The sequence below is a fragment of the Danio rerio genome, chromosome 7 (assembly GCF_052040795.2).
Source record: "Danio rerio strain M-AB ecotype USA chromosome 7, GRCz13ab, whole genome shotgun sequence".
Lineage (NCBI taxonomy): Eukaryota > Metazoa > Chordata > Actinopteri > Cypriniformes > Danionidae > Danio > Danio rerio.
Window position 1 is genome coordinate 2,839,962 of NC_141027.1, and position 144,179 is coordinate 2,984,140.

At 41.7% G+C, this 144,179-nt stretch overlaps 4 protein-coding genes and 2 long non-coding RNA genes across 22 annotated transcripts; 5 read left to right on the top strand and 1 right to left on the bottom strand.

Annotated features, from left to right (window-relative positions):
* The first annotated feature begins 261 nt into the window (after nucleotides 1-261).
* LOC100334312 (zinc finger BED domain-containing protein 4-like) lies at nucleotides 262-3,514 on the top strand. The gene is made up of 3 exons (XM_087260280.1): nucleotides 262-632; nucleotides 911-1,584; nucleotides 1,740-3,514. Exons 1-3 carry the CDS (start codon nucleotides 459-461, stop codon nucleotides 2,824-2,826), a joined length of 1,935 nt encoding a protein of 644 aa, XP_087116406.1. The 5' UTR covers nucleotides 262-458; the 3' UTR covers nucleotides 2,827-3,514.
* A 4,098-nt stretch (nucleotides 3,515-7,612) lies between these two features.
* Nucleotides 7,613-42,067, bottom strand: zgc:171695. Of its 2 annotated transcripts, NM_001105149.2 has the most exons (3): nucleotides 41,924-42,029; nucleotides 40,505-40,580; nucleotides 9,523-12,206 (listed from the first exon to the last, which is right to left on the bottom strand). In NM_001105149.2, exons 2-3 carry the CDS (start codon nucleotides 40,564-40,566, stop codon nucleotides 10,595-10,597), a joined length of 1,674 nt encoding a protein of 557 aa, NP_001098619.2. In that variant the 5' UTR covers nucleotides 40,567-40,580; nucleotides 41,924-42,029; the 3' UTR covers nucleotides 9,523-10,594. The 2 variants fall into 2 exon arrangements, with proteins under 2 accessions (XP_087114659.1, NP_001098619.2); XM_087258533.1 differs by lacking the exon at nucleotides 40,505-40,580 and having other exon boundaries at nucleotides 7,613-12,206; nucleotides 41,924-42,067.
* A 475-nt stretch (nucleotides 42,068-42,542) lies between these two features.
* On the top strand, nucleotides 42,543-110,492 carry LOC147842916 (uncharacterized). Of its 2 annotated transcripts, XM_087260281.1 has the most exons (5): nucleotides 42,548-42,800; nucleotides 48,060-48,144; nucleotides 48,293-48,320; nucleotides 67,855-67,923; nucleotides 108,704-110,492. In XM_087260281.1, exons 1-5 carry the CDS (start codon nucleotides 42,768-42,770, stop codon nucleotides 110,367-110,369), a joined length of 1,881 nt encoding a protein of 626 aa, XP_087116407.1. In that variant the 5' UTR covers nucleotides 42,548-42,767; the 3' UTR covers nucleotides 110,370-110,492. The 2 variants fall into 2 exon arrangements, with proteins under 2 accessions (XP_087116408.1, XP_087116407.1); XM_087260282.1 differs by lacking the exons at nucleotides 48,060-48,144; nucleotides 48,293-48,320 and having other exon boundaries at nucleotides 42,543-42,800.
* On the top strand, nucleotides 101,776-104,227 carry LOC147842917 (uncharacterized). Of its 2 annotated transcripts, XR_015495247.2 has the most exons (7): nucleotides 101,776-101,851; nucleotides 101,940-101,977; nucleotides 102,279-102,306; nucleotides 102,510-102,569; nucleotides 102,881-103,003; nucleotides 103,110-103,213; nucleotides 103,792-104,227. It is a non-coding gene; the product is annotated as an uncharacterized LOC147842917 (long non-coding RNA). The 2 variants fall into 2 exon arrangements; XR_015495246.2 differs by lacking the exon at nucleotides 101,776-101,851 and having other exon boundaries at nucleotides 101,863-101,977.
* An 8,621-nt stretch (nucleotides 110,493-119,113) lies between the features above and the next one.
* Nucleotides 119,114-132,727, top strand: LOC101885844 (uncharacterized). 14 transcript variants are annotated; one of them, XR_015495179.1, is made up of 5 exons: nucleotides 119,114-119,257; nucleotides 128,032-128,110; nucleotides 128,257-128,284; nucleotides 128,679-132,381; nucleotides 132,538-132,727. XR_015495179.1 is itself a non-coding variant. In XM_087260324.1 (5 exons), the coding sequence occupies exons 3-5, from the start codon at nucleotides 128,032-128,034 to the stop codon at nucleotides 130,354-130,356; spliced, it is 1,785 nt and encodes a 594-aa protein (XP_087116450.1). In that variant the 5' UTR covers nucleotides 119,177-119,257; nucleotides 120,051-120,108; the 3' UTR covers nucleotides 130,357-132,727. The 14 variants fall into 14 exon arrangements, 12 of the variants coding, with proteins under 12 accessions (XP_087116448.1, XP_087116451.1, XP_087116447.1 ...); XR_015495180.1 differs by having other exon boundaries at nucleotides 128,679-132,366; nucleotides 132,552-132,727; XM_087260324.1 differs by adding an exon at nucleotides 120,051-120,108 and having other exon boundaries at nucleotides 119,177-119,257; nucleotides 128,679-132,727.
* Nucleotides 132,728-135,337: 2,610 nt separating this feature from the next.
* LOC147842918 (uncharacterized) lies at nucleotides 135,338-138,623 on the top strand. The gene is made up of 3 exons (XR_015495371.1): nucleotides 135,338-136,085; nucleotides 136,159-137,651; nucleotides 137,724-138,623. It is a non-coding gene; the product is annotated as an uncharacterized LOC147842918 (long non-coding RNA).
* Nucleotides 138,624-144,179: the final 5,556 nt, after the last annotated feature.

Genomic DNA, 144,179 nt, shown 5'->3' on the forward strand with positions numbered 1-144,179 from the left:
AGGCTGCAGTGTTAATTTCGTTGACGAAGACTATGATGAAAAATATTCGTCAACAAACATTTTTTAAAGACGAAAACTAAATAAAAACTAAATAAAAAGTCAGATACGATGACGAAGACGATGACGAAATTTAACTGACACTTTAGTCAACGAATAAAAACGAGAGGAAAATGTTGGGGCGGGACGAATGCAGAAGAGATCCAATAAGAACTACCCTTTTGTGGGGAAATCCAATCAGAGCGAATCTTTTGAGGGCAGGTTGATCTTGGCAAAGCCATTTTCAAAACAAAAGCCGCGGTTTTCAAGTTATGATGACGTTTGTTATACATTATATTTAGTTACACATTATACTTGGTTACAAAGCGTTGGTTAATTTAAGTTGACTTTTCTCGTTAGCAACACGCTAAAGTTTTGTTCACTCGGTCCGAGGGCAGCGTCTCATAAACAGACAGACAGAAATGTCAGAGCTTGGTCTAGGACGAAAACGAAGAATTGACATCTGGTCAAACTTCACATATGACAACAAGGACAACAAGAGCGTCTGTAAACCATGTGGAGTAAAAATCGCTGGAAAAAACACCACCAACTTGAAGCGACATTTACAGACGGCTCATCCAGAAATCCACACCAAGGTAAGCATAAACGCTAACGTTAAGGTTATCCTATAAGATAAACCACCGTGATTCTGCTAAACTTGAAATAAAATTGAAGCAAAAGGAAATTAACTTTGAATAGTATTGATTAAACGAATTGTCTCGCTGAATTAATTAATATAAATATGTGTACTATTATAATAGATGTTGTGGTGTTATATATGACTTGACAAAAGGTGTGTGTGTGTGTGTGTGTGTTATATGGCAAGAAAGAAGAAAATATCACAACTTTGTATATCATTTATATATCCTCATAGATACAGAAGATGTCTGATGACCATGGGCCAGGTGGAAATAAAGCTAGTGATGCTACTAGTACAACACAGCAGCAGGCCATCTCAGATTTCCTAAGGTCTTCAAAGTACAAGACTGAATCAAAGGAACAACAGACCAAGGAGCAGGCCATAGCTAGATGGATTGGACGGACAGGTTTACCACTCACAACAATTGAGAATGAGGACTTTGTGCTAATGATGGGGATGATAGATGGGAGACTAACAGTTCCAAAGAAAACTAAAATTAGCAATTTAATTGAAACACAGTATGAACATGAAAGACAGAAGTTCAGAGAGAGTCAGGCTACTGCCCGGAAAGTATCCATTGGCCTTGACTTGTGGACAAAAAAAGGATTGACAGTCTCATTCCTTGCTATAAGTGCATGCTACTTTTGTGTTGAAAAAAGTAAACCTGCACACATATTGTTGGCCCTTCAACAAGTAGGTCACCCACACACTGCACAGGCTATTAAGGCATGTGTGGACAAATGCATGCAAGAGTGGACCATACCAAAGGAGAAGATCCTGACGGTAATAACGGACAATGGGAGTAACATGGTGGCAGCCTTTAAAAACACCACAGCAGAAGAAACCAGCTCTGAGGACGACTCCCCTGGGTCCACGATCGAAAGTGACTCTGAAATTGATGACCAGCGGTAAGCCATATTTACTTTATTCTTTTTCCTGAGAGTCAATCATCACATAAATTATTACTTCCTGCCACACACTAGATATATACAGTATACACATATACACAGCAGCCACTTTATTAGGTTTAGACTTATTTGATTCTCTTTTTTTTTATTGTTAGGTATCGTCATGTCGACATGGAATTGGACCGGACACCATGTGTTGTGCATACCATACAACTGGTGGTCCACATGTTGCAGAAAGAAACAACTGTCAAAAGAGTTCTCAATAAAGCTAGGTCTGTGGTGAAGCTCTTTCGCAAGTCCTCAGTTGCAACACAAAAGTTATTGGACCAATGTGGTGTTATTGTTGTAAATGACTGCCCCACACGCTGGTCAAGCACATTTAACATGATCACACGACTCCTCAAAGTCAAAGATGCAGTCTGTCAAATCTCAAATGACATGGGATGGGACAGTTTGCTTACTAGTGAGTGGCAAAAGCTTTCCTCATTACATGACCTATTGCTGCCTTTTGCAGAACACACTAAAACTCTTCAGAGTGACACCACATCTATGTCTCTAGTGGTTCCTGCCCTCTTTGATCTGCTGACCCACCTAACTGACTTTGCAGTGAACACTCGGTACAGAGACCTCGCTACTCTTGCAGACAAGATGAGATCAAATCTGAACCAGCGTTTTGCTTGCATCTTGGATACAACTGATGAAAAGTTTTCACCACTTGCAGCAGCTGCCTGCTTTCTTAACCCAACTGTCTGTGAAATCATTGTTAACGTTGATGTGGCTAATGGAAATATCCAGGAACTGCTAAAGCAGGCAGAAGACTATGTAGTCAAATGCACAAAACAGGAGGGCCAGTCTGAAAATGATGAAGAGGAGGTTATTGAGGAACCAGAAGCAGCGCCATCCTCAAAGCAGCCGGTGTTTAGGTTTCTCTCAAAATGCCGCACCACAAGGCCTAAACAGAAAACCTCCACAAGCAGCATCAGGCAGCAGATCATCAAGTACAAGGAGGAACTCTCCCATCCCATCACTGAGGACACAGGAACAGACTTCTGGCTGGGAAAGAGTGACAGTGTTTACCACAGTTTAAAACCTTTTGCATTAGACTTGTTAGCTATGCCCGCTTCTCAAGCTTTTGCAGAGAGGGTATTTAGCATCACAGGTGACCTCACAAGAGGACGGCGCAACAGAGGAAGGGTCACATTGGAGCGAAGTGCTTTCCTTAAGATGAACAGAAACAAATAGAAATATTGTATTCACTATTGCAACATTTCCTGTAGTAGTATACAATTTACACAGGACGGTAACCGCTAATGAAGAAAATGATGCTTACATAGTTGTATGTTTTTGTTATTTGTTTGTTTGTTTGTTTAATGTGATTTACCTGGATTTTCACTGCTGAGAGAGCAGAGAGGAGTTTTTATTTACTTGAACTTTAAGGACTATTTCTTTGGCATTGTGTGGCATTGCAGTCAATACATCTTTTGTTCTACATTTAAGAATTGCACTAATTTGTTCTGTTCAAAATCTTGTTGATTTTACAGAGTAGCAAGGCATTGTGTCTTAGAAGTTATTTAACTTCTCTTGAGGTACATGGAAATTTACAGTAGTGTTTATTTTTTGTATTTAGATACCTTGTGATGTGGCATTACAACCAGTTATTTTAATTTTTGAGAATTGCACTTTATATTTCTTTATGCTTTTGATTTTGCAAAGACTGTAAAAGACAGTAAGTTCATTGGTTTACTATTTCAATAATGCTGTACTTTATCTTAAAAGAATGTCATATGCGTTTCATATAATTTAGAGACAATGCATATCTTTTTCAGGGAGCATGTATATTGTTCAGGGAGAGCAGCTCTTGTGGTTATTTTTTTGTGAAAAAGACTCATGTTTTTGACATGTAATAAAATGTTTTTTATTACAACAATTAGATATGTGCCTGTATTCTATATATGCTTCCATATATTGTATTATACTTACAATTACATGAATTATGGAGAAAAATCTGCTAATATTTGGTCTACTAAAACTAGACTAAGACTAATAGACTTAAGACTAAACTAAGACTAAAACTCTTATAATATTTAGTCAACTAAACTAGACTAAGACTAAAAGATTTCAGATGACTAAAATAGGACTAAAACTAAATGGTGTATTATTCCAAAGACTAAGACTAAATCAGAATTTGCTGTCAAAATTAACACTGTTAGGCTGTGTATAAGTTACACAGTATAAAAACAGCAACATGCAGTTATACAGTATACAGTGTCTTTCAAAATAGTGATGTATGTGTATTTGTTAAAATAAGTAACCAAATGACTTGATCAGTTTGAATGAGCAACACAGTGGATATTGCTCACAGTTTGGGTCCAAGATTGAAAAACGTTCTAGTTTCCTTATCACTACACCATATCACTGTGCAATTCCTAGCGTGCACAACAGGGGTTTTCATTTGAAATTATGCCAAAAAAAAAAAGGTTCTTAATCAATAAAATATGAAAATCACTGAGGATCTAATACAATGTTCAAGGAGCCAAGAGCCAATTTATAGCCACAGGTGGAGGAAGCCTGTGGCCATACTTTGGCCACAGGGCACTTTGCCATCATAGAGGGTAATAGATTTTTAGTAGAAGACCTAAACTAAAGTGATAATAAATCACTTATTTTAAAAATCCTTCTTGAATATTACATATGCAATTAATTAGATGAGGACTGAAGCAGAAACACTACTTTAAGGTTGTTTCACTTTATTTGTTTAGAGGGTTGTCTACTTAAGAAAAAAGTAAATTACTGCACCATAATAATCATTGTTGATGAGTACGGTTTATGTTATGATTTTGCACTGTTTAACTCATCAGTCCATTTTTTTTCATAAGCAGTTGTATAAATGTTTTCATTGTCATGTTTTTTAATTAATGTTTGATGTATTTGAGACATTACTCAAAGGCTTTATTTTTATTATTTGTCATTCCTTAAAGAATACTTTCCTCAAGAAATATACTCAAGTAACACTAAATCAGTGGAGGACAAAGTCATTTTCAGTAATTGTGGTAATTATTCTGGTGGTTTAACCTTTCCATTTTAAATTCATTTTAAAGGGTCATGAAACACCACTGCTAAAAACACTATTAGGACACCTATATTTCACTAAAAAGTGTAAATTGGTTGTTTTTGCGTTAATTCAAGCAAATTCGTACTTCCGGTTTGAAATGAATTTTTGAAGCTGCGTCACGGTCATGACATAATAGCGTGTATTCCAGCGTGCAGACTGGACGTCTGTGCCAGAGTGTGTCTTATTACGTCTTACAGTGTGATACATTAATGCATGTGTAAGGCTTGGTTCAAACCAATCAGCGCGCTCTATTGTGCAACTTCATTAATATTCATTAGTGTCACCGTGTTTACACCACAGAGATGCCACGTTGTGTTGGCAAAACAAGCGTGAAGTGTTGCTTTTAAAGTTTGCTGCCGTTAAGTTTTGTTTTCATTTTCTCTCTGTGAGAGCTCAGCTGGAGTCACGTGTGGATTAACAGTGTACGCGACGCTCGACAACAATAACTTACGTGTCTAAGGAGGATTATTGTTTACCTGAGAGCTGTTCTCATCTGCAAACGCTGAGATCCGGATTCGCTTGTCGTCTCCTCTTAATAAAGACGCGGCTCTAGTTGCTGGTGATTGTCCTGTCTCTACAGATTTGGTAAGTGAGCGACCAGTGCTCTTTGTTTATTCAGTTTGTTCGTATCGAACTAACTATTGCACTGAGTGTAAACATGTTAGCACCACAACCAAACTTTAACCTCGTGTAGGGTTTTTACCGCATTTTGTGACCGGAATAACACACGCGGCTTTCTGACACTACCTGCCGTGTGCATCTAAGTTTCCGGGAAATGCGGAGGGTTTTTTTCTCTCATTCGCCGTGCGGTATCAAACATTGCATGAAAAATACACGCTTAGAGCAGATCCTCGAATCAAATATCTCGTTTGTCGCGAGGGACATGAATGAATTCCCTGAATGAAAGAGCCAAACTGCAGTTAAAGTCCACCATTTAATAATTTGGCAAATAATTTGACTACAGATGTCCATGTAAACACCATCACTTTCTCCTGTCTGTGTATTTTGACTCTGAAACTCGCGCGTGCCCAAATAGACACTACCCCACCCTCCCACTTTAGTTCCTTCGACTCTCCCCCTAAACAGAGCTGGACACGCCCACTTTTCTGACTTTCTCCAAAGTAGAGGTGTGAAAACACCCTGCTGAAACAAGGGGGTTTCATGGCCCTTTAAAGTGAATATTGTGGAATCTCATTTACATTTAGTCATTTAGCAGACGCTTTTATTCAAAGCGACTTACAAATGAGGACAAGGAAGCAACTTACACAACTATAAGAGCAACAATGAATAAGTGCTGTAGGTACGTTTCAGGTCTGTAAAGTGGAATGCTGCATTCACACCAGAGGCGGAACGCGCGACAACCGCTAGTGATTTACATGTTAAGTCAATGCAAACGCGCGAATAGACATCCTGCGGCGCAATACACGCGAATGGCGCTGTTGTAAAATGTACGAGTCCTTTAAGGGGCGGGGCTGCAGTTTGTGTTTGGGTGTGTGAAGCGGAGGGAGAGAGAGGGAGAGAGGAGCAGTTTTTCGTAATGAGACAGTTGTTCACTGATGTTCCCTTTTTATGGTCTGATTTAGTTGTACCACACAGATAGTAATAAATAATTGGACCAAGTTAAATGTGTCCTCATTTATTCACCGGCTGCAACGAAAGGAGGAGGGAGTTAACCCTGAAACTAATATTATTCGGCCCTGGAGTTATAAGTGAATCTCCCTTGCTATTTCTAATACAGCAAAGGGACAGAGCAGGAAAGGTTAACAGCGCTGCGTGAATGACGCGAATGGCGTGGCGCGAATTGAGCGTTTTAACGCGTTTCGTGTGAATCAATTGAGATCGAATATCTGAACTTCAGCGGACATTCGAGCCACATTAACCAATTAGAAGCTTGCTCTTGTGGGGGCGTGATTGTGACGTAGAACCTGTTGTTGGAGTCCCAGGGGAAATCCTCCAGGCGACACTGACAGTAAGTCATCAAACTAGGCTGGGCTCAGTCAGAAGCACCGCTGAAAGCCTCCGTCATCCGGGTTCAGTTTCTGGAGGAGTTTATGAGCTCACAGAGCTGCTGCACCTCTGAAAGAATCTAGTGCACTCAGACACGACCCTAAACGTATCGACGCTGTTTTTCAGCCTTCATAAAACACAAAAACACTGTTATTTTCTTCATAAAATACATGTTAGCCATTTAGCAACCAAGCTAGAGTCACCGGGCAGACAGAAGCCCTGCCCATCACGCGAATCCACGTCTGTTCTGAAGTGAAGATGACACACGAATGAAGTAGATTTGACACGCAAATGAAGCGAGTAAACTCAAATGTTCACGTGGCAATTTACGCACGAATATCGTGATTTATCCGAGCGTTCCACATCTGGTGTGAACACAGCATAAGAAGCAAAACATTAGTATTTTTTATTTTTATTTGTAGTACAGTTAGCGGTGGAGCCAGAGAGGCAATTATCCTGATGAGGGAATAAAATCAGTGGTAATGTAGCAACAGCACCCACGCAGGTACTAAACTGTAGTGGAAAATTAAGCCAAAAAACTTGAAGTATGATTCTAACATTTTTGATTTAAAGCGTTTTTTAACTGTATAGAATTTATATTTTATAAAAACATTTGAAAAATACCATTTATATAATTACTTTTTTATAAGCATGCATACAGTTTTTTTTTTCACACTCATGGTTTCATGCCATGATTGAAGTATACATGTTTATTGACTTTCATGACGTTTTAGATACGCATGTTCAATTGTTACCAATAAATGATTCAATAAAACAAGAAACACAAATCTTTAGTTTGGCTATCCTAATTAAAAGTATAGTGGTAACACCAGCTTTCTGATAAACATCATGATTTCAGGAGAATCCAGAAATAATCAAAACTTAATGAATAAGAAGACAATACAGAAATTATGAATTCAAAACATCTGTTTGGTATTTATCAAATTTACAGTATCTCCCAATTTAATTCCATAATCAGGGAAAGAAAAAACTGCACAATTCCTCATGACAATAACAAAGTAATATATGCTTTTACACCATCTTCCATCTATACCAAATTTACAGAAAACAAGTAAAGCAGACATAACATTTATAATCGGGTATAAATCTTAAGGTTTTACAAAAGAAACATATTAGGTTGAATAGCATTTAAATACTCCATACATTTGGACCACAAGTGAACAGATATGTCTCTAAATAATATAATTCACACAATGTAACTTTAATACAATTTATTTTTAGATATTTTTTTTTTTTTTCAATTCAATCTCTGTTTGTGGTGGTTTAGGGTTATACCAACTAGTAACCTTTTTTTACTTGAAGCATGAATTATTCTGTACATATATTTGTTTTGTTCTTTAACCAAAGAACCATTGGCATAATATAGTAAATGTAAATCCATCAGTGCTGTATGTATTTTAGATATTGTTCATGACATCAGTTTGGCTGAGGAGGAACTACAACCCTTCGGATGGGGAACTTCAATGCTATTGGTGGGTTTTAACTATAAATTCACGAATTGGAGGTTTTGGTTCAGAAAGCCAATTGTCTGAAAGAATATGGAACGGGCCAATGAAATGCTAATGAATTGGCAGCGTAAGCTTGCGTACGTGTGCTTCATTGCCAATTATCTCCGCATATAAGCACAGGTGGAGCAAGCACACGCTATCCTTTTCGCTTCAGAGACAATTACAGCCTTCTGAGAGAGTCGATGAGGGTTCCTCCTGCTGTGATCCAGCGATTCCGAGCGAACGAGAGCATTCTCCCGGTCCAGAGTGTGTACACACAGCGGCAGACGGTCGAGCTGGGTTTCTCCCTTGCCTGGCGTTCTTTGGGTCCGGTCCTCCAGAGCGGTGCGTATAAAGTTGCAAACTTCACAGAAAGAGCAACACAGTCGTGCAGCACGTATTTTTCAGGACGGCGCTCCGACTGTGCGTTTCTGGATGCTGTGGTTTCTTGTCCTCGAATGATGGGCACGCCATGACTGTTGCGCAGTAAAGATCGCGGCTAGCCTTTGCAAAAGGGCGAACCACCCCAGTTGTCCTCTGCTCTGCAGCGGGCACTCGGGCAGATCTGAGGGTTTCAGCGAGTGATAATCCGTCACCCACGGGCCCGCGGACCTCCCGCTTCTCCAAGCGCTCCATCCAAGCTTCAGGCGGGGAAATTGATCCGTCTAACAGATGGTAGCCCTTACGCTCGATGACACCGGAGACCAGACGTCCACCGCGGCATTGGAGGGTGGGCTTTCATTGTCCGATGATGATCCAGACCCGCTCGCCCCCTCCGGGCAGGTGAGCGCTGTCAAAATGGATCCTGAAACGGACATGTTAGCCATGCTTTCCTAGACTGCTTCGGCCATGGGTTGGAGATGGTTTATCGCCCAGCTCCACAGTTGGACTGACTAGATGGGTGCTACGTAGAGGACCAGAGGGCAAAGCCTCCAATGCCTCTCGTCCTCTTCTTCCCAGAGGTGTACAGTAGGCTCACGCAGTCTTGGAGGGCACTTTTTTCTGCTCGTACTGCATGTCCCTCCGCCCTAACCACTCTTGATGGTGGAGCAGCCAGGGGCTATGAAGCGATTCCTCAGGTTGAGCGCACGATTGCGGTCAATCTTTGTCCGCATGGTGCCTCTTCTTGGCGGGGTCCGCCTCGTCTCCCGTCCAAAGCCTGTAAGTTATCTGCCTCCCTCGGAGCTAGAGCTTACAAGGCTGCGGGCCAGGCTGCTTCCGCCTTGCACGTGATGGCCACCTACCAGCGCTACCAAGCGCAGGCGCTGGCCGAGCTGCACGAGGGTGGGTCTAACCCAGGCTTATAGGCTTTCTCACTGCATCCGACTATGCTCTTCGGACCACTACCCTCCTCGGGGAACGAGGGTTACTTTAGTAACCAGAGCGCTCTCTTATTTGTATCTCTATCGGTGTCTTTTTTGATTTTCGCATAAATATTGACGGAGCTGAAGATCTCTGAAGGAATTCTCGACATCTAAATTAAACTTTCTTTTACAGAATAAAAGTAATTGGACCATATTTGAGCAGAGATGTAATCCTATATTTTTACACTATATTTTAAAACACATAACTGAAGTATTTGGCTCAAGATAATAATTATAAGGAGCCCATTTTAATACTTTCATCTTTAGTCCTTTAGATTACAAATTTTAAAGATGTCAATCCAATTTTTAAGAATTACATGAATCCCACTTTTTATCTCTTGCTTGAATAGGAATTTTCAGTGTGACCCATCCACAGGTGTACAGTGCTTCCTGCCTGTTTTTCTCCAGGTCAGTCACTTAATGCATTCAATCAGTGAAAAACCATCGTCGCTCATTCTGCTTTGTTCAAGTATATTTGGGTTGTTTTTATGTTTTTTTAGATTCTTCTTTTTTCCCCTTGTCTCTATAGTTGCCATAGACATAACTCTATCAACACTTAAATGTTGTCAATGTCTAGATCTGGGTTGGAGATTTTGTGCAAATTGGCCGAGCTGATGAAATATGCAGCCATTCTTGAAAGATGTACACCGAAGGTCCCTGTTGGACTTTTTCTAATGTCATCAAGGATCAAACACCTGGGTTTGGGGGTGAAAACAAAACGTTTGTGCCATTCTTGCAGATCCTTGCTTCAGATTAGAATGTTTCAATGATTTATTGCAGGTCAAAATTCCTGCTAAGTAAAATCCATCCTTAATGACTGTCAATCATTCATATCCCACCAATACTACTAAATTACTAAATGTGTCTAAAAGTATATACTGTATAAAGTAATTTTATTATGTACAGTCATTTGTTTGAGCGGTTGACTTTACTCCCTTATTAATCAGCAGCTCTTCTTATGTTTTTGTCTTGTGATTTGTCTTGTGTTCTTGTCTTAAAAGAAAATGTGCGATTTACTCCTATAGTTGAATTAATGAATCATGAAAGTCGGATAGATATTGTAAAGCACTCGCGTTTTTCAGTTCATTTGCAGCTTTCTTCAGATCCTCCAGGTTCTTCACCCATTCCTCATTTTCCTTTTCCTCCTTCAGTCTGGGAATCAGGAAATCCAGATGCTGAAGAGTGAAAGCGCTGTCTGCTTTTAATGCTATCTTTGACAGAATCATGATGCTCTGATAAGTTTCAACCAGCATGTTTGACTTTTCATTTTTTATCTTTTCCAGATCACGTTTAACTTTTTCTTCTATTTTTGTTATACTTTCAGACTCTTTCACAAAATTGTCATGCTCCGTTTTAATGGTTTCATATGTTTTGTCATCACTTTTTGTACCAGTGGATTCATACTCCTGTTGAAAGTCAACAAATGACTTTTCAGATGTTTTTGTGGTCATCTTATATTTTTTGTTCTCCTTGATGTGTTTGCTGTAATGACACTTTCCTGTGCACATAGTGCAGTAGTTGTTTCTCATGGCTGAACACCATGAGAGATCATTCACCCACCAGCAGCCCCATTCATGGCAGTTTTCCTCACAGACAGTGCAGCAGGTCACATTGCTGTTCCACCACCACTCATTTTCAATGAGGACTTTTTCTTTGACACATTTCTCCCCTGTAATAACAAAGTTTTCACAGTTTTTGATCTTGTCTCTGTTCTGTCTGAGGGCTTCCTGAATCTCACTCAGTTCTTTTATTTTTAGCTCGTTCTCAGTGATTCGATCCTTCAGATTACAGACACAGGCCTCCAGTCGTGTTCGCTCCTGCAGAACATCTAATGTCATCTGAACACTTTTTCTGTTCTTTTCTTCCAGTAGTGTGAAGAACTCATTCATGCTTCTCTCCCCCATTTCCCAGGATGCTTTAAACTTTTGCTCATACTGTTTGTCTCTCTTCTCTTTCTGTCTGTTGTTGAATAAGAAGTGAACAGGTTCATTGTCTTCATCTCTTCTGCAGGGTATTTCTGCTTTATCAATGGCATTAAGAGCATCTGCTGGTGGTCCTCCATCTGAATGAGTGAGCAGAAACACTATGTTGTTCTCGATATCTCTACCAAACAGAGACAGAACTGAGTGAAAGATGTAAAACTCTTTTCCAGAGAGTCGATTCTGAGATGCCTTCATCACAAAACACACTGCGTCAATATAGTGAATCCCATCCTCATCTGCAAATAATTTAGCTAGGTATTCAGCAACTTCTTTGTCTTTTTTGTATCCTTCAGTGTGTGCATAACCTGGAGTGTCGATGATGGTCAGAGATGTTGGGTTTTCTTCAACAAACACCTCATAAACTGTGATCTCAGAGGTCTGTAAAAGTTCATCAGTTTCTTCAGTGATTTGATAAAACTCTTGGTCCTCAAACTTCACCCCCAGTAAGTGATTGATCATGGTGTTGATGAGTGTTGTTTTCCCAGCTCCGGTGTCCCCCAACATCAGTATAACCTTGTTCTGTTTGTTTTTGTCTCTCGGTCCATATGTCCATTTCTTGATGTTTTTTTGATTAAAAAATGTTCTTTCTGTGTTCAGAAGGTGGAGCTTTGGAGGACCTGGAGTCAATGGTGTGATGTTATGATGGGATCTGCAAAAAACAAAACAAAATGGTTTATTATCAACATGTTATGTAAGTTCAAAACATTATTGGCCATCCAATTACCCAGATACCTTGTGCAATTTAATTAAAAGTATAAAAGTTCCCTTAACATATTATTTATTATTATGAGTTATGATTGTTGTTCCATGTTCTGGATTTGATATGAATGTTATATCTACATAAAATTGCATTTGTGATTTAGCAAAAGAAATGGCCTTGGACACAATGGGAGGAAAATATGATCATATGATCAGTAGAGTCACACAGAACAACCTAGGCTGCATTCCACTCCACTTTTAGACATGCAATCGCAAATTTCCCTTCACTTGTTCCCTTGGAGGAGTCCCCAACACCATTTTAATATACATTTCACTTCATTAAGTGAAAAAGTTATGTTTACATAGATATACCCTTGATTTTGACAGAGGGAGTGTGCTGATCAGCTTCATATATCCACTCCAACACCTATTTGTCCCAGAATGCAACGTGATTGTGCCATCATAACAGTGTAGTTCCCAAGTGCTCAAGGTTTAGGGCACTCCATTTAAACCCATTCAGATTCTCTACCAGAAGTGGACATTTGTGTGACAAAATTAATGATGTACATCTGAGAGAACAAGATGGAGAGAAGTTAGTGAGTGAAAGGTATAAATAATTGGAATGGAATGCAGACTAAATAAGCCCCTATAAAACCTAAACAAATACCAGTCTTTGGGAATTCTTTTAAAATTTGTAGGGTAAACAGAAGATTAAACTGCTTTCATTTGATTCAACTGGATTAATAAACAACTGACCACAACAACATATGGTTTATCTGAGATTTTTTTTATTATTTTGTTGATTATAAAGTATGTAATGATACAGCATCTTTGTCACTGCTTATTATAATACTGAATTATGAAAGAAGTCACACCATTTCACAGAAGGACTTCATTCAAACATTCAACTGAAGCTATGAAGCAAGTTTTGAGTAAAAATGTCCTATGTGGTGTTGGCACATGCTTTCAGGTTTAACATTAGCAACATTTACTACAAAGAGCCGTGTTTCACAAAAAAGACACAAACTGCTGTCAAATGTTTTTTTTGCAATTGGTTTAGCATGTTTGACCATTGCATGATGATTTCAAATGCAATATTTTGCATAGTTTGGCAGAGAACTATGGCTTTGTGTTGTAAATGCTGCAGCAAATGCTGCTACAGATTCACAGCTTATTACAGAGCCAGGTTTATAGACAACTGCACATACCATTATGCATGACAATCACATGTGATTTTATCCTTCAGCTCTATTCTGGAAAGTTTGATACGTTGATTGTCCTTTTGTCTACAGCGGATGGTGCAAAAGCAATAAGGTCTTGTCCAAATCCACTTTTGCAATAATAAGGATGAAAAAACTAGACTGCAGCTTTGCACAGGAAGTTTGGCCAGAGGAGAAATTGTCGTGCCTAACTGAGCCTGGCTTCTGTCAAGGTTTTTCCCTTCACTTTTATCAGTTGGTGAAATTTGTTCCTCGTCACATTCACCACTGGCTTGCTTGGTTTGGGACTTGTGGATTTGCACATCGATGGATTGCTTAGTGTTTGGACTTTCAGCAGTAAAAAATTAAACTGCACTTAAATTAACTACATTAACTAACTAAATGTTAATATACACTGCTGTATGGATATTAAAAATGTACAATTATACATAGATACAAAATATACCTAATTCAGCATACAAAAACTGGAATTGAAGCGTCTTCTTTCATAATTGTACTGACATGTGGCTGTGGGGATGAATTGCACAGAGATTTTACTGATTTTATTACAAACATGTGTAACGGGTTATAATATCACCTGTAATATTGTCTTTTTCATTAAAATCTTTTTCAATGTTTTATTGATTTTATTTTGACATTTTCTATCCAATATATGTGAATTTAGTATTGAGACTTTTATTTAGAATTTTGATTTCGGCAGCGCGTCGACGCCATTTTAGATTACTCGAGCGCCTCTCGCCAGTTTACTTTGCACTGGCTGGGGAGAGGCAGGTGTTTTGCTGAGCTCCTCGTTTTCTGAGTAAATTAAGTATCTAAAGTGTATAAAATGTTTCCATTTAATGCTGTTTGTACTGTTTAGATGTATTGCAATGTTCTGTTGTATGATTTAAGTGTGGATGAATCAGGAATGTGTAGTTGTATCGTGTGGATGTGATACATTTTGTATTAGTGTAAATCTGTGATTTAATAGACATTATGTTATACAGGAATATACTGCTGTTATATGACCCACAAGAGATTTAGCTACTGTTTGATGTCAATCCACAGAGCTATGGTGGCCAGTCCATGTTGGGCTTGAATAAACCTTCTCCAGTGAATGAAGTAGCGCGTGTCCTTGTCTTCCTTACACACAACGCAGAGGCCAGTAATGAAAGCAGACCGGTTACACATGCACTGCATTAAAAATGTTTTAAACTTGTGAAACTCTTTCCTAAGGTGCAGCTGATTACAGACTTAAGGCTGATTTATACTTCTGCGTCAAACGCCGACGTATGCTATGGCGCTGACGCATAGTCCTTTGCCGTGGCCGTCGGCGTCGCTGACGTGGACCTCTCAAAAAATGCTACTACTTGTCGCAACAACGCGTAGCGCAAGCTCTGTGATTGGTCGGCTTGGTAGCGCCGACGAGTCTGGTCGAGACAAAGAGCCGCGCGAATGGCGTGAGCGATTGTTTACAAGTGTGGAGTCCCGTGAAGGAGCTCCGGATGGAAAGTTTTGTTCTGTGTTTACCTCATGGTAAAAGTTGTTGCACGTCCGCCGGTTCCTGCCTCAAAATGAGTGAGTTTGAGTCACTTGTACATCCAGGAAGTGTTCAGAAAAGCAAAACACCAGTGAAGAAACTCGACACAGAGGAACATTTACACCTCACTGCCCACTAGCATTTCAGAAGTGTTAATGCAGACCAACAGAGACAGCGTGCAAAAGTATAAATGCACAGCTGCGCGCGTTGCCTGTGCCGTGAGTTACGCCGGTCACTTGACGCAGAAGTATAAACCAGGCTTTAAAGCAAATCTTTTAATCCTGGTTACTTTGCATGTCCTGTCTTGTGGATATGGTTATATGTGTTACTATGGAGATGTATTAATAAGCTGCTTTCACTTAATTCGGTGGGTGGGAAAACTGCACTCCTACTTCAAGTTGCAGGTGTGACAATTTAGAGAAACGAAACCCAGATCTATGCAGTTTGTGAATCATTTGCACGGGTTTCATTAAAAAAAAATACATGGATTTCATTAAATTCATTCATTTAAGACTGACTCAAAAGAATCATGTTTATGATGAATCAAACCATAAACTCACTTTACCACACCAACATTTCAAACAAAATAATAGTTCCCCTTCGGATGGGGAACTCCAATGCTATTAGTGGATTTTAATTATAATTCCATGAATGGGAGATTTCGTTTAGAAAGCCAATTGTCTGAAAGAGTATACAACGGGCCAATAAAATGCCAATGAATTGGCAGCGTAAGCTTATGCACGTGTGCTTCATTGCCAATTTTCTCCGCATATAAGCATAGGTGGAGCAAGCACACGCTATCCTTTTCGCTTCAGAGACTTCACAGCCTTCTGATTGAGTCGATGAGGGTTCCTTCTGCTTTCAACAACAAATTCGAGCGAATGAGAATTCTCCCGGTCCAGAGTGGGTACACGCGGCGGCAGACGGTCGAGCTGGGATTCTCCCTTGCCTGAGTTGTTCTTTGGTTCCGGTCCTCCAGAGCGGTGCGTATAAGTTGCTTATTTTCCTAAAAGAGCAACACAATCGTGCAGCACATCCTTTTCAGGATGGCGCTCCGACTGTGCGTTTCTGGATGAGGTGGTTTCCTGTCTCCGGATGATGGGCACGATCACTGCGTTGCATGTTTGGGGGTCCAGCATCTTAATGCGCTGCTCGCGGGCGGTCCATGTCGTCTCTGTGATGCCATGAGCATTGCGCAATTAAGATCGCGGCTAGCCCTTAAAAAGGGGCTAACCACCCCAACTGTCCCCTGCTCTGCAGCGGGCACTCGGGCAGATCTGAGGGTTTCAGTGGGAGATAATCTGCCGCCCATGGGCTCGCGGACCTCCCGCTCCTCCAATCGCTCCATCCAAGCTTCGGGCAGGGGGAGTGATCTGTCCAACCAGATGGTAGCTCTCACGCTCGCTGACACGGGAGATCAGACGTCCACAGCGGCATCGGAGGGTGGGCTTTCATTGTCCGACGATGATCCAGAACCGCTTGTCCGCTCCGTGCAGGTGAGCGCCGTCAAAACGAATCCTGATACGGAAATGTTAGCCATGCTTTGGCCGTGGGGTTAGAGATGCTTCATCCCCTAGCTCCGCGGCCGGACTGACTAGATGGGTGCTATGTAGAGGACCAGAAGGCGAAGCTCGTCCCCTTCTTCCCTGAAGTGCACAGTAGGCTCACGCAGTCTTGGAGGGCACCTTTCTCTGCCCGTGCTGCGTGTCCCTCCGCCCTCACCACTCTTGACGGTGGAGTGGCCAGGGGCTTTGAAGCGATCCCGCTGGTTGAGCGCACCATTGCGGTCAATATTTGCCCGCGTGGCGCCTCTTCTTGGCTAGGACCACCTCGTCTCCCGTCCAAAGCCTGTAGGTTATCTGCTTCCCTCAGAGCTAGAGCTTACAAGGTTGCGGGCCAGGCTGCTTCCACCTTGCACGCGATGGCCACCTACCAGCGCTACCAACCCAGGCTTGTTACACGAGTTCGCGACCGACTATGCTCATTCGGATCATCGGAAAGTCGTGTGTTGGGGAGGACGATGTCCACACTAGTGGTCCAGGAACGCCACCTCTGGCTAAACCTGGCTGATATGCACAAAGTCGACAAAGTTCGCTTTCTTGACTCCCCAATATCCCAGGCTGGCCTGTTCGGCGACACCATCAGTGAGTTCACCCAGGAATTCAAGGCGGTGAGAGAGCAGTCGGATGCGATGGGCAATGTCATCTATTCAGCATCCGCCAAAGTGGGCACATCGAGCACCTCGGAAGCAGGCAGCCCCCCCTGCCCAGAGCGCTGTTAAATCCGGTAAACGGACCGTGAAGCGTCCCTGAGACAGGCCATCCGGAGAAGAGGAAATTTGCTCTTTCCCCGCCGGAGGGCGGGACCCCAATTCCAATGGTACTTTTCAGTGCCACAAAAACATCAATGAAAGAGCACTTTTTTGCTTCCCCGGATGTGACAAAATGAACCCTGCCAGTCCGGGACGCTCTGCTTCCAAGCTCGCAGGCTCTGTGCGCTTCGCCAGCGGCTCACGAGCGCTGGGGGGACGGTCTTCTTTCCCCCAACCCTCGAGCCCCCTCTCCGGAGTTAGGGTGTGGAGCGAGAGCGAATCACTCTCCTCCAGCTCTTCCACGGGACGCTCGCGCTTCCCGGATCAGCACACCCCTTCTGCGCTGCCCCACTGCTGGTACGTCAACGATTGTAGCAATGAGTCCATTAGCGAGAGCTCTGCCTGCCTGGTTAGCGCGGGCCAGCCCTTCGCGGTGGCTCATACGCACAATCAGACTCGGTTATTCAATTGAGTTCGCGAAACGGCCCCTCCTAGTTCACGGGCATGTATTTTACCAGGGTCAGCCCCCTGTCCGCCCCCTGTCTTGCGAGAGGAGATTGCTGTCCTCCTGGCGAAGGATGCAATCGTCCCGGTCCCTCCAGCCCAGATGGAGAGCGGGTTTTACAGCCCGTACTTCATCGTACCCAAAGAGCGGTGGGTCACGACCAATCCTAGATCTGCGTGTTTTGAACCGCTGTCTGCACAAGCTGCCGTTCAGAATGCTCACGCAGAAGCGCATCCTCCGATGCGTTCTGCCTCTGGATTGATTTGCAGCAATAGACCTGAAGGATGCGTATTTCCATGTCTCCATTCTTACACGCCACCGCCAGTTTCTGCGGTTTGCACTCGAAGGTTGAGCGTGGCAATACAAGGTCCTCCACTTCGGGCTCTCTCTGTCTCCGTGGGTCTTCACCAAACTTGCGGAGGGTGCCTTTGCGCCTCTTCGGCTCGCGGGCATCTGCATTCTCAATTATCTTGACGACTGGCTGATTTTAGCCCACTCGCGGGAGCAATTGATTATGGGGCATATGGCATCTGCAGCCGCCGTCACACCACTTGGATTACTCCATATGAGACCACTCCAGCACTGACTTCACGATCGAGTCCCCGAAAGCGAATGGTATGCGGGCACACACCGAGTCTCTGTTACTACGCTGTGTCGCTGCACCCTCAGCCCTTGGAACGACCCCTCGTTTCCACAGGCCGGTGTGCCACTAGGACAGGCGGCCAGTCATGTTGTCTCAACAGATGCTTCCAACACGGGCTGGGGGCCGTGTGTTGTGGGCATGCAGCTGCGGGCCTGTGGAAGGGTTTCCAAGTAGCATTGGCATATCAATCGCCTGGAGCTGTTGGCAGATTTCCTCGCTCTCCACCATTTTTTTTCCGGTGCTGGAGCAGCAACACGTGCTGGTCAGGACAGACAGTACGGCAGCTGTGGCGTATATCAACTGCATGGGGGCTATTCGCTCTCGTCACATGTCTCAGCTCGCCCACCGTCTGCTCCTCTGGAGTCACCCGCAGCTGTAATCGCTGCGCGCCATTCCCATTCCAGGCAAGCTCAACCTTGCAGGAGATGTGCTCTCATGGCAGTATGTACATCCCGGAGAATGGAGACTCCACCCCTAGTCCGTTCAGCTGATATAGGCGCGATTCAGGGAGCCCCAGATCAATCTGTTTGCATCCCCCGGGAACGCTCATTGCCAGTTGTTTTTTTCCCTGACCGAGGGCTCTCTCGGCACGGATGCACTGGCCCACAGCTGGCCTCGGGGCATGCGCAAGATTGCGTTTCCCCCAGTGAGCCTGCTCACGCAGTTACTGTGCAAGGTCAGGGAGGACGAGAAACAGGTTTTGCTGGTTGCGCCCCTCTGGCCCAACCGGACCTGGATGTCAGAGCTCTACCTCCTCGCGACGGCCCTCCCCTGGCAGATTCCTTTGAGAGAGGACCTACTCTCTCAGGGACAGGGCACCATCTGGCACCCTCGCCCCGATCTTTGGAACCTCCACGTGTGGTCCTTAGACGCGAGGAAGACTTAGGTAACCTACCGAATGCAGTGGTTAATATCATTACTCAGGCTAGAGCCCCCTCCACGAGGCACCCCTACTCCCTGAAGTGGAGTCTATTCACTGAATGGTGCATCTCTCACAGAGAAGACCCCCGAAATTGCCAGATCAGTGTTGTGCTTTCTTTCCTTCAGGAGAAGCTGGAGAGCAGGCTGTCGCCCTCCAAACTCAAGGTTTATGTGGCCGCCTTCTCCGCTCATCATGACGTGGTAGCTGGCGGCACTGCGGGAAAGCATAACCTCATCATCCGGTTCCTCAGAGGCGCTAGGCGAATTAATCCACCCCACCCCCCTCTCATGCCCTCTTGGGATCTCACCCTCGTTCTTACGAGCCTGCGTCAGATCCCTTTGAGCCACTCGAATCAGTATCTTTAAGATTTCTGTCCCTGAAGACAACTCTGCTGGTCGCGTTGGCATCCATAAAGAGGGTCGGGGACCTGGAGGCATTTTCGGTCAGTGACTCGTGCCTGGAATTCGGGCCGGATTACTCTCACGTTATCCTGAGACCCCGCCCGGGTTATGTGCCCAAGGTTCCTACCACACCATTCAGAGACCAGGTAGTGAGACTGCAAGCGCTGCCCCCGGAGAAGGCAGACCCAGCCCTTCCTTACTTTGTCCAGTTTGCGCTTTGCGTATTTATCTGGACCGCACTCAGAGCTTTAGATCATCTGAGCAGCTCTTCATCTGTTATGGTGGTCGGCAGCAGGGAAGTGTCGTATCGAAACAAAGGTTGGCCCACTGGATAGTGGATGCCATCTCTCTCGCTTATCAGAGCTGAGGCGAGCCGTGTCCCCCGAGAGTGCGTGCGCACTCCACTCGGAGCATTGCATCCTCTCTAACAGACATCTGTAGAGCTGCGGGCTGGGCGACACCCAACACATTTGCAAGGTTTTACAATCTGCTAGTGGAACCGGTTTTATCAAGGGTGTTAGGTAACCCTTGGTGATTGAGGAAACAATTCGGTTAAGGTGTTGAAACAAGCTTGCTGTGCCATTCTCCCTAACACGGAGGTACGTGCGCCTTTTTATCTGTCAGTAAAGTTCCCTGTCAGGTGAGCCCTGCAGATTCCTCCGAGGCCCCCAGCACTGACTCAGCGGAGGAGTCACTTTCTGGCCCACTACGTTGTAGGTCTGCTTGCTGGTCAGCCCGTGTTTTGGGTATAGGTGCCTGCTATGCGTGATCCTCACAAGGCGATCGCATATGCATACTTAGCCACGATTCAGTCCCCCCTCTCGGGCGGACCCTTATCTTTCCTCTCCGCTAACCACCTTTTATTATGCATACTCCCCTCTTCTCAGGGCTAGTCCATATGTATTCTGTCATCTTATCTCCCCGTTGGGTAGTAGATAACCTCCACAGCGTCCTCCCTATCGGGACTGCACGCTTCCCAACTTACTGTCGTTTATTCCTGGAATTTTCTAGATGCTTGTGACTTCCAAAAAAATATATCTAAATCCGTAAAACTTCTGTTAAAGTGGGATAAGTAAGGGCCAGGGACCACGTTGGAGGACCGCGCCTCTCTTGATGCAGGAGCGCTCACGCTTGCTTGGCTATCCTCTCATCGGAGGTGTAGGTAAGGTGCAGTCATTATGGCATTTTCCATACTTTCTCCCATTTGTGGATTATAATTAAAATCCCCTAATAGCATTGGAGTTCCCCATCAGAAGGGGAATGCTCTGGTTCCTAAAGTAATCCTCGGGGAACGGAAATGCTATTTAGCATCACCATAATCACTGTTTCTTAGCTGTTAGTTCAGTCTCTTCAGCTTAAAAGGATAGCGTGTGCTTGCTCCACCTGTGCTTATATGCGGAGATAATTGGCAATGAAGCACACGTGCGCAAGCTAACGCTGACAATTCATTGGCATTTCATTGGCCCGTTGTATACTCTTTTATACAATTGGCTTTCTGAACGAAATCTCCCATTTGTGGATTATAATTAAAATCCACATATAGCATTTCTGTTCCCCTCCTCGGGGAACGAGGGTTACTTTAGTAACCAGAGTGTTCATACAAGTTTAAAAGTTCATCTGTAAAACACCTAATGCTATTATTTGGCTGTATAAACTTTCATTTATAGTGTGTATGGATCTGTGAAAAATTATTTGTATCGAGACCCTACCTGTCACAGTGAGGTCAGGTTCTCCAAATTCACAGTCACCTGATTCATCGGTCTATTCCAGCTTTCTAGAGTTATACTTATCTTCTCTGCTCTTTGTCTTTTAGTATTCTCCATGTCTCTTCCTAGAGTGCATCCTCTCTGAGTGTGTATTTCCCAATCCCGTTGTGTGCTCTCCACTTGAAAGACAATAGACTTTACCTGTTTACCTTGAATTTGTTTACTTTAACTGTTTCGATAAACTCTTTTCTTACGCACTCAGTTCTTTGTCCACATTCTCCTTCTATAACAGAAGGCCGTACTATCACTGAAAATGAGCAGTGGAGACCCAGGCACTTGTGGATTCACTGAAGCAGGTGCTTCATGCACCTCCACTGCCAGCACCCAGCACTTCTGCAATTCCCCATTTCTTCTTCAACACAGGTCAATGCCAGTCCCATGGTTCACCTGGCACCCTACTCAGGTCTGGCGGTGGGTCGGGTTTATAATCTCTCTACTTTCAGGAAAGTTTCTGTGATGGGCAGAAATTTTATGGGCTGAAAGAGGTCTGGTTACACAATTCATCAAGCACTTTACCAAACATTTCAAGGCGGTTTATGACCATTCTGCAGAAGAGACTTTGCCAGGTTAAGACCCTGTATAGATTATTGGACTCTAAATAACATAACAAGCGTTACCCACTTCCTCTCATCCCTGCTGCACTGAAACATCTACGTGGGGCCAACATCTTTACCAAACTTGACTTCAGAAGTCCATATAACTTCACCAGAATCCGAGAGGGTGATTAGGGAAAGACCACCTTTATCATCCCTAGTGGCCATTATAAATATAAAGGAAATACTATTATAATTCTAGATGAACTTCCAATAAAAGTTGGCAAACCCAAGGAAATGCTGGAGTTTTCTTGATGGTATTAGGCTTTCTTCCAAACCCTCAAGAAGGCATTTACCCAGATCCCAAAGTCCCGTTTGTTGTAGAGGTGGATGCTTCTACCTCTGGAGTGAGAGCCATTGTCTTCCATCGGTAGGAAGTATCAGCTAGATTACATTCACATGCCTTCTATTCCCATAAGTTCAGTCCGGCAGAGTCCAACTATGACGTTGGTAACTGTGAGCTCCTAGCTATCAAGCTGACACTCGATGAGTGGAGCCATTGGTTGGAGGGGTCCAAACATTCATTCACAGTGTTTACCAATCACAAGAATCTTTAATATCTGTGAGAAGCTCAGTTGTTAAATCCACCCTTCTAAGAAAGAAAGTGCCCTTCCAAAATGATGTGAAGTGCTCCCGCGACAACCCAAACCCCACCCCCTGCTCTTTAGTTTTCAGTTCACGCGCAACAACATAACAACCCCCCCCAACTGTTCTGGCCAACTTCCTAAGATTATGCCTGTGTTCTGGACATTATTGATAGATTTTCCAAGTATAGTAAATTCATACCCCTGCCAAGGTTATCAACAGCCATTGTGACTGCAGACCTCCTGTTTAATCATGTGTTCTGTAACTTTGGACTCCCTGAAGATATCAGATATTCAGATTGTGGTCCTCAGAGTCTGGAAGGCCTTCTTATTACTTGTGGGTGTGATCGTCAGTGAGGCAATTCTTCCCTGCGCCATCCTGTCACTGGACTTACACTCTAGCAGTGCATACTCTATTTCCAGCCTACTCTGTTCCCATGGTTGGGAAACCATCTGATGTTCTGGCCGTAGATTACTGGTTCCAAGCAAGTTAGGAGGTCTGGGACTCAGCTTATCACTATCTCAAGAGGCCTGTTTAGAGATACAAAATCTACGCTGATCTATGTAGTTTCACCACTCCCAACTTTGAGATTGAACATAGGTTCTGGGTCTCCACAAAGGATATGTCTCCAACAGGCCTGCAAGTAGTTGAGTCCTCATTATGTTAATCCCTTCCATATTGTCAAAAGTATCAACCAAGTCACGTATCGTCTGCACCTCCCACTCCAATATAAAATTCACCCATCATCAGAGGTGGGTGGAGTATCCAAATTGTATACTCAAATAAAGGTACAAGTACTTGCGAAAATGTTAAAAAAAATTATCAAGTAAACAGTCACTAGTTACTTTTCATTTATTTACATTTACATTTAGTCATTTAGCAGACGCTTTTATCCATATATATATAGTGCTGTCAATCGATAAAAAAACTGGCTATTCGAATGTAAAATGAATGTAAACGCAAGACAAATACTATTTAAATTCTAAATATAATTCATTATTAGAATTTTTGTTTAACTTGTAACACAGATTTCTCCATGTAAACAATATACCCACAATAAACCATTAAGATCCTGGCTTGACAGCCATATTTATTAAAGAAATTAAAACACAGGCATGTTAATGCCATTTCAATTTTAAAACAATCAATGGCAATAAAGAGAACATTGATTTTAATGTTGGATTCTAAGTGGACTACAAAAAAAATGGCAAAATATAGGCATTACAGATATGGAAAATTAAAAAGAATAATAATAAAAATAAAGTATTGAATACAAACAATTGCACTAATTGCAGGGCTGGACTGGGACAAAATTATCGGACCTTGCATTTTGGGCCAAAGCGGCCCACTACATCAATCAAAATGCTCCCCATCACCCCACACCTTTGAATATGTTTACCAACTCCCACTCTATAAAAGCACAAAAGCCATATATAAAAAATAACAAGTTGACATTAAAACCGTAGTTTTTTATTATTATAATAAAATTATAATCCACACTGGAAATGTGGGTGCCTGTGTGTTTTGAGGGAGCCTAATAAATAATGAACAAGACAAAAACTGCCTGCTGATGCACACAGTTAATGTTAATTAATAAAGTAAATATAAATAATAAAAGCAATGTGTCAGAGACCCTAAAAAAATGTTTAACTCAACAATGAAACATCAAACGTAGCTAACAGCTTTTAGATTGTCAATCAAATAAACTCAAACAATTGAAAAATGCAACATATTTGTTTGGGCAGAAAAAAGGTGCTTAGGTGGCACACTAGTTTGGACATGTACAAATATCATTATAACCATATTGTATTAATATTATTGTCACTATAAGCCTACATCATGCTGACGATCAAAAACACAATGTCATGATATCTCATGATAGCGATTGTCTTCTGACCGAGTGCATTTTAAAATACATGAATGACGCTCCTCATAGAGCTTGAGAAGCAGACATTCTTTATCATTTGTAAAATAAAGACATGCAGGTTAAGGAAACAGCATAGGAGGAAGTTGCCGCGGGCCGTGGTGCAGATTAAAAGTTAAATACAATATAATATAGTATAATATAATATAATATAATATAATATAATATAATATAATATAATATAATATAATAAAATAATACAATTCATGTATATGTTGCAATGTCAGTTCGATGTACAGCGTGCATCACATTATCAAACTATTCTTGTTGATATCTTGGAGTGAACACAGACTAAACTTGAGTCTGCGGATGACCTGGTCCGATAAACTCATTGCATAGACAGTGTGACCATCCTTCTCACAACCGCAGAAAGCCATGGCGTGATGGCAGTATAAACTCACAAGTCTTCCTCGAGTCGTCATTTCAAGATAGGCGTGCGCATTCTAATGAAAACAGGAGACTTGTCTCTATAGCAACCTCTCGTGACACAGCCTCTCCATTGCGGCGCCTTGCAATATTTGCAAACAAAGCATATGTATCATATTTATTATCATTCGACAATAACAGGAACGCCAACAAATGTAGCGAAGTAAGAGTAATTATTTTCTCTAATAATTTACTTGAGTAAGAGTAAAAGTACTAACTTTTAAATGTGCTCAAAAATTACCCAATAATTTTATTCAAGTAAATGTAATGAAGTAAATGTAATTCATTACCACCCACCTCTGCCCATCATTTCATGTTTTACTGTTAAAACCTTTCTACCCTCCTCTCTTCACAGAACCTGGTCCTGCTGGAAAACCCCCTCCTTCTCCTCTACTGGTTTAAGAGGGTTCCTTCTACTCTGTCAGTGAGATCTTTAGTACCAGATGGTGTGAGGGTAGACTGGACTACTAAAGAATAAAGAATTTCATATTATCCATCCAGAATGTCCAGCTCCAAGAGGCCGTGGAAGACCCCCACGTCGTAGTAGGAGAGGGCGGCTAGGAGTCCACCCTGGAGGAGGGTAATGTTACAGCAAGGCCAAGTTCTTCCCACTCACAGTCATCTGATTCACCCTTTTCACGATTTCTGCAATCAGCAAAATCCCAGTCACCTGTATACTAATTACCAGCGTGCCTGCATGTCTCCCCATGCTCATCCATCCACTTTATAAAATAAAAATAAAAAATGCTGCTAAAAGGTGTGGAATTAAACAAGTTTATTAGGCATTTGAAAAAGTAAGCGATTGCTCCATGTTTTAAATTTCTGTCCAGAGAGCTCATGTTTTGATCCTCGATTGATCTTACACAGTCAAGTGATGCGATTTCGCAGGTCAAAGTTCACTAGGCTTGAAGCGTGGAGAAAAGTCAAGTATGACCGCAGCTTTTAGTATTCGCCATGTCTTTTTCTAGTGTGCATCGTCTTTGGCTGTTTGTCTCCTGATCCTGTGTTGTCTTCACTGACATCAGTCGCCAGTACACTATTGTTCCACCCCTTAAATCAAATTAAATCACTTTTATTGTCACATCATCAGCAGCATGTGTGCTATGATGAGTGAAAAGCTTAGGTGCTGCCTTCAGACGGTACAAAATACAGATACAGTGCAAATACAACGACAGTGCAAAATACAACAGCAAACTCTTCAAAAAAAAACAGGACAATGTGAAATTGACAGCGATATGTACAATGAACAGGTGTCCACATAGTTGTAGGCATTATTGTTTCAAGTATGGATTGGTTGAAGTGCAGTGCATGCTACATATTGATGGTGTGCAGTGAGGGGTATGGAAGAGTCTGTGTGTGGTGTGGGGTGTGTTAAGTGTTCATCAGCCTGATAGTCTGAGGGAAGAAGCTTACCTTCAGTCAGTTGGTGCGTGACCAGATGCTGCAGAACCGTCTGCCTTAGGGTAGCAGAGAGAAAAGTCTATGGCTTGGGTGGCTGGAGTTACTGATGATTCTCTTGGCTTTCCTCATGCACCGCCTGGTGTAGATGTCCTGGAGGGAGGAAAGCTCACCTCCTACTACGGGTCCAGCAGTTCGCACAATCCTATGTAGGCCTTTGCGATTGCTGCTGGTGCTATTTCCATACCAGGTGGTGATGCAGCCAGACAGGATGCTCTCCACAGTGCAGGTGTAGAACAAGCCGATGATGTGGGGGCTCATTCCAAACCTCTTGAGACGCCTGAGGAAGAAGTGGCGTTGTTGTGCCTTCCTCAGCACTGTGTCTGTGTGTGCTGAGGACTGAGTCAGCACTGAGTCCATCTCATATCCTCAGCGATGTGGACTCCAAGAAACTTGAAAGTCCTGACTCTCTCCACTGGTGTCCTGTTGATGGTGATGGGGGTGTGTTCTCTCTTCTCTCTCCTGAAATCCACCACAAGTTCCTTGGTTTTGCTGATGTTGAGTGAGAGGTGGTTTTCCTCACACCACTGCGTCAGAGTGTGCACCTCCTCTTTGTAGGCCGTCTCATCATTATCGGTGATTAGGCCTACCACTGTTGTGTCATCAGCAAATTTAACGATGATGTTAGAGCTGTGTTTGGCTGTACAGTCATGTGTGTACAGGGAGTACAGGAGTGGGCTGTGAACACAGCCCTGTGGAGCACCAGTGTTGAGGATAAGTGTGGATGATGTAGGGCTGGGCGATAATTCAATATCGATAATTATCACTATATACATTTTTTCGATAAAACGATAATGACAGTTCGATAATTGCTCGATAATATACGTTGCGCGAGCATTTTGCAGCCTGCAGTTCCAGATGCTGCACGCCGTACAAGTTTACAGCCATACAGTGTTAGTTGTACTTAGAGGAGTAAGAAAGAAATAAGGTAAAAAAGGTCAGAGTCACAGACATTGTTGACAAGAAACGTCACTAGACCTCAGTCTTAAGTTACATATTTTTTTGCTATCCGACAAACAACAGAGCAACGTGCACTGCAAACTGAGCAGACGACTGGTGTCATCAAAAGCAGGCAACACCACAAGCCTGTTTCACCATGTAAAACAAGACCACCCTTATGAAGATGCTAAGAAATTACAGACCTAAACAAGTGCTGGTAAACCAGCACAGCTACCCAGTAGAGTCTTATGTCATCATTTACGAAAGCCGTGCCTTATGAGAAAAAACCCCAAAAAAACAGAGAGAGAGAGAACACAATCTCAAACACATCCCAATGAACAGTTGAAGCTTGCTCTACAGGCTGCATTAATTAAGGATATTTGATAAGACATTAATAGGATATTTTTTTGTAAAGCTTATGTTTCCTTTGTAATATTAAGATATTTGTTTTGAAATCTGTAATACCACTATTGTCCCTCACCGACGGTAAAACAACCAGCTTTTATATATTTAAAGGACATAATCAGAAAGAGTAGAAATCAGATGCTCAAGACATAATCTTTAAAATAATGACATATTAAAAATACATCAAATATATGACAGACGTTTAAAACAGCATTGGAATATTATTTAAATCCTTTTTTTTTCACAGAGCGAAGCATCATCCACCTGCAGTTGTTTAAGGCGGGCACAAATGATGTATATATCCTTGAAAATGTACCTTTTTGCAACGAATTTCGTTTTGTATAATGTGTAACTTAATTTTAATGTATATTTTGTTGGTCAGATATCTACAGCATAAACAAGAAGAACGAATAACATCTGAGGTAAAGCGCTTTAAAACAAGTCCGCGGGTAATATGCTTTAGCGCCCAAAAAAATCCATTAAACTATTTTCACGGTTTCATTTTAATTGATTAACTAAATGCGGTGTTAGCAGCATGAGCTGGACAGTCTTTTTTGCAGCACTGGTAGATTTCTTGGGTTACCTCGAAAGAATAAACTTGGATGAGAGTTCAGAAGCTCGCTGTGTGGAGAGGCTCCCCGCATGTTTTCGTTGTGATGTGCGATTTGTAAAATGAAAGTCTGCATTGGCCTATTTGTGCCAGTTTGTTTGACAAAATTGGTTAAAACATCCGCGGATATAACAGAGATCTGTGCATAACTGGATTTATGCGTCCCGCAATAAGTGATGTCAAGAGGGTGAATGCATAAGGTAAACTGCACACACTTGATGATGTAATGCGTGGACGCGTCTCACAGCGCAAAGCATAACTACACCTTTACATGTCCATGCTTAATCAGTCATCGATAGGGTCTATTGATTAAAGTGTTATTGACAATCAGTAGATCATCAAGTAATCGTTAGCATCCCTAAATAAAATATTTTTAAGTAGATTTCACCCTAAATTTAACAATACTCGCTATTAAAAGCCAGCAGCTAGCTCTCTGCAACTCTGACATGGTCGCCCACTGAAGCTAAGCAGGACTACACCCGGTCAGTACCTGGAAGTGGTGTTAGTGAGGCCAGCAGGGGGCGCACAACCTGTGGTCTGTGTGGGTCCTAATGCCCCAGTATAGTGACGGGGACGCTATGCTACTCAGTGAGCGCCGTCTTTCGGATGAGACGTTAAACCGAGGTCCTGACTCTCTGTGGTCGTAAAAATCCCAGGATTTCCTTTGAAAAAGACTAGGGGTTTAATCTTGGCATTCTGGCCAAATCTGCCCACTGGCCTCTGTCCATCAAGGCCTCCTAACCATCCCAATATTCCAATTGGCTTCATCTCTCTCCTCTCCACCAATCAGCTGGTGTGCAGTCTGGCGCAAAATGGCTGCCGTCGCATCATCCAGGTGGATGCTGCACACTGGTGGTGGATGAGGAGATTCCCCCAATAATATCCCATAACTTGTAATGTTTTTGGTTGTTGAAAACTTGAACAGTAAATGCTGAATTTAGCTTGTTCTTTTGTAAATTATTTTATTATTTATATTGTCAGACAGCTAAAACATTTCACTAAATGTGTTAAATCAGCTGCACAAAGCGATTGGCATACTGAAAATCTTATAAAATTGATAGATATAGATTTTACAACAAGATTTTACGTTTATCGTGACAAATATCGATATCGACTGATATGAAAAAAATTATCGTGATAATATTTTTTGCCATATCGCCCAGCTCTAGGATGATGTAATGTTCATTCTGACCATGTGGTCAGAATTCAGTTGCACAGAGAGCTGTGTAGACCCAGATCCTGGAGCTTCACCACCAGCTTGGCAGCCACTATGGTGTTGAATGCTGAGCTGTAGTCCACAAACAGCATTCTCACATATTCTCACATATTCTCACATTCTTGCATATGTGTTTTTGTTTTCCAGGTGAGACAGAGGAGTGTGCAAGGTGAAAGCAATTGCATCATCAGTGGAGCGGTTATTCCTGTATGCAAATTGCAAAGGGACAAAACGAGCGGGCAGTACAGAGAAGATGTGCATTTTAATCAGCTTCTCAAAGCACTTGCTGAAGATGGGTGTCAGAGCAACCGGACACCAGTCATTCAAGCATGTGGTTTTAGCTGATTTCGGTATGGCCACAATAGTTGCTGTCTTAAAGCATGTGGGAACCACAGGCCGAGAGAGTGAGAGGTTAAAGATGTCAGTGAAAACTCCTGCTATCTAATGTGCGCATGCTTTAAGTACACGTCCAGAGATACCATCTGGGCCCGTAGCTTTCCGGATGTTCACGCGACGGAAAGATCTCGTAACGTCGGCTACAGAAACAAAGAGTGTGCTGGCGGTTTCGGTTTTGGCCTCGGGAGCACGCAGTGTGTGCACACAGTCCTGGGCTTCAAAGCAGGCGTAGAATGAGTTGAGCTCATCCAGGAGAGACGCAGCAATGTTTACAGTGGCGGGTTTGTTACTTTTAAAGTCTGTAATGTAAGTCCCTGCTGCATGCTCCTTGTGTTATTGGTGAGCTCTCCATCTGAAAGATAATAGACTTTACCTGTTTACCTTGAATTTGTTTACTTTATGTTTCAATAAACTGTTTACTTACTCAGTCCTTTGTCCACATTCTCCTTCTGTGACACTACCTCATGCTTTTCACATAACATATTGAATCCTTCGATGCTTATAAAAGTTTCTGCGGTTAGGCATAGATTTAACGTTAGTTACTGAATACAAAATAGTTGTAGTTACTGCTTATCTCTTCTTGCTTTTTTCTGTTATTTCTCTCCATTGATTACTTGTCCACAGCAGTTCTTCAAGAAAGTAAAAAATTGGATTTGCTAAACAAAATGCATATATATATATATATATATATATATATATATATATATATATATATATATATATATATATATATATATATATTCTTTTTTGCTCATTTGCGGGGATGGTGGGTATCTAGCACGACAAAGTCAGTTGGCACCATTTACGCATCTGGGGGAACCTAAGTGCACTCACTGGGGCGTTGATTAGGCAAGGCAAGGCAAGTTTATTTATATAGCACATTTCATACACAATGGCAATTCAAAGTGCTTTACATAAACAAGAATAAAAGAAACAAGTAAAATAAAAATAAAAACAAATAATAAAAATGCGTAAAAACAAAACAAAACATAAAAACAGGTAAAATGTGATATGAAAGAATGAAGAAGAAGAGAAAAACATGATCGGACGCAGCACAGTGCTCATTCAGTAAAGGCACAGCTAAACAGATGTGTTTTCAGTCTTGATTTGAATGTGCCTAATGTTGGAGCACATCTGATCATTTCTGGAAGCTGATTCCAGCAGCGAGGGGCATAGTGGCTAAAAGCCGATTCACCCTGCTTTGACTGAACTCTTGGAACTTCTAGTTTATATGATCCTAATGATCTGAGTGATCTGTTAGGTTTGTATTCAGTGAGCATATCTGTGATGTATTTAGGTCCTAGGCCATTTAGTGATTTATAGACCAGTAATAATACTTTAAAATCTATTCTGAATGTAACTGGCAGCCAGTGTAAAGACCTGAGGACAGGTGTGATGTGCTCTGATTTTCTGGTTCTGGTTAGAATTCTGGCTGCAGCGTTCTGGATGAGCTGCAACTGTCTGACTGTCTTTTTAGGAAGACCAGTGAGGAGTCCATTACAGTAATCCACCCTGCTGCTGATAAAAGCATGAACAAGTTTTTCTAAATCTTCACTAGAAACAAAGCATCTGATTCTTGCTATGTTTTTGAGATGATAGTATGCTGATTTACTGACTGCTTTGACATGACTGTTGAAACTCAGATCTGACTCAAGAGTCACACCAAGATTCTTGACCTTATTTTTTGTCGTTTGACCTTTAGTGCCAAGGTACGCATTTACCTTGAGAACCTCATCTTTGTTTCCAAACACAATCATTTCAGTTTTCTCTTTGTTTAACTGAAGAAAGTTTTGGCACATCCAATTGCTCATTTCATCAATGCATTGGCAGAGGGTGTCAATGGGGCTGTAGTCATTAGGCAGTAAGGCTAGGTAGATCTGAGTGTCATCAGCATAGCTGTGGTAGGATATTGGGTTCTTTCTCATTATTTGGCTCAGAGGGAGCATGTAAAGGTTGAACAGGAGAGGTGCCAGAATCGAGCCTTGTGGGACTCCACACGTCATGGGTGTCCACCTCGACCTATGGTCACCCATACTGACATGGTAACCTCTACCTTCAAGGTAAGATCTAAACCATTTGAGGACCGTGCCAGACAGCCCAACCCAGCCTTTCCAGAAGTATGCTGTGATCGACAGTGTCAAATTAGACCCAGGGGAGAGCCCACCAACCCATGCACGGAGAGAGACCACCTTTCTCGGCGTGTTCCGCGCCTGGAGGTGCATGCGTGACTCTGGGTTTCGCTGACCTGCCGTCAGGGTTTCGGTGAAGGCGAAGAAAACGGGACTTAGTGCAATTTTGGGTTTAGCGATTGAAGGAACCAGGGGTCTAAGAGCAGGCCTGTTGCCCCAAGAGGTGCGACCGAACCCGGGCAAGGCCGGTGGGCTGAACCCCATGGGAGTCAGGGCACCATGGCTGAGCTGTCAAGCCGTGAGAGGGCGTCCGTTTCCCCGCCGGTCGCCGCGCGCGCGCGCGCCCCGGAGAGGCAGGGGGACGCAGCTGAGCTGTCAACCTGCGCCAAGGCGTCCGTTTCCCAGCAGGCCACCGCACGAGCGTCCCAGAGAAGCAGGGGCCCCATGGCTGAGCTGTCAAGCTGCGAGATAGCGTCCGTCTCCCCGCGGTAAACACAGGATTTCATTATCCCCTGAGGCTAGAACTACGTGCCGCTGGTGCCCCATCCACGGCCCAAAGGCCGGTGGTGCCCCATTCACAAACCCAAAGACCGGTTGGGTCACCAGCACCAGAGAGTGGGGGCTCCCCGGGCATAGAGCGCATGACACAAGGCCCCGGAGGTCAGAGGCTCCATCAATTGTTCATCAGTGGCTCCGTTTACGCATCTGGAGCGAGAGGTCCAACAGGGACACGTGTGGCCTGGCGCTCACCGGGGGCCTTGATTAGACCCAGGCCCGAGCCCACCAAGTCATGCTCGCCGGGAGACCACCTTTCCCGGCCTACTTGTTGGGACGTCCCGCGCCTGGAGGTATTTGCCCGACACCAACATTCTCTGACCTGCCGTTGAGTTTTCGGTGAAGGCGAAGAATCACAGACTTAGTCTCTGAGAGTCTTGCAGTCGGACCCCTCCGTTACTGACTGATAGGAGCTAGTGTGACGCCCTAGGGGTTAGGCCCCCACCCAGGCCCCCCAAAGAACCAATGGTTCGGCTTCTATGGGTGTGGTAGTTTCCTCCCTGTCCTGGGCATTCAGATGGCCCGTCTGGCTTTAATCCAGAGCTTGTCTGCCGCTCAGCCCGCCAGCCCGCCCCCCTGGACTCCGTCCCCCCCCCCCGCCAATACTTGGCCCGTGCCCCCGCCCCACGCCCCTCGCCCTGCTGGGTGATGCTCGGTAGGTTCGGTCGAGTCACCCGGCGTGCTGCTCTTCTGCTCCCGGAGGGATTGAGGGTGGTTGGTTGGGGAAGCTAGTGGTCTCCAGCAAGGTGAAACGTGCCAGGGTCAGTGGTGCCAGGGTTACGGGCTGTCTGGACCCCCTTTCGATGGTTGGTGAGTATCGATATGGTTGTAGCAGGTCGTAAAAGCAAAAAAGCTCCCACGGCTGGCGCGTGTGGAACTGCCCCACAAAACGGTGCATGTTCGATGGGGCTCAAACAATCCCTTTCTTGGGGTAAAAAAGTGAACTAGATAGGCTGTAAAAAAACTCCCACAGGCCAGGGCAGCAAAGAAGGGGGGAGGGAGTGAGGTGGACACCCCTCTCCCCCTACTTGTGTCGTAACAAGAGAGAGGAGTTGAACTGCAGGCCGGGGCAGCAAAGAAGGATGTGCATTGTTTCACGGAACACCCCCCCCCCCCCCCACCCCCACCCCGGTTCCTTTGAAAAGGGAGGAGGGAATGAGGTGGACACCCCTATCCCCCTACTTGAGTCGTAACAAAAGAGGTGTTGAACCGAATGGATCTCGTAGGTATCGGCTTACACCCCCTAGTGCAGGGGGGTGAGGGGTGTCCTTCCCCTTTAAGAAATAGAGGTCCACCAACGTCATGACGCAGAAGTGGACGCCGCCTCCCCCCTCTTATGAACTGCTCAACGTGGCTTGTGGGTCTCTTTCCTCCTCTGCATTGGCTCTAGCACGGTCATGGCTGAATGTGCGCTCTGCTTGAACGTCTACAGTCGGCTCTCGCCTCACCTGACGGCCGTTCACAAGGTGACCAACTTGGACGAGAAGAAACTACTGCTCGCTCTGGCCGCTGGCCGCGTCGACATGCGGAAGACGCCGTGCCCGGTGCCCGGCTGTCGCAGGACGCCAGCCCGCCTAGACAGGCACCCATTCGCGGGGGAGAGGACAGTTAGATGTGGCTGGCTGAATCAAGAGCTGCTGATGACTTAGATTTAATTTCCTCTCTGGGTCACCAACAGCTCTTGGCTGCTGGTGACCTATTCTCCGGGTCACCAGCAGCTCTTGGTTCAGCCAGCCATGTCTGTCTGCCCCCCTTCCCCCCAAATGAATACCATTAAACCGTTGGTGGTCTAATTTGTCTAACCTCACTTTTATCAGATAGCCTGGAGTCCAACCCAAACACTAGGCAACAGTGGCGCTTTTATGGCTTTCTGACTGGTTACCTAACCTCAATCTCGGGGCACCGCCGTGGAGTCTTCCAGAATTTGACAATCCAGGAGGTTGAAGAGGCCTCCAGAAGCCGGGACGAGTCTGCTTAAGTCATTAAAGTGAGTATGGCGCAAGTAAGGTGGGGGTCACCAGTGGCATGCTCTCACTCACTTCTCTCTGCTTGTTCTCTGATGCCAGATCACCACGCATAAGACAAACAGAGCCTTTGGGGCGGCGCAGTTGTCTCTTAACAGGGAGGAATACAGCTGGTTCCGCAGGTTCTTGGCGCTGCGGGCTGGTCTCCCTGGAGGGAGCAAGGCTACCTATTTCTTTTTCACTTCCAGAGCCAGTCCTTGTCGGACCCTGAACAAATACTTTCAGTCTGCGTGGATCAGTATGGGCCTTCCAGGCAAACTGACCTTTACTGACGTATGGACTGCCATCGCGACCCATGTGAGTATGCATGTGATGCCCCTGTGACTACCACCGGCGGCTTCGATCCTAAACAAGTTTCTGCCTTTCTGTCTCTCTCCGACGCAGGCAAAGAATGCACACTCTTCAGAGGATCGCCGGAAGGTGGCGCAATTCATGTGCCATAACACTTCAACCTCAGATAAGTTCTACGCACTCTTTAGCCGTTTCGGCATGACTTGAGAATGAAACATAATTGTTGTGGGCGCAAACCCTGGAAAATTTAAACCTGCGCCCCGCCCACTAACACAGCCGCAAAGACAAACAGATCCTGAAGTCATAAGTCAAGAAGATGCTGTGCTTACCTGGATAATATTGGAAGTGTGAGGGGAAATAATTGATTCAGCAGTCTACACACTTACTGTTTTTGAGTTTGACTGTGTCTAATAAATACTTTTTGTTCACTCGCAATTGGATCCATCTGAACATTTATTTGAGTGTGACAAAACGAACTGACCTTACCATGGATCCAGCGAGTGCGTCACAGATCTCAGAGTTCCTTACAACCAGCAACGCCAGGATCGATCGCCAGGATGAGGCTTTGGCCACGACAGCACAGGCTATTCAGGCCTTGGTTGGTCAGGTTTCACTACTGACTACTCAGGTCCAACAGCTGGTTTCCGGAGCAGTACAAGCGGAGCCTGCACCAGCCCTGGAGGTGATGCCTGTGCTGGTGACTGCTAACGTTAGCGTTGGTCACTCAGTTGAGCCTCGCCTTCCTTCACCGACCTGCTATGCTGGGGAGCCTCACTTATGTCAGTCCTTCTTGTACAAATGCTCCCTGTACTTCTCTCTGCAGCCGTCCTTGTTTTCTTTAGAGCAGTCCAAGGTGGCGTTTGTAATCACCCTCCTTTCGGGAAGAGTGGCTCAATGGGGAACCACAGCATGGGAAAAGAAATTACCATGTTGTTCCTCGTTTGACCTGTTCTCTAAGGAACTCAAAAAGGTCTTTGATCTCCGCCAGGGGAATCGGAGCGTGGCGGACTATTCTATTGAGTTTCGCACTTTGGCTGCTGAATCCTGCTGGAATACGGAGGCTCAATGGGACATGTTCCTTCATGGCCTTTCTGACCGTCTCCAGGATGAGATCTACTCCTTAGATCTTCCCAAAACTCTCGACGAGTTGATGGATTTGGCCATCCGGAAGGACTCCAGACTGCTTCGCCGTGAGAGTTGCATGTGGCAAAACAGGTTTCCGGATCCTGTTCCTGATTCTCCGGTCTCGGCGATGGCGCCGGAAGTTGGGAGTGTTGACCCGGAACCGATGCAGTTGGGCAGATCCCGCTTGTCTGTACAGGAGAAGCGCCGGCAGAGAACGGCGGGACTCTGCCTTTACTGCGGTGGGGCGGGGCATCGGGTGGCTTCCTGCCCGTCACCCTATAATGGGGTTCCGGAACTCAAAACACACAGGCGCTCGACGATTCCGGGGCGGAGGGAAACTTCATTGACTCTAGTTTCGCTTTCAGTTTTAAGCTTCTGGTTATAGCTGTCACAACCCATTGCAGTACGCGTCCTCAGCGGACTTTCCCTTCCCACTATCACTCACTCCACCAAACCCATAAAACTAATCACGTCTGGAAATCATGTTGAACACATTTAATTTTTTTTAACAGACTGTTCCAACACACCAGTGGTTTTAGGTCATCCTTGGTTGATTCTCCATAAGCCTCATATTAACTGGGGTCTTAATACGATCTTTTCGTGGAGTGAGAACTGTTATGAGTCTTGTCTTTCGTCTGCTAGTTCTGCTGTTTCTTGTTCTGTGTTTCAGGAGGAGCGCATGTACCTGTCAAACGTGCCCAGTGAGTATCTCGACCTGAAGAGACTGTTCAGTAAGTCTCGAGCTGCTTCTCTGCCTCCTCATCGTCCCTATGACCGCCTAAAGGCAAGTTATACTCTTTTTCTATTCCTGAGAGGGAGGCCATGGAGAACTATATTTCTGATTCTCTAGCGGCCAAGATCATACGGCCCTCTTCTTCACCGGCGGGGTTCTTTTTCGTGAAAAAGAAGGATGGGTCTCTTAGACCCTGCATAGACTATCAAGGGCTGAACAGCATCACGGTGAAGAATACGTATCCTTTGCCGCTGATGTCTTCAGCGTTCGAGCGTCTGCAGGGGGCTTCATTTTTCACAAAATTAGATCTCCGCAACGCATATCATTTGGTTCGCATGAAGCAGGACCATGAGTGGAAAACTGCATTCCTTACCACCAGGGGCCATTTTGAATATTGTGTTCTTCCTTTCGGGCTTTCTAATGCTCCTGCGGTTTTCCAGGCACTCGTAAATGATGTGTTGCGAGACATGATAGATCAGTTTATTTATGTCTACCTGGAGACATTCTGATTTTTTCTCGTTCTCTCCAGGAACATGTGCAGCACGTCAGGCGAGTGCTTCAGCGGCTGCTAGAGAATGGGCTTTTTGTCAAGGCGGAGAAATGCGTGTTCCATGTACAGTCTGTTCCCTTTCTAGGACACATTGTGTCAGTTGAGGGGGTGCGCATGGATCCAGAGAAGGTTCAGATTTCTGGGCTTCGCCAATTTTTACCGGCGTTTTATTCGCAATTTCAGCCAGTTCGCCTCCCCTATGACGTCCTTAACCTCCTCCAAAACTCTCTTCAGGTGGTCGAGTGCAGCGCAGGCTGCATTCTCTAAACTAAAGAGCCGCTTTGTTTTAGCTCCCATTCTGGTGACACCTGATCCCTCCCTGCAGTGCAAGAAAACAAGTGCAAGAAATTAGTGCGGTGCTAGGGCTAGGAGAACAGGACAGGTATCAGGCAGGATAACAGGTTCTAGAAGAAACTCCTCATGGTCCTGAGCACAGACACATAAGCACACGTAACAAACTGACAAGGACACACAGAAAACGTCGCCCATATATAGGCACGATTATGAGCCTCAGCTGGCGGACTCATCAAGCCAGCTGAATGCCGTCATCACACGTGATCAAAACAGATACACGTTGTAGGGGATCAACCTACGTTTTAATATCGATCAGGGGTTTATTAGCTCATTTCAATGAATCGGATCCTGAAGATTCGAATCATTGATTCGACTCAAGTGAGTCAGATTTAATCAGATTAAAAGATTTACACTTTATCTACCATTTGTCCCGCAAATAGTAGACATCGTATCTTACCAATCTTGTTAATATTATTTACGTGGCCAACGATAATAACATAACACAGTATTGGGTTAACGTTTAGCAAGGTAACAAGATCTACAGCTCGAGGCAATGACTTAGAAGCACATAAACAAGAACACAGTTCTTACAAAATGAGTACAAAGATTTATTGAGCTACACTACGATAAATGAAACTAACTACGTAATAAGCAAACAACAAACAAACACACACATTCACACATACACACAGAGGCAGTTCAGAGGATGCAAAATGAGTTGACAACGTCCCAAATTAATTCTAATACTTCTTGCAAGATCTTAGAATAACACCTGAGAAACCACAAAAGCAGAGATATGGCTTATCTTTAACTGCTTAAGATCAATCTGCACAAGATCAGCAAGAGACAACATTAGTTTGTTACTTGCGCCCTTTTTGCTGAAGTCGAATCTCCCTCGCTGGCTGGCCTTGGGGAAACACGGTGCTCCTGATTGGGTGGTTTCTCGCTTCGATGACGTCTTTGGGATTCACACGCTCGTGAATGGCTGTTGTCCTGGGTTACTGAGGTGACGGACTGCTGAGAGTCGGTTTTGCGGAAGTTCGTGCAGTTTCGGCGGTCCCGAAACTTTGTATGGAAGTTCGTGGTGACCCAATCGCGTGGCGGCGCTGTGTCCGGGCAGGCGAAAGGGGGCAGAGAGCAAAAGCATGCGCAAGCTAGCTGATGCAAATAGCAAAGTTTCTTTGTCGCAGGGCTTTTTTAAGTGACCTGGTCTGGTTCGTCCCCATGGCACTGTCTGCCAATAAGCAGTTGCCATGAAGGGCGGGGCCACGCCCCGTACTGACGTAGGAAAGGTCAATAATTAACAGACTGCATGTAGATTTCTCGTGGTAGAACTCTTGCAAGATGAAACAATCTTACATCAAACGTTACAAGATAAATACTGTTGGTACTACTAGTTTTTCATTTACACCAACCTATTGCAAATGTCACTAGCTTTCGTTCAATACCAGACATCATACATTTCAGACACATACAGAGCATGTTAATCTGCTATAAGGGTTAAAACAACACATTGATTAACCTAGTAGATTGGAATAAACAGCATATGAGGAACATTATGGCATATTATTCAAAGATACATCTGCCATAGTTCTAACATTAAGAGATTAGCTTTTATTCATATGCATTAATGTTTCTAGAGATCTCTTTGTCTCTACGAAATTGTGCTTCTAGCAGGATGTGCCCAAGGCGAGCACATGACCAGGAGTCAATTAAAAGTCTCGTGAAATGGTTTCCGCTGAAGATCCTGTAAGGGCCATGGTTTTTAATTTAACTGATTGAATTAATCATTGGCTAGTTAGCCGAAGGGTACCAGAACATCTGCATAGAAGTACTGGTCAGAGGAGCCCGAAATCAATTGGCGCTCTGTTATCCTGATGGTATAAGCCCTCAAGCTAGTTCAATGAATGAGACCATTGGAGATGCCCAAGATTTCAGATTCAACTTGTGTTGACCACTGCAATATGCCGATGAGTTCCTTCAACGTGGAACACAAAACAAACCCACATGATCAAACAGACACTCCGGAAGAGAGCACAAACCTGCAACTGTGACACTTACCGTGGGCGATTCATTTGTTTGTTAAAGGAAGGATCAGAATAGACTGGTGTATGAGACTTGTGGGAATGGGCAGACAATACACCAGGGGTGCGTGCAAAATAAGGCCAGTTTGTCCGCCGGGAGCTTGACAAACCGTGCTGGGCATTTGTCTAGCATTGAACACTGTCGACCAATTGCAACAGACTGTCATCGGTCAAATCAGCGCAGATTAGCTTCGCGCTAAGGAGGGGTTTGGGAACAAATGAATCGCTTGATGATTCATTTGGGAGTCGCTGGGATTATTAGGTAAAAATAAATGCAGATTATAAGACCATGAAAGTGTTTTTGACCTTGCATGCATATCAGTATGTTGTTGGTGATCCATATAACCAAAATATGACCCCTTTTCACGTGTAATATAGGCTATTTAACTCTCTTAGTGTAGACATAAATGATCAATAAAGAATGTTCATTTAACACTGAAGCTTTTGCTATGGATGAATGTATAATAAAGATCTAGCATTTGGATTTTTTTATTATTATTTATGCAGGTCTATTCAAGTCTTGCAAAGAATGATCAGTGTCACCTAAAGTCTAAAATCCTCATTACCTGAGCATTTAGAGGTAAAAAAAAAATTGCAATTACACAATAATTACATGTTACTAACCTGTTAAAATGTTGCTTTTCAGCCTGGTCATCTGAGATACCCTTCACATTCATGCTAGACATTGGAGCAAGTGTCTCTGTAAGATTTAATAAATTAAATAATCATTTAGTAACTGAAGTAGCAGGGCCAAACTCTCTTTGTTCCAATTCAGAGTAGTTACAGAGATTTTGGAACTACAATAAAATGTAATTACTTAAAGTTATTTTTAAACAACCTAGCAAGTTTTTTTTCTACATAGACTGATAAACTTATATAAGACTCATTTCGTTTGCTTTCTTCTAAAGATGTATTATCTGTGGTTTAAGTATGATTTTTTAAGGACGATGTTGGATTCCAAACTGTTGCAGGCACCAGCGATCTAGCTACGACAAATATGCCACCAAACAAACAACAACTCAACAAACATGCACCACACACACACTGGTTCCTGATTCCGACTGATTGCAAACACACACAGCTAAAGCTGCTCAAGGATTCATTACACAGACTATTTATACAGCACACATACAAACATTGCTGAGTCTTGTTCTATCTGTAGCAACACAAAGCATTTTCCTTGTTGTGTTTTCCATACCGTGTTTCCAGACTCTCACTTAAATGACTGATTTTTGCTGTTACTGTAGCTGTCTGAACCAATTTCTTAACTGTTTTTTGACTACTCTTTTGGATTTACCTTTAAGATTCTGTTTGCTCTTTTGATTGACCCTTGCCTGCCTGACCATTGTTTGTTTAACAAAGACACTGTCATTGGATCCTCGCCTCCATTATTCCAGCTCTGAATGTTACGCTAACACTGATATGGCAGGTTTTTTTTTATTTATTATTTATTTATTTTATTATTTATTTATTGGCTATACTATGGATCTGAACAAATTATAGACAATTAGCCACTCAACACTTTAGCAAAGGTGACCCACTATTTATAGTTCCAGCTGAAAGTTCATGTCATCAGTCCTGTTTTTTCCGTGCTTTCATAAAATATTGATTTTGTGTTAGCGCATAACCACACACCCTGCAAGGGTGTGAAAAATAACTAAAGGAGATTGACATGCATGTGCAAAGAAAACTTAAAAAAAAAAAAAAGTTTTTGTACGATTTGAACCATCATCACCAGTTTCTGTCATCATAAAAAACAGTATATGATGCAAGTAGTAGATTTATTTTGCAGCTAAAAAAGAAACGTTAATGTACAAGTTAATGTAGACTGAATGTTTTGTCTTGAAAATAATATTTGGGTAACTTTTTAAATAACAATACACACCATTTACTGATGGCTAATTAAATGCCAAATATTCACTGTTTATTAGGACTTAAAGTATGAAGTATAAACTATTTTACATAGTTTTATTCGATAAAACCATCAATTTAAATCATTCGATTTGATTATAATTTAAATGAAGACAAAAAAAATCTACTTACATTTTTCAGTGGATGAATTAGCTCAAAGCAATCAACAAAGCTTCCAACTATGTTGTGAAGACACCTGCTATTAAAACTGTATTCTGTACTGTAGATTTTGGAAAATGAAGTTGCTTTCTCTTCCTGCTTAGATGATTTCCACCTGCTTGTTTTCCTGGAGCTAAATGTTTAATATCATTGGATTGGATTCAAAGCAAAGTCAACTGTATCTAGGCAGATGTAGATTCCAAAAGTTTTACAGCTATATATAGCTATTAATATAGAAAGTACATTTGGCAACACAATACTCCTTAATAACAGAATTTAATCAAAATGGTGTAATGGCATTTATTGCTTTATAAAAAATAAAATCTACTCATTCCAAAAAATTGTCAGTAATTTCCTTGTCATGTAAATTTACATATTTTTATAAGCAAGAATAACATTATACAGCTGACTTTGATTTTTTATTCTCTACAAAAAATATCAATGATTACTCAACCTATGGTTTGACACTTGCTGTTGCTTTATGCCAGTGTTAAAATATCTTGTTACCCTGGATATTATTGATGCGTCTCCACTGAGGTGTTTGATTGGTCTGCTAAGGCAGAAACCTGAGAGCAGCAAGACTGTTTTATACACATCATTCTGGGCTGAAACAGTAACTGAATACAACACATATCTATGTCTCTATATATTTTAAATTATATAAAAAATAATAATTGTTAAAATACTGTTGTCGTTCACAAGTTTTTGATAGTGTTAAATTATCAGAGAAATGAGTTCACATTAACTGTAAAACTTCAGTGTATGGATTATATGTTATATCAAGCTTTTTCTGCACTTCATCGCATGGTGAAAAAAGATGCAAAACTCTCAGGATCCTCAAGACTATAAGGTTGGTCCAGTCTGGGATACTTATGTACATTTATACAGTTCACAGTAAACTGTACATAAATATGTTAGTGTAAGTGAAACTGTATTGTGTATTTTTTATGAAATAATAAAGAGGGGGACTAATAATTCTGACTTCAACTGTGTGTGTGTGTGTGTGTGTGTGTGTATATACATACATATATATGTATAGTTATTACCCCCCCTGAGTTATTAGCCCCCTGTCTATTTTTCAATTTTTTCCCCCAATTTCTGTTTAATAGAGGAAAGATATCTTTAACACATTTCTAATCCTAATAGTTCATAATAACTCATCTCTAATAACTGATTTATTTTCTTTTTGTCATGATGACAGTAAATAATATTAGACTAGATAATCTTCAAGACACTTCTATACAGCTTAAAGTGACATTTAAAGGCTTCCCTAGGTCGATTAGGGTAACTAGGCTGGTTAGGGTAATTAGGCAAGTTATTGTATAATGATGGTTTGTTCTGGAGATTATCGAAAAATATATATTGCTTAAAGGTGCTAATAATATTGACCCTAAAATGGTTTATAAAAAGCTTTTATTCTAGCCAAAATCAAAAAATTAAAGACTTTCTCCTGAAGAAAAAAAAAATTATCAGACATACTGTGAAAATTTCTTTGCTCTGTTCAACATCATTTGGGAAATAAATTCAAACGAGAGCTAATATCTCTGTTTTCAACTGTGTATATATAATCTGCTATGCATAACCTATATATATATATATATATATGAGCAATATCAAATGAGTAGCAGTGTGATATGGCTGTATATTGGCACTGGTGGGAGGCGTGCATTGGCACAAGGCCGCACGCCGAGTGCCTTAGTGCCCCCACCAGTGCCGATATACAGCCATATTGCACTGCTACGAGTGTTTATACAACGGATATGCATGGCAGATGTAAGTAAATGGGCCAATAAATCAAAATGAGTTGGCGGATCTCAGCTCCACAGCTGATTCTTTTTTTCACCACAAGCACAACCTTTTTCGCCTAGGCCAAAAAAATTACCATTATATGGAAACAATTAACATAAATTAGAAAGGAGGTCATACTGTGTTTTACCAAGCTAATATAGATTAGGGATTTTTAGAAATACAACAGTATGCTGGGAAAGTGTGCCAGTTCCCAAAGGGGGAGATTGCTGCGGAGACCACTTGCTACTCAAGAATGGAGACTTGATGTTAATAGAGCATATGGACTAGCCCTATTGAGAGGGAGAGCTACATATGATAAGCTGGTTAGCGAGTAGGAAAGACACGGGTTCATCTGGTCAGGGGGAACACTCTGTGGCTGAAATAAGCATATGGCATCACCAAAGGGGGTCACGCTTAACTGGCACCGAATCTCAGTATGTGGGTTGACCAAACGGGCATACCAGACATCGCACTGAGCCATGCACTTGACTTCTCCACTGAGTCAGGTGCTGGGGGCCTGAGGAATTCTCTATAAAGGGAAACTTACTAGCAGAATAGAAAATGTGCACGTATCTCTGGGTTAAGGAGCATGGCACAGCAAACGTTTTTGACACTGAGCTAATTTCTTCCTGATTGACCGGAGTAAACCAGTAATTGGGAGGAAAACCAACTCCACTCGAGTATTATAAAATCTTGCGAATGAGTAAGGTATCGCTCAGCCTGGAAATAGCAATGAAAGGGCTGGGTCTGCCTCCTCCGCCGGCATCGCTTGCAGGCTCACTACCTAATATTAAAAGGGGGCGGTAGGAACCTTGGCACAAGCTGAACCGGGCTCCCAGATAAACGCCATCAAGGGAGGCGAAGGCGGAAGCGCACAAGGACCGAGGAGAAAAACGTCCTCTATATGTGTGTGCTCGCTGTTCGCCCCTGGGAAGAAGCGGATGGGAGCTGGAAGATTCATATTTCATCAGCCCGCACATCACACCCTCTATTCGTTCTGGTAGTGAGACTGGGGGAAAAGCTATCTCCACCTGCCCTGCCGAAGCAGTCCAGAAAGCGCAGCCATCATGTCTTATTTGAAAACAGTGACCATGTATTGCACCCCATTGGATGGAAGGGAGCTCGGTCAGTCATCTGAGCGAGACAGCTCACTCTTCGATGTCGCGATGAACCTCTGATCTCCAGTGTCATCAATCAGAGGCGCGGGCATCCCGGGGGATGAACCGTACAACCACTCGAAGACTTGGATGGGGCGTGCTGTGGAGAAGTGGGGGGTCTGCAGACCCAGAGTTGACAAATAAGCCCCAACAGTGATCCTCACGTCTGACCGTGTGCTAAACGTTTTCAAGGGGAGCAATGGGGGAGGCTTGACAGCCGCAGTCTGCAACAGCGATGCCCTCACAGTGAAAGCATGAGCTGTCCGCAAGCACCGCATCAACATGCTGGACCCCCAGACTTGTGATGCAATACCCGTGCCCATCACCTGGAGATAGGAACCACCGCATCCAGAAAGGCAGAGTCAGAACTGCTTCTTGAAAAAGACATGTTTATTGACTGTGTTGCTCAAAGGGAATCTGCTCTTTAGTTGGAAACTGCTCTTTTGTGCACACCAGCGAAACACTAAGGGGATAGGAAGTCAACCGCTGCTGTCGTGTCTTCTCTTGCACTGGTGACTAAACTGCTTTCAGTCTGGAAATCAGGTTGGTAGATGGCATGTCTTCAGTCTTGTGAGAGGCTCTGAAGCTAAATTCTAGTGGTTCACTCCATAGCAGAGACTGATATAGCGCTAGGACTGATGTAGCAGAGCTCCTCTAGAGAGTAATTGGTCCTCTGATGTTATCTGTTCCAAACTTTAAGATGAAGTCATTTGGTGGCAGGGCTTTTAGTGATACAGCGCCAAAGTTATCCTTGTCTTTGCACATTCGCCAGGTGGATTTCCAATTTTAAATCTCCGATAAAAACTTTTTTTGTTTAGTACAGCTTTTAATGGTTTGATGGTTTAATATTATGTCGATTGTTTTTTTTTTTAGTGCTTGTATTTTCATGATGTGCTTGTGATATGCTGTAAGGTGTCCTTGAGTGCTTTGACAGGTGCCTATGAATAAAAGTTATTATTATATTTATTATTATTATTATTCTGGGTCTTGAAGATGAAGAGAGTGCCGTTCATTCACTCCTCCTTTTTTGATTACAAGTCCAACTCGACAAGTGCCCTGGGGGCTGTTCCAGAAAGCAGGTTATGTGACATACCCGGGTAAGTTTGAGAGTAAGTAGATAGATAACCTCAGCTTTGGTTCCAAAATCGGAGGTAACTTCTGGGTATGTTAAGTAGCCATAGCAACTTACTCTCTGAAAATAACCTGCTCCGGAGCAGGTTATGTTCAGAGAGTAAGTTGCTATGTTCCAGAGTTTGTCTGTTTCAGAGAGTTTACTGAGCATTGCGTGCTCTTTTGATGAGAATATTTATGGATGTGGACACACAGATACAAGTTTTTTCATTGTGAGGGTTATAAGTGCATAGTTTTTTTTCATAACCAAATTCATAATGTTAATGTATTTAACAAACCTTATTGAAATCAAATGTGACAAACCGCGGGTCTGCGCTTACCATAAAAAACATTCAGTGCAGCTCTTTGTATTCGCGTCAGGGCATTTTAGGCAACTGTACAATGTGGCAGTATGACCACCTGTACAGTACGCCTCGCACTGAACTGTTTTTTACACTTTTGTACAGTTACTTGGTCATAAATCACTGCGTATCATTACACAGTTGATTCAGAGCACGGCAGTAGTGTAGTGGACAGTGCGTCGATAATGATCAACGGAGCGAACAGCGGAGCGAGTTCGAATCTAGTAGGAAAATATACCTATAATTTAATATGTAGGACGTCGTTTATATGTATACATTCATGCACACACCTACATTTTTTAATATAATATTTTTTTCAGGGTTTCCAAATGCCTGTGTGCATTTGCAGCCAATTTTAAAGCTCCCTCAGTCACTAAAGGACACTATAATATGAAATCTGTCCATAGTATAAATGTGCAGGTACAACTTAATTTTCTGTCCTCAATCTTTTGGTGTTTCAACTATTAAACTCATTACTGCTTCATCCTACCAGCACATATGTGATGACCCCACCTCATCACTATATATTGAGGCTAAATGGCTGATTTTCAGGATGTAATGATTCAAGTGTATAACACAAATATAGTAAAAAAAAAAATAAAATAAAAAACAAAGCAAATGTTGCTTTACACAATGTTTATTTTTATTATATTTGTATTATACAATAGAATCATTACTGGGCACTACATTGTTACTTGCTGGAGGACAAAAGATCCCCTTTTCTGCCTTATACAATGACACCCTACCTGCAGCCTGACCCAGAGGAAATCTCAGTGACCCAAGCAGACAAAACAGATGGAAGAGTGCTTAGAAATATAATTTGTCAAAAAACTATGTTTAATCAAATATTTTGGTCTGTTAATTTCTTATTTTCCTGAAATAAAACAGATTGTGTGGTTTAAGTCAAAAACTCAACCACTGATGAGCCTTTATTATAGGACACAGCATCTCCTCTAACTGGTGGACCACAGCAGTTAGACAGGCCTCTTTCTATTAGCTGCATGTCAGAAAGAATATTCTAGAGTGTTAAATAAAGAGCTCCAGTAATTAAATATTACCTTTTAGGAGAATGTTTCTGTGTTTAATGACTTTGGACAGAGTTCTAGCTCCAGAAAGTTTACAATTTCTATAAGCCTTATTAGTCAATACACATATTGTGGCCTTAAGAAATTAATGGCAAGAAAAATAAATGCATGAATGGTTACACAACATACTCAAAAGGATGTTAAACAGAAGTTTAATTACAATGAATAAAATGGAGGGTGGCATGTGTAATTTAATGAACTAACAAACTTTCTTATTATTTATTTTTTCTTTTCTTATCTATTTCTTATTCTATATTTCTTTCCTTCGTTGAAGCAGATGTGTAATCTCCGTGTTTAAAACCTCCAGCTTCGACTCTGTAAAGTGCGTTGCCCTTTTTTCCTCACCGTGACTTTCTATGGTGACTCGTGAATTCGGCGATCTACTGAAAATGCCTTCAGGTGTGTGCCGTGCACGCGCATTAACCCGCGGTTATCTTCAGGAGGTTGATTTAACTAACTCTTGTCACCTGTTTTGGAACCAACATACTCGCGGTAAGCAGGTTTTGGGTAAATCAACCGAGAGTTTAGGGTTTAGCAGATGGTAAGTTAACCCAGCTTTCTGGAATACCCCCCTGGATAACTAAAAGCAGTCAAATGTTTTCCACAGATGGACCATCGCAAAAACTCTGACAGCGACAGTGAAGACAAAACTATTTCACATTACAGTACTAATGATTCTTCTGATTTCAAAGGTGAGTTCAATTTTATGAACTGAAATTTATAAACAGCTTTGTGACTTACTCCACTTTTATGTGTTCAGAAAAACATCCAAGTTTTTGCGTTAAAGTATCATAACATTAATAAAATTTTAATTGTAAATTTGCTTTTTATTATATACAGGAGGTGCAAATCGACCAGTGGTGAAGCGGTAAGATTATTTCATGTAATCTATGTTTGTTTGCAAAATAATATTTTTATTAACCTACACTTGTACCAGTTTTGCACTTTTGCCCCAGACACTTTCTTACAATCACTCCATATCTAAAAAAAAACAAACAAACAAAAAACAGCATCTCTAAATTTAGCTTCTCACCTGTGAGTGGGCTTGAGACAAACCACCTGTAGAAATACATTTTTCCCTCTCTACCCCCACTCTGCCCCCCTTCTTACTAGCACTTAACTCTCTAAGCACTAATAGTCCCTTTGTATAATTTAAACTTTCTCCCTTGCCTGGCGTTCTTTGGGTCCGGTTCTCTAGAGTGGTTTGTATTGTCGCTAAGTTTGCCGGATCTCGAAGCGGACATGTTAGCTGTGCTTTCCCGGGCAGCTTCAGCTGTGGGTCTGGAGATGGTTTATCCCCCAGCCCCACAGCCGGACCGACTAGATGGGTGTTACGTGGGGCATACTAAGAAGGCCAGACATTCAAAGCCTCCTGTCCCCTTCTTCCCTGAGGTGCACAGTAGGCTCACGCAGTCTTGGAGGGCACCTTTTTTCTGCCTGATCTGTGTGCTCCTCTGACCTCACCACCCTTGACCGCGGAGCAGCCAGAGGGTGTGAGATGGTATTTGACGCATGGTGGCGCTTCCTGGTGGGGTCAACCTTCTAAACCTTCTATCCAAAGCCTGCAGGTTATCTGCCTTCCTCAGAGCCAGAGCTGCAGGCCAAGCTGCCCACGCTATGGCCACCTACCAAAGCTGGCCAGGCAGCATAAAAGTGGTTGCAATCCAGGCTTGTATCACGAGCTCCGCACCGAAATCATGGTCCAGGAGTGCCACCTCTGGCTAAACCTGGCAGATATGCGCAATGGTGACGAAGTCCGCTTTTCCTAACTTGGCCATATCGCAGAGTGGCCTGTTCAGCGACATCATCGGTGAGTTCACCCAGGAATTCAGGGAGGTGAAGGAGAAGTCTGACGTGATACGAAATGTCAATCTATTGGCGGGGAGTCCGCTCCTCCATGCCGAGTCATCCACATCCACTGCTCCTCACCAAAGGGACCCACCTACGAGTGCTGCCACGCCCCTGCCTGCGCTGCTGCACTGGACTGTTGGTACATCAGCGATCCTATCGATAAAGCCATTAGGAGGGCTCCGCCTGCCTGTTTAGCGCAGACCAGCTTGTCGTGGTGGTTCATATTCAAGATCAGACTAGGCTATGCAATTTAATTTAATCGACGGCCCCCCAAGTCCATGGGTGTGTATTTCACCAGGGTCAGCCCTGTGTCCACCCCTGTCTTGTGAGAGGAGATTGCTGTCCTCTTGGTGAAGGATGCAATTGAGCCGGTTCCTCTAACTAAGATGGAGAGCGGGTTTTACAGCCCGCACTTTATCATACCCAAAAAAAGAGCAGTGGGTTACGGCCAATCCTAGATCTGCGTGTTTAGAACAACTGTTTTTACAAGCTGTCATTCAAAATACTTATACAAAAGCGCATACTTCGATGCATTCGTCCTGAGGATTGGTTTGCAGCAATAGACCTGAAGGACGCATACTTCCATGTCTCTATACTTCCGTACCGCTACCGTCAGTTTTTGGGGTTTGTGTTCAAAGGTCAAGCCTGGCAATACAAAGTCCTCCCCTTTGGGCTCTCTCTGTCTCCGTGGGCTTTCACCAAGCTTGTGGAGGGTGCCCTTGTGCCCCTTCAACTTGCGGGTATCTGCAAACTCAATTATCTTGACTGGCTGATTTTAGTCCACTCTCGGGAGCAAATGATTATGCACAGAGACAAGGTGCTCCGGCACCTCCACCTATTGGGGTTTCAGGTCAACCGAGAAAAGAGCAAACTCGCCCTCGTGTAAATGATCTGTTTTCTTGGGCTGGAGCCATGGCAGCGCGCCTCTCCTGAGACTGCGCTCAGCTGTCTCAGCTGTACTGTCTGAGACGGATCGACAGTAAAATAGTGGTCCCACTGAAATTATTTCAGAGGGTCCTGGGGCAAATGGCATCCGCAGCCGCTTCTCGCTGCTCGGATTACTCCATATGAGACCACTCCAGCACTGGCTTCACGATCGAGCCCCCAGACGCACATGACATGCGCGTGCACACCGAGTCACTGTTACTGCACTGTGTCGTCACGCCCTCAGCCCTTGGAATGACCCCTCGTTCTTACAGGCCGGAGTGCCTCTAGGACAGGTGTCCAGTCATGTTGTTGTTTCAACAGATGCTTTCAGCATGGGCTGGGGGGCTGTGCATTGTGGGCATGCAGCAGCGGGCCTGTGGAAAGGAATCCAGTTGCATTGGCATATCGCCTGGAGCTGTTGGCTGTGTTCCTCACTTCCACCGTTTTTTCCGGTGCTGGAGCAGAAACACTTGCTGGTCAGGACGGACAGCACTCTGCTCCTCTGGAGTCATCCGCGGCTGAAATCGCTGCGTGCCATTCAGATTCCAGGCAAGCTCAACCATGCAGCCGATGCGCTCGCAGCCTTTACGTCTCGGAGAATGAAGACTCCACCCTGAGTGTGTTCAGCTGATATGGGCGCGATTTGGGGAAGCCCAGATCAATCTGTTGCTTCCCCCAATAATGCTCATTGCCAGTTGTTCTTTTCCCTGACCGAGGGCTCTCTTGGCACAGATGAACTGGCTCACAGCTGGCCTCGGGGCATGCGCAAACATGCGTTTCCCCCAGTGAGCCTGCTCGCACAGTTACTGTGCAAGGTCAGGGAGGACGAGGAACAGGTTGCTTGTTGCGCCCCTCTGGCCCAACCGGACTTGGATGTCAGAGCTCTCCCCCCTCGCGATGGCCCTCCCTGGCAGATCCCTTTGAGAGAGCACCTACTCTCTCATTGACAGGGCACCATCTGACACCCTCACCCCGATCTTTGGAACCTCCACGGGTGGTCCTTAGATGCGAGGAAGACTTAGGTAACCCACCGATTGCAGTGGTTAATACCGTCACTCGGGCTAGTGCCCCCTCCCTGAGCGCGCCTTGTCCTTGAAGTGGAGTCTATTCACTGAATGGTGCGTCTCTCCCAGAGAAGACCCCCGAAATTTGCCAGATCAGCGTTGTGCTTTCTTTACTCCAAGAGAAGTTGGAGAGCAGGCTGTCGCCCTCCACACTCAAGGTTACGTGGCTGTTATCTCCGCTCTCATGACGCGGTGGCTGGCAGCCCCATAAGAAGGCATAAACTCATCATCCGGTTCCTCAGGGGCACTAGGTGAATTAATCCACCCGCCCCCCTCTCATGCCCTCTTAGGATCTTGCCCTCATTCTCACGAGCCTGCGTCAGATCCCTTCGATCCTCGACTCAGTATCTTTAAGATTTCTGTCCCTGAAGACAGCTCTGCTGGTCGTGTTGATATCGATTAAGAGGGTCGGGGACCTGGAGGCATTTTTCGGTAAGTGACTCGTGCCTGTAATTCGGGCTGGCTTACTCACCCGTTCCTGAGACCCCACCCGGGATATAAGCCCAAGGAGGCCGGAGGAGGCAGACCCAGTCCTTTTCTAACGTTGTCCAGTTCGCACTTTCCACATTTATCTCGACCGCTCTCAGAGCTTTAGATCATCTGAGCAGCTCTTCATCTGTTATGGCGGTCGGCAGCAGGGAAGTGCCGTATCGAAACAGAGGTTGGCCCACTGGATAGTGGTGCCATCTCCCTCGCTTATCAGAGCCAGGGCGAGCCGTGTCCCCTGAGAGTGTGTGCACACTCCACTCGGAGCGTTGCATCCTCTTGGGCGCGTGCACGCGGTGCCCCTCTAACAGACATCTGTAGAGCTGCGGGGTGGGCGACACCTAATACATTTGCAAGGTTTTACAATCTGCGAGTGGAGCCGGTTTCCTCAAGGGTATTAGGTAACCGTTGGTGATTGAGGAAACAACTCGGTTAAGGTGTTGAAACACGATTGCTGTGCCATTCTCCCTAACACGGAGATACGTGCGCTTTTTCATCTGTCAGTAAAGTACACCATTAGGTGAGCCCTGCAGATTCCTCCGAGGTCCCCAGCACTGACTCAGCAGAGGAGTCACTTGCTGGTTCACTACGTTGTAGGTCTGCCTGCTGGTCAGCCCGCGTTTTGGGTGTAGGTGCCTGCTATGCGTGATCCCTACCAGGCGATCCCATATGCTTATTCAGCCATGGTGCAGACCCCCTCATGGGCGGACCTGTGTCTTCCCACTCCGCTAAGCATCTCATTATATGCGTACTCCCCCTTCTCAGGGCTAGACCATATATTTTTGCCATTATATCTCCCCATTGGGTAGCAGGTGGCCTCCGCAGTATCCTCCCTATCTAGACTGCATGCTTTTCCAAAAATACTGTCGGATTTTTTTTAGAATTTTCTAGACGCTTGCGACTCCCAAAAAATATATCTAAATCCGTAAAACTTCTTTTGAAGTGGGATAAGTAAGGGCCAGAGATCACGTTGGAAGGCCGCGCCTCTCTTTGATGCAGGTGCGTTCACGCTATGCCTGGTTATCCTCTCATCGGAGGCGAAGGTAAGGTGCAGTCATTATGGTGTTTTCCAGATATTTCCCCATTCGTAGATTAATGAATAAATCCACTAATAGCTTTGAAGTTCCCCATCCGAAGGGGAATGCTCTCGTTACTAAAATAACCCTCGTACCCCGAGGAGGGGAACGGAAATGCTATTTAGCATCACCATAATGACTGTTCCTTACCTGTGAGTGTCAGTCTGTTCAGCTTAAAAGGATGGCGTTTCCTTGCTTCCCCTGTGTTTATATGCGGAGCTAATTGGCAAAATGGCACACGTGCGCAAGCTTACGCTGACAGTTCATTGGCATGTCTTTGCCCTGTTGTTTACTCTTTTAGACGATTGACTTTCTGAAACGAAATCCCTATTCGTGGATTAATGAATAAATCCACCAATAGCATTTCTGTTCCCCGAGGGTTACTTTAGTAACCAGAGCGTTATCAATTTTTCTCCTAGAGACGGGGGAACAAAGATCTTGTTTGCAGGGCATGCCGGAGGTGTGGGGTTTTGAGACGAGGCATGTGAGATCTCTGTATCGATATCCCATCTGATGGGGGCCAGGGTGATGGACTCCTCTATGACGGGTTGTTCTTCAACATTCAGTATCTCATCATCGGAGAGACGGGAAAGAGCATCAGCTTTGACATTCTTGGAACCGGGGATATATGTGACTGAAAAGTCAAAACGGGTGAAGAACAGCGCCCATCTTGCCCGCCTGGGGTTCAATCTCTTAGCTTAGCGGATATACTCGAGGTACTTGTGGTCTGTGATTACAGTGAATGGATGTTTGGTTCCTTCTAACCAGTGCCTCCACTCCTCCATAGCTGCTTTCATGGCTAAAAGCTCACGGTTGCCCACATCATAATTTCTTTCAGCCGAATTGAGCTTGTGTGAGAAGAAGGCGCATGGGTGGAGCTTGTTTGAGTTCTCTGGTTTCTGGGAAAGTACGGCTCAAATGCCAGTGTTGGATGCGCCAATTTCCAGGTTAAACGGCAAATTAGGATCAGGGCGGCAGAGGATCGGTACAGAGAAGAAGCAAGCTTTGAAGTGGTTGAATGCCTTGGTTGAAGTTGCATCATCACTCCAACTTAGTCGGGTTTAGGCCAGTTAATGACTGTATCTACCTTTTTCTCGTCCATAGCCACACCCTCTGCACTGAAGATGTAAACCCGGAATGAGATGCAGGTTTGATGAAATTCACACTTGGAAAACTTGGCGTATAGTTGGTTTTCGATGAGCCTTTTCAGAACCGCTCTGATATGGTTGGTATGCTCCTCTAAGGAATTGGAATAAATGAGAATATCGTCAATGTACACAATGACCCACTGATTCAGCATGTCTCTAAATACTTCGTTAATGAAAGCCTGGAAGACGGAAAGACTGTTTGCTTGGCCGAAGGGCATAACCAAATATTCAAAGTGGCTATTTACAGTAAAGAAGCCGGTCTTCCATTCATCCCCTTGCCTTATTCGGATGAGGTTGTAAGCACTGCGAAGATCAAGCTTGGTGAAATACCAGGCTGAGCGTAATTGTTCAAGGGCTGCTGAAAGTAAAGGCAGGGGGAAATGGTATTTAATTGTGATCTCATTCAAACCTTTGTAGTCGATGCAATGGCATAAGCTTCCATCTTTCTTCCCTATGAAGAAAAAGCCAGCTGATGCGAGTGACGTCGACGGGTGGATGAATCCCTTTTCCAATTCCTCCTTCATGTATGCGGTCATGGTTTCAGTTTCTGTCTGAGAAAGAGGAAAGATTCTCCCACGAGGGGGCGTTGTACCAAGTAACAATTCAATGGCACAATCATACTCATGGTGAGGAGGGAGTTTGGTGGCTTTTTGCTTGTTAAATGTTTCTGAGAGATCTTGGTAAACTTCGGGGATCTGGATTTTCTCGGGGTCTTCAATACAGATATCAATGGCATTGAGCTGGACAGGAACAATAGATCGCAAGCATTTATTCAGACATGTGTATAGCAGATCCCAATCTGTACATAACCAATAATCACACCGGAAACAGCAGGACAGCTTTGCGTCATCTATTTATTGGTCCCTGAAACACATGTGGGACACTCAATCAGAAACTCTCTCCACGCTTTCCTCTCCTTTCACACACACAATACGAACACATGTGCAGGAGAAACTTTTGCACGTCTTTCCCCGTCAGCGGCTGGACTCCGACTGAGGCTGACTTTATAACACTGTAAAATAATACTCATGAAAAACATATATTTGTTTAAATGAAATAAAAATAAAGTGAAAATAAGTGGTGTAGCTCTTTACAATTGTACTCAAAGTGCTAAATCAAATTTATATTTTCAAAAAAACAGCATATATATGTTCTCAAACAATTAGGCTTATTCACCATGCAATATACCATTACATAAAAGCACAATTTAGATTCAGATAGTCAATTATTAATTTTTGAGAACAATTAGAATGATAAAACATCATAAAAAATTCACACACAACAATTTTACAATTTGACTTCATCAACATCAAACATACCTGAAACACATGTGGGACACTCACTCAGAATTTCTCTCTACACTTTCCTCTCCTTTCACACACACTGTGCACTATATTAAACTAACATAAATCTCAGAATCTTCTCAATATTATAATCTGACTGAATAAAAAACGTTCCTAAACATATTTTATGCAACATTATATGAACTTCAATCGAACAGACTATATTAAACATACCAATACGAACACAAGTGCAGGAGAAACTTTTGCAGGTCTTTCCCCGTCAGCGGCTGGACTCCGACTGAGGCTGATGCAACTCTTCCGCACTCTCCGAGAGCAAAGCGTGCAACACTAATTGCGGTCCCACTTAAACAAATGTCGAAATAAGGTTCCTATGCCCGGTAGGCATATAATACATAAATGAATAGTTTTTTTAGTTTTGGGAAGTTCATTACCAAATATTATCAATATGGATATGGGTTTTCTGCGACATAATTTGGATAAGTCTATTTATTGGTTTTACCTATCTGCCAGCCCTGATTCTTTCATCAGATGAAGAACTCAATGAGCAAACTGGGGAATGAGCTGGTCCATCATTTCCATCATCAGTATCCTCTGATTCAACAAAAGTAGCATCACTTTCAGACTCATCAGTTTCATGATCAATATGAGATTGCTCAGAGTTTGGCTCTTCAATGGGTAGGAAGTTGCTTTGTAAAATCAAATTTCTGTGAACAACTTTCTCCTGATTAGTTCGAGTATTCTTAATCCGGTAAGTATGACATCTCGGGTCTACAGATAACACAACGTGCAGTGTTGAATCCCACCTGTCGGCTAGCTTGCGTCGACCACGTTCTCCTTTGTTGGCGAGTAGCACATAATCACCTTCCTCGATGTCTCTGCCTTTGACTTTTTTGTTGTAGTGCTCGGTCTGCCGTAGCTGACTCGCAGAGTTGTTCACCTGAGCAACCAACATGGCTTCTTTGAGATTATCTATCAATTTCCTCACATATTGATCATAATCTGCAAAGGTATTATCCCGTTCCACACTTTGGAACATTAAATCGACAAAGGGCTATCTAATTTATTATCATCAGATTTATGTCTAATAGGCATGACAGTGTCTAAACTATAGGAGCTAAGATGAGACATGACATTGTCTGCCAATTGTTGGCCAATCTGATTAACAATTGAAGTCATCTGCCCTAGCATATCAGGTGCAGCATGAGGTGTTGAGGTGCTAGCCTCTGCAAATCTATGACTGGCATTAAACTGCACGTCAGCTGCATTGCGCTCTTGTGTGGAGTGCACCCCATTAGTATAACCAGGTCTATTATTATTATTATCAGCACTGGGGCTTTCCATTGGAAATGAAATTGGGAGGCCTAAAACCCCTCTGCCTCTACCCACCGGAACAGAAGTATTTTTCTCAGCTAAGTATCTATTGATGTTACTCATTTTGACCAGTGTGATTCACCAATTGTCCATAAATCAACTTGATTACAAAAAGCAGTGTGAGAAAGTCCTGTAGTGTGAAAAGTCTATGAGATCCTTTAATCGCAAAGCACTGTATGTAGATGACGAACTGCTCAATTAATGTCAGATGCTTCCAGTCCTTTAGAAGCGGTGATCAGCTTGCTTGAAGACACCCCATAGCAACACAGCGGCATCACAACTTCACGGCACCAATGTGACTGTCTTGCTTGGGCTGTCTTCTTACTGTACACTGTACAATGGAGACAGACAGCGCGTGTAAATAGTTGCTGGTTCACAAAGAAAATGACCACCTCCACAGCAATGCTTCGTTAACTCTGCCCTGTTTTATTTAAAACAGTTTTATATATATATTTTTATATGCCAATGAATTCTTTTTAACTTTGTGATTGTACAGTGTACATTTTAAGTCAGAATATGAAAAACATAACACACTTTGAATTTTACATGACAAATTAATGAATCACAATTCTCAATGTACAATCACTGAGTGTAACAGAGCAATACAATTCAACTCCAAAAGTAAGGAAACTTCCCCACCTAGTGGAGACTTTTAGTAACTTGTTTTGAGTAAGAAGAAAAAGAATTACAAACAATTAATTTATAACATTCAACACATACCTGTACAATGGAGACAGACAGCGCGTGTAAATAGTTGCTGGATCACAAAGAAAATGACCACCTCTATATGAAACACAAGACAAATTGGTTTCAATCAGGCCTCCTTATATAAACACGTTATAAACTCAAGATTGAGCAGCACACTCGACGCCAAACACAACTAACAGTGTCCCAACATATTCATTGAAACATTAAGTCACATTAAAGCTAATATTTATGTGTTTTAAACACTTATTAATGGTCATTTTCCACCCGGGAGAAACGCGCAACTTACCCACAGCAATGCTTCGTTAACTCTGCTGTGGGCGGTCTCTACTCCACCTGCTTATTACATCACGCACACTCTAGAGGGCGCTGTCCCCATTTAGGCATTAATTTAACACACTTATTAATTAATTTAACACACTTACAGAGACAGGCCTGTTTATTATTTTCTTAAAGAAGGTTCAGTTTAACAAGTTTAAACAAAAGAAATACATAAAAAATTGTTTACTTGGTAAAATTTGCATTTCAGTTTATTTTTCAATTTTTATTCCAAATATCGTGATACATATCGAATCGTGAACATTATATCGTGTTACACCTCGTTTCGTGAGCTGAGTGTATCGTTACACCCCTATCAACCTTGGAAAACTGTTGTGACTGATTTTCTAAAAGTGTACCGAGCTACTCCTCCCGCTGCTACTGGCACCTCACCATTTCAGCTATTTTTGGCTGGCAAATGCAAACGAGGTTCTCTATTCTGCCATCTCCTTCTGCATACAATGATGTATCGGTGTGTCAAAAATCACAAGGATGCAAGACGAAATGAAACTCTACACTGATGCTAAGCGTGGTGCACAAATTCCTCGCTTTCAGGAGGGAGATAAAGTGAGAGTTCGAAACCTTCTGCTTGTTCCAAAGGGACACAAGACATACACTGATCCCCTCACAGTTAACAAAAAACTGGGGGTGGGTATATATGTGCTTAGTAATGGGAAAACCTGGAATGTTTCCAATCTCACTGCATATCCATGCACAAAAGCAACTCCTGTTGGCAACACTGATCACAGTACAACCACTCAGACTCACAGACCTAATCGTACGGTTCAAAAACTTTGCTGGTTAATGGACTGTTACTTAGATTTGGGGTGTTGTTGTACTGAGTTTGTGCTGCTTAAGTTACCAAACAGCGTTAGCTTGACTGCTTAAGTTCCTTATACTACAGAACTGTTCAAATCTGTATCTCTGGTGTTAAGACAGTGTTGTAAACTAGAGAGTTAAAGTTGGTTAAATGACTTAAGGTGATTGTGTTTCAATTTGTAACTGATACTAACTTTTATGTAAAATTTGGAAAACGGAAGTGAGGCGAGTAGTAAGAGAAGTAAAGAGATTTTTGAATGCTGCAATTTCTGTCTCGTCTGATTTTTTGCAGCTAGAATATTACAGTTCTATTAGACTATATTACATGGGGTATTTCATTTACATATATAAAATGCTGTGGAATTCAAGTTTGCTTTGAACTTGAAAGAGAGAAGAGATTTTACCTGTCAGTAGGTGCACATGACTCCTGAATTGAGTAATAGAGAAAAATAGAGAAATTGTGGATTTATTTATTTTTTTATTTCAAGTCTTTTTTTCACTTTACCCATTGAAAAGAAACAGCGTCATAATAAATAAAATTATTGTTAAAAATGTAATTTTTGTTTTGTTTGTCGCATATAGGTAACTATTTATGTGACGTGGGTAAATGGTGTGTTTCAATCCAGCTACCACCGCAAGTATGTTTCAAACTAGTGGGAAGCACTGATAGTTTTGTATTTGAATGCTAATGTTTAACATTTAAGATTTTTAATCATGAAATAGGATTGTACTAAAACAATTTGTTAAATGCTATTTTTTTTTACTCGCGTACATCATTTTTGCCAGGGGATGCTGGATCCCTGGGGTTTGATGACAGATTTATGAAAAGTTTTGCTGTCTTGTTAATGTGAAGTTGTTTTGACAGACAAGTTGTTTTGACAGTCGCACCATAAGCACATTTGCTATTTACATAACGGAGTTTGTAAGTGGAAAAACTGAGCATTTCGCTAACAAGAAAACAGTTAAACAGAGCATCTGCAGCATGAATGAGAGATGAGCCTCCTCATTCTTTACTTTCACTTTCACGCTCATGGATAGAGAAACTTCTTGTACGCACAGACATCTGTTTGCCTATAGATAATTAATTTACTTTGTTAAGCGCAAATATTTGTTTCAAAACTATTTCTAAATTCAGTTCAAATTCCAGCAAACAAATAAATGCACAATAATAATGAAGTGTGCTCAAAAACCTGAGTTATATCTAAATACACATGCTGCCCCATATGGTTTGAAACCTGATAGGTGGGCAAATCTGAGCTTGTTTTAATAAAATAAATATAAATATGCAGATAATAAATAGCACTGCTAATAATAATAACATTATACATAAGCAAGTTGTTATGAATGAACTGAAAAAGCCCCCCGAGATGAAGAAGGCATGAAAGTATAGTTTTTATATTTTTGTATAGGCTAGAAAATAGTCTAATATGTTTTGTAATATTTTAATCCTTTATATTTATATCCTATATATATCCTTATTATATCCTATATATATGCTTAGTATTTTAATTCTTTTTCAATCTATTATAGTTTCTCAAAATAGCATCGCCCCAGCAATGCGTCTCAACACTCCTGCTTTTTTAGACCAGAACGCCTATGGGTGCAGATATGAGCGCAATTGCATTTGCTATTTAAACAGCGTAGCGCAAAACGTCAAAACGACTCTTGCGCCGAGCTGAAACTGGCAAACACAATTGTGTCGCACATTGCGCCAGGTGTATGATAGGGCCCTTATTCACTGCAAAAAGTTGCTACTACACCCTCAACTCCTTTATTATTAGTATTATTTCATTATTATTTTATTCATAAATCACCCAGTTTAATTACTTTTGATGTTTTTAAATAGTAATTTAGGTGAAGACAAGAGTGTATGTTTACAGTTTAACAGTTTAATTATGTATTTGGAAATAATAACTCATTGCAAAAAGATCAATGCACAACCTTTTTTGACAAAGGCTCATGTTACAAGTGTCCTAGAGTTGAACAGTTGACTTAAACCAGTTTTGAAATCATTCAGGCTATTTATTGTTCTGGCTGGGTCACTATTAGCTTAGCTTAGGATAATGTATTGAATCGGATTTACCATGATCATTTTGTTGAAACAATCCCAAAGGAGTTTTCTTAATAGGCAAATTTCCCTTTTTAAAGCTTGAGTCCTCTAGCTAAACTGTGTAATAAAACTTATTAAAAATGTACTATTATGGCAAATATGGCTAGTAAATATACTCTCATTCTTGTGTAATATTCAACTCTGCTGCTGTACCATGCTGCCGCAGGTGCAATCATATTGACCCAGCAAACAACATTTAAGTAAAGTCATGACAAAAACATAATAACAATAAAGCAACTAAAATAAAAATTAATAAAAGAAATGAGTGGTCTGAACTTACAGTATTTTAAGAGGTGTTCTGCTTGTCTGAAGTCTTACTCACTTTGTCGTCCTATATCATTCACTAAACTGACTATATATATATACACACTTAAGTCTTCATTAATAATTTACAGAATCAAACTTCTTATCATGTTTCTGGACTTTGTATAAGGAAGTAGACCATAGAATACTCATAGTCCATACTCATACATTGCATTTCCACAATTGTGTTACCAGTTATAAATCATACACACAGCATCCCCACTTGGAAGAAAACAATTCCATTATACACGAGAAAAAAAAAAAGAAAAAGAAAAAAAAACCTTATTAACCGTTGACCCAGCATGAAAGTTTAATTTAATTCAGGATTATTTGTATAGCACTGTTTACAATAATTGTTGTAATTAAATGTAAGTTATCATATATAAACATGATTCACCTGCAGTTTTATAGCATAGGTGATGTTTATGTATACGTTTATTGAAACGTATTTGTGTATTAAGTGTATGCGTTGTCCTTGAAGACCTCAGTGTTTGGCATCATCTCTTTACCGGTCTTGTATCCCATCAATGGTGCTGCACAATCTCTAGAGCAGTGGTTCCCAACCTTTTTCTTAGGGGCCCTCCCCATGAACATATACAAACATTGGAGCCCCCCCACCTTTTAAATACACACGCACACACATATGTACTATATATATTAGGGGTGTAACGATACACTCAGCTCACGATACGATGTGTATCACGATATAATGTTCACGATTCGATATGTATCACAATATTTGGAATAAAAATTGAAAAATAAACTGAAATGCAAATTTTACCAAGTAAACTATTTTTTATGTATTTCTTTTGTTTCAACTTGTTAAACTGAACCTTCTTTAAGAAAATAAATTAAACAGGCCTGTCTCTGGAAAATAAAACAATTTAAAAACTTCTTAAAAAATATTTAAATGACAGAGACAAAATTAAGGAACAATTTAAGTAAAGGTGCAAAAAAATAAGCTTTCTATTCAATTGAATCTAACAGTAAGAGCTTAAGGTTTTGCTTGGTCACTTGCGTTTTTTGTGAGTGCAAAAAAAATCCACATTTCCAGGTAATCAGCAGTTCTATAAGATAATCCTGAACTTATGTGTATCTGTCTGAGAGGTTTTTATGGATGGCTGTCTTCATGTTGCGCATGATGAATGACAGTCGTGGCTCTTTTCAGCAGTTTAGGCAGGTTTACTATTTCTTCTGCGTCGCTGATGTCGGCGCTATCACGTGTATCATGTTGACGTGCATTTTTGTGTACCTCTGTAACGTTACTCAAAAGGGTTAATGCTCGTCGTAATCATAACTCTAAAATGCGATATGATTGTTTAAATAATGTGTACGTTTTCGGTTTCATTTCCACTGCTAAGTGCTGTTCATACTTCCCACGCGGCTCCTGAACGATCACTCTGTTCCACAAACTGAATGTTGTTTACTACTTTATTAGTCAAAACCATAGACTGTAAAATATATGGACGTAGTGTCCGTGACGTCACCCATAGGTTTCTGAAGAGCGCAAAAGAAGCCACAAGTAGGCGCGGCCAACCGTCGCCATTTTGGTCACGCGTCATCACACCCACGGCGGGATACCAAACAAGGGCAAAGAGGCGGAGAGTGGGCGGAGCTACAGACACCTGCTAGCATTTAGCTTGGACCTGGTTCAGACACACTTTACTTTGGGAGAAATGCTTTATACTTTATCACCTGTGACTCGTTTGTGTTCTGACCACATGTGCTTCGCTGTACACTATATCAATAAAGTGTTTAGACGTTTAAAAACACTGCTGTAATACATTGAGCCACTAAACATTGTTCTTATGACATTTTTCAACAGGAGGAAAACGCAAATTACTTCCAAACACTTCAGATATAGTCTGTGTTAGTAAATGTAAGACTATTGATGAACTCCAGCATAACACTGTATGACAACGCTTCAGATGACTGTTCTAGAGCCTACAGCTAATCAATCTGACAGATTCTGGAGTGCATTACAGCTCTAAATATAAATATAAACGATAAATGATCTTAAATACAACAAATACATGTATAGAGATGGTATATAAGTATATAACTTTACTCACATGGGAAACGGAGGCCACGTGAATGGTTTGTGAGCACAATTAAGTGCCCTCAGCATGCCATGCCATCTAATAATTGTGGGAAACAAGTCCAAAAGGCAGTTGACTGTATAAAGCCACATAAAACAACACAGAAATACGATAAATATGCCGAGTTCAGTGGCTAAACTGCAGGATTCAGCTGAGGTGACGTGACAGCGACCAGCGAGATCTAGCTGTCACTCAAGTGGCCACTCCCTTAATTATGCAAACTTAATATAACTTAATATAAAGGAAACGGATGAGTTATAAAAAAAATTCACCCCCCTCACAGTTGTCATGAAGGGTAATAGTAGCTGTATTAACCAAAATCTTTTTTTGTACCAGGCTGTAAACACCTTTTTTTCTGCTGTAAAGTTGGCCATTCTAACAGTGGGCTCAATTGAAATTTGAATTTGGAGCCAGGAGAGGCCAGGACTAGCGGGATTTTGGATGAATTGCAGTTTTAGTTACTTCCGTATTGGCTTCCTGAGGGAGAGCGGGAGGTTGCCGCTTGGTCAAAACCTGCAGGTTCTGTTCACTGAAGCAGACGCGCACATATGGCAAGCCGTTTTAGCATTTAAACCTTTGTTCTGACTATCCATAAATATATTTAATTCATATTTAATTAAATTCATTTAGAGATATCTCTAATTACAATTGTGACTAATCAAAACTCATTTAGAGATATCTGCAAATATTTTTCAATGGAAGTCAATGGAGGAATATGACTAGTCATAATATATTTGCAGATATCTCCAATATGATTTCGTACTAGTACAATTGTAATTGCAGATATCTCTAATTGTCATTCTGACTAGTCGAATTATAATTATGACTAGTCAAAATATAATTAGAGATATCTCTAAATATAATTATGGATAGTCAGAACAAAGGTTTTAATGCTAAAACGGCTTGCCATACACGCGCGTCTATCATAGTCCGCCCTCTGTAGTAACAGCTCACGGTCAGCTCACGTCATGTGTAATTTTGCGGCCGCAAATACATCATTATATGAAGACAGAATGATATTTAAGGGTGAATTTTACCTTATAAATACTGTATATGACTCTTTTAACAGCATTAAAAGGTATCCATGTCGCTGTGCAAAGTATGTAAATCACTGTGAAGACTTTAAAACTTAGGATGTTTGACCCAGTATGCGTGTCAAAAAGCAGACGAGTCTAAAGCAATGACTGTACAACCGAAATGTTGCCAGACGTCTGATTCTGATCCTGTATTTCAACTCCACTCATCTTGGTCTGCTAACATTACTGCTGCTGCAATCTGAACTCACTTGCGACAGCAGGTGGAACGTAGCTCACGTGCAAACAGCTCAACTAATAAGAGAAAACGGACGTCATATCGTAATCAAATCGTCATAACGCCACGATGCATATTGTGACATTTTTGCATCGCAATAAATCGTACAACGATAAATTGTTACACCACTAATGGTTGATGCTGTTGAATGGCTATTTGTATGGTGTGTTTGAGAAAGCGGTTGAACCTCTCTACAGCACCATTAGCTGCAGGGTAGTAGAGACAAGAACGGCAGTGGCATATATTCCGTTGTTCCAGAAAAGCAGCAAAGGAAGCAGACACAAACTGAACACCATTACCAGTAACTATGCTCAATAGATTGCCATGGCAACTGAATATGGATGACAGAAACGAAATCACTGCATCTGTAGTGATGGTGTAAGTGAACGATACTTCAGCTCATTTGCTGTAATAATCAGTCAATGTAATAGCAAATCTGCAGTCAGGTGCAGCGGTTTCAAATGGCCCGACTATATCCACAGCTACCTTCTGCCATGGTCCATCTGGTAGCGGTACAGGCTGAAGAGGTTCAGGCTGTGACTTCACAGTTTTGTCATTGAGTTGGCATACATGGCAAGACAGCACAGCATTTGTCTGTCCATAAAGTGACGACCCCATAGATAGGTACGCCACTTCTCAATGGCCCACACACATGCTAGAGCTTCCTTTTTAACAGTAGCGTATTTTCACTCAGCAGCAGACAGGGTGCACAATGCGAAAACTACAGTATGTTCAATCCCATCTGAACTGACCTGGGACAGAATAGCACCCAGACCGTAATCAGAAGCATCTGTGGAGAAAATGGTGTGCAAACTGGGGTCAAATAATACCAAGGAAGGGCTGTTTGCCAGCAGCTGCTTAACCTTGGTCAAACTTAGTTCAGCGTCATCTGACCAGCTGAATCCCGTGGAGCTTGTGGAGCTTGGAGCTTGTGCAAAATAACAGCATCTGAGGGTGCAGGTGCATTGAGTATTGCACTCGTGACTCATCAGGACGAAGGCCTCATCCGACACTGTATGCCCTAGAAACAGTAGGCTGGTTTGTCGGAAACAACATTTGTCTTTATTTAGTTGCAGACCAGCAGCCTCAAGGCGTTGTAAGACTGCTTGCAGGGTTTTATCATGAGCAGCCAAGTTCCTAGCACATCCAAAATATTTTAAATCCACAACAGTGCATTGAAACACTGGCACTGGAGGTGTAATGTCAGGAATTGCATCAAAAGACAGCGCTTGATAATTCTCCATCCTCACATGCAGTGCAAACATGAGCTCCTTACACATCAGTGTGGCTTTTTCCTCAATGTAAAAAATAACTGAACTGTATGTTCTTGTAATGAAACATTTGCTGAAAAGCACCCAATGACTGGAATGTGAGCTTTTGAGTAAGTCACGAGCTTAGCTGTTGGCTGTGACAGTGGCACATGATTGAAATGGCGTGCATAAGTGCTGTGGGGTAAGATGGACACAGAAGACCCGGTGTCAACTACCAAGTTCACCACACAGGTATGAACAGCAGAAATGGATATAGTTACTTTACTCATAAAATTTGGTGAATGATCTGAATTTTCTGTGTACAGGACTGTAACTTCTGGTATTTCAATTTTTTTAAACTCCCATGTATTTGTCTAAATGGATCGGCACACTTTAGCATAATGTCCAGTCTTTTTGCACTTTCTGCATGTTGCAGCTGCAGCAGGACAGATTGCAGCATTAGCTAAGTGGGTCTCTGAGCCACAGCAAAAACAGGACCTTGTTACAGGCTGCAGATTCAATCTGACTCTCTATTGTGACAGCTTTGTCCAATGTAAGATAAGTTTTATTAAGAAGCCTCTCGCGCATGCGTGGGCTAAGCGCATTTTTCACCAACTGGTCTTGTATCATTTCATCAGCACAGGCACCGAAATCACACGACACTACGAGTTCTCGCAAAGCTCTGTATCGTGTAGCAGTCTCATGAGGCATCTGGCAACATCTACGGAAGGCATGATGTTCCACTACTATGTTGGTTTTTGGCACAAAATATGCTGTGCACAATCTGCATCTTTGTTAACAGCCATCTTGGTGACTCATATAGCGAAAACTAAACGTAATCTTCATCGCCAATTTGTGATATTTGTACAGCAATAAATCAGACGAGACATGAATCGTGGCATTCAACATTCTGTTTACTTCACTTACTACTTGCCTCAATTCCTTTTTATAAAACCTTTACATTAAAGTTTTCTTATTTCAACATAAAAGTCACAGTGCTGAATTACAAGTGAACACAACAGGCATCATCAAATTAATAAAATAATCAGCAAATAAAAATTAAATGACAAAAAGAAATAAAAGCAACAGTGACTGAATATGCTCTCGTGACCACCAAGTCAGCCACTGGTGCTCTGGAAAGAGCGATGGCCATACTCATGGTCTTAACAGCTCACTTTCCTGAAATCCCCATATCCCAGGCAAGCATATTTAGCGACTCTGTCAGGGACATTGCACCCAGGCAGTGAAAAAGCAGACTAGTGCAATAGATCATATCATCAACCACTGGCCTTATCCGCTCTGCCTGCTCCTCATTGAGGGCATCTTCTTGTTTATGTAGTGCACCCCCTAAGTTAGGGCTCACTCAACCGCACCGCTAACCCCAACCATCATTGGGTCATGAGCAAATCGTACTAAGTTGAACTAATAAGATCGTACAAAAATTCATACGAATGAGCCACTAAATGAAAAAGTTCAGAATTGCCGTGAGATTGTGTTGGGCTATTCCAAATTGTCAAAGGTCTCCCCGGTAGGGAAGATAGTGGCTTAAGCGCCATTCCCCCTTGAGAGTGGCATCCTTACCCAACGTACTGTCGTAGCATAAAAATCCCTAGACTACACTCATCTAGAGATAAACGTGTTTAGTCTACCTCAGTTTGTTGAACCAGTTTTTTGATGTTCGTCACATTAGAATTATAAGGTTCTCTCTGTGTTCTGAATGATTTTGAAATATTGAGCTTTAAAGTTTTTGAATTCCATATAGCAAACAGTATGTGTTTAACATTTGTTTTCGTTAAATAAAAAGTATTAAAATGTAAACAACTTGTAAAAAAACATCCCATAATGTAAATAAATTGTCATTTAATAAGAATGTGTCAATAATTCGGTGACAAATACTCCACAAAAGAATGATAAAGTGGTTCTCTGCAGGGTAAAAGAGGTTTATAACTTATTTTCAAATAGGCACTATAATTATAAATAAACCATGTTTAAAATCAGAACTACATTCTTATTGTTATTATTCCTAAAATCTATAACATGTGACACAAAGTTTTTTTTTTTTCCTTTGGTTTTATTCCACAAAAAAATCACAGATGCAAACTAACAACTTATATTTCAAGTAACTAAGGAAACTTAGATCTCTTATGCCACAACTCCTTTAAAAAAACAATTATGATCATGAACCTCTGAATTGTTATTTAAATAATAAACTGTGACTCTTATAAAAATATTTACTTATTCACTCATTGTTTCCTTTTAGCACAGCAGCAATGGCATCAGTCAACCCTCTAACACCACACAACAGAAAGCAGGAACCTCCAGGAAGAATGTAAGAAAGTTTTTATGAAATAAATCACTTGCTTCACTAATCATCTCACTCCCATTTGCATGCAGTTTATCGTGTGTTGAACTGACACACTACAGGTAAATTAGATTCTATTTTGTCAGTTCCTTTTGTATTGGGAAGGTAATTCAATCATTGTATCAGATAAAATGTATAGCGCTGAAGACGAGAGAATGAAAATAACACTGACACATTTTGTTTCAGAAACCACCTAAAGTTACAATTCAAGAGTTCACACTAAGCTGATAATCAATAAAGCGTATTTGGCATGCTGTCCTGGGAGAGAGCCCTGAGCTCGTAATATCCTCGAGCCCGGGGCTCCCTCCCGTTAGAAGGGAGAGAGGGGAATTCGAGGTCAGGTAGGTCTCGAGAACTCCCCTGCTTGTCACCGTGAGAAGTGTAAACTCGGGTTGTATTGGGTGATAATTTGTTTTAGTCGATTAGCTATGGTTTATGTTTTTGGATGGTGGGATGAAACCGGGGAACCCGGGGAAAACCCACGCGAACACGGGGAGAACATGCAAACTCCACACAGAAACACCAACCGGCCCGATGGGTTGGACTGGCGGTGTTCTTGCTGTGAGGCAACAGTGCTAGTCACTGGGCCACCGTGTCGCCCGATCAGAAAAAGTGGGAGGATATAGGGGTGGAAAGGGGGGGGGGGCTTCAAGACAAAGATAACTGGAGTGGAAAACTCAGGTTATTTAAAATGCTTCCGTAATCATCTAATAGGGCTGATTACGGAGCTAACAAGGAGCCAGCCGTGTTGATTATAAGCACGTGATCCTCTCAAAATTAGTTTATGAATAAACCACACTTCAAGAGTTCACACTTAGCTGATAATCAATAAAGCGTATTTGGCATACTGTCCCGGGAGAGAGCCCTAAGCTCGTAATATCCTCGAGCCCGGGGCTCCCTCCTGTTAGAAGGGCGAGAGGGGAATTCGAGGTCAGGTAGGTCTCGAGAACTCCCCAAAGGCAAAGGTTTTCAGCTCGGGACAGCAGCCGCGTATTGAAGTGCCCCCCAAAAGGCGAGAGGTCAGTGCCATATCCGGCTGCTGAATGTAAATTGAAGTGAGATAGGTTACTGCAGGAGAAAAGTTGAAACTGATTTTTAGGAGAGGCTGGGGACTCCGTTGGAGTCGGGTTCGGGGAGGCATGGTTGGGGAGCCTAACGGACGAAAGGAGAGTAGCAGAGGGATTTGGTGCTAGAAATAGGAAAGTACCGGAGTAACTCAACGCTGAAAGAAGAAAAGTAGCGGAGGAACTCAACACTGGGAAAGGGGAATGTAGTGGGAAGGGGAGAGGGGTTGTAGAGGGGGTGGAGAGAAGAGCGGAAGCATTCGACGCTGAAAGGGAGTAAAGAGGATGCGGAGAAACTCAACGCTGGGAAGAAGAGAACATGAGATGTGGAGAAACTCGACGCTGGAAAGGTAAAGAAAAGAAACCTATGGGGATCAGAGCTCTGGGTCAACTCCGTGAGAGTTAGAGCTGTAGGATTGGACTACTACAGGAGTCTGGGAAGGGAGGGAGAGGTGGAGACTCCTGTAGGTGGTGGGCTGAGCGGGACTCTGGGGGAGTCAGAGCGTGGGAAGACTCCTTGGGAGTCAGATTGGTGAGTGGGGTTTTTGAAATATAGAAAGAGTAGCGGAGGAACTCAACGCTGAAAATAGTAAAGTAGCGGAGAAACTTAACGCTGAAGAAAGAAAGTAGCGGAGAAACTCAACGCTGAAAGGGGGATTGGGAGTTAAGGGTGGGGAGAGGAGAGAAGTTGTGAGAGGGGGGAGAGGAAAGAGCGGAAGCATTCAACGCTGGAAGGAAGAGAAAGAGAAGCGGAGGAACTCAATGCTAGGGAATATAGGACAGGAGATGCGGAGGAACTCAACGCTAGAAGGTAGGAAAAATGCGTATTTGGCCGGGGCGAGAGAGAAAGGGGAGGGGGGACTCCGTGGGAGTCGTAGCTCTTGGGGTAACTCCGTGGGAGTTAGAGCTGAAAGATTAGGCTCCTACAGGAATCTAAATGGGGAGGGGGTGGTGGCGACTCCCATAGGAGGTGGGCTGGGCAGGACTCTGGGGGAGTCTAAGCTTAGACTGGAAAGGTAAGAGTAGCGGAATACTCAACACTAGAAGGAAGTGATAGTAGCAGAGCAACTCGACGCTGAAAAAGAAAACAAGCGGAGAAACTCGACGCTGGAAAGGGGGTAGGGAGTAAAAGATATTGAGGAGGATGGGAAAGGGAGGGGATGGAGGAAAGAGTGGAAGCATTCGACGCTTGAAGGAAGGAAAGGAGGTGCAGAGGAACTCAACGCTTTAGAACACAGAATAAAAGATGCGGAGGAACTCAACGCTAGAAAACAAGAAAGTTGTCGATTCTGGAGGGGGTGGGGGGGGTGGGGGATTGGGGTAATTGATTGACTCCGGGGGAGTCAGGCCTTGAATGGTGATACTTAGGCTGAAGAGATGAGAGTAGCGGAAGAACTCAACACTAGAAGGAAGAGATAGTAGAATTAAATTTCTGTCCTTGTATTCAAGATAGTGGAAGTCGTGAGTGCAAGCAGTAAGGATGAATTGATATCCTCTCCAAATGTATACATGCATCATGCTGAGGCTGTTACATGTAATTGAGCTAGACGATAATAACGAGTAAACACTTCTATGGAGGCGTTTAAACTGTTGTGAAGTGTCAATAGTGGTATGTTAAATGGAAGTGTATGTGAGCTCAGGCAGAGTGTCACTGCTGCGACAGTGGAGCGGAGGGGAAAAGAAGCTCGGCAGCTTCTCTGCTGTTGGAGAGGTGTGGTGGAAGTCAATGTCGGGAGGCGGGTACGCTTTCCCGAAAATGTATAACTGCTGTGCAGTGTTGGGGAGTGGGAAGGAAAGGAGCTGCGCTGTGACAGTGGTGCAGAGGGAGAATAAGGCTTGGCTGAGCATCTCTGCTGTTGCAGGTACGGTGGTAGTCAGTATTGGAGCATTATGGGTGCTCCCACAAAAATATTAAATATCAGAAGTGATGTGTGGAGATGAAAGTTAGTAGGGGCTCAGGTAGAGTGTCACTGCGGTTGTAGTGCTTCTGCTATTGGATAAGTGCAGTAGTGATTGGTATTGGAGAGTTATGGATGCTCTCGCAAGAACATTAAATACTGTCAGTAGTGATATGTAGAGAGGAAGTGAATAAGGGCTTAGCTACAGGTGCAATGGTGAGTATGGCACAGTGGAGCATTTCTGCTGCTGCAGAAGGTCAGTATGGAGGTAATGTGTGCTCCTGCAGAAGCATTTACTGCTGTATTAGTGCAGGGCAGTGTGAAGAGTGTTATTGGACTTGTAAGTGTATAGAGCTTGCTTAGAGCATCCCTGATGCAGTAATAGAAAAATTTAGGCAACCCCTAAATAAGTCAGAGATGTGGTGAGTGAAAATGAATGGGTGTATGGGATAGTTCAAGTTGTGCTTATACTTAGTAACACTTTTAAAACATTTGAATTGTGTGAGTGGGGGAAAGGATGTCAAAAATGTATATAGAACGTGCTTTGCCGAATTAATCGGTTTGCTTGCTTAATGGAGAGAGATAGAGTTCCTTCAGTCAGATCAGATATGGTGGATTGTGGGATTGAAACTGATGTTAATTCAGAGAATCTCAAAACCCAAAGACTAGTGTGAATATGGCATTGTGGATGTGGGCTGTATGATTGGAAATGCATCCTTGTGTAGATTGTGATTGCATTTAGAATGAATGTGGAGTGTAATAGGTTGGATAAAGGTCAGCTTCTGGGCCGGCTGTCCTAATCTCTGGAATGAGAAACGAGAGAAAATCAGAAATTAAATCTTACAACATGATACATGTATAGCAGACATGACAAAATAGTTTTAGCTGATATCTATGCAAGGCGTGTTAATAAGAGCATGGACAATTGTGAGCTTCGTTGTCGCAGTGTGCGAGGATGATAGAGGTAGGCATTTGTTTCCCCACAGGATAGCAGGTGGATGCAGAGCTGGGGATTTGGGGTGTAGCTTGTCTGGTGGTCCTAGAAGTTCTTCTTGAAGATTTATTTAAATGTCCTATTCATGCAGTCAAGCGAGAAGTTAGTTTCTTTACCATTTTCACCTCCAGCCGGCGTGCCATTATAAGTTACATATGGCACTGTATATGCAAGTATGGGTCATTGGCGTATCACGATTGGACTTTTGTGTTGAATTCTTACTGGTTGGGTAATAGTCTTTTCAGAAGATAAATGCTATCAGATCTGGCAGAGGTTTTTATTTTTATTTTATTATTATTATTATTATTTATTCATTCATTTATTATTAATTTGTCAATTTATTTATTTATTATATCAAATCCCAACATCAAACGCTTAAATTAATTCACTACTTAGTGGAAACTGTATGAATGGAATGTTTGTTATGGGCTTTACTTAATTTGTTTAAATACATGTTAGGTATCTTAACTTCTTAATCTTAACTTAATTCGCAAGCATGTCCGTCTCAGTTCATTCACGGGTCTTTTATGGCTGGGTTCATTCATGAACTGTTGAGAGGGCGGAACCATATCGAGTTTTAAAAGCACATTGGATGAGGGCCCTGCTCCTTCAGCTATTGGCTCGATGGGGCGTCAATCAAGATCGGAGGCCAAGTTTGTTTACCAGTGTTTGTGTGAAGACACTGCGGCACACCAGCGGCTAGTTTGGATGATAACAGCGCGATTCATCGACGTATCAATATGTCGTGGACTAATGTTTACGGATTAGATTGCCTGGATCTTTGCAGTGATTTACTTATGGATTTGTGGACGGGCTTGAAGGGTGAGTTCTTATGAATCTTCTTATCACGCGAATCTTGTCTTTAAAAGATTTATAAATAGTGTAGCACTTTTAGATTTGGACCAGCCCTATTAGTACCACAATATATCTAGGTTCCACAGGAGTAGCTCAATGAAGGATGAGGGAATTGAACAATTAACTGATTTATTGCAGAAAACTCACAATAAACAATTTAAACATCAATGGAGTACTCCAATAAGGATATAAAATAAAATAAATGAGTTGAAAGAAAAACATGAAAAAGCCTCCAAATTAAATGAAATAACCCAATGTAAGTCAATACACTCGTTTGGTCGATGTGCTTTTTTTTAGACGGATGCTCCTGTACGTAATTGAGTTAAAGTTCAATTTCAGTTCCTCAATGTGGTTTACGAACCAAACAGTCCAACAGTCAGGTCCCAACACAAAAGTTCACGTGAATGCTTCCGCTCCTCGGATGTAGGTGCGTTGAATAAATGGAATATTCCTACCGGTACCAATGAAATAGAGGAATCTCCTTATCGGCTGGATTAACGAACAATTCAGCTGATCTGCTCACACTGTAACAGATCTCGCGGCTGGCCACACCACTTTCATGATCGTTACCTCACTGGGCTGGGCTCGCCATCTTTTGTTCCATCTTAATTCTCAACAGAAAAAAAAAAACAATCTACACAGTGTAGAAAAAACAAAGGTTCAGTTCTTAATGTAGTGTAACCAATATCCACAGATATACTTGGGATGCACTAAACAATTTCTCAAACATGTTTCAAAATGAATTGCATTACATAACACACATTATGAGTGTAAATAGCATTACATAGTTGTTCCCTCTTTTATATTCTTTATAACATATCTTTTCTTTGTTATAAATTAAGGTTGGATGAAATTACCCAATTATACACTTAATTTAATTATATTATTTCGTTTTTATATGAATATTTAGACATTAGTATTTAGTTACACACAGCGTACAATATGCACATAGCTTAAACTAGTCATACTTAGCTCTTAACAGATGCAAACACAATATCTTCAATGCAAACAATCATAACAACATCTAAATATCTCATAACTCTTATACCAAGAATGATTTAAGTACTATATTATCAAATTCCTCCCCTCCCCGATTGGTTTTTTAAAATAGATTGCATTCATTTAACAACGAAAACTTCTGCTTAGCTCCAGTTAATGATTAACAAAAGTAACCTGCTAACGATTGCTCACTCACCGGAGAAAGATCAAAATCATCAAAAGTGTAGTTCAGTCGATGTTTCAAGTGATGCTTGGAGTAAAGATTAACTTCTAAATTATAATAAACGAAAATACAGCACAATTCACTGGTTTATATAAACTCAAAGCTCTCCCGCGTGCATGTTCAGGAACATTCACTGACTGTGTCCACAAAAGGAAAGGAAAACCGACTTTCTCTCTAGAAGTTGGGGAGCGCCCTCTACAGGAACCCATAGGTAACTCAGTTTGGTAAACCCATTTCTATGGGGGTTACACCCTCCCCTCTTTACTCTGCATGAGTCCCTTCATGCTTGACCTATTTGCCCTAAACTATATGAACAGGGGAAATATCATAATCATTAATAGTGTTAAGTGCCCCATTAAAGCTTTCTAATAGACTCTGAGCAAAAGATATTAGGGGTTTTCCTAATTCAGGGTAGTGAAAGCGACCAGGTGGTCTTCGAGTTTGCTCAGATCTGCGCATAGGGTCTGGTGTTTTATCTGGTGTATCAATTCTAGTGGAATCCTGCTCATAACTTTTTGTGTCAACTACTTTATCGTCAGAATGAGTGTTCGCCAGAGCAGTATTCTCTTTGTCTGCTTCACTATTTGTTACCATCATTTCCTGAACATTGTCTTGCTCAAGATCTTCGGTCCTTGCATTGTCTAGTACGACAGATGACACCTCTTCACCATCAGCAGTAGGAACTGAGTACTCATTGCATACATCTGATTCACTCCTGAACGTATCAGTACAAAGTTTCCCATCTGAAGCATTTGACATCAATACAGTTTCTCCAGTTAGCTTTATAGGGTCTTTGGGCAGTTGATCTTGAAGCTGGGGGGTCAATTGTGCAACTCGTGTTTTTGAGGATTCCATTGTCATTGGGGTATCATATCTTTGGACCAATCTTTCTTTGGGAAGAATGGATGATGTAATGGGATAAAACAATATGTCATCCTCAGAGTCAGAGTTTTCCTCATGGGGTTGAGACTGACTTCTTGTCTTTGGGAGTCGTACTTTGGGCTTACTCTGTTCAACTTCAGGCTCACACAACTCACCACAAGGGAGCAAAAGATCTCTGTGTAGAGTTCTCTGTGGACCATCCCCACCAATGGGCTGTACGGTATACACAGGCAGATCTTCCATTTTCCTTAAAACTTCATAAACACTGGACTCCCATTTATCAGCGAGTTTGTGTTTATTCCGCAACCACAAATTCCTCACCAGCACTTGATCACCTTCTGCCAATTGTAACAGAGTTATTTTGGTAATATTATTTTCACTCAAAATCCTTTTTTCTATTGAGTATAACTTTAATTTACTTCATTTGATATTATTATATATATTATTTCATCGTTTTGAGGTTATGCTTGTATGTGACTTTCAGGACCTGTTCAAGTGTACTGTCACTTTAAGAGTGTATACTCGTTCGTGTGCGCGCTCATCGCTCTCTCAGTTCACTTCCTTCTGAGCTGAGAGAAGGTTGTCTCGTGGTTAATGGAGACATTAGACGGTAATATTATTGACGGTTGATGGTATATTTTAAATCTAAAATGTTTGTTGCTTCGCTAAACATACTCTGTGATGTGGAAATATGAAACTGTGGTTCTAAATAGTTGTGATTGAGATCGTTTGCATTTGTGAGTGAGATTAGCACATATTAGCATGCTGTAATTACTCCTCGTGTGCCAACAGGTTGTTTAATGAAGATAACACAATCACAGAATGCATGTTTTCAACACATTTTCCATTTGTGCAGGTATGTTTTTGTATTGTTGGTAGTTTTTGTGATTTCATGTCATTAATATTAATTTAGTCTTATGTTAAGCAGATTAGTTTAATACATGTTCTTTCAAGAAATCGCTATCGCAGTTCACTTCCTTCTGAGCTGAGAGAAGGTTGTCTTGTGGTTAATGGAGACATTAAACGGTTGTTTAATGAAGATCACAATCACAGAATGCATGTTTTCAACACATTTTCCATTTGTGCAGAAAATAAAGACAGTGCCAAGCGGTAAGAGGTTTGGAGTCCTTTATTGAAAAACAACAACACAACGCAGGACGGATTCCACTCGTGTGGGACCTGTTACAATGGTGCCGTGACCTTTTAAGGATCCATCTGAAGACCGACGTCTGCTCGCTCGCCGTGGAAGCTGCATGGACTGGTTTTAGGTACTTTTCAAAGACAAAAGGACTATTTTATATAAAGTGAGGTGGACTATATACATTTTTTTTTCTCTCACAAAAGACATTTTCGAACTGAATTCAGACTCTTGAAATATACATTTGCTGACTGGTTACTGTTATTGATTGCCATTGTTCAGTACAATATTTCAGTTCATTTATTGATTTAAATTTGAAGATAAATAATTGGTACAATACAGCAATATGGCAGAAGGCGTTAATAGCTTTGCTGAAGAGATGAAGGACAATGAGGTGTTTGACCAAAGTATCCAGTTTGGTAGGGGAAGGGGTTTTTTCAGAATACCTTCTGAACCTAGGATGCCAGGGCCTACTAGCAGAGCATTTGATACACCTGTTCTGACTTCTACAAAATATGTTGATCGTGCCATGCCATCTCCGATTAACCAAAATCCAGATTTGAGTTCACTCATCAGTGAAATAGCTGAAAAATTAGGACAGTCTATTACTGCTCAGCTACGTTCTGATAACTGTACAAACCGTAGTAATTCTGAACAGCCAGCTGAGATGACACTGTCTAATGTCAAACTAGTGATGCAGTCAGATGTAAAAGAGCCACCAATATTTAGGGGCGATGGTTCAGATAAACTAACTGTACAAAAGTAGGAAAATATTATGTCCCTGTATCTGAGAAAACGTGCTATTCCGATTGATGAGCAGTCACAAGAAATATTGGATAGGCTAATGGGGAAAGCAGGTGATGTAGTGAAAATTAAATTGCGTAATAACACATCTGCTGACTGCACCAGTAAACCTCGCTTGATCTTTGACATTTTAAAACAGCATTTCAGCACCATCTCCTATTCTAGTATGCCCCTAGCCGATTTTTACAATACTTTACCGATGCCATCTGAAGATGCAATGGAGTATTGGATCAGGCTGAACAACACAATGGATGTTGCCAAGGAACGCCTGGAGAGACAAGGTCGGCGCGTTTTTGATCCAAGTCATGAAATCAGCATGATGTTTATCAAGCATTGCCCAGATAAGTCTCTTTCTAATGTCTTCAAATTCAAATCAGCAGAGAAATGGTCAGCTGGTGAGATACAGGAGAGACTTGATGAACATATGCAAGAGAGGAAAGCTAGGACCTTCACTAATTTACGCAGTTTGAATATAACTAAACATAGAGCTTGCACTCAGAGTCCTGATGTTGTTGAGACAGTTGCTTCTAACTCTCCTTTGTCCATTCCACCTTCTCCTATGGTGCAGTCTGGCAGTGACAGTGCTTGCATGAAAAGTCTAGTGAGTCTATTGGACCGTCTTGTCACTCAACAGACCCAATTCCAAGTTAGCCCACATCATCAAGTTACAAAATTTCAGACTTACCGCAAACCATGCAGGGTTTGTAGATCTTTGGATCATTCAACGGTGTCACATTGTAGACAGGATAACAGATGTCTGAAGTGTTTAAGTCCTGGACACTGGAAAAAGGACTGCCCTCAGCGAGCTGATCGTAACCAGCATCAATTGGAAAATGGGGCTGGCAGACCACCTAACCAGTTAAACTATTGAACCCGCATTATGGAAGGGGTGATGTGGGTATGGATACTAAATACCTTCATGAAGAATGCGATCTTGCCCAGCTCTATGAGAAAAACTGTAATAGTGCTCCTAGAGGGACCAAGATAGTTGTACAATCTAGTCAGAAAGTCGAAGCCTTCAGTAGCCTTTTCTATGTTCCTGTTCGTGTCAATGGCCACGTTATTCTTAATGAATGATTGATTCCGGTTCTATGGCATGCACAATCAGTAAACATGCTGTGGAGAAAATTGGTTCTGCAGGCATTTTGCCTGAAAAAAAGCATTCAGAAGAAAAGATTGTCTTGATCGGCTGTGGAGGTCAGCAAACCCAGCCTGATGGTTTCTATGATTTTGAGATCCAGTTCTTTGACACTCGGTGTGTTGCACCTTGCTTGGTCGTGCCTGGCCAGCGTGATGATCTTATTCTGGACTCCAATATCAATAAACAATTCATGAGCTGAAGAACAACAATGATTATTGGGACATTGCTTCTAGACCTGACAATAAGTTTGATGAAGACGTTCAGCAGTTCTTGTCAATGTTTACGGGTGTTGAGCGTTGGAAAGGAGACACTGTTCCTGACAAAATAGGCACTGTCAAACTCACTCAAGCGGTGGTACTTTTACCAAAGCATGAACATTTGGTCTTGGGCCGTTTGCCATCTAATGTGCCCATGTCGCCAGGCAGCACAGTGATCGTTGAGCCGACCAATTCAAAACCTATGCCTCGAGACATTCTAGTTGGTCGTCTTGTTGTACCACTTTGGGGTGACAGGTTGGTGCCTATGACAGTTATGAATCCGACAAATAAAGTGATCACATTGAAGAGGAACAGCAAAATGGCTGATGTGTTTCCGTGTATTGCATCTGAAGATTTTGAGATTTTTCAGGGACTGCACATTACTCTAGTGGAAAACAAGTCAGATGATTCATGTAATTCCTGTGCAGCTGACCACATTGATAAAAATCTGCTGAACCTGGGTCTTGAGGAAATTGACGTCAACTGGAGTCAGATAAGTGATGATTGTAAATCTCAACTTACCCAGTTACTAGCTGATTACCAAGACATCTTCTCCAAGCATCCATTGGACTGTGGTGAAGCCACTGGATATGTGCACCGAATACGACTGACAGATAATCGACCCTTTCGATTGCCTTATAGGCGAGTACCTCCTGCCCACTATGAAAAATTAAGGCAAGTTCTCACTGACATGGAAGAAAAAGGTATCATCAGGAAGTCTTCAAGTGAGTACGCATCACCATTAGTGATGGTGTGGAAAAAGGATGGTGGATTGCGTATTTGCACAGACTTCAGGTGGTTAAATGCCAGAACTATGAAAGACGCACACCCCTTGCCTCACCAGGCTGACTGCCTGGCTGCGCTTGGAGGAAACTGCTTCTTCAGCACTATGGACCTCACGTCAGGGTTTTATAATATTCCAATGAGTGAGGAGGACAAAAAATATACGGCTTTTACTACACCGCTAGGCCTTCATGAATATAATCGAATGCCTCAGGGGCTTTGTAATAGTCCAGCCTCCTTCATGAGAATGATGCTTGGGATCTTCAGAGACTTGAACTTTTCAAAGCTTCTATGTTACCTTGATGATCTCCTTGTTTTTGCACCATCTGAAAGTGAGGCTCTGTCCAGGCTGCGTACAGTGTTTGATAGACTGAGGGAGAACAATCCGAAACTTTCACCTAAAAAATGTCATCTACTTCAAAGTCAAGTAAGATTCCTTGGCCATATCATTGACAGTGGAGGTGTGTCAGTTGATCCAGCAAAAGTGGAGGTCATCACAAGGATGACTGCTCATGATCTGATAGATAATGATGGCTGCACACCGTCTGTCAAAAGGATTAAGTCTTTTCTTGGCATGGTATTTTATTACCAACACTTTATTCCAAACTGCTCATCTATCTCTAAACCTCTTTTCGGCCTTACAGCTGGACAGAAAAGAAGAGGAAAATTGTCTAAGGAAAGGAAGTTTCAAGGCACTTACCGTAAACTTACCCCTGCAGATTGGACTACAGAGTGTCAGGTCGCTTTTGACAAACTTAAGACTGCTTTACCGGAGTGTGTCATGCTTGCACATCCTGACTATAATGAGCCCTTCATTCTTTCAGTTGATGCTTCATTGGACGGGCTAGGGGCTGTATTGTCCCAAGTGCCAAAAGGTGAACTACAAGCCAGACCCATTGCTTTTGCAAGCAAGACCCTCAGTACATCGCAGCGCAGATATCCTGCTCATAGACTAGAATTTATGGCTCTAAAGTGGAGTGTATGTGAGAAGTTCAGCCATTGGCTGAAAGGCCACAAATTTACCATCTGGACGGATAATAACCCTCTCACATATATTCTGACTAAGCCAAAACTTGATGCTTATGAGTTGAGATGGGTTTCCAAACTGGCGGCATACACTTTTGACCTGAAACATTTGCCCGGAAAAGCTAATGTTGTGGCGGACACCTTGAGTCGCGACCCTTTTGTTGAGCCAATTGGACGGAGACTGTTGAATGAGCCGTATTCTTACTTGATGCAGGAGGCCAGTGGGATAGGCGAAGATTCCGTTCACGATGTTTTCAGGGTCAGTAGCCATATTCAGCCAAATCAGCCCATGGAGTGTCTTTCGCAAAGTGTTGACTACAACGTGGATGAAGTCAAAGCTCTTTGTCAGTCACACTGCAGTTGGACAGACGGAGCAGAGTCAAGAGCCTTTCATTTAGTCCATCATGTTCAGATGATATCGGGTTGTCAGGAGACTTTACCAGTGCTCTCTGCCCAGGAGCTCAAGGACAGTCAACAGGAAGATCTGACTATATCCAAGGTGTTGTCATTCTTGATTAGACAGAGACGTCCATCAAGAAGAGAAAGGCATGGTGCAAGTGCTCAAGTAATAAGACTGTTGAAGCAGTGGAGTAAGTTGGAAGTCAGAGATGATGTGTTATATAGAGTGACGAAAGACCCTTTGACTAAAAGGAAAAGATTACAGTATGTACTGCCTGATAGTCTGAGGAACAAAGCTCTGTCTGGTATCCATGATCTCGCAGGCCATCAAGGGCAGGACCGTACTATTTCACTTGCAAGACAACGCTTTTATTGGCCTGATATGGAAAAGAATATCAGAGAATATGTTCAATGCTGTCGAAGGTGTGTCCTTGCAAAGTCACCAGAACCTGCTGCTCGTGCCCCTTTGGAGAATATCAAGAGCACAGCCCCGATGGAGTTGGTGTGCATAGATTTTTGGTCAGCAGAAAATAGCAAACAATGTTTGGTGGATGTCCTCGTAGTTACTGACCACTTCACCAAGCTTGCTCATGCATTCCCTTGCGCTAATCAAACAGCAAAGCAAGTTGCAAAAAAGCTTTGGGACAATGTGTTTTGTATCTACGGGTTTCCAGAACGCATACACTCTGACCAGGGCACGAATTTTGAGAGTAACCTCATAGCAGAGCTTCTTCGTCTAGCTGGTGTCGCAAAATCTCACACAACAGCTTACCACCCAATGGGCAATGGTGGCACGGAGCGCTTCAACAGAACCTTGGGTAATTTGCTTCGATCGCTCCCTTTAAAAGAGAAATGTCAATGGCCACAACAGATCCAAACTCTCACATTTGCTTACAATGCAACTATTCACGAAACTACAGGTTATGCACCTTTCTTTTTGATGTTTGGCCGCATACCCAGACTTCCGGTTGACATCATGTTCAATCAAGTACTCGATAACCCCGACATTGCTGATTACGACTCTTATGTCAAGTCTTTACTGTGCTGCTTGAAAAATGCTATGGATATCGCTCAAAAGCATTCCTCTGTCGAGCAAAGACATCAGGCTAATCAGTACAACAAGCGTGTTAAAGGAACTCACTTGTCGGTAGGGGATAGAGTTTTGGTGGCTAATAAATCAGAAAGAGGCAAAAGGAAGTTGGCCGACAAATGGGAAGACGGAGTGTTTACTGTTGTTGAAGTGAATCCTGACATTCATGTTTATAGGATAAGGGATGCATCAGGCCGCACTAAAGTTGTGCATAGGAATCTTTTACTGGAAATGAATTTCTTGCCAATTGTTGGAATTGATAAAGAGCAAAGTACCAGTGAAAATAATCAGCCACTGATCATTGTGGAGTCTGATCGGAATGGAGCAGATCAGGACTCAAGCGAAGACTTGTCTGCTGTTTCGTTCACTGAGAGCTCAATTCAATCTTCCTCTGACTATCCTTACCCACTTCCTGTTTGTGAATCAGACCGCAACCCTGTGGTTCATGTGACTTTACCTGTAGATTTAGAAAACTCTCATGATTTGGATGAGGTAGACACAGTGGATGCAGATATCCATCAATCTCCTGATGCTGCCAATGAGTTGCTTACAAATGAGAAACATGAACAAGATTCAAATGAAATTGCACAATACTTACCTGGCTCTCCTGACTTACTGTGCAGTGATCCATCGTTGAGAGGTGCTGAAAATGCTGATCTTGTCAAGCCTGTTAGAACGAGAGTTGGAAGGATAGTTAAATCTGTAAACAGATTGATTGAATCTATGGTGCAGATGCCAGTTTCAAAAGTTCAAGTTGTTTAAATTGAGAATTCATTTTGAAGTCTTAGTAATTTAATGTACTGACATTGTTTGTGACAAAAGTCAAGTTTAATAGAGCCAAGTGCTGTGTGGTGTATTAGGCATCACATTAACTTATAGGGAATTTGAGACTTGATCAACCTCTAGTTTTCCTAAACCTTGAAATTGAGGTAACTTTTATGTTGGTTTCGTGAATTAGATTTGCGAGTCACTTGTGCTAGTATCGTGTTCACTGGGAATGTCTTTTTGGTACATTGAAAGATTTTGATGAAAATAAGGAGGGCTGAATGGAACAGAGTTATTTTGGTAATATTATTTTCACTCAAAATCCTTTTTTCTATTGAGTATAACTTTAATTTACTTCATTTAATATTATTATATATATTATTTTATCGTTTTGAGGTTATGCTTGTATGTGACTTTCAGGACCTGTTCAAGTGTACTGTTACTTTAAGAGTGTATACTCGTTCGTGTGCGCGCTCATCGCTCTCTCAGTTCACTTCCTTCTGAGCTGAGAGAAGGTTGTCTCGTGGTTAATGGAGACATTAGACGGTAATATTATTGACGGTTGATGGTATATTTTAAATCTAAAATGTTTGTTGCTTCGCTAAACATACTCTGTGATGTGGAAATATGAAACTGTGGTTCTAAATGGTTGTGATTGAGATCGTTTGCATTTGTGAGTGAGATTAGCACATATTAGCATGCTGTAATTACTCCTCGTGTGCCAACAGGTTGTTTAATGAAGATCACAATCACAGAATGCATGTTTTCAACACATTTTCCATTTGTGCAGGTATGTTTTTGTATTGTTGGTAGTTTTTGTGATTTCATGTCATTAATATTAATTTAGTCTTATGTTAAGCAGATTAGTTTAATACATGTTCTTTCAAGAAATCGCTATCGCAGTTCACTTCCTTCTGAGCTGAGAGAAGGTTGTCTCGTGGTTAATGGAGACATTAAACGGTTGTTTAATGAAGATCACAATCACAGAATGCATGTTTTCAACACATTTTCCATTTGTGCAGAAAATAAAGACAGTGCCAAGCGGTAAGAGGTTTGGAGTCCTTTATTGAAAAACAACAACACAACGCAGGACGGATTCCACTCGTGTGGGACCCGTTACACAATGTTGACTCTCTCACTGCTTTGTCAAAATGTCGCTTGTTTCTTTCAGCCACCTTTTGTGAATTCTTTTTAGCGATCTGATAGCTTTCTTCGAGTCGGGCCTAAAATTCTTCACATACTGGGAATGTGATTTTGGAGCACCATCTTTAACAGGCAAGCAAAATGCTATGCCCACTGGGAGCCGGGGCTGACGCCCAAACATTAACTGATAGGGGCTAAACCCAGTGACCTCGTTCTTGGTACAATTGTATGCGTGGGCTAGAGGCTTAACAAAATCTCGCCAGTGACTTTTTTTTTGTCACTAAGAGAGCCCAACATACTAAGAAGCGTTCGATTGAAACGTTCGACCGGGTTTCCCCTCTGGTGATATGGACTAGTGCGGACTTTGGTAATACCCACTAGGGCACAAAGTTCTTTGATAAGCTCCGACTCGAAATCTCTACCCTGATCACTAAGCAGCCGCTCTGGAAACCCATAGTGCACAAAATATTGCTCCCATAAGACCTTAGTGACCGTAGTAGCTTTTTGATCTTTTGTCGGTATTGCTACCGCATATTTTGTAAAATGATCAGTAACGACTAAGATGTTCGCAATATTGTGACTATCGGGCTCCAGGGAAAGATAGTCCATGCATACTAATTCCATAGGGCGAGTTGTCTGGATATTCACAAGAGGTGCTGACTTCGTAGGTGGTGTCTTTCTGCGGACACAACGTCCACATTTCTTTATCTTGTTCTCTACATCTACGGCCATTTTAGGCCAATAGAACCTTGACCGAACTAAATCAAGAGTTCTATCCAAACCCATGTGCCCCATATCATCATGAACGCACTGGAGAATAGTAGATCTTAATGATGTAGGAACCACAAACTGGTATTGGATGTCATTGTCAGATTGACGAGTTCTGTAAAGAAGACCATCTTTCAACAACAGCCTCCTCCATTCTTTAAGCAAAAGCTTAAGCTCCAAATGCTCAAGATTAACATCGGCACTAGCCTCCCTTCCTGTCTCTAAAAGATTAACAACATGGCCGATTATTGGATCAGATTTTTGATGATGCTGGAGCTCTGCCTCTGTGTAAGTTGGGATAGTGGGACACCCAATTTCTGAGCTTACAAAAGCAGAAGGCACGGCATCAGCCTGCAAGGCAAGGGACTTCACCAATGTGATGGAAGGTAAGCCATCATCAGCCTCACTTAAAAGATGACGGTGATATAAAGCACGAACTGTGTCAGATTGCACATCTTGATGATCTGAAGATGAAGACAGATGATGAGAGGCAAACAGTTTCATTCTTTTCTTTTCTTCCAATGAGGCATGATCATCCTCCAAAGTTTTATGAGGCCACCTGGACAGGCCATCAGCATCCTGGTTGCATTTGCCAGCCCGATACTTAATGTTAAAATCAAATGTAGAAAGTGCTGCCAACCAGCGATAGCCAGCAGCATCCAGTTTTGCAGACTTCAGGATGTATGTCAACGGGTTATTGGCGGTTATTACTGTGAAAGTATTCCCATACAGATAGTCTTGGAATTTCTCGACAACAGCCCATTTTAATGCAAGAAATTCCAACTTATGGGCTGGATATCGCTTCTCACTCGATGAAAGTCCCCTGCTTGCATAAGCAATAACCCGCATATCTCCCTCTTGTTCTTGGTAAAGAGCTGCCCCCAAGCCAGAAATACTCGCATCAGTGTGAAGGACATACGGAAGTCTCGGGTTGGCAAATCCAAGCACAGGTGCCGTTGTAAGCTTTTCTTTAATGGTCTCAAAAGCTTTTTCACAAGCAGGTGTCCAATGATTTGCAAAAGGCTCTTTGACACTAAAGTATCCCTTTGGGCAAGGTGGTGGACTTTTGCCCTTCTTACAAGGCGGATAGCCTTTAGTGAGTTCGTTCAAGGGTTTTACTATCCTGGAATAGCCTTCTACAAATCGACGATAGTACCCCGAGAACCCCAAGAATGATTTTAGCTCTTTAAGGGTTTGGGGTCTAGGCCAGGTGTGTATAGCACTGACTTTATTAGGATCTGTTTCCACCCCTCTATTGGAAACTATGTGTCCTAGATAACACACAGATGTTTGAAAAAACTGACACTTTGATGGAGAGAGTTTCAATCTGTACTCCCATAACTGCTGGAGCACACGGAGAAGCCTAGCTTCGTGCTCTTCCAATGTGGCTGAAAAAACAATTACATCATCCAAAAAGACTAAAACTTCCTTGAGATTGAGACTGCCCATGCACTTCTCCATTAACCTTTGGAAGGTACTAGGAGCGTTAGTGATGCCCTGAGGCATACGATTAAGCTCGAAAAATCCCAAAGGACATACAAAAGCATTCTTTGCTCTGTCACACTCTTCCATTTCAATCTGATAATAACCAGACTTAAGATCCATTACTGAAAACCATTTGGAACCTGTAAGAGTGGAGAAAGCGGGAAGTGCATAGGCATCCCGAATTGTCAAGGAATTTAGCTTTCTGTAATCAATACAAAGGCGGATATCCCCATTCTTTTTGCGAATAACCACAATTGGGGAGGAGTACGGAGACTCTGATTCGCGAATCACACCAGCTTCAAGAAGAGCCTGCAAATGTCTCCTTACAGCCTCATAATCGTTAGGGTGGATAGGGCAGGACCTTTGCTTAAATGGTGTTTCATCTGTCAGTTTTATGTGGTGTCTTACCTTGGATGTATGCCCAAAGTCAAGATCGTGTTGAGCAAAAACATCCGCATATGCAATTAGACTCTGTGTCACTCTGTTCTTCTATTCCTCTGGAAGAGGAGAATTACCGAAATCAAATGTCAGGCTAGATGTGCCATCCTCATGAATTGGCTGAGGGGAAACAGAGCAACAGTTCAAGTTAGCAACCTCTTTCTTTGAGACTGACAGATTATCGCGAATTATCTCAGGATTGTGAAGTTCAGCAATAATGCAGTGTGAAGGCAGTGTTATGTCATGCTCTGATTCATTTCTGACCCACACGGGTAGTGTATAAGTGTTCTGCTTAGGCAGGGTCACAAGACAACATTCCACAAGGATTCCTCCAGGCAAGGTAGATAATGCTGGCTGTTCGATAATAGCATACTCATTGGAGGCGTAAACCTTAGCACATCCATCAAGAAGAACTCTTCCTTGAGCAGGTATAACATTCTTTACTTTGCCTTTCAGAGTCACCATACCAATCTTCCCCGTTGAGCTGACATGGTTTCTGCTCTTCAAAGTATGAAGGATTTGTCTATAGCCATATACAGGGGAAAGACTGTTAGGCTGTCTGCCAGAGCAATGCTGATCATACAAGACATCAAGGGCATTTGTCCCAATGAGTACAGGAATGTCGCTGTTACTGCGTAGATCAGGAATAATTAAAGCTAGGGTCGAAATTTCAGGCTCATCTTTGACAAAGTTTGCTGGAAACTTTAGACTAATAGGCACATAGCCCAAGTATGGTACATTTTGTCTATTAGCACCTTCAATGTCAAGACCTTCAATTGGTTGAATTGGCTGCTCTGCTAGATAACTCTCAAAGAAGGAAGCAGAGACCATGGTCACTTGAGACCCAGTGTCGAGGATGCAATTACAGTTCACACCCGACACTATAACATCAGCCGTACATTTTTGACCAATTAAACCTTTAGGGAGTTGGGGTTGATTCTCAACGTTATGTGACTGTACTGACAATTTCATCAAAGACTTTTCCGGAGGACATTTCAGTGTACTACTAGTCCCTGACAGTCCTGTATCAGGAACTGATTTCAGTTTAAATGTTCTTTCTGTTGCATCCAGACCTGTTTCCTTTGTCTGAACTCCACACGTTTTTTTTTCGACCAGTGCAGGGTTGGGATCATTACTGCAGGAAGGCGCTATGTGCCCATCCTCACCACACTTGAAACAATACCCTGGTCGGGGCTCTTTGTTGAGTTTTGACTCTAATTGTTCCTCAGCAGGAACCTTGGGTTTGGGTTTTACCTTTTTACTGGATTTTGAGGGAGTCTGATTTACATTAATGTTTAAGGATGCTTTCAGGGAAGCTACCTGTGTTTGTAATTTTGCAATCTGCTTTTCAAGCTTGTTTGTTTCAGTGTGGTGTGTTCTGTCTGCAGCGACTGGCATGTCAGTATCAGTGGCATATTCTTCAACCATCTGAGCATTTGCCTGTGCTTTGGCTTTAGTGAAGCCCAAATGCTGTTTCATCCGGCTAGACTTAGCAGCTTGACGGTCCTCCTCAGTGCGCAGCAGAAACAGCAGCTCTGCAAATGAAGGGGGATTCTTCTTTTTGTGCTCAAGCTGAAGGCTGGTAATCAAAGCATTATTCCAGCAGCCCCTACAAAACTGTTTCAAGAGTTCACACTTAGCTGATGATTAATTATAAGCTTGTTTGGCATGCTGTCCCGGGAGAGAGCCCTGAGCTCATGAGATCCTCAAGCCCAGGGCTCCCTCCCGTTGCAAAGCGGGAGGGGAGTTTGAGCTCAGGTAGATCTCGAGAACTCCCCTGCTGTAGCAAGTGAATGCTCTTGAAACTAATTACTAACTAGGAGCGTGTCTATGTTGACAATTTGGCTTGTTCAATTGGCTTAATTGCATGTTTTTAGGCGGTGGGAGGAAACCGGGGAACCCGGGGGAAACCCACGTGAGCACGGGGAGAAGTGCGAAACTCCGCACAGAAATGTCTGCTAGTTTTGGTAAAGCCAGGAACCAGAGACATTCTTGCTGTGAGGCGACAGTGCTAGGCACTGGGCCACCGTGTCACCCGTCTAAGAAGGAGGCGTAGGGGAGGAAGGGGGGACTCTTCAAAACGAAGATAGCCATGGAATAAACCCCAGGGTATTTATAGTAGTTTAGGAGTCATCTGATTGGATCGTAGTGAATTGGATAATGCGGGTCAGCTGCTAGCAATCATAAGCACGTGATCCTCTCGAAATTTGTTTATACATAAACTTCACTTCAAGAGTTCACACTTAGCTGATGATTAATTATAAGCTTGTTTGGCATGCTATCCCGGGAGAGAGCCCTGAGCTCATGAGATCCTCGAGCCCAGGGCTCCCTCCCGTTGCAAAGCGGGAGGGGAGTTTGAGCTCAGGTAGATCTCGAGAACTCCCCAAAAATGCCTTTGAATAGCTCGGGACAGCAGCCGCGTATTGAAGAGCCCCCCAAAAAGCAGGTGTAACAAGCCATATCCGGCTGCTGGATATAGCGTTGATAGCTTAGGAAGAGAAGCTTCTAAGGGAGCAGAGCAAAGTAGATTGCTAGAGCCTAGGCGGGGTGAGGGCAGGGCTGGATTGACTCCGCGGGAGTCAAGGCTCAAATATATACACGCCTGCGGGGGTGGGAGCTGGGGTTAGTTTGCTCAAGCAAGAGTCGGGAAGATTTGGGCGGTGGAGACTCTTGCATGAGAGGGTGGGAGGTGGCCAGGGCCTGAACTCCGGCGGGAGTTGAAGCTCGTTTTAGACGCCCCTGCGGGAGCTAGAGCTGAGGATTGAGGGCCTAAGCGTAAGGAAGAACATAGCGAAAGAGTGACGCTGAAAGAAAGACAGTTAGCGGAGAACTCAACGCTGGAAAAGAATTGAGGAAATAGGAGGGTAAGGAGATAAGGGGGAAGATCAGAGAAGGGTAAAAGTAGCGGAAGCACTCACGCTGTAAGGAAGAAAGAAGGGGCAAATAATTGCCAGGCGGAGAATCTCAACGCCAGAAAGAAGAAAAGGAGAATATAGAAGTATATATGCATATATAAATATATATGAATATATATGGTTATTACATGGTAAGGGCCGGGCATGGGTGGTGATTGACTCTTGTGAGAGTCGAAGCTCGGAGCGACCCCTGCGGGGGTCAGAGCTGCTGTGGGCATTTCCCCTGCTGAAGTCTGGGAAAGGGAGGGGGTGGTGGAGACTGCAGCAGGAGGTGGCCGGGGCGGGACTCTTGCGAGAGTCGAAGCTCGTTTTAGTCACTCCTGCGGGAGTTAGAGCTGAGGATTGATGGCCTATGAGAAAGGAAGAAAAGAGAGGGCGGAGGAACTCGACGCCAAAGGAAGAAAAGGAGAGAGGGAATAACCTGCGTGCGTGAGCATGCACGTGCGTCTATTCCGGCATGTGCATGCACACGCATCGGAACAGGTATACATCGGATGTATGCGTATAACATGCGCATACATACCATTTCTAATGGCCTGGGTGGGGCGGCGCAAATGGTGACTCTTGCGAGAGTCGAAGCTCAGCGCGACCCCTGCGGGGGTCAGAGCTATGGGGGGGGCAGTAAGAGTCAGGAAGAGGGAGGGGGTAGTGCAGGCTCTTACTGGAGGTGGTAGTGAAGGGGTGGCCGGGGATGGGCTAGGGGTGACTCGCGAGAGTCGAAGCTCAGATTGGACCCCTGCGGGGGTCAGAGCATGGTGAGGAAAGGAGCATAGCAGATTGAAAGGAAAGTTAATTGCATACATGCAAGCTGCACAACATGTAATGCCCATAGGCTCACATACTCATTTGCTTGCACGTGCATATGCATACCTAGACGTACGCCCACACCCATATACATATCCACGTGCAAATAAGCATGTATACGTGTGCAAATGCACGCTGTATCTGCACGAGCAACCTCACACATTCCCATGCGCACCCATACACAAGCACACACACACACGTACTCCAGCCTACTTAGGGTCGAGCTCGTAACCCTAGTTGGAGTTTGGAATTTAGCTGATTAGGGCTAGCTGGGCTGTCTTGAGGTGGGATCGGCTGAGGCGAATGGAAGCTTTGAAGGCATCGGAGGACCAGCGGCCTAGGGTCTGGATTTGGTGCGAGGATAGACCTTTGTGAGCTGCTGTGGTGGCTGCGCCAATTCTAAATGAATGCTAGAATACAATTCGGGGGAACGCCCGAAAGGCGAAGGACTTCTTTCAGATGTTTTTGAAACCAAAAACGGGTTACTGGACGGTTAGCGTCATCAGTAAAAAGTGGGGCATGTGGGTCTGACTCCTTTGCTCTCCTTGAATGGAGAAAGGCTAGGAGAGTTTGGAATGGCTGTGTGGGGGAAAAATGTTAAATATGTAAATAAAATGCCCTTGCTTGTCTGATCTGTTTTGCTTTGCTTAATGAAAAAGGCGAGTGTTTCAGCATTCAGCAGTGTTAGATCAGATATAGTGGGGTGTATTGCGGGATTGAAATTGGATGTGATAGCCATTTCTGAATATGACTCAAGGGTCCTTGGTGCGACAGCGTAAAAGATCAGAGATATGGAAGTTTATGGCAATATCATTTGTGAATAGAGTGGAGCAGGTGTTGGATGCTGGTCTGCTTCCGGTACCAAGAGCCGAAATTTCTGGAAAAGAAAGTGAGAGAGAGAATCAGCAATTTGATTTTTGCAAACTGGAACATGTCTAGCAGTCATAATGAATTGCTTTTTGGCTGCCGTCCAAACGAGGCGTCTTAATAAAGGCATAATTGGAAGTGCGTGCGAGCGTCCTTTATTAATGCAATAAACGGTGGCTTCGTTGTCGCAATGAACGAGAATGCTAGAGTCGGACCATTCATCTACCCATAAAAGCGCTGCTGCGACTATGGGGTAGAGTTCGAAAGCGCAGATGATTGCTGATTTCTGGGTAGACTGAGCATCTGCGGGGGCCACGTTGAAGTAAACCAGTGACCTTGGTAAAAGCCGCCGAACCCGACTGAGGGGGCAGGGTCAGTGAATAAATTAATATCCACCGGGGAAGAAATTAGGTCGCTATAGAAAAAGGAACAGCCGTTCCATTGCTTAAGGAAGGAGATCCATAAGCTGAGTTCAGTGCGACTGGGTTTAGAAAGATATATGGTATCTTCTAAACCGGGGACCGAGGAGGAGAGCTGAAGGAGGTGAGTAATAAACGGGCGGCCTTGGGGAATTATGCGCATCGCGAAATTGAAATGCGCGAGAATAGATAGCAGTTCGCGTTTGGTGCATGATGGTTTCTCGAGGAAAATTTGAGATACAGAGATTATACGGTCAATCTTTTCTTTGGGAAGGGATGCTTGAAATTTATTCGAATCTAAGTTGATGCCCAGAAATTCTATGGAAGTGCTGGGACCGGCTGTTTCTCCTCTGCGAGGGGGATGCCTAGATTTTCGAAAACCTTTTGGGTGATCGATAGGTGTTTAGTTGGGGGTGAAGAAGGTAGGAAAATAAGGAGAAAATCATTGAGGAGATGGATGATATGCGGGATTTCGTAGTTATTAGATAAAATCCAGCATAATGCTTCTTAAGCATATCGAAAATTTTAGGACTACTTTTGCAGCCGAAAGTTTATCGGACTGCAAAGTAAATTGTGAGCGCCAATGAATGCCAAAAAGGTGCCAGAAGTCTGGGTGAATTGGCATGATTTTAAAGGCGGATGAAATGTCGATTTTTGCAAGCCAAGCATTGCGGCCGGCTAAACTGATGAGCGAAATTGCTTGGTCTATATCATGATAATTCAGCGAGTATTCGTCTGATGGAATGGTGCTGTTAATGCTAGGAATATAGAATTGTGAGGAGCGGAGACCAATAATCAAGGGTTTTTGCTAGAGAATTCTCAAGTCGCAATGTCAATAGGACTAATACAAGAACGCTGAACAGTGGGGCAAGAATAGTACTATCATGAGTTTATTATCGATTCTTTTTGATTAACGAATTCACTGTTGCAGGTTCGGTAGTCGCAGATTGTAGATTGGAGCAGAATAAGGTTAAGGAAGGGAGAGCTGAAACGCCCGGGTTAGATCCTTGGGTTAGATCTGAAATCAGAAATCAGAAGTTAGTATCAGGGTGACAATGCGGTTCAAGCAATTTGAGAAATATGGCATCGTGGATGTGAGCTATGTGAGTGGAAATGCATCCTTTATGTAGAGTGTAATTGTATTTGAAGAGCATATAAAATGTAATAGGTTGGATGAGGGTCAGGTTCTGCAGCCAAATGTCATGGTCTTTTTATTAATGCATGGTCTGATAGCTTGATGTCGCTACGTGCAAGGATGGTAGAGGTGAGCATTCATCCCCCCACAGAATGGCAACTGGAAGGAGAGCTGAGGATAAGGGGTATGGTTTGTCTGGTGGTCCTGGAAGTGTTTATTGAAGATCCGTTGTCAGAAATGTCCTCCTATTCATAGCAGCCAATCAGGAAGTTGTTTGTTGCTGTTTCACATCCAACTGACTTGCCATTATAAGCTTACATAAGACACTAGTGTATGAATAAATGAGTCACTGGTCTAGTGTAATTGGACCCCAGTGCTCTGTGTATAATAATTATTATTTTTTTTTTTTTTGTCACCACTTAGTAAAACTGTGAATGGAATGTTAGTAATTGGCTTTACTTTAATCCATGAATAACATTTGTTGATATCTTAACTTCATTCACAAGCTTGTCTGGTCCAAATTCATTCATAAGACTTGCAACAGAGTCAAGAGAGAGGGCAGGACCTTCTCCAGAGAGCTTATTGGGTGGTGACGCTTCTCCTTACAGCTATTGGCTTAAAGGAGAGCCAGTCAAGCGTGCCAAAGGTGAAAAAGCCCGGCGGCCATTTTGTTGATCAAGTTCACCATTGTTTATGACTTGAGCTGTTGCTTGCTGAACATTCCAGCAAACAAGCTGTTAAATGTTATGGATCAGTGGACGGGCAAGAGGCAAGTATCTTTAGTTAAAATCATTGTTTACACTAGTCTTGTTATTCAAAAGATTTATAAATGTTTTAGTCTAAATGTTTGGTAAAGTTATTTTGCAAAGCTTCCCTTCATGTGCATAGCATGTGCACCGCTAGGAAAAAGGTAATGGTTCAGTTTCATTGCAATGGCTTTGGAGTTTTCGGCTGTCATTTGCTGGAGAATAGGGTTGAAGACAGCAGATGCGTTGAAGTGGAAGGTTTGATGTTTGTTGAAGTCGTTGATGCAATTGTTGGAGTTGTTTTGAAGTAGTAGTTGTTGTTGCTGCAGTTGTTGTTGCTGCAGTTGTTGTTGCTGCTGTAGATTGTAGCTTATAAATTATAGCTAGTAGCTTGTAGATTATAGCTGGTAATTTGTAGATGGTAGCTGGTAGATTGTAGCTGGTAGGTGATAGCTGGTAGGTGAAAGCTTGTAGATGCTTTGGTTGTCCATGCTGGTTTAGAGTAGGTTCTTCAACGGAGCTAGCTACGGTGAAGCTGCCTCTTCAAAACGAAGATAGCCATGGAATAAACCCCAGGGTATTTATAGTAGTTTAGGAGTCATCTGATTGAATCGTAGTGAATTGGATAATGCGGGTCAGCTGCTAGCAATCATAAGCACGTGATCCTCTCGAAATTTGTTTATACATAAACTTCACTTAAGCAACTGACAGTCAGACTCACTGGCTGCGATCCCACTTCGTTTCACCACTTTGCTCAAAACTTTCTGCAGTCTTTGTAAATAGATAGAAGGCTTTTCACCTGAATCTTGATTAGTACTCAAGAACCGTGCAAAAAGCTCATCTCCATCATCAACAGTATCGTATGCAGAGTCAAGAAGATGCAATTAGTCTTGTGGGGAGGCTTGTCGCCCAAGAGGCTTCACTATGTGAGCAGCTGGTGGAAGGAGACTCTCAACTATTTTTCAAACTGTGTGCTTGTCAGACAGGGTGGCGTCAGTAAGGAAAAACTCAATGTTGTTGCGCCATGTGTCATAGTCGGACTCAGAAGGAGGACAGGGGAGATTCCCAGAGAAAGGCCTTAGCCAGACACGATCATGGAACTGAGAAGAGAAGGCACTGATTTTAATAACGTGCTCAACCACTACTTTCTGGACTTCAGGTGTGGTAAGCTGTTCAGGGGATAAGCAAAAACTTTGTGTCTTTGAAGCAAATGTTTCCCCACTATCAGGGATTTGACATGAATCAGCTCCATGAGAAGAAGGCAATTCAGAGTCTAGTGGTATTGGCGGATGAGAGTCAGAAGCTAGTAGTTCGGCTTGGGCTTTAGCATTTGTGTCTTGAAAGCTTTGAGTATCAGCATCTATTTGTGATTCAAGGGTAGACTTAATTTCAGCAGATTCTTGAAGTTTAGCCAACTCATCTTGCAAAAGCTTCTGGAATTCTGTCCCACTTCGTTTTGCAATATCCTTCAACTTTGCTAAGTAAGAGTGGGTTAAGCTAAAACTTTTGTCAGCTACATAAAGCTCAGAAAGCAGCTGAATCTGATGGGTAATGTCTGGATTGCTGCTTTGTCTTTTGCAAGGCAATGTATCCTGCAAGAGCTGAATGGGTGCACCTGATGTAAATTCTACGATAGCTGTGTCTTTAAATTGAGGGTCCGTGCTCGATACTTTTATTGCTCTGCTAATGGAAGCGAATGTTCCTAAGTACTCAAAAACTTCATTATCTTCCTCACCCCCAGTTCATCCACCTATTAAAAGTGAATTAGGTACTTTAACATTTTCTGACTGAATTCCTTCCATTGTTGTTGTTTTTCTTTGTTTTTTTTTGTTGTCTTTTTGACAATCAATTTATTTTGCTATAAGCAGTTACCAATGATTTCAAATGAGTGCAATAAAAAAGTTAATTGTTGAACATTCAACCGAAAACAAGCTTAAACTCCTCCTGGCTAGCTCGCCACGTTTATGTAGCACTTTTAGATATGGACCAGCCCTATTAGTACCACAATATATCTAGGTTCCACAGGAGTAGCTCAATGAAGGATGAGGGAGTTGAACAATTAACTGATTTATTACAGAAAACTCACAATAAACAATTTAAACATCAATGGAGTACTCCAATAAGGATATAAAATAAAATAAATGAGTTGAAAGAAAAACATGAAAAAGCCTCCAAATTAAATGAAATAACCCAATGTAAGTCAATACACTTGTTTGGTCGATGTGCTTTTTTTTAGACGGATGCTCCTGTACGTAATTGAGTTAAAGTTCAATTTCAGTTCCTCAATGTGGTTTACGAACCAAACAGTCCAACAGTCAGGTCCCAACACAAAAGTTCACGTGAATGCTTCCGCTCCTCGGATGTAGGTGCGTTGAATAAATGGAATATTCCTACCGGTACCGATGAAATAGAGGAATCTCCTTATCGGCTGGATTAACGAACAATTCAGCTGATCTGCTCACACTGTAACAGATCTCGCGGCTGGCCACACCACTTTCATGATCGTTACCTCACTGGGCTGGGCTCGCCATCTTTTGTTCCATCTTAATTCTCAACAGAAAAAAAAAACAATCTACACAGTGTAGAAAAAACAAAGGTTCAGTTCTTAATGTAGTGTAACCAATATCCACAGATATACTTGGGATGCACTAAACAATTTCTCAAACATGTTTCAAAATGAATTGCATTACATAACACACATTATGAGTGTAAATAGCATTACATAGTTGTTCCCTCTTTTATATTCTTTATAACATATCTTTTCTTTGTTATAAATTAAGGTTGGATGAAATTACCCAATTATACACTTAATTTAATTATATTATTTCGTTTTTATATGAATATTTAGACATTAGTATTTAGTTACACACAGCGTACAATATGCACATAGCTTAAACTAGTCATACTTAGCTCTTAACAGATGCAAACACAATATCTTCAATGCAAACAATCATAACAACATCTAAATATCTCATAACTCTTATACCAAGAATGATTTAAGTACTATATTATCAAATTCCTCCCCTCCCCGATTGGTTTTTTAAAATAGATTGCATTCATTTAACAACGAAAACTTCTGCTTAGCTCCAGTTAATGATTAACAAAAGTAACCTGCTAACGATTGCTCACTCACCGGAGAAAGATCAAAATCATCAAAAGTGTAGTTCAGTCGATGTTTCAAGTGATGTTTGGAGTAAAGATTAACTTCTAAATTATAATAAACGAAAATACAGCACAATTCACTGGTTTATATAAACTCAAAGCTCTCCCGCGTGCATGTTCAGGAACATTCACTGACTGTGTCCACAAAAGGAAAGGAAAACCGACTTTCTCTCTAGAAGTCTACAGGAACCCATAGGTAACTACAGTTTGGTAAACCCATTTCTATGGGGGTTACAATAGGTTTAGTCTTTGATGGAGATTAGTTGTTTCTGCGATGCTTCCCCTTAAAAGCGTGCTATACGTTACCGAGGGAGCACCGCTAGGAAGCAGTGAGTTAGGCTTTTGCGATGTTTTGGATCGTCGACGCCTAGAGAGTTTAGGTGAAGTTGTGGACTGCGTTTGCGTGAGGCAGTTTGAAGTGAAGGTGGAAGAGCTGGTGGGCCGGTGTTTTTGCGGGAATTCAGTCTCGATTTTGGCGAGGCTGCGGCTGAATTCTCAGGGAGAGTGGAGCTCTGGCTGGAGTTGTTGTTTGTTTGTTTGTTTGTTGTTTGTTCTTCCATATCGATAGGTTAGATGGTGCTATGCTGGAGCGTTTTGTAGCGGGAAGCGAGCTTCAAGACGAAGATAACTGGAGTGAAAAACTCAGGTTATTTATAATGCTTCCGTAATCATCTAATAGGCCTGATTACGGAGCTAACAAGGAGCCAGCCGTGTTGATTATAAGCACGTGATCCTCTTGAAATTAGTTACTGAATAAACCACACATATAAGCGCTTCAGAAGTGAGTGATTAAAAGACTTTCAGGTTAAAATCTGCTGTGAAAATGGATAAAGCCATTTACTGTAAAGTTTGTGGGATGGAATTTGCAAGTAAAAGCATTAGTCACTGAATTTACACATTTTATACAGGTTCTAGTAAATACCTTATTTAATTATCTGGGCTCAGTTTTTTTTTTTTTAAGTAATCCAACTTTACCAGTTGGATTACGAATTAAATCAAATCTTGGAAATGAGTTTTTCAAAAGTAACAGATGGATTTTGAACCAAGATCAGACCATATAATCCAATCTAACATTTGATTTGGATCAAACCTGCCCTTTGTGTTATTCAAAACTTTGAACTCAGATTGGGATCAATTTGATACAAAAACCAAAAACAAGATTATCCTGAACCTATCAAAAGAGTGGATTTAGTTATATATATATATATATATATATATATATATATATATATATATATATATATATATATATATATATATATATATATATATATATATATATATATTAAGGGTGGAGCCGAACCCGAATACGGTATTCGGAAAGGCACGAATAGTGTGTTTTTACGAATACTTGATTCGAACAAATACTTGAAAAATTATTTGTATTCGGGAGCAAGAAAAACACTATATCAAAAAGCAGCGTTTTCTCATGAGACCACAGTGTATGCCCACGTGAGTGAGTGAGTGAGAGAGAGAGAGAGAGAGAGAGAGAGAGAGAGAGAGAGAGAGAGAGAGAGAGAGCAAAACGCGCCAAAGCCCGAAACTGAAAGCGAGACGTGACTTTTAAGGGGCTGTTTCATATGGATTTATTAATCATTCTTACTGTTCAGTGAACGCAAACTGCCGTACTTTATTAAAGACGCAAACCTCTCACAGCACGCCAGCTGCACGCCTTCAGCAGACCTCCTCATTCCTGCAGCGCGAGAGCTTTATGATTGTTTATGCGCGCCAAAAGTGGCGGATCTGTCCGGTGAAATATCTGACTGCGTGTCACCGCATCCCTAAGGACTGTTTGGCGAAATATTTGACTGCATGTCAATGCATAACAAACGACTGAAAGGATATAACTAGAGCGTATGGCAAGTCGTTTTAGCATTTAAACCTTGTTCAGACTATCCATAAATATATTTAGAGATATCTCTAATTATATTTTGACTTGTCATAATTATAATTCGACTAGTCAGATTGGAAATATCTGCAAATATATTATGATAAACTAGTCATATTCCTCCATTGACTTCCATTGAAAAATATTTGCAGATATCTCTAAATAAGTTTTGACTAGTCACAATTGTAATTAGAGATATCCCAAATGAATTTTGACTAGTCAAAAATCCAATTTAAGATATCTACAACTGTAATTAGACTTTTAGTAAATTAATTAGAGATATCTTCAAATATATTTGTAAATATCTCTAAATATGATGAATTAAAGATATCTCTAAATGTATTATGACTAGTAAAAACTCAAAGATATCAATTACAATTGTTACTAGTCAAAATTCATCTGATTTCGTACTAGTACAATTGTAATTGCAGATATGTCTAATTGTCATTCTGAGTAGTGGAATTATAATTATGAATAGTCAAAATATAATTAGAGATATCTCTAATATATTTATGGAGTCAGAACAAATATTTAAATGCTAAAAAGGCTTGCCATAGAGAGCGCTTTTCACTGAACAGAGCACCGCGCAACCTTCTATGTAATGTATTATCACATGCACTTAAAGCATCCTCTCCTGATACTGTCTGTGAACCCCCCACAAGCTTCAATCCCCTCAATCAGCACAGCTATGTTCTGCTAAATCCTCCACAAGCACCAAACCATCAACACAGCCATATTCTGCCCCAGCAAGTCAGTTTCAAACATAAAAAAACAAACAAACAAACTTTGTGTCTTTTTTTTGTGGCAGGCAGATGACAATAGCAGGGCTGTATCTTTTAGTATTATATAGAATACTTTTGTTCTGCCAGATCTCCCAGGCAGGGTTTTATTTAGATTTATTTAGTTAATATTAGTTTTTGGAATTCTGTGCATTGGAAAGAAGTTCTTTCAGAAGAAGAACAGTTTTTTGAAATATTATTTGTTTTTATTCTGTCTATTCAGTGTCCTTCAACAAGAACGGTGGTGGTGGGGTTCATAATATTCACAATGGTATTTTATTAGTTGTTGGTTTAACCATGGATGAGATAATGGCTTCTATGTTATTTTCTTTTCAATGACATTTCTTGTCACATGTTCAAAAACAACAACCAATATTGCATGTCTATAATTTATATAATGGGTATAATTAAACAATACTTTCACTATAACGTAAATTAGAAGTGTAATAGAAAAAATATATATTTTTGCGGCATTTTGAATTTTACTCGAATACAAATACAAATACAAATACTTTTCCCCCCTCAACAAATACAAATACCGGCTGCTCCGCACATCCCTAATATATATATATATATATATATATATATATATATATATATATATATATATATATATATATATATATAAATTTAAATAAACAAAAAAAGTTTTGTTTTTTAAAGTAAATGATTACAAACTTAATGTGCACTTTTTGAAGGCAAGTTTCAGTATAAGACAATTAGTCGCATCATCCAGAGTTTCATGCAATTTCGGGTGTTTCATTTTAACTTTCGACATCTGTTGTAAGTTGATTCCGCATGGCGAACAGAAAGAAAATCCTCCGCATTTTGTGACTCGGTGTTCCTTTAAGGTAATAAAATCGCTGCTTAGGCTACACGGTAGACTTTTGATAAGAGTATAATCTTAATCATATTAAAATCGGAGTATTGGTGTCTTATGTGAATGTACTCAGAACGTCTGGTGAAGTCGCGAGCTGTCAAAGACAGGGCATTACTCTGCCTTTCAGCATGAGCCTCCAAGTTTAGCGTGTTTCCTCATTAAACGCAATGAAAGCGTATGCTTCGCGTTGTTGTGTCAGAATCCTTGTGAAATACAGTAATACTTTAGGACGCTTAGTTTAAGCAAATTTGATGAACGTGATCATGCGTGTTGAATCTGAGGGGAGTCGCTCCAGTATGGAAGGCCGTTGGGGCCAAAACGTCTGCAGGGGCATGTGCGCGCGAGACGTACCGGAAGAACGGTGAGGGTAAGTTGCGCGCGACATAGGCTACCTGAAGAGCTAGGAGGGATGCGGGGGAGAGGGGTGTGCAATGTAATTAACGACCGGTTTGCGAGAGATTATCATTTATTTGCAGGCATTTGGGAGTCTCTGTGCACTTGCGGGATACTCCTACACTGTAAAAAATTTCCAGGTTTTCACAACAAGTTACTGTAATTTTTCACAGTAAATTACATTAGTATCCCTTCACAGTATTTAACTGAAAAATTCACAGTAATATGTTGTATTCATAATTTTATTGTGAAATTACAGCAGGTAGCATGATTACAGCAAATTACTGTGAAAAGGGCTATATCTTTTGCACGTTAGTTATAGAAATTTAAACCTTTTTTAATTCAACGTAGAAATTAATACAAATGAACTTTTAACAGATAATAACAATGTTATAGCCCCCAAAACGATTTGGTTACCAACATCTTTTTGGTTGTACTGCACCTTTATTTAATTTTATACAGTTAACATAGAATAGGAAATAATATTTAATGAACATAACTGTGTGCTTAGCCAAAACACAATAAACTGGAATAAAAAGTAATTAATTAATGAAACCAAAGACTGTTAAACAGCCAACAATTATTTCAATGTCAGGGTAAATGTCTGCTTTAGACGGTTTCATGAGTATTGGGCACCTGGAGGTCACTAATCTTTAATTTAGAATTAAATATATATATATATATATATATATATATATATAAATTTTTTTATCTATATAAATAAACCACAGATTAGAGTTTTAAACAACTACATTCTAGCATGAAAAACAGTTAAAACTTCATTTTCGGACGCATATAGAGCCATCGAAGACGGGGCAATTGTCCCAATGTCTAGCCTGAAGACAGGCGCCTCTCGGCGGATACCTTACCGCCTGGAGGTCATAGATCTCCGCTACCGGCACAACACACTTAAAATTACACACAATCTTTACTAACAATCCACAGATTTGAGTTTTGAAGAACTACATTCTCGCATGAAAAAGTGTTAAAACTTTATTTCATTACATATTACAAGCAATATTTATAATAGTATGTGCCTTCTCATCCACCATTACAGCTTGATGCAGCTTGGTGCAAAATGAATCCTGGGAGGAAAAAATAATAATTCTCAATACACTCCAAACGAACTTTATTCTTATTGTTAAAATCAGATGTAATATTTTGAATGGCGAAGAAAATAATTAACTTTATATTTCAATCAATATATTACTTTTGCACTGCTTCGGTTCAGGACTCGTGTGAAATTGAATCAGATTCAGATATTTTATCAGACGTGTTCATGAGCTCATAGTCATCAACAAGCAATTCGTGTACAAGCAGTGCACGAACCAAGCAATATGATGAAATATTAATGAATTATATGTTTGCGTCTTACAATATTATACAAAACGGAATCATTTTCAGGCAAATTCGACTCTTTACTGTTCACTTAAAGGAGCCGAATTCGACTCTTTACAGTTCACTTAAAGGAGCCGATTCATTTAACAGAACTGACTCGACTCGACCGCAAACAAGCGCCATCACCACAGACAACGCCTGCCTCGGCTCTTCACCCAAGGATTCATCCTCTGTAAGTGTTAAAATATGACTTTTGTCCGTTAAATGATTGTTGTATGTGTATTTCTGTATAGTGCATGTCATTTAACAGGAATTTACCGAGTACTTCAGTTGTACTCGCACGTACAGGGTTTAAGCGCGCCTTTTTTTAAAACAAGAAATTAACGACGCCAGATGGTGATTGTAGTGTTTTCTGAGGTATTAGCATAACGTTAACGTTAGTTCCTGAAAAAGGAAAGGGAATTTTCTTTAATTAACTTCTTGTTAACTGTATTTTCTGTTTCAGTACAAGACTGAAGTAAAGGTGAAATGACTAAAGTTAAGGTAAGCTCTGACCTTCACTTAAGTTAACGTTACGGTTACGTTAGTCACCATCATGTACGTTAATTTTGTTCACTGTAACGTTAACGTTAAGTTAGTTAAATAAACTAAACTCATTATGAAACAAGTCTTAACTGTTTTATTAAATGAGGCTTATAATACAATTCAGTTGTATTCTTTTAAACTAACACTAACACAGTACATATTGTATATTTCTCACTGGTGTTAATGCAGTGCTAACATTTACTAATGAGAACTAATTGTATATTGTCACTAACTGTAGATTTTATTTTTTGGTGTTCAGGTGTACCTGATAATAGCTGAAGTGTGAAGTGAGTGTAAATTCTGAGCACACAAATATAGCCTAAATTCATTATCACAATCTAAACCTATATATATATATATATATGTATATATATATATATATATATATATATATATATATATATATATATATATATATATATAGAGTATGTGTGTGCGTGTGTTAGGTTGAGTCTTATTCTACTCTTATTATATTCATATTTTTTTGCAGCCACAGCCATTGATGTTGAAACACTGATGCTACCAATCAACCCTCGCTTGATTATTAAAGGTAATGTTGATGCCTTCCTCATTTTTATTAGATTTTTAAATGTCAAGTTTTTCACAAATTTGTTGTGAGAAGTTTCTTGTACAAACTCTTTTTCTTCTTCCAGAAGTTCCACCAGTACCTCCAGTAGTAGTAAATATTAGACAAAGATTTTTTAAAACTATAGTTTTTATTTTTATTAGCAATTTTACTGGGCATGTGTGTTTGTTTGCTTGGTTTTTAATAGGCAGAGCATGGAATGTCAACTTTGTTTCTACAAAAAAATTTTATTATTCACAAACACCTCTAATTTAGTCCTTCTTTCCCCCTTTTAGTCTTATTCCTTTGACTCGGAGGGTCGAGTGGTCATGGGACCTCACCTGGATTTCACAACTGACTTTGGATCTGGTCTGAAACTGAAGTATGCTGAAGATGCCTTTTGCACTCTGGAATTTAAGGTAATGTCAACAATAAATATTGTAACTGAGGGCTTGTTTTGGGGGGGTTAAACAAGGAATGTATAGGAGCACAAGTCATGACTCCCCTTGTCCCCTTGTTATAAAGGGCCGTGTTGCAGACACAAATTGTTTGTCTGTGCTGGAGACCAGAGGGGAAGCTGTCTTTAAAAGGATGGGGCTCTTATACCATATGTGAAGTTACCTATTCAGGTGAGTGGATTACATACAAGTCATTGCAAATGCATAAATAGTGGGAAATTTTTACTGGGAAGCACAAATTAAGTGAAACTCAAAAAACGTTGAAAAATATTTGGAATATTTGCAAAAAACTTGATTGAAATGAATACAACTCAAGTGCTGTATCACTTCAATCAAGTTTTTTTTGCAAAATTTTCCTAATATTTAAATTATGAAAAATTAGCTTGATGCAAGAAACATCCTGCTAGTATTCAAGAGCAAGTACTGTGATGCATGTGTTAACTTTGCAATAAGTGTGAACCCAGCATTAGATTATAGTCTGTAAACAGAAGGTGTAAATCAGATCAACTGTTTTAAAATGCTCTGCCTAGGTCATTAAAACCACTATTTGTTGTTGGACTGTTCTTGATTGTGTGTTTGCGATGGAAATGCTTTTCAGATGTTTTTGTTTAAATGATTGCAGTTTGACTGAGCTACAGTATTGTCAGCATGTTCAAACTGAGCTAACAGTAATTTTGCTCTCTAGTGCAGCAGTAGTGTCCCAGTAGTGTTGTATGAAGCTAACTGTTTGTCTGCCCTTTTGCTTATAGGTGCTTTTTGGGCACCAGTTTGGAGATGGAGAACAGACGAAGTCAAAGAAGCAGAGAAGACACATCAACCAGCAAGTGTGTAAAATTATCAGGAAAATGATTGACCTTGAATAGACGACTGCCTAATTTAGCAAGAAGTTTTGTCTCTCTCTCTCATGTGTGTGTGTGTGTGTGTGTGTGTATATATATATATATATATATATATATATATATATATATATATATATATATATATATATATATATATATATATAATGAGAGAGAGAGAGAGCGCACTCTGAAGCACTGCTTTTTATATGTATGCTACATATGATGTCAGATTTTTTTGTTCTTATGTTCTTATAGTATTTTTTGAGGCTTCACCTTCACCTTTTGAAAGTTTTCTGAAATGTTTACACAGATGTCATTAAGCTGTTAAATAAATCTGTAAAATGTATGTGTGTTTGTTTTTATTTTGATTTTAGAGTCTTTTCAGATCACCCAAAAATGAAGATTCTGTCGTCATGTACGCATCCTCAGGTTGTTTGGACACAAAGAGGAATATTTGATATTTTTATTCCTGTGTTTAACAAAAAAAAATCACTTTTAACAGAGCTGGAACAACCTGAGGGTGAGTAAATCAAGATAGAATTTTCATTTTTGTGTGACCTAAAATTGCTTTGAAATTTTACAGCACCAAACTGTTAAATTACAGTAATCCGGGATATAACTGTAACTTTGCAGTTAAATCAGGTATTTAAACTGCAACCTACTGCTAAATCACAGTAATCGTTTTGCAAATTCACAGTAAAATATAGTTAATTCTACAAGATAATACTGTGAAATCACAGTAACGGACTTTATTATCTACTGTAAAGTTACAATATATGGTTGTAATTTCACAATAATTTAATGTGACAAAACCACAGTAAATTACTGTGAACTACCTCACAATAATTTACTGTGAATTTACATACAGTAATTTACTGTGAAAGTAATGCAATTATTAGCCAGTAATTTACTGTGAATTTAAGGTCAAATTTTTTACAGTGTAGTCTTAGCAACTGGATGAATGTAAAGGAGGATTAAGCAAAATTGTTTCTACTCTATAACTAATGTTCTCAACTCACAGGAATAAAACTTTACAATGAGTGCAACAGTTTGTATTCTATAGTTTATTATTATAATTGTTCATTTTCCATATCTGCAATTCCTGTATTTTGGCATTTTTTTGCAGTCCACTTAAAATCCAACATGGAAATCAATGTTTTCTTTATTGGCATTGATTGTTTTGAAATTTAAATGTCATTAACATGCCTGTGTTTTAATTTCTGTAATAAATATGGCTGTCAGGCCAGGATCTTGATGGTTTATTGTGGGTATGTTGTTTACATGAAGAAATCTGTGTTACAAGTTAAAACAAAAATTCTAACAATATATATATATATATATATATATATATATATATATATATATATATATATATATATATATATATATATATATATATAATTCTAACAAAAACATTTATATTTTGAATTTTAATTCTAATAAAAAAGGATATTTTGAAGTTAAATAGCTTTTGTCTTACATTTACATTAATTTTACATTTGAATAGCCAAAATTACAAGTTTCAGTATTTTAGATGCGATTAATCGCAATTAATCATGATTAATTTTTTTTAAAAGGTGCGATTAATTAGTTAATTTTTTTAATCGATTGACATCACTAATATATATATATATATATATATATATATATATATATATATATATATATATATATATATATATATATATATATACATACATATATATATATATATATATATATATATATATATATATATATATATATATATATATATATATCTTCATCTTTGAAGCCTATTTGAAGCATGTCACATCTAATCAGATATGGTAAGCAACAACAGCGAAACAATATTAAAGCTGTATTGTTTTTCTTTTGTTATTCGACATTGGAACAAAACAAAAACAAAAAAAACATTTGTATTGTTTTGTATTGTATTGGTATTTTTATTTCTCACCATTAAAACAAACAATATCTGATTGTGGGCACTGGTATTTTGTCTACCTGTTGTTCTTTACTAAGCCAGTAGGCTACATTGTTGGTTCTATTTAAGGCTCTGGTAAACAGGATTTAGTAATCCCAAAGATTGGTATTTAAATCACAATGATCCAAACCAATGTTTATTTATTTATTTATTTATTTTTAAGTTATAAAAGTAAGATAGATCAGTTATTCCTGTATAGTAAAGCATGGGATTTCCAAATCTGGACCAATTTAATCCAGATTTTTATTTTTTGTTTTGTAAAACTGGGCCCAAGATGCTGTCAGCGTGCAAGTGGCAGCAAATTTCAAATGTAATATTGTGTACACCATCGCAAAAGGGCTTGACTTCACTAAAATTAAACTAATATAGCAGCTCATGAAAGACTCTCATTGTGGTTAACATGATGCATGCAAATAATAAGTTAAATGTCAATATTATCTAACCACCTGTGAGAACAAAGCAGTTCAATTATCATTGGCTCCGTTCATCTCATTCATGTCAAGCAGTGCATGCAGGACTGATGGATGCATTTTGTTTTCGTTTTAAGTTTTGACTTGTTGATTTCAAATGCAATAAATATGCTACTATACAATTTGTCATGGTGGTGTTCTTCATTTGTGGTGGTTACACCTAAATTTTGGCTGGTACTCCTACATTTTTGAAGTTGGTATCGCTAGTGCTACCAAACAAAAACATTCATTTTGAGCCCTGTATGAACATCTAAAGTGGGTTTTTTCATTTGGGCTATAGAACACAATAATAGGCAGGAACATTTCTCTTGGACATGCGAAAATCTTTTTTACTGCCTCCTCACATATGCATTTTTATTTATTTATTTGGAAAAGCTTAAATCCATGAGAATATTTAGCCAATATTACTGCTTAATATCTGAGCTGAAACAGCTTGTTATAATGCCTATGAGTGGATTTCTTTATTCATTCATTCATTTTCTTGTCGGCTTAGTCTCTTTATTAATCCGGGGTGGCCACAGCAGAATGAACCACCAACTTATCCAGCAAGTTTTTACGCAGCGGATGCCCTTCCAGTGGATTTATTTATTTTCAGAAATTAGTAATATACACTTCTGACACAAACAAACATTATCAAAACTAGTGTTACTATTTTATAGGGTCAGCACAAGTGTTCAAGTGTTTGAAATGAATAAAATGATATGTTAACAAATAGGCAGCACAGTTTCATGGCGGGTAGAACAATCGCCTCACAGCAAGAAGGTCACTAGTTCGAGCCTTGGCTGGGTCAGTTGTCATTTCTGTGTAGAGTTTGCATGTCCTCCCCATGTTGTGCTCCGGTGCTCTGGTTTCCCCCACAGTCAGAACACATGCGCTATAGGGGAACTGAAGAAGCTAAATTGTCTGTAGTGTATAAGGGAGAATGAATGTGTATGGATGTTTCCCAGAGATGGGTTGCACCTAGAAGGGCATCCACTGCGTAAAACATATGCTGGATAAGTTGGTGGTTCATTCTGCTGTGGCGAACCCAGATTAAAGGGACTAAGCCGAAAAGAAAATGAATGAATGTATGAATGAATGTTAACAAATTATTAACTTACAAAGATCTTTACTGCAAAGACACTATGGGCTCTATTTTGACGGTCCATGCGCAGGGCGCTAAACGCAGGGAGCAAACGCTTTCAGGGCGTGTCAGAATGCATTTTTGCTAATTTAAGGACGGGAAAATCCGCTTTGTACCATGGCGCATGGTCTAAAAAGGGTTGAGTTTATTTTCTTAATGAGTTATAGGTGTGTTTTGAGAATAAACTTATTAGAGTCTCATCTCCCATTCCCTTTAAGAGTCAGCTGCGTCACACCTTAAGCGCACATGACGTAAAGTAAGTTCACTTTCGCTTTTGCTCTCGTGGATAGGGAAACCTTCCCGCACAGACATCAATTATCCTATAAATAATTAATTTTGTTTATTAAGAGCAAATATTTGTTTCAAAGCCCTTTCTAAATTCAGTTTTAATTTCCAGCAAACGAATAAATGAACAATAATAACCAAGTGTGGTCAAAATACTGAGTCATATCCTAAAACACATGCTGTGCCCCATATGGTCTAAAACCTGACAGGTGGATCTAAGCTTGTTTTTAATGAAACAAATATAAATATGGATATAATAAATAATACTGCTAATAATAATAACATTATACAAAAGCAAATTGTTATAAATGAACTGAAAAAGCCTCCCGAGAGGAAAAAAGTATGAAGGCAGTGGTTTTTAAATTCATGTAGGCTAGAAATTAATATGTTTTGTAATATTTTAATCATTTATATTTATATCATAAAAAAAATAATATATATATATATATATATATATATATATATATATATATATATATATATATATATATATATATATATATATATATATCCTTATTATATATATACTTAATATATTATATGTTTTAAGATATTTGCGTATTGCTCTACATCTTGTGTGTAGTGTGTAAGCCAGGCGCACTTTGCGCCAGACAATAGACCGACTTTGTTCTGGTCTAAATAACAGACTATTTACAGTTTCTCAAAATAACAACGCGCCAAAACACGTCTGCTTTTCTAGACCAGAACGCCTATAAGCGCACATTTGAGTGCAAATGCATTTGCTATTTAAACAGTGTGGCGCAACACCTCAAAACGACCCTTGCGCCGAGCTAAAAGTAGTAAAAGAGTATTGCGCCGCGCCTTGCGCCACATTGCGCCGGGTGTATGATAGAGCCTAATAAGTCAAAAACAATTCAATCACAATAAACGATTCACTCTCTTGACACGCTGGGTTAATAGTAATTATAAAAAAGTTTAATTATAAAACATTTTGATGTCTTAATTAACTCTCTTTTGCAGGACACGATGCAACACTACCCTCATTAATCCAGGTCCTCCAGCAGTTTACAAGCTGAACACGGAAAGAAAATACATTGATGGGACTGATAAAAAGGTCAGACAGTGGACATATGGACAAAGAGACCCAAACAAGCAGAATAAAGTCATACTGATTGTGGGAGAAACTGGAGCTGGGAAAACAACAATCATCAACACCATGGTCAACCATTTACTAGGAGTGAAGTTTGAGGATCAAGAGTTTTATCAAATCACTGAAGAAGAACAACAGAGAGATCAATCCCAAACCCAGACCTCTGAGATCACAGTTTATGAGGTGTTTGTGGAAGAAAACACAACATCTCTGACCATCATCGACACTCCAGGTTATGGAGACACTCGAGGATTCGAGAAAGATGCAGAGATTGCAGAATATCTGAGAAGATTATTTGCAGATGTGGATGGGATTCACTATATTGATGCAGTGTGTTTTGTGATGAAGGCGTCTCAGAATCGACTCTCTGGAAAAGAGCATTACATCTTTCACGCAGTTCTGTCTCTGTTTGGTAAAGATATCGAGAACAACATAGTGTTTCTGCTCAGTTATTCAGATGGAGGACCACCAACAGATGCTCTCAATGCCATTGATAAAGCAGAAATACCCTGCAGAAGAGATGAAGACCATGAACCTGTTCACTTCTTATTCAACAACCGACAGAAAGAGAAGAGAGTCAAACGTTATGAACACACTTACAGGTCAGCCTGGGAAATGGGAGAGAACAGCATCAATGAGTTTTTCACAATCCTGGAAGAGAAGAACAGAAAAAGTGTTCAGCTGACATTAAATGTGATGAAGGAGCGAACACGACTTGATGCTTGTGTCTGTAATCTAAAGGAACGAATCATTGAGAAGGAGAAAAAAATGAATGAACTGGATGAGATTCAGAAAGTTCTTAGAGTGAACAGAGACAAGATCAAGAAATGTGAAAACTTTCAGTTTACAGTCAATAGAGTTGTCAAAAAAAAGGTCCCCACTGAAAAAATATGGGTGTCAAAATTTTGGCGTAATGACTTGGCAACCAGCTGCCCTGTCTGTGAGGAAACCTGTCATGATGAGAAACGCTGCTGGTGGGTCTCTCCAAGTAATCTCTTAAAGTGTGAAGTTATGGTAAATGACCACTGCACTGTGTGTACAGGAAAATGTCATTACAGCGAACACGTCAAGGAGAGAAGTAAGTACGTGATAGAGACTGTGAAAACAGAAATGTCATTTAATGAGCTTAAACAGGAGTATGAATGCTCTGAAGAAAAAGTTGTTACACACTTTGACGAGAAAAAATATGAAAATACTAAAAAGGAATATGAAAATGACATGAAAGAGTCTGAAAGGAACACAGAAATAGAAGATAAACTGATCAGTGAACTGAAAAAGATTACTACTGAGAAATCCAATCTTCTGCAGGAAGCTTATATGAGCATTATGAGTCTGTGTAATATCGCACTAAAAGCAGACAGCGCTTTCACTCTTCAGCATCTGGATTTCCTGATTCCCAGACTGAAGGAGGAAGAGGGAAAAGAGGAACAGGTGAAGAAGCTGGAGGAGCTGAAGAAAACTGCAGAAGAGCCGAAAAACAAAGGAGCATTACAACAAGTGAAGGCTTTTTTTAGTTCACTGGTAAAAAGTAAATAAATGAACACCAAACAAAAAACTCAATGTTAAAGTAAAAAAAATATATAAATATATATAATGATCCATGAGAGACAATAATTTACTCTAAACAAATTCATGAAGTTAAGTTCCATTTTATCATTTTAATGTTACTACATTTACTTGTGTAAATGTATAAATGCATTTACAGTATTTCCATTGTAAACTTTATCCTGATATCAATATTAATAATAAGATGTTTCTTCTGACAAACAGTGCACCCCTGGTCAGTAAGATGCACGTAATCATATGCACAGAATCATGATGCTCTTTTTGTTTGATTTAATCAGACGCTAAAGGCAGATTTGGAAAACTAAAGGCTTGATAGCACATTAATCCAGAATATAAGTGAATTGATTTTTTTTTTTTCTTTAGAAAAGTGATATCAAGAATCTACAACACAAATCTAATATATTATAAAATAGAAAACCAACATTTCTATGTTATATGGATAAGATATGCAAAGCAGCAATGACAGGGTCTAGTGCTGTTTGGAGGACATTGCAGTAAAGCATGTCACATTGAAATCACTAATGAAAAATGCAGAAAAATATTCTGTAAAGTGAAAATAACACATCCATTCCAAAATACCAGTAATTCTGATATCATTAACCAGAAATGAGCTCTAAACGGCTGCGCTTGTAGTTGTAAACATTTGACTACATCACAAACAAACTGGATGGATCAGTATCGTGAACAACTTCAATGAAAACATAGAGGAACACTTTCGCATGTCGAGATGTACATGATATGTGTGTGTGCTGGCGCTCACGGGCTGTTCCCCTTCGGGGGGAACTCCAGCACTATAAGTGGATTTGATGTTTTAAATCCACGTATGGGCGGATTCGGTTCAGAAGCCGCTCGTCTGAAAGAGTATTGAACGGGCAAATGAAAGCAATGAATTGGCAGCGCAATCTTGCGCAGGTGTGCTGCATCGCCAATTAACTGAGCATATAAGCACACCTGGCGCCAGCAAACGCTATCCTTTTCGCTTCAGAGACTTTTCTCATCGAGTTCATGAGGGTTCCTCCTGCTGATCTACAGCCACTTCGAGCGAACGAGTGTCTCCCGGTGTGGAGCGAGTCCACGCAGCGGCAGATGGCCGAGCTGGGTTTCTCCCTTGCCTGGCGTCCCTTTGGGTCCGGTCCTCCAGAGCGGTGCGTATTGTTGCAGCTAAAAGAGCAACACAGTCGTGCAGCACGTCCTTTTCAGGACGGCGCTCCGACTGTGCGTTTCTGGTTGCGGGGGTTTCCTGGCTCCAGATGATGGGCACGATCACTGCATTACCTGTTTGGGGGTCCAGCATGTTAATGTGGTGCTCGGGGGCGGTTCATGTCGTCACTGCGATGCCATGACCGTCACGCGGTTGAGATCGCGGCTAGCTTTCGTAAGAGAGCGAGCCACCCCAATCGCCTCCTGCTCTGCAGCGGGCACTCGGGCAGATCTGAGGGTTCCAGCGAGAGATAATCTTTTTCTGCTCGTGCTGCATGTCCCTCCACCCTCACCACTCTTGGTGGTGGAGCGGCCAGGAGGTATGTGGCAATTCCTCATGTTGAGTGCGCTATGGCGGTTAGTCCGCGCAGCGCCTCTTCTTGGTGGGGTCCGCCTCGTCTCCCATCCAAAGCCTGTAAGTTTCTGCTCCCCGGAGTCAGAACTTGCAAAGCTACGGACCAGGCTGCTTCCGCCTTGCAAGCGATAGCCACCTACCAGCGCTACCAAGCGCAGGCGCTGGCCGAGCTGCACGAGGGTGGGTCCAACCCAGGCTTATGAGCTTCGCACTGCAGCCGACTAAGCTCTTCGGACTGCTGAGTCCGCTGCGTGTGCTTTGGGGAGGACGATGTCCACACTAGTGATCCAGGAGCGCCACCCCTGACTAGAACTTGGCTGGTATTCGCAAAGTCGACAAAGTCCGCTTTCTTGACTCGCCCATATCCCAAGCTGGTCGGCGACACTGTCTGCGAACTCACCCAGGAATTCGAGGCAGTGAGAGAGCAGTCTGATGGGTGATGTCTTATTGGCGGATCCATAGCCCGCTCCGCCCGCCGTGCCATCCATACCTGCTCCTCGCCGAAGGTGCCCGCTTACGAGAGCTGCACTGCCCCCGCACACGCCTCTGGCAAAGCGAGCGCGTCGAGCACCTCGGAAGCAGGCAGCCCCCCCTGCCCAGAACGCCGCTAAGTCCGGCAACGGACCGCGAAGTGTCCCTGGGACAGGTCATCTGGAGAAGAGGGAACTTGCTCTTCCCCGCTGGAGGGCGGGGCGCCATTTCCAACGGCACCTTTTACTGCCATGAAATGAAAGGGCACTTTTTCACTTCCCCGGATGTGACAGCCCGAAATCTGCTAGTCTGAGACCCTGTGCTCTCTAGCTCGCAGGTTCGGTGCGCTCCGCCAGTGGCTCACGAGCACTGCAAGCCTGCCAGTCTGGGACGCGCCGCCTCTCAGCTCTTAGGGTCTACATGCTCCGCCAGCGGCTCACGGGTGCTGGGGGGACGATCCCCCTTCTCCCAGCGCCCAAGCCCCTTTTCCGGAGTCAGGGTGCGGAGCCAGAGCGAATCGCTCTCCTTCAGCTCTTCTGTGGGACCCTCGCGCTCCCCGGATCAGCACACCCGCTCCGCGCTGCCCCTCCGCAGGTACGTCAGCGATTGCTGCGATGACGTCATTAGCGAGGGCTCTGCCTGCCTGGTTAGCGCGGGCCAGCCCCTCGCGGTGGCTCAAGAGCGGGTTTTACAGCCCGTACTTCATCGTACCCAAAAAGAGCGGTGGGTCACGGCCAATCCTAGATCTGCGCGTTTTGAATCGCTGCCTTCACAAGCTGTCATTCAGAATGCTTACGCAGAGGCGCATCCTCCGATGCGTTCGTCCTTAGGATTGGTTTGCAGCCATAGACCTGAAGGACGCGTATTTTCATGTCTCCATTCTTCCACGCCACCGTCAGTTTCTGCGGTTTGCGTTCGAAGGTCGGGCATGGCAGTACAAGGTCCTCCCCTTTGGGCTCTCTCTGTCTTTGCGGGTCTTCACCAAACTCGCGGAGGGTGCCCTAGCGACCCTGCGGTTCGCAGGCATCCGCGTACTCAATTATTTCGACGACTGGCTGATTTTAGCCCACTCTCGGGAGCAATTGACTGCGCACAGAGACGAGGTGCTCCGGCATCTCCGCCTATTGGGGTTGCAGGTCAACTGGGTAAAGAGCAAACTCGCCCCGGTGCAGAGGATCTCTTTTCTCGGAATGGAGCTGGACTCAGTCACCATGGTAGCGCACCTCTCCAAGAGCGCGCTCGCCTGCTGCTGAACTGTCTGAGGGAGCTCGACAGCAAATTAGTGGTCCTACTGAAATATTTTCAGAGGCTCCTGGGTCATATGGCTTCCGCTGGGGCTGTCACGCCGCTCAGATTGCTCCATATGAGACCACTTCAGCACTGGCTTTAAGATCGAGTTCCAAGACGCGCATGGCATGCGGGCACACACCGAGTCTCGGTTACTGCGCTGTGTCGCCGCACCCTCAGCCCCTGGAACGACCCCTCGTTCCTGCAGGCCGGTGTGCCTCTGGGACAGGCGTCCAGTCATATTGTTGTCTCAACAGATGCTTCCAGCACAGGCTGGGGAGCCGTGTGTCGCGGGCATGCAGCTGCGGGCCTGTGGGTAGGTGCCCAGCTGCGTTGGCATATCAATCGCCTAGAGCTGTTGGCAGTGTTTCTTGCTCTCCGCCGCTTTTCTCCGGTGCTGGAGCAGCAACACGTGCTGGTCAGGACGGACAGTACGGCGGCAGCAGCGTATATCAACTGCTTGGGGGGTATGCGCTCTCGCCGCATGTCTCAGCTCGCCCGCCGTCTGCTCCTCGGGAGTCACCCGCGGCTGTAGTCACTGCGCGCCATTCACATCCCAGGTATGCTCAACCGTGCAGCTGATGTGCTCTCACGGCAGCAGATTCACTCTGGAGAATGGAGACTCCACCCCGAGTCTGTCCAGCTGATATGGGCGCGGTTCGGGGAGACCCAGATCGATCTGTTGCTTCCCCCGAGTACGCTCATTGCCAGTTGTTTTACTCCCTGACTGAGGGCTCTCTCGGCACGGATGCACTGGCCCACAGCTGGCCTCGGGGCATACGCAAGTATGCGTTTCCCCCAGTGAGCCTGATCGCGCAGTTACTGTGCAAGGTCAGGGAGGACGAGGAGCAGGTTTTGCTAGTTGCGCCCCTCTGGCCCAACCGGACCTGGATATCAGAGCTCCCTCCTCGCGACGGCCCTCCCATGGCAGATCCCTTTGAGAGAGGCCCTACTTTCTCAGGGACAAGGCACCATCTGGCACCCTCGCCGATCTCTGGAACCTCCACGTGTGGTCCCTAGACGCGAGGAAGACTTAGGTAACCTGCCGCCCGGGGTAGTTACAACCATCACTCAGGTTAGAGCCCCCTCCACGAGGCGTGCCTACGCCCTGAAGAGGAGTCTATTCACTGAATGGTGTGTCTCTCGCAGAGAAGACCCCCGATCTTGCCAGATCAGTGTTGTGCTCTCTTTCCTTCAAGAGAAGCTGGACAGCAGGCTGCCGCCCTCCACTCTCAAGGTGTACTTTACCGCCATCTCCGCTCACCATGACGTGGTGGCTGGCGGCACGGTGGGAAAGCATAACCTCATCATCCGGTTACTCAGTTAATCCAACTTGCCCCCCTCTCACGCCCTCTTAGGATCTCGCCCTCAATCTCACGAGCCTGCGATTTGATCCCTTCGAGCCACTCAATACAGTATCTTTAAGATTTCTGTCCCTGAAGACAGCTCTGCTGGTCGCGTTGGCCTCCATCAAGAGGGTCGGGGACCTGGAGGCATTTTCGGTCAGTGACTCGTGCCTGGAATTCGGGCCGGATTTTCTCACGTTATCCTGAGACCCCGCCCGGGTTATGTGCCCAAAGTTCCTACCACTCCCTTTAGAGATCAGGTAGTAACCCTGCAAGCGCTGCCCCCGGAGGAGGCAGACCCAGCCCTGTCCTTACTTTGTTCAGTTCGCGCTCTGCGCATTATGTGGACCGTACTCAGAACTTTAGATCTTCTGAGCAGCCCTTTGTCTGTTATGGCGGACGGCAGCAGGGAAGTGCCGTGTCTAAACAACGTTTATCCCACTGGATTGTGGATGCCATTTCATATGCTTATTTGAGCAGAGGTCAGCCGCGCCCCCTGGGAGTGCGTGCGCACTCCACTCGGAGCGTTGCATCCTCTTGGGCGTGTGCGCGCGGCGCTTCTTTAACAGACATTGTAGAGCTGCGGGCTGGGCGACACCCAACACATTGCAAGGTTTTATAATCTGCGAGTGGAGCTGTTTTTTCTCAAGGGTGTTAGGGACCTTTGGTGATTGAGGAAACAACTCGGTAGATGTTGTAGCACGCTTGCGGTGCCTTTTTCCCTAACACGGAGAGATGTGCACCCTCCTGTCTGTCAGTAAAGTTCCCCATTCGGTGAGCCCTGCAGATTCCTCCGAGGCCCCCAGCACTGACTCAGCGGAGGAGTCACTTGCTGGCCCACTACGTTGTAAGTCTGCCCGCTGGTCAGCCCGCGTTTTGGGTATAGGTGCCTGCTATGGCCGATCCCCGCTGGTGATCCCCATATGCTTTTCCGCCACGGTTAAGTCCCCCCCCCCTGGGTGGACCCGTGCTTTCCCTATCCGCTAAGCACCTTCTTATGCGCACTCCCCCTTCTCAGGGTTAGTCCATATGTAATTCCATTTGTTTCCCTATTGGGTGCAGATGGTCTACGCAGCGTCCTCCCTACTGGGATGGCACGCTTCCCAACGTACTGTCGTATATTCCTAGAATTATCTAGACGCTAGCGACTCCCAAAAAAATATACCTATTCCGTAAAGCTTCTTTTGAAGTGGGATAAGTTAGGGCCAAGGGCATGTTGGAGGACCGCACCTCTCATGATTTGGGTGCGTCACGCTTGCCTGACTGCCCTCTCATGGTGGGTGTTGGTAAGGTGCAGTCATTATGGCGCTTTCAATGAGCTCCCATACGTGGATTTAGAACATCAAATCCACTTATAGTGCTGGAGCTCCCCCCGAAGGGGAACGTTCGAGGTTACTAAAGTAACCCTTCGTTCCCCGAGGAGGGGAACGGAAGCACTATACTCCGTCGCCATAATGACTGTCCCTTAGCTGTTAAAAGTCTCTTCAGCTTAAAAAGGATAGCGTCTGCTGGCGCCAGTTGTGCTTATATGCTCAGTTAATTGGCGATGCAGCACACCTGCGCAAGCTTGCGCTGCCAATTCATTGCTTTCATTGGCCCCGTTCAATACTCTTTCAGACGAGCGGCTTCTGAACCGAATCCTCCAATACGTGGATTTAGAACATCAAATCCACTTATAGTGCTTCCGTTCCCCTAATCGGGGAAAGAAAGGTTACTTTAGTAACCTCGAACGTTTCATGGGCACACGCAAAGCTCGAAGGTAAACAAACTACGGCTTATCATAAGCATCTTATCGAAAATTATTTACACGGTTGGCATTAAGATGAACATATAAACATTATCTGACTTACATCTAGCAGCTAAATGTGTCGGGAAAAATATTCAAAGGCTTTTATTCTCATAAACCGCGCGGACGTGAATGCGTCTGACTGATCAGATTGGCTAAAGTAGATGTCTCACGTCAGCACGTTCTAGACGTACACGCGCTCTTTCCGGCAATCTTCCTTCTGCATTCACACAGCGCAGCATTGCAACTTCTTTTAAGCCAGAAGGAATTTACCGGTATTTTCAAAAAGGGCCTGTTCACACATACAACCTTTCCAGAAGATTGCCGGTAATTTCCCGAAAGGTCTGTATGTGTGAAAGGGGCTATTATTTCTGCTGAGAATTTTGTAAAAGATTTATGCGGAATTATTTTAGGAGTATCATAACTAAAAACTTGATATATTAAATAAAAAAAAAAACAATACATTTTTAACTTTTATTTAATGTTTAGAATGCAAATCCAATTAGATCCAGTTATTTGATAAACAAAGCAAATCTTTTATACAATATATTTAGTAAAATATTATAAAAAATTATTGTAAAAATTACTTTACAAACTGTATCGTAAATAAATGATATGAACATATTAATATTAATGTTATTAAACTACAATAATATTAGTGAAATTAATCTAAAAACTGAATAAATTTAACTTTACACACATTTACACAAGCAAATACATGATGGGGTAAAAATCTGAGTGCTCAGATTCCATGTGGGCCTACCTATAAGACAATGATGGTTCATGTAACTGCTAAACAGATCAGCAAGAATAGCTGGAGCCAGCATGGACATTACGGGAACTAACACATAATACTATAGTACAGCACTAAGATGAGCAAACTGTGAGAATCTGTTTATTTGTTAGTAGGAAATGGTGCCACCTACTGTATTCTTAATCTTCACCTGACAGAGTAAAGAAAATAAACTTGCTTATATGTCTACTTTGGGGAACTTATTTAATCTGCAAAAGAGGGAAAATATGATGTATGCTATAATTTTTATGTTACTATATTAATCACATCAAAATGTATGAATGCATGTACTTCTATGTTTAACCTTTTTCTTCAGCTATAAGATGTGCCTTCTGACACAGTATACTCTTGATCATTCAGATGTTGATATTATGAATGTAAACATGTACAAAGATTCATTTGATGTTATTTTTTCTTGCTGAGAATGTTATAAAGCTTATATGAAACATGCCACAAGCAAACTTAAACTGATGTCTGCTTTATTCCTCCAGCAATAAAATATTTGGCACCAGAACTCCTTCTCTTGAGTCATTTCTGAAAACTAAAGATTTGGATATATATATATATATATATATATATATATATATATATATATATATATATATATATATATATGCAGTTAAAGTCAGAATTATTAGCCCCCCAAATGATGTTAAACAGATTCAGGAAATTTTCACAGTATGTCTGGTAATATTTTTTCTTCTGGAGAAAGTCTTATTTGCTTTATTTTGGCTAGAATAAAAGCAGTTTTTAGTTTTAAAAAACATTTTAAGGTCAAAATTAATAATCCCTTTAAGCTATGTTTTTTTTTCCGATATTCTACAGAACAAATCATGGTTATACAATAACTTGCCTAATTACCCTAACCTGCCTAGTTAACCTAATTAACCTCGTTAAGCCTTTAAATGTCACTTTAAGCTGTATAGAAGTGTCTTGAAAAATATCTAGTCTAATATTATTCACTGCCATCATGAAAAAGATCAAATAAATCAGTTATTAGAGATGAGTTATTAACACTATTATGATTAGAAATGTGTTGAAGAAATCTGCTCTCTGTTTAACAGAAACTGGGGAATAAAATAAACAGGGGGGCTAATTATTTGACAATGACACCCTGACAATGGCAACCAGTTAGACAACCCGTAGGACCACAAAGGAATACTTTAGTTACTGCTCAGCAATGTCTCGGGGTACAACCCTATTCTTTCCTTAAAAGCCTTGTTATCCAGGTGTTCGGTAAAAATAATAATAAACATAATCATTTTTTTGTAATTGAAAAAACTTAGCTTCTGAGTCACATATACTGTTTCTTTTAGCAGAATTTATGTTCCTGTTTTGTTTTAAAATGAACAAACTTTTAATTCATTTTATACATGATTAATATCAGTTACACAATCATATAAATGCAAAGTATTAAACATTAACAGGCAGTTTATTTACATTTTCATGACCACACTGGGCCAGATTTTTATTTCTAATTCAGAGTCCAGAAATCTGATGAGTTTGAGAATTATTAACCAAGAACTCAACTAAACTGACACATACAAAGTGAGTTCAGTGTTCAACACAGGACCAGCAAATGAGAAAGATTCCTGACAAGAACAAAGTCTTTAAAATAAGGTAAGATATGCTTGCTGCAATACTATTAATGTTTTCTTGTTTGTTATAAAGTATTGGTGTGAAAATAATAATTTTCCTACACATAATATAAATATATGCATCACAGAAGTGTTTATCAGAAACAAAACAGCCTTGAAAAGCAGCATTTGCCATTTTAAGCAGAGGTTAAATCATAGTAAGTAATAATATTAAATAAAAAAATAAATAAATGATTGATTTTATTCCTTTGAATGTCAAGCTAAGCTCAGTTATTCTAAAGCTTACTAAAAGGAATAATTCTCTCACATAAACGTCACTATTATAGCCATGCAGCTTTTCTATTTGGTTTTATGACAGCTTTACCTTTTATTTTTACCTAAACAAATAGCAAAACAGAACAATAAAATCAATACAACTGCTCTTAATTTATTTATTTATTATTGTTTTTCATTTTAAAATTGCTTTAAAAAACATCCAATGACTCATTTGATTTTAAAGGTCTAGTGAAGTGCTTTCAAATGTCCATCTTTTTTATATTCAATGTTTGATGCAATATCAACTGAAACTTGAGAAGAGGGTGAGATATAGAGGAGCCTTTGCCTCTATAAAAAAGCCAATAGCGTTTAGTTATCATCGCTCTGCCATTGAGAGTGATTGACATCAAATGAAAAGCCAATGAGAATTATTGAGCATTATTTACTCAGAATTATCATTTTGCACACTGTGAAGTGCACATGCACAGAGCTGCGCTCATCCACTTGCCCACTACTGACAGACAAATAGAAATGTTTGCATTATTTTGTAACATTTACAGATGAAAAACATACCTGCAGGGGCTGACTTCGTGATTTGGGGGCCCTAAGCAATTTCAGGTACGAGGCCCTGGCATATATATATATATATATATATATATATATATATATATATATATATATATATATATATACATATATTAGAGGTCTTGTTAGACTTTCTTTTTGCAAAAATTCCGTTATAACCTTTTATTGACTGTCAATTAATTTGCATATTTTCTAATTGCTTTTTTCATTCATATTTTAATAATGAACTTGCACGACGAGCATAAAAGCTAAACTATTCATTTATTTATTTGACAAACGAATAAAAACTCCTATTTGTCCTAACTCATATCTTCCTCCTGGGTCCACCTGAACTGAGAACTGATGCAGAAGCAGTTGTCATTAAATTCAGTGTCTTTGCCTCGGAAAGTCGACTTCTCGTGACAGTTTTAAATTTGTTCTGGAGGCTGAAGCCACGTTCTGCTGCCACACTGGAGAGTCCTTGCCAGAAGCGGCCCGGACTCTACACACAGACTCGAGCCAGATATGGTTAACAGGAATCGGGCAGGAATGTTAAATATATCAGAGGTCGTGTTATCCGAATATTTTCCGGATATATATATATATATATATATTTTTTTTTTTTTCAGCAGTGATGGAAACATCTGAAGGTGATCCGTCATTTTGACGGATTAAGCTGAAGGGGATCTATTGTAATTTGTAGCTAACTGTAATTCCCACTCCTGTCCAGCTGATGGCGATGGCCCTTGTTTTGTCTCCTCTTTGTCACCGCTGTGTACAGTTGCAAAAATCTCACAGCAGCTGAGTTTGAGAAGTTTCTTTAAATGGCCAAATAGTTGTGATATTTATTTATATATATATACAGGTGACACTAAAATCTCTGTGATTGTGATCAACAGCAAGAACATAATAGATGGCCCATTTAAGTTATTACCTTTAAAACGGTTTGACTATACCAAAACCTCATGCTCGCGGTTCTAAAACATTTGCCGTCGGTATGAAGAAGAATGATCTGCCCTCAATGCTGCAGGTGCGAGAGACGGCTGTGTGGCACTTGGCTGCCTTGAGTGCACTGAGGCAGGATAGAGACCGACGACATCACCCGTAGCTCGTCGTGAAGAGTAACTTTAGGATTGGCATGGACACATGAGAGTCTCAAATCTCCAGTTAAACTTAAAAACATTCGTTAGTCACTTTTTTGAAAATTTGGTTATGGGGATCTGAAAGGTCACTAAATTTGAAACACTGACTGGCAGTGTATTTGATCGCTGCGCTTACACTTTGCGCATGTGCAGTATGGAAGGAATGTTCCATTATTCATCGGGCCCCTGGTTTTGAAAATAAGTAATAGCCTTAAAATCAGTAAGTTATAGACAGATTTTAGAACATATGATAGAAAATGTATAAAATAGCTATATGATATAGGCTTCTTGGCATTGGTCGGATCTCCTAAATCCCCAGGGCCCTAAGCGGCTGCTTACTTGCTTATTGGTTAAGTCCGCCTCTGCATACCTGTGACATGTCTATGGGTGCTTTCACACTTACAGTTTTGTTTCGGAACGTGTCTCGTTTGACCAGTTAGCGCGGTTCGTTTGTCATATGTGAACAGGGCAATCGCGCTCTGTTCTGCGCCAAAGTAATCGCTCCGAGATCGCTTGAATGAGGTGGTCTCGGCTCGATTGAAAGAACCCTGGAGCGGTTCGATTGCAGTGAGAAAGCGATCCGATCCGAGCGCGGTTATATCACAGTGTTTTATGGATATTTAATAGGCATACGGCTATATGAAGAGAGAATTATGAGTAGGGCGGGAAGTTTCGCGAGTCTCCGGATGCCCGCAAACGAGTGATGATCTCCCGGTAATCTCGCGTCTCCCTTCCGGTCATCAAATAGGTATCGTCGTGCACCCTTCTCACCCCTCCCCACCGTGTCTCTCCTCAGACACATCGCGCGCGCGCACCCTGTCAATCACCACCAAACCACCACCTCTCCTGACAGCTTAGCGGGACACTGCAAAATAAACCCTGACACTCTGACCAATGTAAGGAGAGTTTACTCGCACGTGACTTGTTTTAGCTCTTTTGATCCGATTAGAAACTTTGCAGTGTGAAAGCGAACCGCTCCAAGAGCAAAGAGCAACAATGTAACAATTGTAATCTCTGTTTCGGAACAACTGAATCGATTCACAGGTGTGAAAGCAGCCTTTAAAGCACTAAGAAACACACACTGGCTGTTACTCCATATGCGTTCCTTAGCGATCTTGCGTTCCCATGTAGACCGGGCAGTTTCCGGCTGGCCCGACGTATTTTTTGGGCCAGGCTGATCATCTTCTCATGATCTGATCGGCCCATAAAACACTCAGCAGACTATCATGTTTTTCTGCCTAAGTGATTGACGATCCTGTGAGCTGTCACGCTCTGCAAGTAAGATGTTTCTTTTCCGGACAGAGCGGCTGTGTGACATAATCTGCAGCCCATTGGTTCTTTTATTTATTGACATTGGGCTAACCCAATCACAAACTTCCATTTTGGGCACTGTGTAAGCTTGCAACGTAGGTGTGCATTTGTCAAAATACGTGCGGGAGAGAGCAGAAGCGGCGAGCAGGCATTTGCCTTTTGCGTCTGAACTCTGCATCGTGCAGCGGAGCACAGATCAAAATATTCATGTCTATTCTATCTAGTTACCTATCTGTCCATATAAATATACTATTTTTTTTTTACTTTTAATCTGCACCACGGCCCGCTGCAACTTCCTCCCATGCTGTTTCCTTAACCTGCAAGGCTTTGTTTTACAAATGATAAAGAATGTCCGCTTCTCAAGCTCTATGAGGGGTGTCAGTCATGTATTTTAAGATGCAGTCGGTCAGAAGACAAGCGCATGAGATATCATGACAGTGTTTTTGATCGTCAGTATGATGTAGGCTTATAGTGACAATAATATTTAAACAATATGGTTATTATAATGATATTTATACATGAGCAAACTAGTGTGCAACTTAAGCAACTTTTTTTACATTTAGTTTTGTAGTTCTGCCCAAACTAATATTTGTTGCATTTCTTTAATAGTTTAAGTTTATTTGATTGACAATGTAAAATCTTTCAGCTAAATTTGATGTTTCATTGTTGAGGTAAACATTTTTTAAGGGTCTCTGACACATGGCTTTTGTAATTTTTCTTTATTTTATTAATCAACATTAACTGTGTGCGTCAGCAGGCAGTTTTTAAGTTCATTATTTATTAGGCTCCCTCAAAACACACAGGCACCCACATGATGGACTTCCAGTGTGGATTATAATTTTATTATAATAATAAATAAATAGAAATTAAGTTTTTAAGAAGTCAACTCTTGTTATTTCCTATATATGGCTTTTGTGCTTTTATAGAATGGGAGTTAGTTAGCATATTCAAGGGCGTGCACAGATGGGGAGCATTTTGATTGATGTAGTGGGCCGCTCCGGCCCAAAATGCCACCGCCGATTTTTTTGTCCCAGTCCAGCCCTGATGTCTTATTTAAATTACACAGCATAAATATTTTCCATATTTCCTATGGTGAATCAATGAATCTGTGATCGACTTAAAGACTTCAATCCCTGCCTCTCCTCATTTTTTCCTGGGGTTGTGATACAGTAGGTCATGTTCACACAGCAGCGGTGTAGACAGAACATACTTGAGAGACAGTTTAGACGCCACATACTGTGTTCTAAAACCACATGGATTTAGACATAATACCCTATTCTGGGAAAAGAAGGTCCTTTCTCAGAGGCAATTTGCAAGAAAGGGGGCGTCACGAGGAGTATGAAACTCAGTACCGAAACCCAGGTCCAGTTAGGCCACAGTTAGGAGTGTATACTACTAATTACTACTCATACTGTAGCCATATTGTTCATCCTCACCTACATGAGTTTGCCCTCTAGACTCAAATCAGTGAAGAGAAAGAAACACAGTCCACAACTTCAGGTTATGACATGCCAATGCAGCTGCCCAGTGTAGCTCATTGCACATGCCAGCTCCATGTCAAGAAAAGAGATACTCCGCACCGGGGAGAGCTTGCTTTTCTCTCGTTGACCTAAAGCCCCAATAGGTTGAGGTGCTGAAGCACCCTGTCCCTGTGCACAATCAATTGAACCCAACACTGACCTAAAATATGTCAATCGTCAGGATAATAGAAAAAAACGGATGCCCGAGAGCCAGAAATGCGCCAGGGCACCATCTGCAGGTTGAGTGAAAATCTGCATAGAGAGAGCTCAACGGGAAGAACACAAACCAGAGGAAAGGTCTGTGATGAGGGAAAATAGAGAAATGGAAATATGTGTCCTTCAGGTCTATGGATGCAAACCAATCCATTGCTGCATTTCTGTGTGAGCATTCTAAACAGCATCTTGTACAGATAGTGGTTCAGAATGTGCAGATCTAGGATTGGTCGTAGCCCACCACTCGTTTTGGCTATGATGAAGTATGGGCTGTAAGACACAAAACAAAGTGAAATGCAACCCTCTGAACTTTGGAGGCTGTCTAGTGAATTGAATCGCATAGCAGAGTCTGATCGTCTGAATGATCCATCTTGACAGGCTGGACAGCAGTAAACAAGCTAACAGAGCCTGTATGAATTGCAATATCAGAATGATCATAGGCATACTCGTGCTGGGACAGTCCCGGATGGGAGTGCTCTGCTGTAGGGCAGAGAACTAGAACAAAGAGGCTGGCTCTCACTCCCCTCCCAGGATTCAATGAGGGGCTGGAGTTGTAGGAGGACGTATAGTGTTCCCTATCACACTCCAAACGTATGGTCATGTGCGATGAGAATGCAAGTTGGAATGTAGTGCGTGCCAATCTGGCAACACCCAATCTTTCACATTCAGAAAAAAGGAAAATTCTCTTTTATTAAAAACTTGGGTGCTATCTGCCTAGAGGCCAGCAGCAAGATGCTGTGATGGAAGAGCTGATGTAGAAGCTGCAGCAGGACACCCTTGTTGAGTCGCCAGAAGATGATTTGGCCCAACACATTTGTCTGCTCTTTCTCTGCAAGAGAACTTCTGGGTAAAGTTTCTGACAGTGTTGCCAAATAGGCTCACCTGGGAAAGCGAGCTTTGTCAATGTCACATACCTGTATATCTGGTGGTCCGGGGTGGTGAGGGCGAAAGAAAGGATTGGGCAGAGAAAGGTTCCCTCTATACAAGGGGATGGGGCTTGAGTGTTTACCTCTTTCTTTCTGGCCCCCATGTAGCACTATCATATTGGATTCTATGTCCTGAACCACCTGTTAGGGTTGGGATAGAACCTGGGTCTCTGGCATGAGAGGTGAGTCACAAACCTACTGGGAGTCGATGAACCCAAACAACAGAAGGCAACTTGCTTCTTTGTGGAAATGTATTGCTGACAAAAAAATCTTCAATAAGAGATAAAAGTAAAGTAAGGCATAAAGCAGTCTTCCAATATCCAAAAATACAAAACTCAAAAAAGGCAAAAAACAAACTCCAGAATAGTTGAACTCAAAAAACTCACAGAGCTTTTTTTAAATTATTATTATTATTATACGTTCAAGTACAAACCATTACGGCATATACAACAATCTAATACTTATAGTGTTAGTGTTGATATAAAAGTATATTACTAGGAACATAACAAACACACAAAAAAATTAAAAATAAATAAAATAAATACAATTAAATAAAAAGGAGGGGCGTGAGAGTCTTAATCAAGTAATAGAAACGAGTTCAAGGCATGTGAAAGTTTTCGGGCATTTTTGTTCCTCATGAAGTGTAGAGACCTTACGAGCATCTTCAAATCATTCTTCCATCCATTGAAATGGGGTTTCACCTTTACAAATTTACATCTATGAATGAAGTGTTTAGCTAGAATAATTAGATTGTTTACCAAAAAGTCTAGATCTTTGTCCTTCAAAAATATACCAACTTTGATTGAGACCACAGTTAAAGAGTGTATTTGTATCTGTTTGTAATGCAGCCAGTTTGAAATTCCATCCAAAAATGTTTTATAACTTCACAGTGAAAAAAACATATGTTCTACACTTTCAATATCTTTCTCACAAAAACAGCATGAATTGTTTCCCCAGTTAAATTTTTCAAATAAAAAATTATTAGATGGGTATATGTCATTTCAAATTTTAAATACTACTTCTTTAGCCTTAGGATGAACCGGATACAATAAGTAATGTTTCCTTATTCTTCTTGCTTTTTCTTCATTGAAATCTTGTAGAACATATTTTCTCCTTAATTGACATGGAACTAACTAACAGAGATTACCATAACAACCAGGAGGCTTTACAAAGGAATGACTCACAAGCTTGGATCCACAATAACTGAGCAAAACACAGATAAAAATGAGACTACATAAATACAAGAAACTAAACAAGGCACATGTGAAACCAATGACAATGTTTATAAATACAAAAAGAAAAAGCATGAAATGACAACATCTAGTGGACAAAAAAGGACATTACAAGAAAAACTAAAATAACAAGGGGCAAAACCCTGACACGCACCACTCGCACCCAAAGCTTGGATGGAGCACACCATGGAGGAGTGGGAGGTCTGTGGACCAGATAGAATCAATGGATTAGCCCCTACTGAAATCTTCAGACCTGTCCAAGTGCTCACCATGCTGCAGGAAGCAACGCGATCTTAGCTGCGCAACAGTCATGCCCTCGCCGTGAGGGATTAGAGAAGTGCTCAGCTCAAACACAGCCAAATACGTCATTCACCCGCTGGATGCAAAACTAGAGCTCTAGTAGGTCTCTGTAGCCGGGTGTGTCTTTTTTTTCATTGTGTTGGCTCTGAATTGAAGTCTGACCGAGGCTTCTCCAGGTGCTTCTTTAATACTTCAATGAATAATAAGCCACACCTGTAAAGGAGCTTGTCTGCCAACTCCTAGAGATTCATTGGGGCATTTTCTTACTTTTCAGAGTGATTGGTCATCTGGCGATTCTCCATAATGTTTTCAACATAATGTTGGAGTTCCAGACTTGAAAGGGTACAAAAATTCAGCCACAGACTACAGGAAACAATATAAGCAAAGTGTGCAAATCATTTTTTACAGATGCAAATAACTTAGGGACAATGACTTGGCCGGCAGCTAGCTCTCTGCAACTCTCACATGGTCGCCCACTGAAGCTAAGCAGGGCTGCGCCCGGTCAGTACCTGGATGGGAGACCATATGGGAAAGCTAGGTTGCTGCCGGAAGTGGTGCTAGTGAGGCCAGCAGGGGGCGCCCAACCTGCGGTCTGTGTGGGTCCTAATGCCCCAGTATAGTGACGGGGACGCTATACTGCTCAGTGAGCGCCGTCTTTCGGATGAGACGTTAAACCGAGGTCCCGACTCTCTGTGGTTGTTAAAAATCCCAGGATGTCCTTCGAAAAGAGTAGGGGTTTAACCCCGGCATCCTGGCCAAATCTGCCCACTGGCCTCTGTCCAACATGGCCTCCTAACCATCCCCATATTCAATTGGCTGCATCACTGTCTCCTCTCCACCAATCAGCTGGTGTGTGGTGTGTGGTCTGGCGCAAAAATGGCTGCCGTCGCGTCATCCAGGTGGATGCTGCACACTGGTGGTAGATGAGGAGATTCCCCCCACTGTGTAAAGCGCTTTGAGTGCCCAGAAAAGCGCTATATAAATGTAAGGAATTATTAATTATTATTAATTACTATCATAGTTATCTTTTAATATTCCTATCCTTAATATGTATATATATATATATATATATATATATATATATATATATATATATATATATATATATATATATATATATATATATATATATATATATATATGTATATATTATAGGGATACCTCAATTAAGCTGTCTAAAGTTGTCAAACTGTCAGTGAAGGATGAACTATGTTGTTAAAAACACATATTATCAATAAATTGTTTTCAACAAAACATTGCTTATTTTTTTAAAAGGTAATTCCCAAATCATCAAAGTGATGGATATCTAAAAGCAGTGAAATGTTTTCCACAGATGGCTCAACATTACAGAAACTCAGGCTCCAGTGACGACAGCACTGATCATCGTAATATTGATCCTCCTCATTTTCAAAGTCCGTGAAAAGTCTACATTTTCTATTGTGACAAAACACTTTTTTTTGTGTTCAGAGAAACAAACTATTGTAAAAAAATAATAAATAATTGCCTTTTAAAGTTAGTTAATATTAATTATAAAGTTTAATTGTTAAAATTGTTACAGGTGGTGGGAATGGACCTGTTGCGAAGCGGTAAGATTTTCTTCCTTCGTTTCTATTAGCTGCCAAAATGATAATTATTAAGTAAAGTCAAGTGAACTTTACTGCCATTCTACCATATGTATACACTTACAAAGAACTTAAATGTCATGCACACAACATTGCACATGTAAACAAACATAAGCATGTAAATAAGACATTAAGGGCATATAAGCTTGTGCATCTAACATATCCTGCTCTATAATTTATATATTCTTACATATACACTACTGTACACACAGGAGAACCTAGATCTATAGTTGATATAAATCATGTACATAAACCTTGTGGACATATTGGAAATGTAGAAAAACTTGCTGAAAAATATAGTAGAAATAAACATAGTATACCAATAGCAAGCTGATTGATCATTAAATCTGTTTTGCAGATCAGGTCATGATGTCACCCTCATTAATGAAGGTCCTCCAGCAGTTTACCAGCTGAACACTGAAAGAAAATACATTGATGGGAACAATAAAAAGCTCAGACAGTGGACTTTTGGAGAAATGGACAGAAACAAACAGAACAAAGTCCTTCTGATGGTGGGCGAAACCGGCACTGGGAAAACAACACTCATTAACACCATGATCAACCACTTACTGGGAGTGAAGTTTGAGGATCAAGAGTTTTATCAAATCACTGAAGAAGAAGAACAGAGAGATCAAACCCAATCCCAGACCTCTGAGATCACAGTTTATGAGGTGTTTGTTAAAGAAAACCCAACATCTCTGACCATCATCGACACTCCAAGTTACGGACACACTAAAGGATTCGAAAAAGATGGAGAGATTGCAGAATATCTGAGCAGATTATTTGCAGATGAGGATGGAGTTCATTATATTGACACAGTGTGTTTTGTGATGAAGGCGTCTCAGAATCGACTCTCTGGAAAAGAGCTTTACATCTTTCACTCAGTTCTGTCTCTGTTTGGTAGAGATATCGAGAACAACATAGTGTTTCTGCTCAGTTATTCAGATGGAGGACCACCAGCAGATGCTCTCAATGCCATTGAGAAAGCAGAAATACCCTGCAGAAGAGACAGCAGAGGAAAACCTGTTCACTTCTTGTTCAACAACCGACAGAAAGAGAAAAAGGATGATGTGTATGAGCATATGTTTAGGTCAGCCTGGGAAATGGGAGAGAGAAGCATCAATGAGTTCTTCAAAATCCTGGAAGAGAAGAACAGAAAAAGTGTTCAGATGACTTTAGAGGTTATGAAGGAGAGAACAAGACTTGACGCCTGTGTCTGTAATCTGAAAGAGCGAATTCATGAGAAGGAGAAAACAACTGATGAACTGACTCAGATTCGGAAAGCTCTTAAAGAGAACAGAGAGAAGATTATAAACCATAAAAACTTTCAGTTTACAGTTAATGAAGTTGTCAAAGAAAAAGTTCCCATTGTGAATAAACCACTGTGGAACAGCAAAGCAACCTGCTGCTCCGTCTGTGAGGAAAACTGCCATGAATGGGGCTGCTCTTGGGTCTCTTCTGATAATCTCCAATTGTGTTATGTCATGAAAAATGGCTACTGCACTGTGTGTTCAGGAAAGTGTCATTACAGCAAACACGTCAGAGAGAACAAAAAGTATGTGACCAAGACAGAGGAAGTTACTATGACATTTAATAAGCTTCAACAGCAACATGAAGTCAGTAAACAAAAACCAGGAATCAGCTTTGATAAGAAAATATATGAAAATACCAAAAAGGAATATGAAGAAATCATGAAAGAGTATCGGTGTAAAACAGAGATAGAATATAAACTGATCAGAGATCTGGAGAACAATAAATCTAAAAAGTCAAAACCACTGCATGAAGCTTATATCAGCATCATGAGACTCTGTGACATCGCACTAAAAGCAGACAGCGCTTTCACTCTTCAGCATCTGGATTTCCTGATTCCCAGACTGAAGGAGGAAGAGGGAAATGAGGAATGGGTGAAGAAGCTGGAGGAGCTGAAGAAAACTGGAGAAGAGCAGAAAAACACAGGAGCTGTACATCATCTGATGGATTTCAGCAAGCGAACATGGAAGCAGTTTGTCAGTCGTATAACTGATGAAAATGAATAAGAGCAACAAATGTGAAAGGACCGGATGACAAAAGATGAAAAAGCAGAGCAGATGATGATCCATCAAGGAAATACTAAATAATAAAACCATAATAATTATTACAAGAGTAAAATAGATTAATAATACTTTAGATTAATGAACAGCATTCTGTAAAACCGACAAGTGATTTTATTAAATTACTTAATTTTCTATACAGTATGACACACGTAAGTTATTGTTTGTAAATGTTCTGAATCTTTAATTATTGTTTGTTAACACTTTACAACAAAGCTCCATTTGTTAAAATCAGTTCACTAAACTGACAGTGACAACTACTGTAAAGCATTTACACATCTTAGATAATGTATAAAGACTCATTTTAATCAAAAGCTGTTTAATAGACGTGATAACATTGTTGAATTTATGATATGACACACTTAAATCAAATCAAATCACTTTTATTGTCACATCATCTGCAGCATGTGTGCTGTTGAGTGAAAAAGAATGAGAAAACATAACCAGACATGTTGATTGTTAGACTGTAAAACCCAACAGTCAGCTTTATCAAATGAAATGAGTGTAGTTTACTCAAAATGTACTGAAAGTTATTTCTGCTCATTTGAAAAGAGTTTTGAACTCAGTGTTGAAGGTAATGAGTTAATTAAATACCTCATTACTAGGGCCATACGTAATCTGCGGACGTTTTTTGCTATTTCTGCTGAGAATTTTGGTAAAAATCTCAGCGGAATTATTTTGGGAGTATCATAACTAAAACCTTAATATGTGAAATAAAAAATAATACCTTATTAACTTTTATTTAATGTTTAAAATGCAAATCCAATCAGATTCACATTATTTGGTAAACAAAGCAAGTCTCTCATATAATATCTCTACTAAAAGACAGAAAATATGACTGTACAAACGGCATTGTACATAAATCAGATGAACATTTTCATATTAGTCAATAATTTTACTGAACTTAATAAAAAAACTGAATAAATTTAGATGTACACACACTTACTCAAGTAAATAAACAGAATTAATGATGGCCTAAAAATCTGCACACAGATTCCATGTGGGCCTACTCATTACTTCAACTTATATGAATTAAGCACTAATATAGATTAGGCTTTTAACTCAAATGGTTGTAGCAATCCGTTTCCTCAAATGGTTTGAGTTACCTTCATTTAATGTGTTTTACAGTGTACAAATTGTATTTTATAATTGTTTAGCAATTGTATTAGTTTGAAACACTTATTTACTCTGGACGTTTATGTACTATTAAACACTACTTAAATATTCTCATGCCAATATCATAAAAATACCATACATCATGTTAAAAGTCTCAGCAGTTACACTGAAAACTTCATATGCTTAATTTCCATTAACTTTTCCATTCCATTTTGTTGATTAAGCTGTTGTTGATTACAGTAATGAGCATTTAAGGTGTAAAATGAGTTCATGTATGTGGATGTAGATGCAAACTGAATGTCTTTTTGTTTTAATGATTAGTGTTTGAGATGGGTTTGGATGCAGACCTGGTGCAGTGCAATCTAAGCTGCATCCAATGCTTTTTAATGCGCTCACCTAACCCCATCCCTACTCACTCCATTGAGTGCACTGTGTCTGACAGCGATGCAATCTCAGCTTGCATCAAAAAGACTACATCCAGATACTATTGGAGAACTTGAATTCACTTTCTTTTCTCTTTATAAACTGAAAACCATGGAACTACTGTGTCTTTTATTTAAAGTACTTTAAGTTCTGTTAAGTGAAGAATTATGTTTTCAGATTTGAACATATTTTGATTAATACTGAAATGCACTTTTTATTTTCAAACAAGTCAAAACGATAATTTGAAGGGCTATTTATAAATTTAGCTGTAGAAAATTACAATCTGAATGAAAAGTTAAATTTTCTTTTTCAATAGCTGAATGAGTAATTCTTTATACTGCATTCATTATGCTGAGTATTTCTGTATTTTATTGCCATCTGCTGGTCAGTAAGATAAAGCACACTACTCTTCAGATTGTACACCTTAGACCAGTGGTCTCAAACTCAATTCCTGGAGGGCCACAGCTCTGCATAATTAGCTCCAACCACCTACAACTCACACCAGCTTAATAGTCTTTAGTAGTCTTGAACGCCTTGATTATTTGGATCAAGTGTGTTTGGTTAGGGCTGGAGCAAAACTGTGCTGAGCTGCGGCCCTCCAGGAATCCAGTTTGAGACCTATGCCTCAGACAAGCTAACTTAATAGCAGCAGGTTAAGGCTGATTTATACTTCTGCGTCAAATGATTGGCGTGAGCCACAGCGCCAGCCTCAGGAGTATAGCATTTATACTTGGGTGTGCTGTTTGTGTTGTTTGGCAATAAAACTTCCAAAAAGCTAGATGGCAGTAGGTGTTAATGTTGTTAACTCTGTGTTGAGTTTCTTTGTGGCTGTTTATTTTTTTCCCATTTTCTGTTTAACGGAGAGATTTTCTCAACACATTTCTAATCATAATAGTTTTAATAACTCATCTCTAATAACTGATTTATTTTCTCTTTGCCATGATGACAGTAAAAAATATTAGACTAGATATTCTTCAAGACACTTCATATAAATACAGCTTAAAGTGACATTTAAAGGCTTAACTAGGTTAATTGGGTTAACTAGGCAGGTTAGGGTAATTAGGTAAGTTATTATATAATGATGGTTTGTTCTGTAGAAGTAAGCTTAAAGGGGCTAATAATTTTGACCTTAAAATGGTTGTTAAAGAATCAAAAACTGCTTTTATTCTAGCCGAAATAATACAAATAAGACTTTCTCCAGAAAAAAAAAAAAAATTATCAGACATACTCTGAACACTTCCTTGCTCCATTAAACATCATTTGGGAAATATTTAAAAAAGCAAAAAACTATTCAAAGGAGGGCGAGTAATTATGACTTCATCTGTATACAGCTGTTAGCACCAAATAGCATTAACATAACAGAACAAACATTATCAACATTAACAGAATCATTAGAATGAATGTGTTCTGACATCTGCCAGAGAGATTCAAATATTGGACTGATAACACTAAACACACTGCAGCCTGAGAATGTGTTAAAGCGTCAACATAGTCTTAGGCCCCGTTTACACTAATGCATTTTAGTTTTAAAACGCATAAGTTTTGCTACGGTTACGCCATCCATCCACACTACACCGGAGTTCTTGAATGCCAAAAATGGAGCGTTTTGAAATTGCTGGAGAGGCCGTTTTCATTCTTAGTGTGGATGGGGGAAAACGGAGACATCTGAAAACGGAGGCGGGGCTGCTGAGATTCGCTACCTGATTGGGGCTTTTGTGTCATTGCGTATCCTTCCCTTATTCGTCAAGCCCCTATCACATGACTATAACACATGGCTTTAAAGCTACCGCAAGACAGCAGACCAGGGGTCTGTTCTTCGTACCTTCCTTAAATGATCTAAATCATTTGGCAGATCCTGGATCTTTTAATTTTGATAACTGATCTCTCGCTAATTTGGTTCTTCAAACAAGTTCTCGAATCAGATTAGAATGTCTGGATAAACTGATCTGAGATCGCTGCGTGTGTTGTGAAGGACAGATCTATCGATTCTCGAAATCATGATCAGCAATGCAATGATTGGCTGACGGCACAGCAGCGTAATGACATCATCTGATTAATATTCAATTATCCATGTAAGCAAAATTACATCAAATTAGCAGTAAACGGCTTGTTAAATATGATAAGCAATAACCTTCCACATTTGTTGTGAGCTGCAGGCTTTACACTTTCATGTGTCGAGAGTATTCATCATGTATTTCAATGCAAATCAATGTATTTAGTTCTACATTTAGAGAAGATTTTCTTTATCACAGTAGCCGGGTTTTTAATCGCTGTATGGAATAACTGGATGTTTACAAAAGCATTTTGATATTGGTAAAGGCATCTGCAACTTTTGTGAAGCATAATCACTAGCATATTGTCAAAACATGTTTATGACTGCATTAATGTATTATTTCTTTTTTTTAAAGTCACATATTCTGCAATATTATTATACACAAATTGTACACAAATTGTAATTGTAAGAGATCTAAAAAGTTCATATCAATAAGTTTTCTCTTTGAACCAGCAGGTGTCGGTCTTTGTACTTTAATTTCGGCGGTGCAGATTGCATACGTTTTATTAATATATATATAACTTTATTTATTTTAATAATAACTATAACTTTATATATAGTTAAAAAATATGTAGGTCCTACCATTTCCCAAGTGGATATATCTACTACTGTAAGAAAATATCAGAATTCGGAACATACTTTCTCTATTATCTTTGCTTGAACTGAGCCAATCTTATCCTGTTTATATTGAACCTGCAAATCTTTAACGAGCCAATATTATAGATGAAATAGGGTCATATCTTGGTTGTAAGGGTCTCCAACAACAGTTTAATATGCATGCAAGGTCAAAAAACACTTTCATGGTCTTATAATCTGCATTTATTTTTACCTAATTATGCCAGCGACTCCCGTATGAATCGTCCAGTGATTCATTTGTTCCCAAACCCCTCCTTAGCGCCAAGCTAATCTGCGCTGATTGGACTAATGACAGTCTGTTGCGATTGGTCGACTGCCTTCAGTCAGAGAGTGAAATGCCCAATAGCTAATCAGCAATATAAAAAGTAATCACAGTTCATACACGCTCGATAGTGTAGGCGTAGACTTTAGCTGCCACACACACATCTCTGGACGACAACGCTCCCGCTTCCGCCCGCACCCGCCAGGTTTAGCCTGAACCCGACCGCTCCCGCTTATATGAAGAATTTGTTGTCCAGGTGCCCGACCCGCCCCGTTTTCTGCCCGCCGCGACGGATCCCGCTAAAGAGCGGGGTAGAACAAAACCAAAAATCATCCAGCTATACAGTCCAGACAGCCAAGCTGTCTGTATAAACACACACACAGCACCAAGCACACACACACAATGTTCTCTCTCTCTCTCTCTCTCTCTCTCTCTCTCTCTCTCATACGCTCGCGTGCGCACTAACACACACAAGCACCAAGCACACACACAAGCAAAGCTCTCTCTCTCTTTCTCATTCGCATAGCAATATCTGTGATATTGCTAGACTGCCCGCTCTCGTCCCAATTTAAACCCGTTACCGACCGCTCCCGCGATTTATTCGGAAATTTATTCCCGCGCCGCAGAAATCTGGCGCGGGGACAGCCGCGGGTATGCAGACCTCTACCACGGAGCTCCATAAACAAAGCAGCACGCGTCGCGTTTTTAATGTGACTTTGCACGCGATAAGAGAATATAGCCAGTTAACCTGATACAGTACACACGGTTACAAGTAACAGATCACAACTAAAAACATTTGCAAGCTAGAGTCAACGAGGCAACAACTTTAATCGCACGTACTTACACTTGAGAAATGGAGGAAGAAAAATCCATCCTGACGTCCATCAGTTAGTTACTTTTTACTGATCCTTCCTTTAACAAACGCAGATGAAGTATTCTTTGTAGCATGTAGTTTGCAGAAGTTTCCAGTAGTTTCCAACTGCTTGGTTATTATGCTGAGGTTTCATCTTTGGGTAGAAACTCAATATATCCATCTGCAGTGTGACTTCAATCCACCGGCATGTTTGTGTGCGTGTGTTTGTGGGTGTGTGTGTGTGTCTGGGTTTCTGCGTCAGAGGGCGGGGCCTCAGGTTTGAAATCTCCCGGGTTTGCGCGTGCACGTGAATAACTTAGTTTCGTTCATACGTCATGGCGAAACACCTAATGACTCGGTATCAAGGCGACTCGTTTGAAGCACTATGAGTCGACTCTTTTATAGATGAATCAACCGTTTTAAACACTGTACTCTTACAGATTTAAGCCTTAGCTGGATACTTCACTTCACTTAGAGCTGTGTTACACACTACATGGAGGGGAATTTTCAAAAACCCATAATATGGGCTCTTTGTATTAATATCTAAACTAAACATTACTTTATTATGAACAATTAATAAGTAAATGCATGAGCTAATCATGAACTAACTTTAACCACAACATGAGCCACATGTGTTCATGTGTGAATAACAGCCACCTTAATTACTTGTTAGTACATGATTGATTGTTAATTAATGTATACATTTCCTCATTAGTTCATGCTTAATTTAACCTTTATGAACTCACAATATGTTAATGTAAAATTATGTCCTGACTTTACTTGGAAAAGTCAAGTTATGAAATATGAAAAATAATAAACATAAACAAAACTATAAAATCGTACAACCAAAATCTATAATTGTTGGATCTATAATTGTTATGCAGTTAAAAAAGAACATATGAATGAGTCTGAATGCAAAAGAAGCCTACTTAAGCAATGCACTGCTTTTGTTGTGCTCTGAAATACAACATTTGAATGTTTGTAATAAATAATAATAATTAAAAAAAAGCCTATTGTACAATGCACTGATGTTATGTAGTTTTAAGATACAATATATTAACATTTTAATGAAGAAAAAGCCAACTTGGGAGCAAAAATAAAGCAAATGGGCTCTTATATGCAGTTACGTCATCACTCATATTGCAAGTCAAATCTCTCCAGCCCTTCGTTTGGGATGCTTGTCATGAACTGACCCCCATGACAAACTAATTGAATAGCCCTGCTCTTTACTAATTAAACACACAATCTTTCATCATTATCAATATCTACTGTTTTCAAACAGAAGCAGCACATGACAAGGGAAAACATTTATTGAATGTAAGAACAAAGAGAGGAGAATAAAGAGGGATCATAAATAAATTGTAAATTTCAAATAAAACTAGTTAAATTAGATAAAGAGACACACATTCTGAATTCATGCACAAGCCTTTTTTGAAGAAAGGTTTAGAAAAATCTACAAACTTCTTCATAAAAATCAAAACTTCAAACTCAGATTACAGGATAGAGTGTTTTGCCACCATTCACAGCTAGCAACAAGTGAGACATCATAGTTAGAAATGATCATTTCAGGCAAACATCCAGACAGCAGACATTCAACCAAACACCGCCTGCATCATCAACAAAAATGTTTTAGCCAAACCAAAAGAATGTAGACAAAAACATAACCTTTACTAAAAATGAAACAAATCATATAGCACAGGTCTACAGTGAGCAAATAATAGTTTTTGATACCGTAGCCTAGTTACATGTATATAGATCCAGCAAAATAAAGAATAAAGCATAAAGCTGAATAAAACTTTGTGCCTTTTAAAACTGAATGAAAAAAAAAAAATAATAATAATAATCACGTTGGTCTTTGGTTTGTGCATAAGTTGTACATTGTTTACTGTTTTATAATAGTCATATGATTTCCTAAAAATAACAGGCGATATAAAAAAATGTCTCTCCCTTATTGGCATTACATGTGCGAGGTATAACATGTTTCTATTTTTGATTGGTCATCTAGCCATTGCCAAAGTATCTCTAGACACCAACTCTTACTGTAGTTCCTGATGGGAAGGAGAACTAGTTTCTGCTGTTCAATTTTAGTTTTAGTTCTGTTTTAAATGAAGCTGCTGAACCGGACATTAAATCAATCTTCCATCTATCTATAGCTGCAAGATACAATCTCAGAAACCCTTTAAAAATATACAGAATTCTGCAATAAATGTTCAAAAAACATAGTCTATAGTAAGTTGGATTATGGATGTGATCTGATGTAATTTAGCAAGCAAAAATGAAACCAGTTTTTTCTGGATGTGAACTGAACTGTTAAAAATGAAGAACTGCAACACATGAAAGCACAAGATGAAAAAGCTGAACAGATGCGTCACAATTATTGCATAATAAAACCTGACGGGTTTATCAGAAGCTGTTGATTAAGATTAAGACTTATTGATTAAATAAGATTAAGATGGACTGGGAATCAGAATTTCAATTGAATTTCTCTGAAGTTTTCTGGGAGGAGGCCTTATTGCACCAGATTATCACTTATAAGCTATTCCACAAACTACACTACAGCATAGAATAACTCTCTACCCTGACAAAATAGATAATGAATGTAACACGTGATCAAAGACTGTGTGCAACTGCACAAATGTATTTCTTTGTGTTTAGCAGAACAAAGACATGTTTTGCAGAACTGAAACAACTCTCCACCCTGAGAACTCTGCTCTGAGAACTCTTCCCTGAGAACTCTGCTCTGAGTTCCCCTTTGCTTGGGGAACTTCAGTGCTATACAGTGGATTTGATTTGAAATCCACGTATGGGAGGATTCGGTTCAGAAGCCGCTTGTCTGAAAGAGTATTGAACGGGCCAATGAATTAAATGAATTGGCAGCGTAAGCTTGCACAGGTGTGCTTCATTGCCAATTATCCCAGCATACAAGCACACCTGGAGCGAGCAAACGCCATCCTTTTCGCTTCAGAAACTTTCTGAGAGAGTCGATGAGGGTTCCTCCTGCTGTGATTCAGCGATACCGAGCGAACGAGAGCATTCTCCCGGTCCAGAGTGTGTACACGCAGTGGCAGACAGTCGAGCTGGGGTTCTCCCTTGCCCTGCGTTCTTTGGGTCCGGTCCTCCAGAGCGGTGCGTATAAAGTTGCAAACTCCACAGAAAGAGCAACACAGTCGTGTTCATGTCGTCATTGCGATGCCATGACTGTTGCGCAGTAAAGATCGCAGCTAGCCTTTGCAAAAGGGCGAACCACCCTAGTTGTCCCCTGCTCTCCAGCGGGCACTCTTGCAGATCTGAGGGTTCAGCGAGTGATAATCCGTCGCCCACGGGCCCGCGGACCTCCCGCTCCTCTAAGCGCTCCATCCAAGCTTCGGGAGGGGGAAGCGATCCGTCTTACAGATGGTAGCCCTTACCTCTGATGACACCGGAGACCAGACGTCCACCGCGGCATCGGAGGGTGGGCTTTCATTGTCCATTGATGATCCAGACCCCTCGCCCCCTTCGGGCTGGTGAGCGCTGTCAAATGGATCCTAAAACGGACATGTTAGCCGTGCTTTCCCGGGCTGCTTCGGCCGTGGGTTGGAGATGATTTATCCTCCAGCTCCGCGGCCGGACCGACTAGAGGGGTGTTCCCTTCTTCCCGGAGGTGCACAGTAGGCTCACGCGGTCTTGAAGGGCACTTTTTTCTGCTCGTGCTGCGTGTCCCTCCACCCTCACCACTTTTGACGGTGGAACAGCCAGGGGGTATGTGGCGATTCCTCAGGTTGAGTGCGCGATGTCGGTCAATCCGCGTGACGCCTCTTCTTGGCGTTCTCCGCCTCGTCCCCCATCCAAAGCCTGTAAGTTATCTGCCTCCCTCTGAGCTAGAGCTTACAAGGCTGCGGGCCAGGCTGCTTCCGCCTTGCAGGCGATAGCCACCTACCAGCGCTACCAAGCGCAGGCGCTGGCAGAGCTGCACGAGGGTGGGTCCAACCCAGGCTCATGAGCTTCGCACTGCCGCCGACTGAGCTCTTCGGACTACTTAGTCCGCTGCGTGTGCGTTGGGGAGGACGATGTCCACACTAGTGGTCCAGGAGCGCCACCCCCGGCTGATATGTGCAAAGTCGACAAAGTCCGCTTTCTTGACTTCCCCATGTCCCCAGCCGGCATGTTTGGCGACACCGTCTGTGAATTCACCCAGGAATTCGAGGCGGTGAGAGAGCAGTCTGATGAGTGATGTCAGTAGCCCGCTCCGCCCGTGCCATTCATACCTGCTCATCGCCGAAGGCTCCCGCCTACGAGAGCTGCACCGCCCCCGCACACGCCTCTGGCGAAGCGAGTGCGTCGAGCTCTTCGGAAGCAGGCAGCCCCCCCTGCCCAGAACGCTGCTAAGTCCGGCAACGGACCGCGAAGCGTCCCTGGGACAGGCCATTTGGAGAAGAGGGAACTTGCTCTTTCCCCGCTGGAGGGCGGGGCCCCATTGCCAACGGCACTTTTTACTGCCATGAAAACATCAATGAAAGAGCACTTTTCCACTTCCTCGGATGTGACAGCACGAACCTTGCCAGTCTGGGACGCACTGCCTTCCGGCTCGCAGGTTCTACGTGCTTCGTCAGTGGCTCACGAGCGCTGGGGGGATGGTCTCCTTTCCCTCAGCCCTCTAGCCCCCTCTCCGGAGTCAGGGTGCGGAGCCAGAGCGAATCGTTCTCTTCCGCGGGACCCTCGCGCTTCCTGGACCAGCACACGCACTCAGCGCTACCCCACCGCTGGTACGTCAGTGATTGTAACGATGACTCTATTAGCAAGGGCTCTGCCTGCCTGGTTAGCGCAGGCCAGCCCCTCGCGGTGGCTCATACGCACAATCAGACTCGGTTACGCGATTCAGTTCGCGAAGCGCCCCCCCCCCCCCCCCCCCCCCCCCCCCCAAGTTCACAGGCGTGTATTTCACCAGGGTCAACCCCCGTCCGCCCCTGTCTTGCGAAGGGAGATTGCTGCCCTCCTGGTGAAGGGTGCAATTGAGCCAATTCCTCCAGCTGAGATGGAGAGTGGGTTTGATTATGATTATAATGATTATGCGAATGTCCATGTCTGGTGTACCATGTCGCGGCTCTACGCGGGTCATCCAGTGCCTCAGTCAAAGTTAATTAAGTGCGCATGGTTATTAGTCTGTGTACAAGCTCGGCACTTTAAACTAGCACACAGTTTGCTGAGAAACTATTTAAAGACACAAATGATTGTGTACTCTTTGCTTGGTCTGAGGCCGAGGCTGAATGCTCATCTTCTCATGCAGCATCTCTGTCTGCCTGCATGTTCCCAAACACAGCGTGGGCGAGCTCTTGGCTCCGCCCCCTTGATACATTGGGCAGGAATTTGAAACTAATTTTCATGTGAAGCTACATGCCCCTAAAACAGCAAACTGTGTACACGCCCCCAAAATAACACTTTTGAACACATTATAATAAAAACATCTGAACTGTGTGTTGAACCTAAACTGGCACACTCAGAAGAACCATAATACTAATATTAAATCATAAAAAAGGGTAAACTATGTGCCCTTTAAGGACAATATTATTAGCCCCTTTAAGCTATATATTTTTTGCGATAGTCTACAGAACAAACCATCGTTATACAATAACTTGCCTAATTACCCTAATCCATCTAGTTACCCAAATTAACCTAGTTAAGCCTTTAAATGTCACTTTAAGCTGTATAGAAGTGTCTTGAAGAATATCTAGTCTAATATTAATTACTGTCATCATGACAAAGATAAAATAAATCAGTAATTAGAGATGAGTTATTAACACTATTATGATTAGAAATGTGTTGAAAAAAATCTGCTCTCAGTTAAACAGAAATTGGGGAAAAAAAGATACAGTGGGGCTAATAATTCTGACAACAGTATATGTGCTCACTCGAACCATAATAATCTAATGAGTCCACGCGGTGATATGATGAGATATTCTGTTTGACCTTAGAATGAAACAGGAACTTTCCACCCCTATAATGTCAAATAACCAAATCTGTAACCAACAAGTCTTGCAGAAAGTACCTGTCTGGGTTGTGGCTGTGATGTGTGACTTTTCTATACAGAAAGGAGAACTGGAGCAGATGAAAAAAAAATTGCTTTATTGTCTTACTAATCACTCTTTTCTTTTGATTTATTTTGTTATTAGAGGAATATGCTCCTATTTGCCTCACTATTCATTCTTTACTATTTGTGTTTTTATCAGATATGATGACGTCCAACCATTATTCCTGATACAGCTCTAAAACCACAAGAGCTTTATGTGGTTGTTGGCTGTAGACAGAGCTGCTGAGATAATGGGAAGTTAGGCTTCCCCTAGACGGGTGCATACATAGGTCAAGAGTTCATAGACAGGGCTAGGAGGAAAAGCAGATTTGGGTAGACACAGCACTCATATGCAGCATCTTTTGTACTGCTGTGTGTTTGTATGTCTGATTTATGATGCTTTAATCAAATCAATATTATCCTGATATGTTTATAAGGAAGTTATGATACTCAGCTGTACTTTTATGATTATTTTGTTACAGTTGCTGCGCCCAGATGTCAGCAAAATTGTGTCAAGTATGTCAAGAAAGGGATTGGAAGGGGTGATACTTTAACTTCCCCTTTGTTTCTGTGTGCAGATGTGTCTCTGTGTGCAGACCCCATAGACCTTTGAGAGATGATTCTGCCTGAGACCGCTCTGGTTACTAAAGTAACCCTCGTTCCCGAGGAGGGAAACGGAAATGCTATCAGTGAATTTATTTAATTCACGAATGGGAATTTCGTTTCAGAAAGCCAATCGTCTGAAAGAGTCTATAACGGGCCAATGAAATGCCAAATGAGTTGGCAGCGTAAGCTTGCGCACCTGGAACCTATTGCCAATTAGCTCCGCATATAAGGACAGGGAAAGCAAGGAAACGCCATCCTTTTAAGCTGAAGAGACTAACACTTACAGCTAAGGAACAATCATTATGGCGATGCTATATAGCATTTCCGTTCCCCTCCTCGGGGAACGAGGGGAACTTTAGTAACCAGAGCGTTCCCCTTCGAATGGGGAACTTCAATGCTATCAGTGGATTTATTTATTAATCCACAAATGGGGAAATGTCTGAAAAACGCCATAATGACTGCACCTTACCTTCGCCTCCGATGAGAGGATAGCCAGGCATAGCGTGAGCGCTCCTGCATCAAAGAGAGGCGCGGTCCTCCAACGTGTCCCTGGCCCTTACTTATCCCACTTCAAAAGAAGTTTTACGGATTTAGATATATTTTTTGGGAAGTCGCAAGCGTCTAGATAATTCTAGGAAAATACGACAGTACGTTGGGAAAGCGCGCAGTCCCGATAGGGAAGACGCTGCGGAGGCCATCTGCTTCCCAATGGGGGAGATATGATGGCAAAAAATACATATGGACTAGCCCTGAAAAGGGGGAGTACGCATATAATAAGATGGTTAGCGGAGAGGGAAGACACGGGTCAGTGCTGCGGGCTTCGGAGGAATCTGCAGGGCTCACCTGATGGGGAACTTAACAGACAGATAAAAAGGCTTACGTATCTACATGTTAGAGAGAATGGCGCAGCAAGCATGTTTCAACACCTTAACCAAATTGTTTCCTCAATCACCAAAGATTACCTAATACCCTTGAGGAAACCGGCTCTACTCGCAGATTGTAAAACCTTGCAAATGTATTAGGTGTCGCCCAGCCCGCAGCTCTACAGATGTCTGTTAGAGAGGCGCCGCGTGCATGCACCCAAGAGGATGCGATGCTCCGAGTGGAGTGCACACGCACTCTTGGGGGACACGGCTCGCCTTGGCTCTGATAAGCGAGAGAGATGGCATGAACTAACCAATGGGCCAACTTTTGTTTCGATACGGCACTTCCCTGCTGCCGATCGCCATAACAGACGAAGAGCTGCTCAGATGATCTAAATCTCTTAGTGCGGTCCAGATAATACACAAGCGCAAACTGGAAAGTATGAAAGGGGCTCGGTCTGCCTCCTCCGGGGGCAGCACTTGCAGGCTCACTACCTGGTTAGAACCTTGGGCACATTTCCCGGGCAGGGTCTCAGGAACGTGAGAGTTAGCCAGCCCGAATTACAGGCACGAGTCACTGACCAAAAAATGCCTCCAGGTCCCCGACCCTCTAATCGATATCAACGCGACCAGCAAAGCTGTCTTCAGGGACAGAAATCTTAAAGATACTGAGTCGAGGATTGAAAGGATCTGACGCAGGCTTGTGAGAACGAGGGCAAGATCCTAAGAGGGCATGAGAGGGGGCGGGGTGATTAATTCGCCTAGCGCCTCTGAAGAACCGGATGATGAGGTTATGCCTTCCCACGGTGCTGCCAGCCACCACGTCATGAGAGCGGAGATGACAGCCACATTACCTTGAGTGTGGAGGGCGACAGTCTGCTCTCCAGCTTCTCTTGGAGTAAAGAAAGCACAAT

Excerpts from the sequence above, each read along its gene's own strand:
- LOC100334312 (XM_087260280.1), top strand. The coding sequence starts at position 459 with ATGTCAGAGCTTGGTCTAGGACGAAAACGAAGAATTGACATCTGGTCA. Across the intron at positions 633-910 it reads ATCCAGAAATCCACACCAAG|ATACAGAAGATGTCTGATGA; the intron begins GTAAGCATAAAC and ends ATATCCTCATAG. Across the intron at positions 1,585-1,739 it reads TCTGAAATTGATGACCAGCG|GTATCGTCATGTCGACATGG; the intron begins GTAAGCCATATT and ends TTTTATTGTTAG.
- zgc:171695 (NM_001105149.2), bottom strand. The coding sequence starts at position 40,566 with ATGTCTAGCATGAATGTGAAGGGTATCTCAGATGACCAGGCTGAAAAG. Across the intron at positions 12,207-40,504 it reads GAAAAGCAACATTTTAACAG|ATCCCATCATAACATCACAC; the intron begins GTTAGTAACATG and ends TGTTTTTTGCAG.
- LOC147842916 (XM_087260281.1), top strand. The coding sequence starts at position 42,768 with ATGCAAAACTCTCAGGATCCTCAAGACTATAAG. Across the intron at positions 48,145-48,292 it reads TGATTCTTCTGATTTCAAAG|GAGGTGCAAATCGACCAGTG; the intron begins GTGAGTTCAATT and ends TATTATATACAG. Across the intron at positions 67,924-108,703 it reads CAGGAACCTCCAGGAAGAAT|GACACGATGCAACACTACCC; the intron begins GTAAGAAAGTTT and ends TCTCTTTTGCAG.
- LOC101885844 (XM_087260321.1), top strand. The coding sequence starts at position 119,217 with ATGAGAAAGATTCCTGACAAGAACAAAGTCTTTAAAATAAG. Across the intron at positions 119,258-128,031 it reads AACAAAGTCTTTAAAATAAG|ATGGCTCAACATTACAGAAA; the intron begins GTAAGATATGCT and ends TGTTTTCCACAG. Across the intron at positions 128,285-128,683 it reads AATGGACCTGTTGCGAAGCG|GTCATGATGTCACCCTCATT; the intron begins GTAAGATTTTCT and ends TTTGCAGATCAG.